This window comes from Lotus japonicus, chromosome 1 (genome assembly GCF_012489685.1).
Source record: "Lotus japonicus ecotype B-129 chromosome 1, LjGifu_v1.2".
NCBI classification, from domain to species: Eukaryota; Viridiplantae; Streptophyta; class Magnoliopsida; order Fabales; family Fabaceae; genus Lotus; species Lotus japonicus.
This window is the reverse complement of record NC_080041.1, coordinates 3,598,340-3,715,839: the sequence shown is the minus strand read 5'-3', so window position 1 is coordinate 3,715,839 and position 117,500 is coordinate 3,598,340. Positions and strand designations below refer to the sequence as shown.

Below are 117,500 nucleotides of genomic sequence, written 5' to 3'. Positions count from 1 at the left end.
CTTAACATGGTTTTCCTCATGCCTTTGATTATATTATTTTCTTCAACATTTGGTTTTGTTGGTCTTTCTTTCATTTATATTTCTGGGTATGTTTATCAATGCTTGGATTTATTACTTTTTTGTTAACTTCAATTGGCATCGTCCATGAATTCTGCAGCAGACCAACCCACGCTGGAGAGGAGCATTCACGCGAGCCCTATGCAGCAGCTTCGGTGGCACCGACCTTACTATGTAATTGAGGGTCTCATCTTCTCTTTCAATTTTTGCTTTGTAGATACCGAATTTGAAGGACTTCGATTCATCTGAATTGCCGCCCATGCTCGCATTTTTGGGGTTAGAATTGAATGAATGTTTCATGCATTTGTGTTTTTCTTTTTTCCATGCGGGTTTCTTCTAGGCAATTTGATATCTTACCATCATGTTGTCTTTTTCCTTTGAATTCTTAACAATTTTGTTAGGAGGACATGCCTATTGCAGATGAAATATTTGGTCTTGTGATGGCACTGATGAAATTTAAGTAAGTTAATACTTTTATAATTAGTTTTTTCATGTCATCCTACCATTCTTTCTCTATCAGATAAATATGCAGCTGTTAATGGATACTAAATTTGAGTGTGATATATATATATGTGTGTGTGTGTGAACAACATGACCATTCAAGGAGCAATTAAAAGTGCTAATAACACCAAATATGGCTTAACAGCATGCATTGTGACCAAGAGCCTAGACATAGCAAACACTGTGTCAAGTCGATTCACGCGGGCATTATTTGGATCAATTGTTATTTTTCCTTTGGGAGGGATTTTGGAATGGAAGCTCTCTACAAGTACTTGCAAGTTAAATCTGTTGGAAGTTGTAATACTTATTTACAATCCTTCTTGGCTTTAAATCAACATCTTCTGTGTTGTTGGTGTATCTGGCTCCATCATAGTGCGATCTTATAACGATTTGAGGGTAATAATATGGATTTTTCATTGGTTTCCATTGTTAGCACATGCTTATTTGATAACCTTAGTTTGTTCTTAACAGGCACCTTCTGACTCCTTTTCTCACTTAGGCGTTTGTGGAGACCATTCTTGCTCCAAATCTGCTACTCAACATTGTGTTATTCCGAAAGGTCCGCATCTTTCTCTGTTGTTGATTTTCTTTGGTTAATATCGAGCTGATGTGTTTTTGTTGTGCTTTTCTCTAGAAATTTACAGGCCTGCCAGTTGCAATGAGGTTATTAGTCAAAAGTTTTTTGTCCCATTGGCTTAAGGTATCTGTATAAATTGGTTGTCCTTGAGCTTCAATGATAAAGAAACATTTAATGGTATCTTGAGTTGAAATCCTTTTTGTTTACCTTATTGAGATTCTTTTTTCTACACTATGAATCAATTTTATACAACTTGGTGCTCAAAATTCCCAGATGAGGATGACTGCTGTAATTCATGGTTATAGTTGGAAGTCATTGGACCCTAGGAATGCTTCGGGTGCTGCCAGTGTTGTAGAGGCTCATAATTACGTGTATCTTAAAAAATTAAGAAAATCAGCTTTTGTTTCTCTTTTTCCGTTAAAATTTGTATTGTTATTTAATCGTTGTGGCTACTGTTTTGACACTCTATTTAACCACTTAAATGGGTGTTACTATTAGAAATAAAATTGCTTTTAATTAGAAAATAAAGGTTTCACAGTTACAAAATGAATGGGCATGAGTTATTATACATTGAAGAGCATTAGTTATGTAACCACTAATCATTAGCTTTATGTTTATTAAATATTTTAAATTGAGGTGTTAAGTATTGATTATGAATTCCATGGGAAAGAGGTTGGTGGCTGACGTAGCAGTTGGTAAGAAAGGTGTTGCTTGGCTATTAGATGGCTTCGAGTAACATTCTTACATATGACAATATTTTTCCATGGGCAAAGTAGCATCATCACTCTTTTCAGTTTTTTAAACCTCTTTATAATTTAGATGTGATTAAAAAGAGGGGCCTTTTTTATTTTTACCAATCTTGAGTGAGGATTCTCTTCACTCATATAATGTTCTTGCAGATTCCGACACCCAAAAGAGGTGAGATTGTAAGCCAGCTTGGTGATGCATTAAGGGTCAAATTGGATCCGTTCATTGAACTTACTTTAATGTTGTATTTGCAGGCAATGGAATTTCTCAAGTCCCTTGAGGTATGAGTCACTTTAATGTTTTAATCAGACTCACAAAGATATCTAATAAATAAGTTATATTAAAGGAGATGATTGTCTTCTAAAAAATATAGACATTAGTCACAGTATAACAAAGTCAATTTTGATTTGGTTAGTACTGATATCAAACTCATCTTTTTGTTATTTTGATTTCCATTCTATTGTTTTCATGCTAATTCTTTGTTTTGGTTATGTATCTCGGGATCCAGATGGTGTTCTATTGAAGGTTGAGATTTAATTTCCGATCCCTGACACATTGATTTGATATTATCTGAAAAGGAAGAGCCTTTCAAAAAGGAGGTATTAGATTCATCGATTTTGATTTTGATTTCCATTTTATATTATTGTTTTAATGCTAATTATTTGTTTTGGTTATGAAGCCCAAGACCCAGGTCACATCCAACAAGAATAAGCCCCAAATGCGGTGAATGTATGTATTTTAATATGAGATTTCGCTTGGTGAAACTTTTAACTTTAGTATAATTTTGTGTAGAAGCCTCTTAATAAAAGTGAAGCAGTTGTTGCTTCTAATGTGCTGGATAATAGTTTTGCTTTTGATCCAACCCTCAATAAGATTGCCAAAAATGAGGAGGGCCTATATGGAGAATCAGAAAATCCTGCAACTGGGAATCAATAAATAGACATCATGGGATCTTTTGACCAAGATTCACCACCAACCCAGAGAAAACTAAGCTGGAGGAAGCAGTAACACATGCAGATATGGCTTTCAAAGTTCACTTGGTAGGTGTTTATTCTTTTGAAGGGGTTTACTTGATTAAATAGTTAATTGTTATCACATCTGAGGGGGGAATATACATGTTTATGAGAGGAAAAATAGGAATGGTGCAAATTGTAAGAAGAGAATGGTAGTGGATGGTGTAACAAAATGTTATCATGGCAGCAAGGTATTGGAGAAGGCAATTGTGCAATAAGTATAGTAGCAAAACATAATTCTGGGAGTAAATTGGTGGCTTAGGATAAGAGGGGAATGTGTGTGTGTCAGCTGTGATGGTTTTCTCTTATTTCTGCATTATTTTTATTCAGTAAAAAGGAGAGGGAAAACTATAAAGATGAGGAGAACGACAATGGGAAAGATAAAAATAGAGAGAAGGAGAGGGAGATAGATCGAGATAAAGAAAGGTCAAGAGATAAAGTAAGTAGAAAGACCCATGAGGAAGATCATGAATTGAGTAATGTTGATGATAAAGTTGACTGCCCTGAAAAGAGAGATGAGGAGGTTAGGTATGACGGAGTTGTTGCTTTAGCTTGGCTCATTAATTAGTAGATATGGTTTTGTTTCTATGTAATTAGTAGTATTTGCTCAAATTCAGGTGTTGGTTTAGTTGAATTATAGGGATAGGCATAAGGCAAAGGAAAGAGAGAAAAAGAACCATACAGATAGAGAAAAGGAGACGGAAAGCTATAGAGATGGGGAGAAGGCCAAGGGGAAAGATAAAACTAGAGAGAAGGAAAGGGAGATAAATCGATTAAAAGAAAGGTCAAGAGATAGAGTAAGTAGATAGACCCATGAGAAAGATCATAAATTGAGTAATGTTGATAAGTAGACTACCACTTTACCGTACCATTTTATGTTATAATTCCTTTGCTCTTTTTGAATGGTTTCTTTTTCTCTTAGGCTTATACCACATAGTACTGTTATGCCATAACTTAATTTTAACAAGAAAATGTATCTATCCGCTTAGTCGCTTACAGTCTTTTACTGGAATTTGATATTCATACGCTTTTTATTTCTCGATATTGATCTTCTTTTGTTTGTTGACTTAAATTATAGAAGTTAGGTTGTTAAATGGGGCTTTCGTGCAGTGGAAGGACAAATAAGAATGCTTTTACTTTGCTCACTACTTTCTATTTTGATATAATGTTTCAGATTATCCCCCTCCTGAGACTTTCTCTAAGGCATACAAGCTGTGAAAGAATCTCTCATTGAGCATATCCCCCTCTTGATTCCCTAAGATATATCAGCTGTGAAAGAATCTCTCCCCTAGAATTTGAGCATGTCTCTGGAAACATCTCTCATTTTACTTTTGTGTGCTTGCAGAAGTTGTCAGTGATTGAATTGTGAAACTGTATTACTCCATGTGACCAAGTAAACTGCTTTATTTCTAATGCAGCCATCTTCTTTATGGTGGAAGCCTCTTAATTTATGCAAATAAATGATGAGGTTTTTCATTATTCCAGGTGTTGGTTTATCTAGCTTTACACATTGACATTTGAATTTAAGATAGGTCACTTGAGATTTATGGAGCCTTCTATCAACAACTTCGATTTGAAAAAAATGCATATTAAATTAAAATTCACCTCATACCATGGGGAAGACAAGTTTCATCCTTGCTTTTATCTGCTTAGCTTCTTTGTTCTTAAATTTTGCAATTATCTTCGCTGGATACAAGATGAATGGTCAGGGCAGAGAAAAAGAAAAGTAGTTTGCAAAGTACAGTAGAAACTCTTTAAATTAATAATGTCAGGACCGAGAAATTTATTAATTTAGAGAGCTATTAATTTATCGATAAATTAATAATTATTAATTTAAAGAGTTTTTAAGTAATTATATTGTACATACCAAACAAAAAGACAACTTTATGATACAATACAATAAATACAACACCTGAGCTATTGGATGCAATAAGAAAAGTTAGAAATGAGTTCCAAATAGACTTGAACTTTAAAGGAAGACAAACAACTATTGAATCATATTTCAATAGAGTGTAATATATTTTTTCAGTTTCTATGAATTATTAATTTATGATTTTCTTGGGACCGAAAATTATAAAGGAATCTCCCGAAAAATTATCTACCTTGAGGGTAACTTTGTCATTGAACAATTCATTGTACATAATTCTCAAATTAAGTATGGACATTTGTGTAAAAATACTACTTATTTTCGTTAGATTGGATCAGGGTCGTTGATTGCATCTCCAATATTATTGGCTTTTAAACATGGGTTTTATTATACTTTATTCTTTGAAATATTAATCAACTAATAATTAATATTAAGAATAAACCTTGAAAGTTAAAGGTCACTTAATAAAAAAAAACTGTCGTGTCCCTTCCTTTTGAACTTCCTTCATCATTGTCATTTTATAGACTTCTACTATTAATTGAAAATTATTTTAAACAAATATATTATTTTTTATTTTATAGGAGTTCTAAAATTCAAAAAGGTATTTATATTTATTTGTATATAATATAATGGATAAGTTTAAAACCTGTAGGGTAAAATAGTCTATCAATAAACAATGTTTCATATATTTGTTTTTACCTATGAACTTTTAAGTAATTATACATATTATTTCATATGAGATTTTTCAAAACAGTTCGATATTTAGTAGACTTTTAATCTCAGCCGTTCGATATCGCCTTGAACTTTCTCCATCAATATTTGTATATAACTTTATACTATCAAGCTTAAAGTATTTTCAATGTTTTTATTATTGTTTAACTTCTATGAGTTATGGAATGTCATAAGTCAAATTAAATATTAAATATGATATTAGTTATTAATTCCATAAGACACATATTATTAGTTTAGATTTGTTTTTTTTTTTTTTGAAGAATCAAATATTATTGAATCAAGAGAGACAAAGTACAAAAAACATAGTGCCAGATGGTTCAAGAATGAACCTGGGCACTATCCCAAAAGAGGAGCCGTCCCTTCATGAGAAGGGGTTCCAAAATCCAATCTACAGCGTTCAAGGTACAAATAAAGAGTAAAAAGGGAAGTAAAATCTAAAATCCTGAAACATTTATAGTTGATCCCTATTCTCTTCTAACAGAACCCAAATAGGATCATGTCCCTCACAACCCAAGTTTGCCAAATGGTCAGCTACGTCATTTCCTTCTCTGTAAGTATGCCTTATTTCCAAACAGTAAATTTCATCCATGAGAAGGTCGATTTGGTTCAAATCATTGAGCAGTTTCCAGGGTCTTTTTTCTCGAGAAAGAACCCATCCAATAGCCATCCAATTACATTCTTGAGGAGGAACTGTTGGCAAAACTGCAGTCCATACAGCATAGCTTTGACTTCAGCTTCATGAGCCCACCCAAAACCAATTCCTAATGCAAAAAAACCCAAAAACTTTTTGTGAGAATCCCTTATAACCCCACCTACTCCACTGATGCCAGGATTGCCTTTGGAAGCTCCATCTACATTAAGCTTCAACAAACCAATTTCAGGAGGAGCCCAAGATACAGTTCTGGGCGCGCGTTGGGGACAAGGGAACTTGATGCTTTCCAGATTTCTTGTGATCTGATCCAGCTCAAAGGGACAGCCAGGCCACGAGTTTTTTATCCACCAAGCTAGTCTGATTAGATGCATGTCCCTCACCTCTTGCATACTTACCACTTTACCTTTGAAGATGATGTTATTCCTCTCCAGCCACAATGACCAAATGAGTGAGTAAGGTAAGAGTTTCCAAATTAATTTGTCCATACTTGAAGGGAAGCTATCCCATTCTTCTTGTACAGCAATCAAAGTGCTTGGGCAAGCCCATGATATTCCTTCTTTTCTGATAATGTTGTTCCAGATGTCATGAACACACACACAAGTCAGGAAAAGGTGGTCATTGGTCTCATCTTGTAGATTGCAGAAGCAGCATATCCTCTGCTCTTCTGGTATTACACCTCTACTCCACAAATTCATTTTCGTTGCAAGTTTATTCTGACAGGCTTGCCAATATAACATACCAACCTTCGGGGGAATAATTCTCTTGATCTTTTCTGGGATCACAAACTCTTCTACTTCTGCCAGATTCACATCAGCCCAACTGCATAAACCTTTCACTGTAAAATAACCATTGCCACTCCCGCACCAGATCAGAAAATCATTTGAGTTTGCTGCTGGGATTTTTGCATTGATCAGGTTCAAAAATTCAGTGTATATTTCTGTTTCCCAACCAAAGAAATGTCTTCTGAAAGGAATGTCCCAAACCCATTTACTTCTAACAAATAGACCTACCTCCTCAATATAAGCTGTTTTGCAGGTAGCATTGGCAAAAAGTCTCGGAAATTGACAGCTTAGAGCTTTGTTCCCAATCCAGGGATCTAGCCAGAATCTGGTGTTCCTTCCATTCCCAATTCCACACATTAGCTGATCTTTAAAACCCAAAGTCAGTATTGAATCTTCCTTAAGCACCAGGGCAATGTCTTTAAGAATTGGTGCGAGAGAGCCTCCCTCTTCCAACACCGAGTGTAGGAATAACCTTCTACTGTCCCATTGGTATTTTCCTGCTATTATTCTCCTCCATAAGCTATTTTCCTCAGTCCCATACCGCCAAGCCCATTTCAGTAATAGAGCCTTATTTTTCCATTCTAAGTGCCCCAAACCGAACCCTCCTTTTTCTTTGGACTTGCATACCAGCTCCCATGAGACCCACGCCATTTTCTTTCCCCTGTCTTCCCTCCCCCACAAGAAAGCTCTAAAAATCTTCTCTGCTTCTTTTATAACTCCCTTTGGCGCTTTATATAAACTCATCCAATACACTGGTATTGAATTTAGAGCAGCCTTCAAGATTGCCAATCTGCCACTCAAGGAGATGTACTTTGAGTTATAGGACCTCCCTTTCTTCCTTAATTTCTCGAGCATTGGACTCCAAAAGGAAATTCTTCTTGGATTGCCACCAAGAGGAGCCCCCAAATAAGTAATCGGTAGAGCTCCCACGGCCCAACCATACTTCTGTGCTGCTCTTACCACTTCTGAATTCTCAGTATTGCATCCAATAATAACTGATTTGTCCATGTTGATTTTTAGGCCCGATGCAAAGAGAAAAGAAAACAATGTGTAGCAAAGGAGCTCAAGTTGTCGATCATCCTTTTCACAGAATAACAACGTGTCGTCAGCGAACTGTAAATGATTCAATGCCTCCGCACCTCCCATTTTAACCCCACTGAAGAGATTGATGCCTGATTCACCGAGGAGTTGATTTAACATGCAAGAAAAGCCATTTGCACAGATGTTGAATAAGAGAGGTGATAGCGGGTCACCCTGCCTCAAACCCTTCTCAATGTCAAAGAATAGTGATGGTGAACCATTTACCAGTACTGCTAGTGATGCTGTTGTCACACAACTTTTGATCCAAAGTAACCATTTGTCTCCAAAATTCATTTCAGCTAGTAAATCAAGGAGAAATTTCCATTCTATTGTGTCATAGGCTTTAGCAAAATCGATTTTGAGGATATAGCCTCCTCTTTGACTCTTCGAGAGCGAGTCCACCACTTCCGTAGCAAGCAAGATACAATCTGTTATTTGTCGCCCGGGAGTGAAAGCAAATTGGTTTGCAGTGATCAGCCTTGGCATCACCCTTTGAAGTCTCGCTGCCAAAACCTTTGAGACTAGCTTGTAAATACTTCCTATAAGACTTATGGGGCGGAAGTCAGCTACTTCTTGAGGGTATGAAATTTTGGGGATCAAAGATATGAATGATGCGTTTAGACCACGAACCAACTTGCCATTCGCGTGGAATTCTTCAAAGAACTTGCACACATCTGTTTTGATCAAGGGCCAATAATGTTTGAAAAAATTGACATTGAACCCATCAGGTCCTGGTGATTTGTTTCCATCACAATCTTTGACCACATTCCAGATTTCATGTTCAGAAAAGCAATCTTCTAGTCTGGCCTTTTCTTCCGAGTTTAATCTCCTCAAATTAGGACAGCAAACTTTAGGTCTGACCATCTCCACTCGGGTAAAGAAGGAGAGGAAATGTTCCCTAATGGCCTCTTTTATCACTGTTGGGTCAGTTGTCTCATGTCCTGCAACTCTGAGTCTATAAATATGGTTTCTTGATCTTCTTATTTTGCTCACAAGGTGAAAGAAAGAGGTATTTTTGTCACCCTCCTTCAACCACCTAACTCTAGATTTTTGCAGCCATTTGGATTCTTCTTTTTTGTAACCCTCCCACAGACCACTGAGCACTTGAGTCCTTTTATTTCTCAATTCCTCTGTCGCCCCTTCCTCCTCTAGTCTTCCCATAACAATTTGTAGTTCACCTTCCAGTTCCTTAATCTTCTCCTCATCACGAGTAGCAGAGTGCCCTTTCCACTCCTTGATTTTTACCTTCAGTGTAAGATCAAGTTTTGATCTAGTAGTACAACTCTATGTTTTGATGATTACAAGTTAACCTTTTGATATGAACAATTGTGGTACTCTAACGTGTTTTTCTGAGTGTGCTATTTACAGGCTCTGACCTCAACTCAATCTCACACAAATCAGAAGCACTGTGTATAAAGAGTGACCCAAGCAACGCTTTCGCATTCACCATGTTCAGTATGAACAGTGGAAAAGCTTCAGAAGTTCTGAAGCTATACAAACTCTGATGTGGACTCAGTCGCTAGAAGCTCTGAAGATCCAGAAGTTCTGATAACCAAGAAACACTGAAGGTTCAGATATTCTGATGGTGTAGAATGAAGGTGTGAAAAACGACTAGAAGGGGGGGGTTGAATAGCGTTTTCAATATAAAAACTTTCCCCTTAAGATTTAAAGTAAATCTTTTCGGTTTCTCTAAGATAGATGGTGCAGCGGATAAAGATAGAGAGAAGAGAAAAGCACACAAGTATTTTATCCTGGTTCACTTGATAAATCCCTCAAGCTAATCCAGTCCACCCGTTAAGGTGATTTCTTCCTTCTTAGAATGAAGGCAATCCACTAATCAGATAATTGTTACAACTGCACTTGAAACCTACAAGTGACTAACAATACACTGACTTAGCTATCACTAAGATTCACTCTCTTAGTCTTCTCTAGGATCCGATCAACCTTGATCTCCTAAAGGAATCACCACTAAGATTCACTCTCTTAGTCTTCTTAAGGATACTGACCTACCCGGTCCCTTAAGGAAAATCAAACAACTGTTTGAGGTTGGTGTTTACAAAGGTTTGCTTCTAAATAAGCTGAGTGTAAACTAAATAAGAACAGATGAAGAAAGTAGAGGCTTGAATCTTTTCTTGTATTGCAGCTCTTGATTTCTCTCACTCTCTTGGTCTTTCTTCTTTTCTTCAGCCTTTTATAGTCCAAGGTGCAAAGGATATTTCTGTTGAGAGAATATGACCGTTGGAGGGCATTTCTGGAACTTCCAGAACCTGCTGTGGCTGAACCTTGGTAGGTAGGCTTTTCAGAATAGTACACTGCTCTTGTACTTCTTGATAGAGACATTTGCCTTTAACCAATGACTTCTGATCAGAGGAATGCTTCGTGTTGGAACTTGTGAAGCTTGGTGATCAGAGTCAGAGGGAAGCTTGGATCCTCTGACCTTCGTTACTTCTGCTTCTGAACCTTCAAAGCTTCTGGACCTTCAGAGCCTCTGGTCCTTCAGAGCTTCTGATCCTCAGATCTTCTGATCTTCTGATCTTCTGATCTTCTGATCTTCTGATCCTCTGATCATCAGATCCTCTGATCCTCAGATCTTCTGATCCTCAGATCCTCTGATCTTCTGATCTTCAGATCCTCTGATCTTCAGATCCTCTGATCCTTCTGACGAATATATCTTCTGGTGTCAGAATCAGAACCTGTTTGTCAAAACACTCAAGACAAACATTAGAGTATCATAGTTGTTCATCCACAAATAAATACTTGTTATCATCAAAACATAGAGTTGTACCACATGACCAAATCTTGATCTTACAATCTCCCCCTTTTTGATGATGACAAAACCATGTATTTTGATGAACAACTCTAAACAAATAAACTGAATACACTCAGAGTATAAGGTATCAGAGTTAAAACTTATCCTGATGTGTATAGTTTATCTTGCTCCTTCTGAATCCAAGACTCGTGCTTGATTCTGAGCTAAGCTCCCCCTGAATCTAATACTTAATATCAATGTTAGTAATATCTAGATTCTGAGCTAAGTAATATAGGAGTTGTCAAGATACTATAAGTTCTCCCCCTTTTTGTCATAAGCAAAAAGAATGAAGGTGGAAAGAAAAAAAAAATAGTAAGAGCATAAGACAAAATACTCCCCCTCAGAAGGAATACCAAGGGATACTTGGCTGCTGATTAGTATATCTTCTGATGAGAGCAGAAGTGTGGTTCTGGTGACATCTCCGTTCTGGACAAAATTTCATCTTCAGATACTTCAGAATGAGAAGCTAGGAACCTACTCTTCTTCTGATGACGCAAGTCAGAAGTTGTAGTAGCATCTTCTGATGTTGTTGCTTCTGGTTCGACAAGTTCTGAGTCTTTGTTTCTTTCTGAAACGGTCATGCTCATCTCTGCAAGCTTTTTCAGCTAGCTTTGACTTGACCAAATCTTACTCTACTGATGCCTCCAAGATTAACTTCACCTTCAGGTTCAAGTTTTGGATCTTGGGACATATGCCTTTCTCCCGTCATGTGTTGCCTGCATCCACTGTCCAGGTTCCATGGTTGGAGTTTCGATGGACCTATTGAAGATATCTGCAACATATATAATCTTATCCCTAGGTACCCACTTTCTGGGTCCTTTCTTGTTAGTTAGCCCAGAAGTTCTGACAACTTTGGGTCTTTCAACAGGATAATGTAAAGGAATTTGAGCATGATATTTTGACATTGAGAAAGTTCCTTTCTTAAGAGATGATGGAGCAACTTCAGAAGGTTTAGAATGACCAATGTCATATATTCCATTTCTGCTTACGCCATAGATCATTGAAGCCATTAAGCTTCTGTCGACGCTTTTAGCTAGGAATCTTTGAAAAGACTTTTCATACTTAGACTCATTTCTACAATCAGAGGCATCACAGGCAACAATTTCTTCTAACTTAGCAATCTGGTTCTTAAGCACAGAGTTAGAATTGATCAAAGCATGATTATCATTTTTCAAATCAGAAATAATTTTCTCATGTTCAACAGAAGTTTCAGAGGCAGCAGAGAAATTCTTTTTCAACCTTTTATGCTTAGTCAAGAGAGAGTTATATTTATCCATAATTTCAGACAAAGCATCTTTAAGTTCAGAAGTTGAGAAAGAATCAAATACCTCATTTTCATCGTCAGAGTCTGGATCTCCTTCTGATTCTGAGTCAGAGTCAACAGCTTCCTTTGACTCTGCTCCTTTGTCTTTGACAATAGCCATGAGTCCTTGAACTTCACCATCAGAGTCAACATCCTCTGACTCTGATTCATCAAAAGTCACCATCAGACTCTTCTTGGTCTTGAAATGCTTCTTTGACTTTTTGTCCTTTGATGAGCCTTTGAATTTGCTCTGCCTGTGCTTCCAGATGCAGTTGAGCTTTCTGGATATAAGAGTCAGCTCATCTTCATCAGAATATTCTGATGCTTCTTCAGATTCTTCTGCTGCTGCTTGGAGAGCCTTAGCCTTTTCAGATTTGGATTTCAAGGCAATAGACTTCTTCTTGTGATCTTGATGTTCAGCACGCTTTAGTTCATGACACTTCAGTATGCTTATGAGTTCTTCCAAACTCATCTGCTCAACATCTCTTGTGAGCTCCAAGGAAGTTATCAAAGGCATCCAGCTTTCAGGAAGACCTCTAAGGATCCTCATGACATGATCCGCAGTAGTGTAGCTATTGCTGAGGGGTCTTATTCCAGCAATAATCAACTGGAATCTGGAAAACATATCCTCAATGGATTCGTCAGGTTCCATTTGGAAGGATTCATATTTCTGGATCAAAGACAGTGCCTTTGATTCTTTCACTTTCTTGTTTCCTTCATGAGACATCTTCAAGGATTCAAAGATGCCCTTGGCGGAATCACGATCAGTAATTTTCTCATATTCTTCATATGAAATGGCACTTTGCAGAATAGCTCTTGATCGGTGATGATCTCTGAACTCCTTCTTTTGATCTTCACTCATCTTCTCCCTTGGGATTTTTACACCATGTTCATCAACAGGAGGGGTGTAGCCATCAACAACAAAGTCCCAAAGATCAGGATCAAAGCCAAGAAAGAAGCTTTTGATTCTGTCTTTCCAGAAATCAAATCTCTGACCATCAAAGATAGGTGGTCTTGCACTGTATTGATATTTGCTTGTAGTAGTGGTGGAATCCATGAGTTTTTCACACTGGCCCGGATCTACTGAACACTGTTAAGTGTGGTAATCAGAACTTGCGCTCTGATACCAATTGAAGGTGTGAAAAACGACTAGAAGGGGGGGTTGAATAGCGTTTTCAATATAAAAACTTTCCCCTTAAGATTTAAAGTAAATCTTTTCGGTTTCTCTAAGATAGATGGTGCAGCGGATAAAGATAGAGAGAAGAGAAAAGCACACAAGTATTTTATCCTGGTTCACTTGATAAATCCCTCAAGCTAATCCAGTCCACCCGTTAAGGTGATTTCTTCCTTCTTAGAATGAAGGCAATCCACTAATCAGATAATTGTTACAACTGCACTTGAAACCTACAAGTGACTAACAATACACTGACTTAGCTATCACTAAGATTCACTCTCTTAGTCTTCTCTAGGATCCGATCAACCTTGATCTCCTAAAGGAATCACCACTAAGATTCACTCTCTTAGTCTTCTTAAGGATACTGACCTACCCGGTCCCTTAAGGAAAATCAAACAACTGTTTGAGGTTGGTGTTTACAAAGGTTTGCTTCTAAATAAGCTGAGTGTAAACTAAATAAGAACAGATGAAGAAAGTAGAGGCTTGAATCTTTTCTTGTATTGCAGCTCTTGATTTCTCTCACTCTCTTGGTCTTTCTTCTTTTCTTCAGCCTTTTATAGTCCAAGGTGCAAAGGATATTTCTGTTGAGAGAATATGACCGTTGGAGGGCATTTCTGGAACTTCCAGAACCTGCTGTGGCTGAACCTTGGTAGGTAGGCTTTTCAGAATAGTACACTGCTCTTGTACTTCTTGATAGAGACATTTGCCTTTAACCAATGACTTCTGATCAGAGGAATGCTTCGTGTTGGAACTTGTGAAGCTTGGTGATCAGAGTCAGAGGGAAGCTTGGATCCTCTGACCTTCGTTACTTCTGCTTCTGAACCTTCAGAGCTTCTGGACCTTCAGAGCCTCTGGTCCTTCAGAGCTTCTGATCCTCAGATCTTCTGATCTTCTGATCTTCTGATCTTCTGATCCTCTGATCATCAGATCCTCTGATCCTCAGATCTTCTGATCTTCTGATCTTCAGATCCTCTGATCTTCAGATCCTCTGATCCTTCTGACGAATATATCTTCTGGTGTCAGAATCAGAACCTGTTTGTCAAAACACTCAAGACAAACATTAGAGTATCATAGTTGTTCATCCACAAATAAATACTTGTTATCATCAAAACATAGAGTTGTACCACATGACCAAATCTTGATCTTACATAGAAGACTCTGAAGATCCAGAAGCTGAATAGTGGAAACTCTGATGTCCAGAAGCAAGAAACTCTGAAGGCCATGTTCTTCCCTCTGAGTTCAGAATCAGAAGATACAATGGTCAGAGGATCTGTGCTTTCCCTCTGACTCTGATCAACCGGCTTCACAAGTTCCAATATGAAGTATTCCTCTGATCAGAAGTCTCCTAGGTTAAAAGGTCAAGTCGCTATCCAAGTACAAAAGCAAGTGTACCTTCCTGACGACCTACCTAACGTTCTCAGCCACAGCAGAAGCTGGATTTTCCAGAACTGCCCTCCAACGGTAGCATTTCCCATGCAACGCTCAACCCTAATCCTTGGAGTATATATAAAGGCTGAAGATTGAAAGAAGCTGTAAGAGAATATAAAAAGAAGAAATACACACGCGCAAGACATATTCAAAATATTCTAAGCTTTCTTTCATCTGTTCTTAGTTAGTTTACACTCAGCTTATTTAGAAGCAAACCTTTGTAAACACCAACCTCAAACAGTTGTTTGATTTTCCTTAAGGGACCGGGTAGGTCAGTATCCTTAAGAAAACTAAGAGAGTGAATCTTAGTGGTGATTCCTTTAGGAGATCAAGGTTGATCGGATCCTAGAGAAGACTAAGAGAGTGAATCTTAGTGAGAGCTAAGTCAGTGTATTGTTAGTCACTTGTAGGTTTCAAGTGCAGTTGTAACGATTATCTGATTAGTGGATTGCCTTCATTCTAAGAAGGAAGAAATCACCTTAACGGGTGGACTGGATTAGCTTGAGGGATTTATCAAGTGAACCAGGATAAAATACTTGTGTGCTTTTCTATCTCTTATCTTTAGCACTTAAGTTCTCGAAAGATTTGTCAAAATCTTTAAGGTGGAAGTCTTATTCTGAAAACGTTATTCAAACCCCCCCTTTCTACCGTTTTTCATACCTTCATTCAGGTCTTTCAGTTTTTTCTGTAATACAAAGCCAGTCCATCCCTGAACCACATTGGAGCTCCACCATTCTTTTACCATCCTATCGAATTCCTTGTCCATTAACCAGCTATTGTAAAACATAAATGGTTTGGGGCCTGAACTAAAATGTCCCATAACCAGTGAAACTGCTCGATGATCTGAAAGTCCCCAGTTTTCAGCACGTTGAATAGCTTCCTCCAAGGTCGACCATGCAAGCTCATTAAGCAACCATCTGTCAATTCGACTTGAGACCCCTCCATTTCTAGTACTGAACCATGTAAACTCAGAGTTCTGTAGAGGCAGATCAATCAGATTCCAATCATTTACAAAATTTGCAAATGATATCTCAGTTCCCCCCATTCTTCCGCTTCTTTCCTCTGGACTTAAGGTAGCGTTGAAATCTCCCCCTAAGACAACTCCCCCTTCCCAGGTACTCAGAAAAAGTCCCACCTCAGCAAAGAAAACTTCTCGTTCTCCTTCACTGTTAGGTCCATAAAAGTTTCCAATTGCCAGGTTTAAATTCAGGTTGTGGTCTTTGACAACAATAAACACATACCGGTCACCTTGTTGAGTTTGAATCAGAGTGAAAGCAGATGGTTTCCAAAGTGTCAATAATCCTCCAGCCGACCCTATAGCTGGCACAAAGACGCACTCAAGATTCAGGGCTTTTGCGAAATTCCGAGCGATCTTCTCCTTCTGAGCATCTAGTTTCGTTTCCTGAAGCAGCACCACCTCCGGATGAGCTTTCCTCAGAGCATCTTTGACTTCCCGACGTTTCTCTGCCATACCCAGCCCCCTGACATTCCACGACAACCAGCTCCTCTCCATTCCTTGACTCTGGGTTTGGTTGAAACGCTCCCAACTCGTTTTCAAGGGCAGAGATTGCTTGATCGTCAGAACCTTCGTATTCCAGTCCAAGCACTTTTCCCAGCAACCACACCTTTGAAGCTCTCGTGAAGTATCTCCCCTTGGAAACCCGGCCTCCCTGGTTTGATTCCCCTATTTCAGTTGAATTTGAGGCAGTGGTTAGAGCCTTGGGTTTTCGCCCTCTCTTCTTTGGAGTATTCGTGCTTGAGGGGGGTAACCTAGAAGGATTTATCTCAGGGAGTTTCCTGGGTCTCCCCCTTTTCTTTTTTGGTGAGGCCGCAAGAGGTGTCAACACAATATCTGCTTCTGATTGAGATGATAGAGTGAGATGTTGTGGCAGCCCAAGGTCTAGTGAGCACAGATCAGAAGGGGGTAGCGGCCCAATAAAGTTGTTATTGTGATGTACCATTGGGCTCAGTTGTTTGTATCCCAGGGTGTAAGGCCAAGCCAAATTCCACTTCAGGTTGGTAGAGGTTTGACTTTTGTTGTTCCCTACAGACCTGACAATTCCTGTTTCTTTGTAGCTAAGCTTATGGCCACTACAAACACCAATTTGTATTTTAAAGTCTGTTGCCACACTTTCCCACAACCCTGACATCCCTGTTATATCCATTTTGATCTTGGTGTTGTCCCCCCAGAGTATTGCTAACTGGCCAAAATCATATTGGCACCAATCAGCATCATGCCTCCTCTGCATTATTTCAAAAAAAGTTCCCAAAAGGATTATGTTTTGCTCTGTTGCTTCTGACCCGTTTCTACTGTCTACACAGTCCTTCCCTACTACCTGTAAAGCGTTTACCTCGGATTCCGATGAGATTTCATTCATTGAGCCGTCGTCGCGAACCACCACTGAATCCTCAACCACCGTCTCTTTTGAATATCGCTCTTTGAGGGTGTCACAACTAGAGCTCTCCAAGTTCCACTGGTGTTGACGTAGTTGGGCCTCAATTTCACCCACACCATCACCTTCGAGTAACACCGATACGATATGATCTTCAACCGTGACATCCACCTTCCTCTTCGCGACGAAAGGTGTAGGAGAGCTTATCAGCATTCGCCCGAAGTCAAGTCTCCGGCGATCCTCCGTCTTTGCATCCAGGCATATGAAATCTCCTGCAAAGCTCGCTACCCAAGCAAAGAAATCCCTGCTCCACAGTCCCAGGGGCGCAAACCAAACTCTAACCCAGGTAAAGTACCTAGTTGGTTTGTCGTAAACTGTGGCTGGTTGTAACACAGAGAAAAGGTTACCCAGTTCACCATCATCGCAGAGGAACTGGAACATCTCTTCCTGGGTTGTAAATTCAATTACTACTTCCCTTGCGCCCAGCATTGCTGTTTTGGTTTGAATCCATCCTTGATAGTGCAAGAAATCTTCCACCTCTTGCAAGAAATGAATACCTCGTAAGGTTGCTAAGATCGATCTTCCCACGCGCTCCCTGTCTTCTGCCTTCATCTGATAAATCCCTTCCGAAGAGAGGATGGGTTCTCCTGGTTTGCTCCTCGCTTCTGCACCCAAAATCGTCTTTCTTCTCCAAGTCATTTTTGCTTCCCCTGGTTCTTTGACTTCAGTTCCTCCACTAGTCTGACGATTGTCCCCGTGAAAGAAGGGATATCTCGCAAAGGATACCTGAATGAAGTTATTTCCAACCTTTGACCCGTGTAGAGCTTGAATGGCAAGAAGAGCATCCTTGTTCTGTTGGAAACGCACAAAACCAAACTTGCTCTTCCTATGCATCTTCTTTCTTCTCTGGACGAAGATTCCAGTTGTCTTTCCCAGTTTTGAGAAAGTCTCCCTGATCATATTGTAGGACACATAGTCATCAAGCCCGTCAATGAAGAGAGTACGAGGTTTGGGCCCTTCCGGTGACCGTCCCCTTTTGGCCGCCTTCTTCCTCGGAAAGGTACCACCTTCCCAAGAAGCATTCCTACGCTTTCGATCTCCAGATATCTTTCTTCGAGGCGCTGCTCTCGCCTTTGACGGCTCTGCCATCATGTTGGATCTCCATGGCTCTTTTCCTCTCTCCTTCGGCTGCTGAATACCACCGGTAGAACCACCACGCCCCTTGCCTAGAGAGAAGGAGGAGCACATCTCTCTTCCAACATGTGGTTTTTGCCGCTTTCTTTCTCTTATTAGTTTAGATTTGTTGAAGTACTAATCAACTAATAATTAATATTAATAATAAACCTTAAAAGTTAAATGTCACTCCATAAAAAAAAAAACTTCCCTATCCCTTCCTCTTGAAATTCCTTCGTCAATCTAATTCTATAGACTTATACTATTAATTGAACATTACTTTAAATTTTTTTTTATTATTTATTGCATATGAGTTATGAAATTCAAAAAGAAATCATTAATTAATCTATAATATAAAGGAGAATTTTTTGCAACCATGAGGGCAAAAATGTAATTTAATACTTTGTTTATGGTTTTAGATATTTGTTAGAATCTTTTCCAAATTTGATGTTTGCTGGATGAAGCTTCTATCCATGGGTGATCAAACTTTCTTCGGTCTGTATTGATCATGGTGTTTTTGCATTAGAAGAGCGGGCTTGGTTATGGGTTGTCGTTCTCTACAACTCTCAATCAGGTTCATTACCTGCTCTCTCTCTCTCTCTTTTTTTCCTGCTGGCTCTTAAAGTTGTCCCCAACTGGCCTTTCATTTGATAAATTTGAAGCCACATGATTTGGTTTATGAGAATTTTGATCGCCCATCTATGTTTTCCTATTCGTGTACAAAACTTAACACATGTGCACAGAGTTACTTTATCACAATCAGTTCTTGATAAGTGAATTATTGTTAGATCTGAAGATTTCATGCTATACTAATGACTTCCATTCCAAGTAATTTTGATGAATTTTCCATGATCAGGCATTTGATGCATATATGGTTGGAAGAGAAGATGCTCCCAGAATCGTGGCAGTTCAAGAATGGAGGGGTCTGGATTTTGGAATTAAGGATCATGCTTTGAAGATTTCACAGCTTGGTTCTAGGGTTGGAGCTCTTATCCCAGTTCAAGTATTCTTTGTGTTAATGCATATCATGTGCTGCTTTGTGGGGGGTGAGCTCTCTTATTAATTTGTTGGTCTTCAACATATCGAATGGGGGTGATTTATTTTCTGATACTTAATATATGTCTCTATTCTTTTAATTTCTTTTTGGGGGTTATTTTGTATATCTTAGTCTAATCTCCAATTTTTCTTGGGGGGAGCAAATGTACCGAAGAAGAATAGTTTTTTCCATGGAGATTTTAGGGAAATGTTGTTATTATGAGAAACTATTGTGTCCAATTTGTTCTTTGTAGCAAAAAGAGCTTGGATTTTTAATTTGTGTCAAAGTTTTTGTCATGCAGTTACTCTGCCTTTTGTTGGTGTCTGGAGAACCTTTTGTTGGTAAATGAGTAGTGTTTGTTATCTGTTTAATTGATTTGGTGAGCATTTGGTTCTCAAGATTGAGCTAGGAATTGAGCCTTATGCAATTCAGGTGTAAGTAACATTTATAGGGAATTCGTAGCACAAATTTTCCTGATGAAATAGTATTTTGAGTTAGAAGTACTAAGATAATATTGTAAGGTGAGTCTTAAGAGATATAGTAACTATAGATGATGAAGAAACATTAAAAGTGTTAAATTTGTAACGGCTGAGACATTAGAAGTTACTTTGAAATGTGTGAAGAAGCATTAATAATGATTGATTTGTAACAGATGAGAGACATTAAATTGATTAAGGCCCAGTTTGGAAGAGCTTATTTGAGCTTATCTGACAGCATAAGCTATTATGTCAGTGTTTGGGAGGGTTTATACAAACAACTTATGATCTGCCATAAGTATTTTCAACTTATTTTCATAAGCTACTCAGGATAGCTTATGAAAAACAGCTTATACTTATATACAACTTATTTTTAATTTATTTCAATAAATTTTTAAAAATAGCTTATGAATAAGCGCTTATGTCATTAGCGCTTAATTAAGTTGTTTTTCCAAACGGGGCCTAATTGTAACAGCTGAGAGGTGAATTTAATTTTATGAAACCATTAGTTAATTAGAAGAGGAATAGTCGAATAGCTATGAATAAATCTCATAAATAATAGTAGTTACTTTGTAACGGTTGAAATGTGATTTTAATTTCATGAAACCATTAGTTAATTAGAAGAGAAAAGTTTAATAGCTATGAATAAATCTCATAAATAATAGATAGATAATAATTAATAAATAGTAGGAATGTTGTGAAAACTATTGCTGAAACTACAATGAAAGGTCCGTTTTAAAAGTTAAGAGTGCATGAAAATTTAAATTGTAATAAAGTATCTAAAGGAAATGAACAAAATATATATATATATATATATATATATATATATATATATATATATATATTTCTAGCTATGCATTTTCTTGCTACTAATCCATGAAACACCTGGGTGGTGTTGATGCTTGGTCCTCTTAAATTAGCTCTCAATTAGTTTTATTTTAAAGAATTATTAATTGATTAAAAGTTAATATTAATCCATAAAAGTTTCTTTTTTTGAAAGAACCCATAAAAGTTAAAGGTGGTGGTTTTAATATTAAATATATATAAATATATATATATATCAATGCAACAAATAACCTCTAACTATCCTTTGCCCTGCAAAAATTTAAATATTAAATTAAATGATTTTTAATTGTTTTCAAAATTTTAATTGATTACCTCAATTTTTGTAAATGAGTTTATTATTATTTAGTTCATATGAGCTAGGAAATTAGTTTAAAAAAAAAAGCTAGGAAATTTCATAAGACATGTTTAATTATTTTTTATTCAAAAACCTATTAATTAACTAATAAATGATATTAATCCTTAAAAGTTATATCAATGAAAAAATATCCTTTTCACTAAACCCTTTTCCCCTTCCACTATATAACTTAGTAACAATTTTTTCATTCAAAAATGTGCACTTCACATAGTCAGTAACCACAAATAAACGATGAATTTAGCCTAGACACCTTTCATGAATTTTTAATCCCACATTTTGATCATCGAATGGCTTCTATAGTTTAGTCTACCTATCTGATTTTCTTTCAAAATTACACAAGGAATTCGTAAAATAAATATTATTTGTCCTTATTAATTAAAATAATACAGATATAAAAATAATTCAATAAAACCTCATTAAACTAACTATTATTTATCGCTATTATTTTCTTTTATTTCAAGGAATTTGTCACGACAATCATAATTCTCAATGCATGTAATTATTTGAATTGCAAAAATAAATAAGGATTTTCTCAGTCTCTATTATTAGTTCATATGTCTTACTTTTTTTAGAAAGCATAAGAATATATTAATTACAGCTTTGAAAACAAAGCTTAAAAGCAGACAAAGCAGGATGGTGATTAGTAACAACAAAAATCTAATCACCCATAGTGAAAGAGAGTCCCCAAAGTAAAAGACCATAAAATTATACAATAGACAAGAAACCTACAACCAACCAAAAAGAAAGTGACTCACCTCAGAGAACACCAACCTACAAACCTAAAAACTACAAGACCAGAAACCTCAAGATCAGAAGATAACAAAGACCCAAAGACATACTACCACAACAAACACCAAAGGAAAAACAACCAAATTCGATCAGGAAAACCAAGCCACAAAACACCCACCCTAGAGAGGTCTCCGTGCAAGGATTTAGGTCGCAATTTGGTTCATAGCAACCTCATGAAATCTCTAAAATAAACTACCAAATTGTTATATAAAAAAATTAAACAATACAACATTTACGTAAATAAGGACAAAAAAACACAAATAAATAAAATATTTTCTCTTTGATAAAAAAAAACAAACACATTCATCACAAGAAAAACACAAACAAATTTATGATTCTTAATATCTAAAATAATTTTTTTTAATCCATAAATTATCTTTACAAAAATTCACACAATAAACATAAATGAATCCCCCGTGCATCGCACGGGTAAAAATACTAGTTATGATATACTAAAGAAGCTTTAAGATAATCATAGGACTCTTACATTCATTATCAAATCGATGATTATGATTTAAAGACTCAAAGTATCACCAATCACCTCTCATTCACCTCACATTTTACTTCTACATCACTCTTATCTTTTTATTTTAGAGCAAATCATGGATATATTATTGAAAAATGATAAAAGGAGGTGGGGACAACCTCCCCCCCCCCAAGGTAGCTAGACACCAATAGAGCTATTAAGATAGATAGTTCAAAGGCCTAACATATTTCATACATCACTCATATCTTAATGTACTTCTTTCATATTATTTAGGGTACGTATACGACCCTAATTGATTTCTACACATATTATTCCTCAAAAAATCAAAATCTCTAGATATTTTGAAGCTCTTTGATTCATTAACATATCTATCATGCCACTGAGGTAAGAATCGAACCTCCCATACTGATCGATAATGGCATCCTTTGATATGTTGATAGTTATCTTTTTCAAGACTCTCCCAGTAGTAATGAAATAGGTAAGCACGCAAATCTCATTCTTTGATCCTGTAAAGCCCTTAATCTCTATCTCCCTAAGAGTATATACCATGCATTTATAATCCCTTGCATGATCTGTCCAAAACCTCTTGGGATTAAAGTTCTCTGGTAACTCATAATCCTATAACATGAAAAAAAATTAGCAACTAAAACTTTCACACAAGACGGAATCAATTAAAAACAAAAAGAAACAGATACTTCCTAAGAGATTTTAAAAAGATAGCATTCAAATATTATATTTGTATCTCTTAAGATCGTCATATATCATCTTTTCCAATTAGACTACTGATTTTACTCAATATATTCAGCATCAACCCACTTTCTATTGTTTTTTCTAGTTCCTTCTCGGCATATACATAGGAAAACAAATTTTTCTATATACGAAAAACTCACCAAAAATTTTTGTGGGAGACCCAATTCCATAGTGAGATGCTCTAATTCAGGGCAGCTATTAAGTAAGAACGTGATTCCTAAAAACTCATCTTGATCCAAAGAGGTCTTCATTATCAAACTCCTCACATACAATTGACATGGCATTCGGAGGAAGCATCCTCCTGTGGGAATAACCTTTATATATCAAATTAACACAAAATGTTGAACAATTAATAATCCTTTTCGCAAACTTTAGAAAAGACAAACATAAAAGTAGTTTCATTCAAAATAAAGAAGAAGAGATAAAACATACCTGAAGGAAGTAATTACACACTGTCAAAACACTAACACCAGAGATATGATCTTCCACCAGTTTGTAGAGAAAAAGAGCATGTCCTTCGAACTCAATGGAGAAGTCAAGAATTTCCTCTTCCATCACAAGAGAACGCACATCCATGACCAAAAAATTATTGTTCAACCCGGAATAATAGAAATAGCTTAGGTTTGGAGCATTGACTATAAAATAACGGCTATTAGATCTAAACAAGCATCTATCCACCACCAACTTTCTCAACCTTGGACTCTCGTCTCCTAGATCAAAATCATCTGAATTCCAACACCTCTTGAGACTTAAACTCTCAAGTGCCTCACAATTTGACAACAAGGTCTTAATAGTACTGAGTTTCACTTCCATCCAACCCAAAGAAATTTCTTTGAGTGTATGAAAGTAAATCAACTTAGTCTCAACAAAGCTGCATGAAAACAACTTCAAGGATTCGAGGCAAGTGTGAACATAAACATGCGGTGGCAATTCAAACAAGGCCTCATGATTAATATGATTAGTAGTGAAATAACAATCGAACTTTGGATCACAAAAATCCAACTCCAAGTCCTTCACCCCATATTTTGTGGCGAATGAAATGCAATTTCTCACAACCCTCTTAGCTTTTCCAGGCGTTGATAATCTTAAAGAAAACTTGTTCACGATAGTTTCTGTGTGATTCGTAATCCAAAGTGACATGAACTTCAAAAAAGCTTTTCTTTGGGATTGCCTGATTCGATAAGTTTGGTCATCTTTCACAAAAAATGCTTCATCAAATTCTACGTTGGAAGTAAACTTAAAAATGTCTATCCAACTTATGGAGAGGATTGAGGTTCTTACCGCTTCCTTGAAAGGAATCAAGGAAACAATGGTGGAGAGTATAGATTGAGGCAATGAGCTAAATATGTCTGTGGTAGGTGCCATAGCTATGGAATTGGAATTGTAGGAAAAGGTGATGAAAGGTTAAGGATATAAGGTGTCATATAAATAATATTAATGTTGTGGCAACGTAAGTACTGTATTTAAAATACATTAATCATAGTCAATGATTTTTAATAACGTATTTAATGTATTTTAAACAATATTAATGTTGTTATATCCTTTTTGTTTTTTTTAAAAAAATTTGTTTAAATATAATAATTTGAATGATATTTAATGTGAATTAAAAAATTTGAATTAACTGCTATAATATTTTCTTTTGAAAACGCGTTTACAATTAATTTTCATTTAATGACAATTAAAAATTTAATGTCATATAATCTCTTTGTTCTCGAAAAAAAATTTAATGACAATTAAAAAATTAATTAATAATAAAAACATTCACTAGTAAAATACTTATGGGCCAAGGAAAACGTTTTTAAAACAAGTATTTAAGGTATTTAAAATTTAAAATACATTAATTTTAGTCAATGATTTTTAATTACGTATTTAATGTATTTATAATACATTAACTATGTTATATCCTTTCCGTTAAAAAAAAACGTTTTTAATATCCAAATTCAAATTTGAATGATTTTTAATGAAAATTTATTAATTTACATTAACTCTTATAAAATATAAAATTTCCTTTTAAAAACACGTTTACAATCGACTGTCATTTAATGTCAATGAAAAAAACTTCAAAAAATATATCCAATTTGTTCAGTGGTATATACCGTACGAAGATGCATAGTAAAAAAGGCATTAACCCATTATTATGTATAATTTCCAAATAACACAAAAAGATAAAAAATTAAATAAAAAATGAGTAATTTTAATAAACTCACGTACAGCTACTAAAATAACGTTTTTTAGTAAACTAAATTCTTACATTCAAATTCTATTCATTAAATAGAAATATTAATTGTTATTTAAATTATTAAATTGTTCAAAATATGCCTAAAATAGCACATTTAATAATAAATAAAAAGTCAACGAATTAATTTTAGAAATAAATAGTTAAACATTTGAATGAAATATTAAATGACAATTTCAATTTAGGAAAAATAATGATTCATAATGACAATTAAGGAATTGAAAGCAAGCATAATGTGATTGTTGGAATCAGGAAGTGTAAAAATTAATTGGACATAATTAGGGACATTAAAAGGTATTTGAAGTCATTATTTTTTTTTTTGATAAAATTTGGAATCGTTATTGATAAACCATAGTTGGCCGAAATATTTGCCTAAAAACTTTGAACAATATATTTTTGAAAAATTGATGGAGAAGGTACGTGATTGTAGTTCTTAAATATTAATTATTTATTTAATATTAAAATTAATTTTGAATAGAAAGCAGATATAAAAAAAAATTGAAGATAAATTATTTATATTATATTATTAAAATGGAAAGTTATGATCCTCATAAATATTATATTATGATGATATTGCATCTATGACTTTAGTGTCTAATCCATAGGAATATGAGGCCAATTTTAAATCTCTACTATTAAGGCTTTATAAATACACACAATGTTACTATCGTTTCACAAATTATTTCTCTGTGCTTTAAACCTTTAGCTCACAGCAGCAAGTTCCTCTTTAGCCCCTAATGAATTTCACTGTCACTGCTGCTCCATCTACAACAATGTTTGATGATCAAGCTAGAGTTCATTTTTGCAATCAAAGAAGCCAGTGAACTCATTACCCACGAACAACGGTCAGGAGATGATTTAAGAAGACTATTTGCTTTCATGTTGTTCACAAATACTATGAACAACCCATATCACGTATGGAATAACACTTGGATACTATTGGCTAAAGGGATCGAACAAGAATATCGCAAAAATCTTAAGAAACCAGGTATAATTCAAACTTTCATAGACTTTTATCTACTACTTCCTGAAATTAATTTAATCTATTGTCATCTTTTACAGAATTCATAATAGAAGAGTCTGCCCTGAAGAAACTCTGTCTTCTAAAGATTGATAATCATCTGCAGTCTAATGGAAAGTCTTTGAAAGAATTTACAAGTTTCTCGAATGTTGATTTTACCGAAGTAAATCAATTCACTACCTAATTTATTCTCTTGTCGAAAATAAAAAGGATCACACCAATATCTATGTCCCCACCAATAGAAATAAAGTATTTAAATGTACTCGAGATTTTTTTTTTGAAAAGTACTCGAGATTTCACTTTTGACGACATTATTAAATATGCTTCGACATTCTATTTTTGTTATTGTTATTATCCGTTTTCTTCGTACGTTATTGTACTACATTTATTCTACAGGTAATAGATGATGAATTTTCCGTTAATAATTTGGTATCTTCCAAAACATTGTTAAAAAAATATACCTGCAATGTTACAATGAATGTTAATTACATTCAACCTTCCATACCTGCAATCTTCCAAAACATTGTTAAAAAAATATACCAGCAATGTTATAATGAACAACATTACAATCATTTAATATAACTATTTTAGAATATTACTGAATGTTAGATTATAAAATAGTAATCATTCGGTAATTGAATTAGAAATTATTTGTAACACAAATTGGACGAATTATAAAATTATGAATTTTAAATTATTAGACAATGATATCAATAAATCATATTAATTTCGTTTACTGTTTGTTGAAATTCATGAGACAAATTATAACAATTCCTTAATTTCAGTGGTTTAAATGTATAAATTAATTATTCCAAAATATCTGAGATAATTACGTGCATTAACCATCTAGATATTAAAAACACATCAAGCGCTATTTCGATAATTTACATTATTCATTTATTGCCATTAATCCTCCATTTTAAAAAAATTGCATTAATAATTTACTGCAAAATTATTAAAACACATTAACTACTATATCCAATACCTTTTAAAAATACGTTTTAATTTTATTTTCATCTAATGTTATTTACTACCTTAATTTTAAATCAATTAAAAAATAAATTAAATTCAATATTCTATTTTCTTAGTCTTAGTCAATTAATACGAATAATAAATACCCTATTCATTCCCTTTTCAAAAAATTAAATGAATTAAACGGTTTTTAAAAATATTCACATTTACAATAATGATAAAAACAGTAAAGACGTGATTAAAATTTATATAATTTATGCTTTGAAATAAAAATCATGACTTGTCACAATACAATTTAAAAAACGTGCATTTATGATGTTTAGAAGTTAAAAAAAATATTTTTAGTCCTTAAATAATCAAGCGCATTGATGATTTTTTGCATTTTAAACTTAAAATTTAAATAAACGTATTTTCAACGAGAACAAAATTAATAACCATCATTTTTATGAATATTCAAAATTTATTGCAATAATAACGAGATATTGTAAAATAAGTTCAAAATAACAAAATAGTTTAATTGCAATTAATTACATTCAATTATTTTTAGAATTAATCCTTAAAAATATATTTCATTATTTCAATTTAAAAATTCATTACACAATTGAATTTATTTTCTTAATTACCATGATTTAAGTATATAACTTTATTTACGTTTAAAAAAATGTGTTAGTAACGCGTGTAATGATTTTTTTCAACATTAACTTTTAGTCAATAAATAATCACACGCATTTATGATTTTTAGCATTTAAAAAAATAAAATTAAAATATAGGTATTTTTCAACCTTTAATTTGTAGGAAAAAAATGTTGACTTAATTCTTGACGTTTTTTTATAATTTGACTATTAAACAATAGAAAATAAAATTATTGTTATTTAAATACTTATAATTTCATTCAAGTACGTAGTCATGTTCAAAAGAAAAGAAATTGCTTAACTATAATGAAATTATTTTTTAAATAGACTTAATGCGTAAAAAAATTAATAAGCATCATTTATTATAAATATTCCAAATTTATTGCATTAATAACGAGTTAATGTAAAAAAAATTCAAAATAACAAAATAGTTTAACTGCATTCATTACATTCAATTAGTTTTAAAATTAATCCTTAAACATATCTTTCATTAATTCTGTTGACTGATATTTAAAAATCCATGACACAATTTGTTTTTTTCCTTATATAACTTGATTTAATTATTTAATTTAATTGATTCAAATTAGCTGCTTAAATTACGTTAATTAATCATATGTATATAGTAAAGATAATAAATGCATTTAAAAAAAAGTGTTTTACTTCATCGTCATTAATGTGTAATTACACGTATTTATACGGTTTTTAGTGCACTATTATTAAAACACATTAAAACAATAAAAAACGCATTTAATTAAAAAAAATAAACATCTCAGAAAAAATCAACACACCAACAATTAGAATTGAAAAGCAATAAGCATAACTAATATCGAAAAAAAGGAGCAATTAAATGATAAGGCTCCCATTAAAAACGAATATCCCATTAATAATGCAAAATATAATGCTTTAAATTTGGACATAATCAAACAATATCATGAAATAGAGTTTTGAAAAAAAAAAAGGAATAATAAGACTTAATGAGCAATTAAGTGGATAAACACAAATAAAATTTAACGTCCGGAATCAAATACGCACATCAAGTTATAATTTTAAAAAGTCATAATGATTAACCATAATTTGAGGAATATTAAATCAAAACTGAAAACAAAAAAAACCGAAAAAAAACAAATAGCATTGCATCATTTGAGAGAAACCGATATATATATATATATATATATATATATATATATATATATATATATATATATATATATATATATATATCCTTACTCATAACATAACACCAATCTCTTCTCCACCAGAACACAGGGTAATCTTCCTTTTCCCTTGAAGTAATAACATCATGAATCCTTGCATCAGTAATCTTGATGAAATCAATCCTACCACTCATAACTGGAAAGTTGTTGTCAGAGTCATTAGGGTGTGGATTACAGAAGATGAAGGAGAAGGAAATCATCCAACAACCTATAATTTGTTGTTGATGGATCGAAAGGTTAGTAACAAAAAACATCGACTTTTAAATCAAATATCCTGATATAGTTTAATTTACTTCATAGGCTTTCATTGATATGAACTTTCTCCATTTGTAGGGTCATACTATACACGCAGAGTGCTGGCTAATCAATTCAGAACTTCATTCAAAAAAAATCAATGAAGGATTAGTATACAGCTTTGAACATTTTTTTTGTAGCGTCGTCCCGCCGCAATCCTGGTTGCGACAGTTGGCGACTCTGCTGGGGAATACAGTTCAAGAGTCAGGCCTATCATGGTTAATTGTGTGATTTTCTTGTTAGCTTTATTTTTTTTTTGTTTAACCCCTTTTTCTAAAGTTCAGTTTTTTGAACCCTAGGATAGATGACCTTTTGCGTTTGATATCTATGTTTCTTGTTTCTTTTTGCAGGATGGGTAGTAATAGGGATAAAGGTTTGTATGCTCCCTACACACACCACACTAATCTAGTATGTTACACATTTTGGGCTCTCTACCCGAGTCTTGGAACAACCATAGGATGAGAAGGAGACCCCAGTGATGGCATGTGAGCTATGCTCCCTAACAGTCATTGGATACCCGCCCAGAATTTATACTACCATTATGGGTTTACCACATATGAACTTTGGTTCCCTGTTGTTAAGGTCATGATGATAGATTCAATCTGAGGACCTTTTCAGTTGAGAGAATTTTCGACCCCTTCTTAAGGTAGCACCCAAATAGTTTGGCCATAGTATTGCCATCCATAGGGTTTACCCTAATAGGACACATGGGAGCATATTCTTTTTTTTTTAATCCCTAAAAATTAATAATGTAAATACTGTATATATCATGTTACATAGTGTGACGGTAATAAAGCACCGCCCGATGGTTTTAACATGACTTTCTATAAGGAGTTTTGGGCACTCATCAAAGGGGATCTTGTGAAGGTATTTCATGACTTTCATAGTAATGGCAAACTTGTCCGTGGGCTTAATGCGGCTTTCTTAGCATTAATCCCAAAGAACCATAACCCGAGCTCGGTTGGAGACTTCCGACCTATTAGCCTCATAGGAAGTATCTACAAATTGATTGCAAAAGTCTTAGCTAATCGTCTCCAAACTGTGATGCATGTGCTGTTAACAAAGAACCAGTTTGCTTTTACAAAGGGCCGTCAAATTGCATATTGTATTTTAATGGCAAACGAAGTTGTTGATGCTATGAGGAAAAGAGACCAAGGGGGCCTTCTTTTGAAACTTGACTTCGCCAAAGCATACGAAAACATCGACTGGTCCTTTCTTCTAAATATCATGAGAGATATGGGTTTTGGGGCCAAGTGGTGCCTTTGGATCCATGGGTGTGTGTCAACGGCTACCTTAGCGGTGTTGGTCAATGGATCTCCTACTGATTTCTTCGAGATTGAAAAGGGGCTTCGACAAGGAGACCCACTCTCTCCTCTCCTATTTAATCTGTGTGTGAATGCTTTATCTTGCATGTTAAATTTACTTCTGGTGGAGGATATTCCATGTGGATTCCCGGTTACGGATGGTTTTGCCTTGAACCATTTACAATTTGCGGATGATACGCTAATTGTGTGCGAAAATGACTCAAGTCAATTGAGTAGAATCAGTGCAACATTAGAAGTATTCCTCTGGTTCTCAGGATTGAAGGTCAACTTCACAAAAACCTTCTTGATAGGATGCAATGTGACACAGGAGAGAGTCATTGAGCTGTCAAATATATTTGAAGTATGCGCAGGTGGTTTGCCCTTTGTGTACCTGGGAGTGCCCCTAGGAGATAATCCGAGGAGAAAGTCTTTTTGGAATCCGGTGATTGAAAAGATGAGGCTCAAACTAGGTAAATGGAGATCCAAATTTCTATCGCTTAGTGGGAGACTAGTCCTCCTCAAAGCGGTTATTGCATCAATTCCTATCTACTACATGTCAATATTCAAAGCTCCGGTGGGTGTAGTGGGAGAGTTTGAAAAGCTGATGCGCTCCTTCCTTTGGGGAAGCTTAGAAGGGAACCGAAAGATAGCTTGGATTGCTTGGGAACAGATTTGCAGGAACTCGCAGTTGGGAGGTCTTGGTATTGGTTTTCTGGCGTGGAGGAACAAAGCCTTACTCTTGAAATGGGCTTGGCGATTTGGGAGAGAAAGGGATTCTTTTTGGAGACAAATGGTGTGCCATAAGTATGGGTGGGATGAGAATTTGTTGGTCTTGCATCTAGTGGTGGATAGATTCAACATGTGTTCAACGGTGTTTCAAGACATTCTCAAAGTGCTATCGGAAGACACTATTCTAGCCAAAGAGTTTCGCGATCAGATTCGATGTGTAATTGGACCGGGTCGATCAGTGCGATTTTGGCTAGACCCATGGGTTGATTCTGCCCCTCTCCATATATCTTTCCCCCGAATGTTTGCTCTATCTAATAACAAGAATGCTTTAATTAGTGAGGTGGGACACAACCAAGGGCGAAAATGGAACTGGCAATTGGAGTTTCGTAGAGAGTGTTTTGGATGGGAGAAAGATGAGGAAGGAAGATTTTATGCCACTGTGAATTCATATCTGCCTAGTGCTGGTCGAGATGTAATCCTATGGATTGGTGATCATAAAGGGCTATTCTCAGTCAAAGCTATTTGCGAAGCTATGGAATTACGCCTCTTATCTCCTTTGCCTGGTGTTTGGAACATTCCTAAACGACTCTGCAAAATTATTCCACCAAAAATATCATTGTTTCTTTGGCAAGCGGTTTATAATAAAATTGCTGTCAAGAGTAATCTAGTGGAAAGGGGTATGACATTGGAAAATGAAGGGCGCTGTAGTTTGTGTGGTTTGGTAGTTGAATCAGTAACACATTTGATGTTAGCTTGTGAGAAGACCTACCCTTTATGGTATGGTGTACTTCACCGAGAGGGGGTGACATGGTGCTGCCCGAGGACCGTTATAGATTTACTGGATGAGTGGCCAGAACTAAGGGCAAAATATGATACTGGTCTATGGGATTTGATTCCTTATTCACTTTGCTGGTCTATATGGCTAGGACGTAATGATCTTATTTTTCAAGACAAGGAATTCAATTTGGAACAGATATGGGACCTGCACATTTCTCGGATTGCTTGGTGGATTAAAGCTTGGTGGCGGGAGTGCCCGTACAGTAGCAGCGATTTCCTATTGAATTTTGAGGAGATTAGATTGAAACCTCCAAAGATTAGAAGTCACAGCAATCATTGGACACCACCCGCGGGGATTCTTAAATTCAATGTCGATGGCTCCTCACATGGTATGCCGGGAAGGAGTGGCATTGGAGGCATTCTTAAGGATTCAGAACGCCAAACCAGAGGTATTTTTTCTAAAGCTACTGGGGACCTTTGGGCTTATGAGGCTGAAGTGAAAGCAATCCTTCATGCTCTCATGTTTTGTCACCAATTTCAGTTGAGGCACATCTTAATAGAGAGTGATTCTGCATTAGCTGTAGGATGGGTCAATAACAAGGTTAATAGGCCTTGGAAGGTAATTCAAGACCTCAACTTGATTGACTCATTATGTGTTGAAGTTGATTGCTTAGGGATTTCTCATATTTTCAGAGAATCAAATCATTTGGCTGATTATCTTGCTAAGACAGGATGCTCTAGACAAACTGAAATTTGGGCTATGTTGAGGAACTGAATACAATCATTGAGTAGCTGATTTCTCACTGATATGTTGAGGCATAATTATCTTGAATCAGATTTCTGTCTGAGGCATTTTTTACCGGTTTTCTTTTCGGTTATTTGGCTGTACTGAGTTGGTGATCTGAAGTGAAATATATGGCATTTGGTTCAAGTTTTCTTGGTGCAGATTTCATGTATTTCTTTGCTACTATTTAGCTGGGGAGCTGCTACATTGAGGCATTATTATAAGCAATCAGGTTTATATCTGATGTGGCAATATGGCTTTGGTTTGGTGCAGTTTTTATCTGTTTTACTTATGGTTTTTCTGGCTGCACGTGTGAGGTGATCTGAAGTGGAATATAGGGCATTTTGTCCAAGGTTTTGGTGCAGTTTTGTTTATGAAAATCACTGCTGCTATGCTGTTGGGGATCTACTACATGCTGAATTCATTTCAGCTCCTAGTAGCTAGGAGTCTTTCCTTTCTTTTGCTGGCAGTTTTGTGCCGTTTGTTCTCTAGTTTAGCTTTGGATGCCGTGATGTAATGACTCTATTGTTATTTATATATTTTTCTCTTCTTTCGAAAAAAAATCATGTTACATACTATTAATTCTTTTTTCTTTTTTCCTATGATAGGTAAGCTTGGAGGTTGGCATTGCTTTTGATAAAAAACGAAATGGAAAATTTTGAGCATACTAGCACTCCTTCGAAAGAAGATTTTAAGGTGATGACAAGCTCCAATGAAGTACAATTTTTGAATGCCAAGCTCCTTCAAGCCAAGAAAAACCACGAGGCGCTTCAAGCACAATACGTCAAAAGTCGCGATGAGTAACAACATCGTAAGATATATAGAATTAAATAAATAACTTAACAACGTTTTATTTTACAGAAACAAAAAGTGTATCTTTGGCATCCTTACAGGACCCGATCTCAGGCTAAGATCATGGATGACCTTGAACGCAGCAATGCAGAGTTGAAGGAGGAAGTGAATCAGCTTAAGGAACAAATGTCCAAGCTCATGGAGTTTATACAAGAAGCTGCGAAGAAGGACAATGAAACGCCGTCATCCACTCCTGACAATCCACCTGGCTTTTCTCCTGCCCATGCTCAAGGGGTAGTCATGTCGTTGACAGTGCAGTCTCGCAGGCCCTTCCAACAAGTTTCTCAGTCGCACGATGTCCAGTTTTCACCTTATGGTCTTCCTCCAGGCTATACACCGCCTTTTGTTGTCGACCCCACAGACAGTAACCCACCGGCCACTGCCCAGCTTGGCCCGACTCAGTCACAGGGTCTGCTCAACAATGTCGTGGGAGCACCTTATGCTAATGTCCCTCCATATGTTGTCGCACCAAAACAGGTGCCACTCCCAAATACGAGCCAACAAGACATGACTCACGTCTATTATCCCCCGCACTCTCTAACTGTTCCTGTGCCAAATTACTCGGCTGAGGTGGACTAACTACACCCCACTCCAACAACACCTCGCGTTGTTGAAGACGACCAACCCAAAGGAAGGCTGCAGTTGCTGGAGGAAAGAATGCGAGCCATGGAAGGTGGAAATCATGGTTTTAGTGATGTATCAGGATTGTGTCTTGTCCCAGATATTGTGATTCCCCCAAAATTCAAAGTCCCAGAGTTCAATAAGTACAAGGGGACTACTTGTCCAAAAAGTCATTTTACTATGTACTGCATAAAAATGGCTTCACATACCCATGATGAGAAGATCCTGATCCATTTTTTCCAAGATAGTCTGACTAGAGGGGCACTGAATTGGTACATGCATTTGGAGTGGACCCGAATACGCAGTTGGGGAGATTTAGCGGGCGCATTCTTGAAGCAGTACAAGTACAACGCTGATATGACTCCTGATATAATGCAGCTCCAAAACACCTTGAAAAAAGAAAGTGAAACTTTCAAGGAATACGCCCAAGGGTGGAGAGAGCTGGCATCTCAAGTAGAACCTCCCCTATCTGAGAAAGAGATCGTATCGATGTTCATCGAAACTCTTCAACCCCCATTTTATGATAGGATGGTCGGAAGTGTGTCGTCGAACTTCTCAGACATGGTTATTATCGGTGAGAGAGTAAAGCATGGTATGAGAATTGGGAGGATTCCTGCTAATCACTCTACAACCAGCAACATGAAGAAACCTGCTCAAAATTTTGGAAAGAACAATGAAGGGGCAGCTAATGCTGTCACTGCCTACCAAACATTGTAACGACCTAAATTTTTCCCTCAACTAGAAATAATAGGAGTATTTTAATTAGTATTATTATTAATGCAATTATTATATTATAATTAAATAAAATAAAAATAAAAATCAAGATAAGGATAAGGATGAAATCAAGTTCTAGAGAATTCAAAGGATAAGGATGAGAATAAAAAATTATTTCAGGAAGGACTAAACTGAAAACTGACCTAACTCTGAAGGACCTAACTGTGACATCAGAAATAGTTTTAATTCAAATTCAGGTCCCTGGCTTTGCCTATAAATACCACCACCGAGTTCAAGATCAAACCAGCTCAAATTAGAGCAACCCAAGCCTTGAAACTTGGCATAAACCTTCTCCTCCACGCCCTGAAGCCTCAGCCACCACCCTCAGCCACCAACAATCACCACAGAGACGGTGGTTAACGGCCAAAATTCCAGTCACGGCTAAACCTTGCATAATCGAGTTCCAGACCAATCCATCTCCCAATTCTTGTTCCATTAGCTTCCTTAAGTCCATTAGAGTGTGAACCAACCAAGAACCAAGCTCAAATTGCCCTGAGATAGCCCAACTGAGCTCAAGAAGTTCTGAAACTTTGAGCTCTCGGTTCTCCCTCAAATCTCCATCAATTTTGTCGAATCAAGAGTCTATTTTGCTTAGAATTTCACCAGGAAGCTATTCGTGCAATAATTTTGAAGTTTGGAGGTCTATATTTCGTTCTGCCATTGTTGCTGAGCTCCTCACCGGAAAAGCTTCACGGTGCTCATCGTTTTGGCCAAACCAGAGACCTTTTCAGCTACCCACCTATACCATTGAGTTCCTGGGAGTGAGAGGAAGCTTTTCCAATCGGTTTCCACCCTTAACTCCACCCTTCCGCCGGAAACCGCCGTGCCTCGCCGGAAACCGTCGTCTTCTCCGGCGAGCCACCTCCAAAACAGTGCCAAACTTGGAAAAAGTTATATTTTCTGAATCCTTGCACTGTAAGGAGTTCATATATGCAATTGGTTTTGGATTTCACTAAGGTTTGATACAGTTTCTGAAGGAGAAAAGGTACGTAACTTTGCGGATTTTTAACTCACTTTCTGTGATGAGTTAATACAAAATGGGACTTGATTATGACTCAGGGTAATATTAGGGATTTTTAGAAAATAACATAATGAATTTTGGAGGTCTAGAACAAAAGTTGGCTCTGCCGCCGCATAAATATAAAGGTGGCTCTGCCACCGCATAAATATAAAGGCTGGCTCTGCCGCCACACACATATAATGATGGTCGGCCTTGCCGCCTAATTCTTTGATTTCTTACAAAATAAAAACGAAATTAAATATTAAATTAAAAAGAATAACATGGAATTTTATAACTTTAAGGTGAAAATTGACTAAAATGCCTTATGATATTATTATTGCAGATAATTATTAATTGGAGGATTTTTCCGAAGAAAGGTAAGGGGGGGAGAATGCTCAACTCATGAGAGAGTGTAGTGTAAATAAATAGGTGTTGGACCTCCCTTGGGTCCCTATTTGTTTTATTGAAATATGATTATTGTAAACAGGATTTATTTCTGGGAATTGATTCGATAGGAGCCTCCGAATCTTTTCTTAAACATTTTTTTACGAGGCATCCCGATTTTTAAAGAAAATATTATTTGATCAATTCCCAGAATATTTCCACGAGATTTCTAACGGCTTGCAGGTACTCTATAAAAAGGAAAGGTCAGTGGCCCCAACTGGACAATTAAGGCCAGGCTGTGCCATTGGGTAACGCTGTGAGATCTAAGGGATACCTTTATGGTTGCGGTCCTTGGGGTGTGATTAGGTGGGACCTACCAACAGGTTGGAGATGAGGTTTGTCCCATCCGGAACCTAATCACACTGCAGGCCCCCTGATGATCGTCCCAGCCGAGCGGCTTCTCGGTGACTTTCCTGGAGAATGTTGGGCCCACATCCTCGTTTAGAGACCGAAACTATTTCTAATTAGATTTTTAATGATTTATGTGATTACTTTTCACTTGATTTACTTGCTTATTTATTTTACACTATTTCTCTTGCTCGAGTGTGTTGGATGGCTTCTCACCCCTCTTGTTTTGGTTGGTTGTTCTAATTGAACAACTTAGGGACGGAGACCGAGGAGAAAGAACTAGAATGAAAAAGTGACCAAGGCAGGAAGAGCCGTAAATAGTTGTGAATATACGAGAGTGTTCGAGTAGAATAAAGACCAGCCGATGGAAGAAGACGTGTGCGACTGGACTCGTACTCTATCAGACTGTAAAATAAGTATGAAAGCAGTGGGTCTTTTTTTGTAATTAAGTGTGTCAAAGTAATCGGGAAAGATTCAGAGGAGTCCATGCGAGACTCTGGGACGTCTTGTCTAAGGAAAGGAATTGCTTTTAATGACGCTTAGCGCGGCTAACTTTCCTGGAGACGTTCTCAGACTATCAATTGGACATCGATGAATTCTGACCCAAAGGTCTTGTACTTTATCAAAGTTCATCAATAAAAGTGTTGTTCTCTGAAGATATTCTTATTTTATAGTTTAGGTAGGGTGTGAGTTTGGTCGTCACAAACATCGCAGTGGTATCAACCAACTCCACCCCAATCTTCCAACATAATACCTCCACACCAAAACTCATCGCAAGACTAGGATCCCAGAAACAAAGACAAGGTCCAGTTCGACCCCATTCCTATGACCTACACTGAGCTCCTGCCCCAACTTATCAAAGGCTCCTTGGTGGTCCCTTATCCCTTGGTGCCAGCCAAACCTCCATATCCGAGAGAATATGACCCCAATGCCAAGTGTGGCTATTGTAAGACCCAGGATTTTAGAATTAAATAATCAATTAATTTCCAACTCACGCATAGGATTTTGTGTCAGCGTGAGAGGAACTTGACTTATGGTTGATGTTTGGATTAGTATGATGAAGGAGAAAGTTCAGGAAACGACTAAGAATAGTCGCTATAGGTTATAGCACGAGCTTTATTCACTTCCGCCTTAGGGCGAAAGCGTTAGTAAAAGGCTAATCCGCTCTTAAAACACTGTAGAAGCGGAATTCAAAAATATTCAGAGGATTATAAGAATTTCTCTTATTCCTTTTCCTAACGAGTGTTTCGAAACGAAACCCTGGAACGTACGAACGATCGATTTCAATTCTCAGAAGTTTGCCAAAACTGAATCCCTGATAGCTCAAGAACCTTAGAGTAAACTGTTTATGAAGACTTTTTCTATTCGGAGCTTCAAACGAAGATTCCACACGCGCACACCTATTTCTTTCGATGTTTTAGACCTTTCTTCAGAAGGAAGTTTTCTCTTCCGGCATCAACTGCAAAAAGTAACTTTTCGGGTTAAATCGATTAACACCGTTAGTGAATCGTTTGCTTAAATTCCAAGAAGCCTGTTTCGAGTATTGGAATTCTGTTGCCGGATTCTATCTTATAATTCACAGAGGAATGTGCAAGAAAAATTGGAATCGCGAAATTTTTATTTTCCCGCATTTTCCCTCTCCTATAAATAGCTTGAAAAACCAAAAATCCTTACCATTTCACCCATGGAGGCCGCGACTTGGAGAGGAGAAGGAGGAGGAGAGATTTTTGCCGATTCTTGCCTGATCGTCGCTCTGTTCGTTGCTATGCGTAGACCTCGAGGTACAGATGCTTTTCCTTACCTCTGATCGTAAATTCTGTCGCTTTTCTCTATGTCTTTCTGTGCTCAAAGTTTTGAGCTTTTTGTAAAACTGTCCAAATAACTTGATTTCTCTGTCTAAACTTATTCCCTGCATTCCCAAGAGCATGTTTAGCGGATTACATTTCGCCGAATCTCGCCGAATCTCGCCGAATCGGCGCAGAACTTCAATTCTGCTCAAAAACCCATTTTTATGCTGAGGTTCCACTTTTTGAATCAAAAACTCTCGACTGAGCTTAGCGTCAGTAGGATTAGTTGTCTTAAACGTTGTGGGTATCGACCTCATCCAATTTATTTTTCGAAATTCCAATTTTGAGTTTCCAAGCTAAAAATCTTGACCAAAATACCCCAGTTCTAGTTTTCGATCCGATAATTTTTCTGAGAGTTTCCCTGGCCTAGATATCGCCTAAGAATACTTAGGAATTGATTTAGATCGAAGAAAAAGTTCGGAAACCCTATTTTCTAAAGTGGCCGAAACCTATTTGTTAGGGTACCGTGTCCAAAAATAATTTTTGGGTCTCTATGACCTGAGCTATAGCGTAGCTCTTTCGATTGTCGAAATTTTGGCTTTGGTTTCATGTCATTCCGAGTTCTGTAGCTCGAGTTATGCGCATTTTAGCGAAAACATGTCTTATTGTCCATTCGTGCCTAAATGTCGAACTCTAGAGCTTCGAAAACTTCTTTTCGGATTTTGATAGTGTTATTAGTTGTTTTGTTTCTTAGCGACTAAGCAATGATACTTTGCTTAAGGTTTGGAACGAGTTGAGCTGAGGAAAGAGACTTTGGAGCAATTGGTGAGGTTTCACAACTGAGGAGGACGCCGGGGAACTTGCTGGGTTCGGGAGCTTTATTTTGGATTGGACTGGGATGTTGAGCTTGGATGGAGAAATTGGCTAAGGTAAGGGTAACTCAGTTTTAGCGTGTCTTTGAGTCATGCCTGCTTTTATCGCACTGCATGCGTTTGAGATGAAGATGTTTATATTGATTGGCATTGGATTATGATTATTATGCTTGCAATGTTGTATGCTTGCTTATATTGACTGTTTCTGAGGCTTGTGCCAAATGTTTTCTGAAGGCTTCGGCCGAGTGAACTTATTGAGACGTGTGTCTCCGTTTTCTAAGAGGCTTTGGTCGTTTACTGGTTTTTGTCATTGAACTGAGTTGGTATGTAATTGAATTGATTTATGTTGGTTGATAATATGAATAACATGTGGTTATCCTGATTTGATTATTGAATTTGAGATTGTTGTTTGAGTGACTACTGAGTTGGATGAGATGTTTTGGTTTGCTTGAAGTGGCAGTGGAGTGGATATTTTCACATGATTGTCACATCTTGCGAGACGTTACCAAGTGGTAGTGGAGTGGATATTTTCACATGACTATCCCGTCCTTCGAGGCGATACTTAGTGACAGTGGAGTGGATATTTTCACAGGACTGTCCCGTCTTGCGAGACGTTATCAAGTGGTAGTGGAGTGGATATTTTCACATGACTATCCCGTCCTTCGAGGCATTACTTAGTGACAGTGGAGTGGATATTTTCACAGGACTGCCCCGTCTTGCGAGACGTTATTGTTTAATTGATATTGTTGAGGATTGTCGATGTCTGATTTGACGTTATATTGATGAGGTTACTGATATCTAGTTTGATGTTATATTGTTGAGGTCATTGATATATGGTTTGATGTGATATTGTTGGGGTTGTTGACATCTGATTAGATGATTTAGATTGAGGTTGTTGTTATTTGATTTGATGTTATATTGTTGAGATTATTGTCATATGATTTGATTCTATACTATGGAGGTTGTGGATATCTGAGCTGGAAGATGTTAGGACTCCGTTGAAGCTCATCTTCATTGAAATGTGCAAACAAGGAATGATCAAAGGGAGTCTTGATGATGTGCAAATGTGTGGTTTCCACCCTGGTGCTCCTCATCACATTCAGGAATGCAATGAGTTCAGAGGGATATTGCAAGACCTTATCGATCAGAAGCTAGTGCGGATAGGCCAATATGGGGCCAACCATGAAGTAGCAATGAATGAGGGGCAGATCGCGATCTTTTCAAAGCCGTTGGTTATCCATTACACCAGGAGTGTAACCACTCCTATTATATATATGCATCAAGCCTATGAGTCATTATATTTCTCTTCTTTGCAATTGGTTCATTTTAAGGAACCTTATATGTCTCATCTAAGAACCTTTTATGTGAGTTATGTGTTCTCCGTTGTCCAGTAGACAACAATTCGACGAGATTAAAAAGAAAGTTGAGATTATGCTATGAATTTGAGCTATTGCTAGAAGATATTGCGTATCTTACTTATCATTATTTATCGGCATCAGAGGGAGAGGAAAATTAAGCAGCTCTGAAAACTTGTGTAGAATGCATATATGTGCTCGCACCCAATAATGTGAATCTAAAGTTCAAAAGAAAAAAAATGCATTCTCTAACCTAAAAGGGATTTCTAAATTCCTTTATGCTGCAAATGTCCTTCTCTATTAAAATTTTATCAGGCTAAGACAGGCCTAATCTTGGTTCCAAAGATAACTCTTAGAGAAGGAAGATGGGCTTGCTATGAGGAAAGTTGTCATGAAAAATGTAGAGATTACGAAAACTGTTTAAACCTCCTTAAGAAATTCAGGTACTTGTGATTATTGATACAAAGAGATCTCAATCAATTATATCTCTACAAGTTGAAATAAGGAACCAATAACTTGAAAAATTGTCGATAGATAAGTAGCGCTCAATATTATAAGTGCAAGAATATGAAACTCATATCAAAGGGTGTGGTTGGCCAACATATGAAGAAGCAATTCATTTGCAAAAATATAAGGAATTTGGAATTAAGGTCTATACCCCAAAGATGTAAAAGGATATTGCATCGTTGTTTGGTTCTGAATTGGTGATTGATTGACAAAATGGACCATGCTTTTAGCCAATTCCAGTTTCATTGTCCAAATCTGAATATGAGAAGTTCTACATCGAAGATTCATCTATCACCTTGCAGACAACACAAGGCTAAAGAAGGATACATCAAGGGAGATAGAACAAAGTAAATATCACCGAAACTCTTCTTCACTCATGATCTACAAAAGAATGGTGACATAGTCATCCAAAAAATTCGTTCAAGTGATAATTTGGTAAAGTTATTTATAAAGGCTCTTCCAAAAACATTTGAAAAGCTTGTGCGAAATATTGGAGTTCGTCGGCTAAAAGATCTCAATTAAAATGCATTGTACTTTTTTTTTCCTTAACCATGTTTTTTCCCATTGGGTTTTTAATAAGGCAATGTACAGAGACGAACTATAGAATGATGTACTTTTTTCCTTCACTAGGCTTTTATCTCACTGAGTTTTTCCTAGTAAGTTTTTTAATGAGGCACATTCTTAAGGGATGGTCATCCAGGGGGAGTGTTATGAATAGTTTGGATGACCATGTGTATTTGGGTATATGGGCTATACTAGAAAGTTTGTGGGCTTGGCCCATGTGTATCCTCTTCAAGAAATGACCTAGTTCTAGTGCTATAAATAAAGGAAGCTGCATCAAGCAGCCACACCTCATTCCACAGAAAAAACTTGTCACACACTTGCTCCTCTCTTCTCCTCTCTCCCTTTTACTATTTCCTCCACAAATAACTAATTAATTTTTTTTATTAATGTAGTGGTCAAGTAAAACTTACTTTTTATTAATGGAGGATGTGATTTCCATAGGTGTTGTATAGGGAGTTTGTGATTTTTGATAGAGTTGTTGCTCTTTCCCCTGCTATGAAGAGGGTGGGTTCCTTCCTCTCTTCTGGAGGGGTTATTCTTTGGTTTCAGATGCATAAAAAAAACAATACTACATACCTTTGTTTCTTATAACCGTTCAAAAAGAATATAAAGACACATAAATTTTTTTCAGGGCCAAAGACACGTTATTGATTATGATAGAATATATTATTTTATTTAACAAAAATCCTGAAAGGTACAAACAAATTAAAAAAAAAATAGTTATATATTTATGACTTTACAAGATTTAAATATGAAATAGTCAAAGTCTTACACATCAAAAGGAAAATATTATACTGAAAATAGTTACCAAGAATTTAATATATGATATAAAATACTTTTAATTAAAAATAAAAAAATTATTTTTTGGAAAGAATTTTTTTTGGAGAAACCAAACATTATATAAATAAGGATGGCAAATGTCAAGAGTACAAAGTAATACAATACAAATAAACTGCTAGCAAAAGAAAAGAAGAACAAGACAGTAAACAAAGTAGACAACTACAAAGCTAAGAATACAAAAAGCACGAGACAAGCAACATCAAACAAGGGGAAAGCACGGCCATAGGAGCAACAACAGCACAAGGAAAACCAGCATCCAGGGCGCTGCATCAGCACACAAACGAAGAAACGAAGCAGAACCAGCAACTGCAAGGAGGGAAAACAGGGTCAAGAGACGTGATCAACAACAATAAAGGTTTCCATAACCTGAAACGCGCCAGAACAACACAGAAAAAAAAAAGCACAATCACACAGTAGAGGAAAAAAGGCACACCCACAGGCCACAGGGTATCCTCCCTGCTGCAGCCATCCTTAGCCAGTTTATCCGCCAAAATAGAGGATTGAGAGGCTAGGTGGCTTGGAAAAAATAGAGGACACAACCTCACTAACGTTTTTTATAGGCTTAATTGCACTTTTGGTCTCCCAACTTTTGTCTTCATGCAAAAATCGTCCTCAAACTTAAAAATTAGCAAAAAAAGTCCCTAACGTTTACACCTGGTTGCAAAATTGATTTTCCGTCCAACTTCCTTCCAAAATCTAACTGAAAATGATGACATGACATTTCTAAATTAATTTTAACTAAATTTTTCTTTTTAATTAAATAACATTTAGTCAGTTGCATTTTTAGTCCCCCACTCTATAACCACCACTCCTCCTCCTCCCCTCCTCATTCCTCACTTTCTCCATCTTCATCAATACAAACCCAAAAAATTTGTAACTACTAAAATTAAAATCATCCTCATCTCCATTTTCATCAATTATTGTTCTTCTTCTTCATCAAACCCCCTCCCAGCAGCACCACCACCGCCAACCCCCCTCACCCAACACCACCAAATTTTGAGGATGAAGATGATGACAATGTTAGGGAAAGTAGTTGATGAAAATGCTCACAGTAACGTTGAGGAAGATGAAGAAATTTGGTGACTGAACTGATCTTTCAAACCCCAATTTTTTTTTTAAAAAGAGCGATGTAACAAAAACAAAAAAAACAAAGAGTGAAGAAGAGAACAGTCTCGATCTGGTCTGGTTGATCTAGTGTTGGTGTTGGTGACCATCGATCTGGTCGTCGGTCTGATCTGATTCTGGCTTGAACGAGTGTTGGTGGTGCTCGCTTGTCATAGATCTGGGTTCGAAGGAGGGTTTTGTCGTGGAGAGGAAGAGAACGTGGATGGCGGCGATGGCTTTCCCCAAAAACAGAAATGATTTTTATCACAGATCTTTTCTTCACATGGCCCTAGCACACACAAGAGAGAGCGGTCGGAGGAGGAAGGAAGATCGAGGGCGAGAAGACCCATGGCCAAGGCGACGACGACGATACTTCGGCGCGGGTGCTCGCTGGGGTTGGCCTTGAAGGTGGTGTTGTGAAGGTCTGAGCAGTGATGAGGCTTGATGGGGGTATGAGTTTTTGATGAAGAAGATGAAGTTGGAGGATGAGCAATAAACTTTGGCCCGAAATCTTAATTGTGGGAAGGAAGAAGAAAAAAATATCCAAACTTGGGAATCAACAATTAGGAAGAAGAGCAAGATGGGATCTCCAGATGAAATATCTGAAATTGATGTTGTTGTTCCCACAACTACTTTGTTTCCAATGTTGTGGGTTGTGTGAATGTTATGTTGAAGTTGGAGTTGGATGAGTTGAATTGTGACAGATTATCTTCGTCACTAGTCCCAAAAACAAAAAATTATTAATACTTTTCAATTAAAATATTATTAAATAATACCACGTCAGCAATCTGTTAGATTTTGGACGGAAGTTGGACAGAAAACCAATTTTGCAACTAGGTGTAAACGTTAGGGACGTTTTTTTGCTAATTTTGAAGTTTGGGGACGATTTTCAAAAGAAGGCCAAAGTTGGGGGACCAAAAATGCAATTAAACCTTTTTTATATAATGTTTTCTACTTTTAATTTTCTCAATTTTTTATTCGTACATTATAGGGAAATTTCTCTATTAATTTTTTATTAAATAAAATTATTCAATAACATATTTTATTCGAATAAAATTAAAGCAGTTTTATAAGGGAACTAGTTAAGAATAATTTCATGTTATAGTGAAATATTATTAAAAATTATAACGTTATATTTTTTTGACAAAAATCATATAAGATTATTAGTTACTGATTAAGAAAATTATAAAATATATTAATTAATTATAAGATATTATGGTTGTAATATCCATGGATAAATTAAACGACTTTTTTTCATAAATAATTTCTAATTTTATTTAGTAAAATACCAAAATATGATTATAAAGTTAAACAATTAATCTCTATTTTAATTAATTTAAAAAAAATCTCTATTTTAATTTTTAAACAAAAAATATAACTTTTTATTTAAAAATATGGTATAATAATTTTGTTTAAATCTCATCCAAAATTTCCACTCAACTTTTTAAAAGTAAAATGCAAAATTTTACACCGCATATAAGAAAAACAAATGAGTGAAGAAATTAGTAAACATATATAGTAGTCGACGGAACATTTTTTTTTGGAAAGCAAAATCTTTATTGATTAAAAAGTCAAGATACAAATATTCCTCTCAACAATGAAATAATACAACGACGCAAACAACAACCGTAAAACGGTGACCGTAAATAACGAATGCAATCAAGCTAGGGTCACTCAATCGCATTCAGCACATAGATTCGAGGGCAATAATAACAACTACATGACCAACTCCAACAGTAACGACCATTGGAGGACTATGCGTACACTGACTCTAACGAACGAGCCTACCGAACAAATGAGACCAGAGCAAGAGTCGTTGATATCACAACCTCAAAACCAAGGCCAAACACAACCATAGCAACCAAAATGTTGAACGCAATGTGTAAGACCCAAGTTTTTAAGCTTATGCTAAGTGAATAAACTTCTTATTCACGATTAGGGTTGATGTAATGTGAAAGGAAACCTGAACAAGAGTTATTAAATGAAATAAATTTATGAAGGAGAAAGTTCAGGAAAAGTTTAAGGATTGCATCACGATCGATAAAAGTTATAGCACGATCGTTACACGCTTAAACCTAGGTCAGAAACCCTAGTAAATAGCTAGTTTTCACTTATAGGCACGATGGAAGTTAATTCCAAAAATCTTCAGAGAAATGTTAGAATTTCTCTTATTCCATATATAACAAGCGTTTCGAGGCGAAACTCTAGGATCTACGAACGTCCGATTCCAATCATCGGAAGTTTGCCGAAACCGAAACCCTGGTATTTCAAAACCCTAGAATCACCCGACAATGAAGACTTTTTCTATTCAGAGCTTCAAAAGAAGATTCTACACGCGGACACCCATTTCTCTTGATGATTTCAATCTTTCTTCAGAAGGAAGTTTTCTATTCCGACATCCGATGCAAAAAGCAACTTATCGGGTAAAATAGTTTTACACCGACTTTGCATTAGTTACCAAAAATACAAGGAGACCTCATTTTAGTTTTGGAATTCTTTCGCCAAAACATATCTTAGAATTCACAGAGAATGACGCCGGAAAAATCAGAATCGCGAAACTTTCATTTTACCGCGTTTTGCCAACCTCTATATATAGCCAAGAATGAGAAAAAACACAAAAATCTTACCCATTTTCTCTCTTGAACCCGCGAGCTTTGGAGGAGGAGGAGGAGAAGAGATTTTGTTCAATTCTTGCTTGATCGTTGATCCAACAGTTGCTACTTCAAGGTACCGAGGTATAGTCGCTAATCCTTACCTCTGATCGCTTTTTCCATAGCTTTTCTCTAGACTTTTCTGTGCTCATAGTTTTGAGGTTTTTGCAAAACTATTCTGAATATTTCATTTTTGATTCTAAACATCTTCCTTACGTGCCCAAGATCACTTCTGTCGGATTAGTTTTTCCGTTATGTCGCCGAAATTCCGCCGGAATCAATTTATGCCTCAAATACCCATTTTTGGAGTAAAGCTTTGTCCTTTGGGCTGAAAACTATCGCCGTAGCTTAGTGCTAGTAGGATTAGTTGTCGTAAACGTCGTTGGTGACGTCCCTGTCAAATTTGCTTTTTGGGATTTCAGTTTTGAAATTCTAAGTTAAAAATCATGACCAAAATACCCCTGCGACAGTTTTTGATCCGATAATTTTTCCGAGTTTAGAATACCCTTAGTTACGGCTAATGATAGCATAGGAACCAAGTTTGATCGAAGAAAAATCGAGCCCCACAATTACCAAAAGTGGCCGAGCCCTTTAAGGGGGGAGGAGGAAAATTTTCTTTTCCGAAAACTTGTCCTTTCGCGCTAGATTATCGTACCTCGGAGTATGTACTACTTCGTGGAACCTTAGTAAGTATTGATAGCTTAGTTTCCGATAGATTCTGATAGTATTTCTGTGGTTTTGCTCTAAAGGTGATTTTGAGGAATTCCCAGAGGAGCAAGGCTTTGCTTGTGAGGAAGAGTTAGAAGATCACCCTGGAGAATCTACAGGTGAGGGCTACTCACTGAATCTCTAGTTAATGCTTAGGGTCGATGCTTTCGACATTGTTTACTGTTTATGCACTTGTTTGTGTTTGATTGGAAAAATGTTTTCTGAGGCTTCGGCTGACAATGTAGATGTTGCATCTACTACTATGTTTTTGATGATTGACTTACATGCTATGTGCTATGTGGGTAATATAGGATGTGTGGTGCATGCTTTATATGCTAAGTGCTATATGGTTATTGCATAATATGTTGATATATGACATGTTGGTTGATTGTGCTGAGTTAATTATGCGTTTGCAATGAAATCTGAGTTTCTGAGTAGTGAGAATAGCGGGCAGGTCATGCCGATTTTATTTTGAGAGTTTTGAGAAAGTTTGATAGGACGAATGAGATTCGGGCCTTGTTATGGTGTTTCATGGATCGAGACATTCTCTGGTGTCATTTGGGGATTAGGAGATCCCGAGAACTTATAGGATTTGCGATAAGACTAAAAGGATATTATTTTGTAAAGAAAACTCATAAGACATTAAACAACCTCTAAATCTTTAAAATAATGATTATATACTCGAAGGAAGCTTTGGATGCAAATCTTAGTTTTTGGAAAACGAGAAGTGTCGTCGGATCCAAGTGTTGAGGAAGTTGAGAAGTTTTGAGTATGTTGATACTCTTGTGCTGTTGGAGCAGCGGTGTTTGTTGGGCTATCCGAGGGATAAGCCGGGAAATTGATAGTTTCCGAGTATGTTGATACTCTTTGCTCGTTGAGCAGTTTTGACCATCGGATGGAGATGAGTCGGATGATTTGGAGATCATCATGAGATAATGTGTTGTTGTGAAGTGTTGTCTTTTGTCGCAGAATCGACTGTTACCTTAGGGTAAGTTTTTAGAGACATTAATTTAGCTAGAACACGTGGCGACGTGTCGAGTGAGATCAGAGACGTTGTTTGACTAATCATCCTGCATTCATGCAACATTAATGGGGTATTAACACAGGACGTACTCTGGACCTCGTCGGATTCCAAAATGGTCATAAGACCCGGATTTCCGTGTAAGAGCGTTTGTAGACGACTCTTGTAGCAGACCGAAATGGCAGACCTACGGGTTACGGCTGATCTGACTACCGTTGTTGTTGGAGTAAGAGGCACGCGGGCCGAAATGGTCCCACCGTGGCTGGTGCTAGGGCTGATCCGTTGATGTCCATCCGTTCCGGAATGCATTTGGTTAACTGGGTTAACCGCCATATCATTTCATGCAACATGCATACTGACATTAGTTGATGAGTGTGTTTGATACTTGTTAGTTCTACTTGATGCATGTTAACTGTGATTTACCGTCGTTATATTCATTGTGGAATATGCAACCCTAGGATGTTATCCCTAGCTATAAGCCTAAGTGGCTATTCTTTTATCTGTATCTATTGGTGATATTAATTATATAATTCTTTGGAGTTGACCCTCGTGTCTTCTGTGTGTGTTTTGGCGGACAACGCCTTTTGTCAGATGTCCATTGCGGACTGGTTCACAATGGTCCACCCTTCGGGGGGGATTAGATACGAGATGATTGACCAGGACGACCCTGGTTCGTGGGTGGTAGACCCCGCTAGCCATCGAGCGACGTACTCAGGGCGGATCATGGAGGATCGTGTGGATAGTGGAGGACACTTGATAGAGGGAGTGTTGAGGAGGTGCACCGTCAGTTTCAACCTGCCGCCCGGCGTGCATTGCGGACCAGGAGTAGGAGGACCACCACCACCACCGTTATCTTCAGATGAGGAGGATCCCTCAGAGGAGGAGCCGGTGGGAGTGACTTCTTCAGAGTCTAGCTCACCTGCCGTTGCGATCGTTGATGATTAGGATTCGGGCCCTAAGCCCGTGAGCCCAGCACCGGAGCGTATCGCTGTGGCGAGAGGAGGACGGGTAGTGTTTGTAGACTTGGTCGTTCTGGATTCTGATTCAGGACGACGATCATGCTAGCATGTAGGTTTTAGTGCTGGTGTGAACTCCTCGAGATAGGATTAGTGTAGGAGTAGAGTCTTAGCTCTGAACATCATTTGTTTCTTTGGGGACAGGGTAGTTCCGCCTATAGCTTTTTGTGTGGTTTCTTTATGGGAATCACAGAGAGTTGGTTGGACTTAGGAGGTCTTTTCAGGCCGATGGGTCAGCTTATTCTTAGTTTTGAGGGATGGTGTTGCAGACACTTCACCTTTTTATTTGGTTTGTATATATTGCCTACGGGCGCTACACTTTCTACTTTCCGTCACTGGAGGTTACTCGTGACGAGGTCGCTACTTACAGCGGGGGCTGCTATTTATATATTGTATATTAGTTCTGTTGTCTTTTGCTTTTGGGTTTTATTTAGTTCAGTCTTGTCTATGTTTATATCGAAAAAAAATATTCACGTTTTTCCGCATTAAGTTTATTTTTGGTTACTAAAGTGACGCCACCGAAATCGGGGTGTTACACAATGACTAACACCATCTTCTATGTCGCTACCCCTAGGATGATCATCTCTGAAGAGTCGAAGGAATATTTAGAAAACATAATTCAAACTTGTCTTGATATTTTAATAGAAATAATTATTTTATATGTTGTGCATAATAAGTGGTAATATTATTTTTTTGTAAAATAAGTGGTAATTGAAATTTAGGTTCCCTTAGACCAGATGTCCTACACGATGCTGGGACAACAGGTTCAACAATCGACTAACAGTAACAGCAGTAATTAAAAACACAAGTAAACAAGACACAAGAATTGCTAACCCTTTTCAGTGAAAAACTTCACTTACGTCTGGAGGGTTTGCACCCAAAGAAAGGAAATCCACTATCTCAAGATTCAGGAATTACAGACACTCATGAACACCACAGTTCATAGTTCACTTCCTAATCTACCCAGTGTATTTCTACTTAGTATCTCAACCTAAGTATGAGAGTCCCTCTCACTTTCTCTCAATCACTGTCTCAGTGACTGGTAACTAACAATCAACAATCAGAGTTTGCAGATGCAAACAACACAGATCATAACCTTGCTTTATAGAATCAGTGAGCAAAATATGATCACAAATAACAAAGAACAAAGAACAATAACAATCCTAAAACACTTGATCTCTCTATTAGCTTCGGTAGTCTTCAAGCTTTAGGTCTTTGTCCTTTTATATACTTCAGCAGCAGTGGCTTGGGCAATAGGGTTTGCTTGGGCTGAAGTAACAGATTGCAGCAACAAATCAAAACTGAATCTCCAAGATATTGTTGCAAAATTCAAACGTCAAGATAGAAAACCAATATTTTATTAAAGATTGTTTCAACAAGTAACAACCCACAAATCAAACCCTTCTGGTACAGCTACTTAAACCTCAAGTAACTACAAAAATATATCTTCATAAAATCTACAAGGGCCCACAATCACGTTTCAAGCAGAGGACGGATGTTCTAACAACACAGAATCAGATGCCACGGCATCGACTTCGATATCCGGTTGTTTTTGACAAAATGCAAGACAACAAAGTAACAACAGTAATATTTTAACAATATGAAACTATTAAGCCAAAAAATCATTTTTTAAAATGAGTGATATTTCTTAGTGTAAGAGTGCATTCACATGTAATGAAAATAAAAAGTTGAAAACATTCTGGATATAATGTGAAAAAATTCAACCCAAGAAAATTCATAAACCTTTGTATTAAGAATTTCCAATATAAGTAAGCTTTAGAGTTTGAATTCTCATCTGAAATACTTTTGAATACGATTAATAAACTCTATTTTAACCATACCCTTGTATATCAAGCTCACGTAACATCAACTCAATTATATTTATACTATTGAGTTAATTAAAAGATTTTAAGGTCAAATAATAATTACTCAATATAATCATTCATTAATAATGAATGCTATACTAAAGTAATTATAATATTGTAACAAAAAAAGTAATTATAATATTTAATAGTTAAAAAATGGTCAATCTTAATATTATAAAATAAAAAATAAAAGAATTAAAACGTTGAACTAAATCATAAATAATTCTACCATTGATAATATTTTAATATTAGTTATAGTTATATTACCTTCAATAAAAAAATTGAAAACTAATAATATTTAGTATACTATAATTGATTAACATTCGTTGCCATGGTAATGTAATTGTAATTATCTTCCTGCTTGTAACAAAAAAAAGTAATTGTAATTAAATTATAACTAATAATTGAAATAAAATAACTTTAATGAATTAATAATTCAACTATATCATAATTAAAACTACCATTAGTGTTCTATCAATGTATCAAAATTAAAGTCTTACGCTATTATATAGTATAAGAAATTACATTCGTAGTTAATGTTTAACCATATATTAGTATTTTGCACTGTCATTTTAAGGTTTTTTTTTGTTTGGCACATGTGTCCTCCTTCGGAGACAATTCTATTCGAGCCGGAAACATGCACATTATGGTGGGGCTAACTCTTCCAGCGGAGATTTTTTTCCATCCACAAGACTCGAACGTTCATTTTAGGTTTAAAGCTTTTATTTTATATAATAAAATATAAATATTATAAATTATATTTTTATTTATGTTTATTTACATTTTGTGCATCATATTAAAGTTATATATATCCTAATTTACTCAATTCAAAGTTTGGTCCTTCTCCCTCACATGCCCTTCCATAAGCAACTTGGTTAGCAACATAAAGCTATCGCATAAGTTCAAAACAACACATTTTATTCATTAATTAATAGCATAAGTTTAATTGCATATTTAGTAGTTAATTAAGTATAAAAAAATTTAACTCAACAGAATATCATTTAAAAGTATGTGTATATATTTATAATTTTAAAAAAATTATCATATAAAAGTTTAAAATTTATTATTAAAATTTTAATTTATAATAATATATATTACCGCTAAATTTACAAAAAATTGCTAACTGTTAAAACATGCATAATTTTTTATTTTTAAATATAGTTAAACACATAATAATTTTGTAATCAATATTAATTTATAATAATATTTATATGTGCAATTTATATTTAATATTATTTTATTAATTATTATATAATAAAAGATTGAGATTAATGGATATGCACTGTCAGTGTAAAGAAGTTTTACACTGACGTCCAATCACATTATGCCACATAAGACTAAGTAGTTACAAATCTTTTTAATTTTAATTAGTAAATTAATAAATTGCTGATGTGGCGGAAATCAATTGCGTGCATGTGTAAAACAAGTTTACACGGTCAGTGCATCTCCTATTTTCTCTAAAAGATTTCAAATATAAATTACTGGTAGTTTTGCCTATGTAAAAGTTTTAAGAGAGTGTTGAATTATGTTCTCCTTCGTTCCACCTTATTCTATGGAACAAAAGTGTATTGTTTGAGGAGTCTTTGGTCATGTTTTGTTCATCTTAAAAGTATAACAAACACATAACCTAACTAGTAAGTTCTTATCCGTCCTGCTCCAAACTGTATACAAAACACCACCTTAATTTGATTGGTTTAACTTTTAAAAAATGAACATTTGTTTAAGAAGTGGGAGAATTGTGTTAACTTTTCAAAAAATAAATCAATTACAAAAGATGTGTTGAAAATTCGAAAAAGTGTGTAGCTGTCATTTCTGTTTTTCTTAATCCAAATCCTTACACCATCCTTTTTTGTGAAGTTTGATTATTAATGATGAATTAATTAACATCACCACAATCTAATTCTAATATCTACTATTTCAATAAATGAAATAGTTTTTAGAATAAAATTTTAAAACCCGTTAAATTAATTATTTTTTTAGTTATGACATTAATATTCCTTAATACTAAAAGTTTGATGCACCGACGGTGTAAAGTTTTTTTACACCGTCAACCAATCAGATTTCAAGGATGTGAGAAAATCTCTCTTTTCATTTAATTTCTTTAATTGACATGTCACATCCTTGAAATCTGATTGGTTGACGGTGTAAAAATACTTTACACCGTCGGTGCATCAAAATTAAACTCATTTTTAAGTTACTAATATATCATAATCTGTTACTTTGTATTTGATGTATTCTCATTAAAATAAATGTGAATATCATTAATGTTATTGAAGGAATATAATTGAAAATTTATTATTGAAAAAAGAAAAACATATGGTAATAACTTATACCAATACCCTGTCAAAAAAAAAACGTATACCAATATCGTCTCAGCTATATAAGTTTTATAAGAGCATTGATAGAAAGGGTTACATAGGTAGAAAGAGCATTGGTATACCAAAACCGCCGCTAAACCCCGTGATTTTGGTAGTGCATGTAAATAAACTCACGCATTGCACGAGTGACGCACGAGCTTATTTATAGTATATTACAATTTTTTTAAATAAAGAAGAATTCTATTTTTCTTCACAACAATACATAATATGTTTAAGATTAATTTTTAATTATAAAAAATATTACGATTTACTCTTGTTCTTAAAGCTAATTTGGAAGATCATTGGATTTGAAGGCCCAGTAGAACGGGGGTTTATACTGCTTCTGACGCGTATGTGTGGCTTTGTGGGTCACAAGCATAGCCCACTTCTTCCGAAAATTGGACCTGGGTTTGGAAAATTAAAGAACCTGAGAAAGTGAGAGTCTTCGTTTGGCTAATATGCCATAATGTGTTGCAGGTTAACAGTCACCGTTTCCACTGTCATTTGGCGGCGTCACCTGGTTGTCAACGTTATGCTCATCCCCTCGAAGATAGCCTCCATTGCTTGCGAGATTGTTCGTACTCTCACGAGGTCTGGTTCTGGCCCCGGTTTGCAGCTGCCACCGTGAAGGATTGGATCCATACCTAGATTCAAGGCCAACACTCTCTTCTCTTTGGTGCTACCTGATAAGTACCAAAAATACCTGATTTTCTATACTAATTTGGGTACTTATCTGTTCTAGACGTGTACATTATCTTCCAAATTATCCCTCAATAGGTTAATTTAGTAAGTAGATAGTTTTTATATAGAAAATATGTAGATATGTTAGTTTTATCATTTAAGCTCTTTTTATTTATTGTAGGACAAAATTCAGGAGATCCAAACAATTGCAGATCAAAAGGGCTACAAATATTGAAGTTCGCTTAAGCCAAATGTTGGCTCGCTTAAGCCAAATTATATGGCAGTAGCAGTGGGAAATATATTGATCTTCGCTTAAGCCGAATGTAGCCTCGCGTAAACCAAATTATATGGCAGTAGCAGTGGTTCTAGAAGACAATTTGGCTTAAGCGAGAAATGGTCTCGCTTAAGCTGAAAGACCTTACCTGAACGTGAAGAAATCTCCTCGCTTAAGCGACACCTTTATCAGCTTAAGCGGAACTGTGCCCTGTTTTATAAAAGGCTCGACCAAGATCAGAAGTGGATCATCTTTTGACCTATTTTGGACTTTTGAGAGAGAAAACTTCAGAGAGAAGAAGGGAGGAACTTTGGAAGCTTTGATTCACCATCCATCAAGCTGGAAACATCACCGAGGATGGCACAGATCATCACTTTCGCCTTAGTTCCTCTTGTAAGCATAGCATCCATGTCTATGGATAGCTAAACTTTTCTTTGTTGGGATTGGGTGTAATACTTGACTTAAATGTATCCATCTTAGTTCTCTTTCATATGAATTTATTTTATCTCTTGATTTCAATGATATGATCTTTATTTTAATGCTTGCTTTAGCTTGATCAACTAGAACATGATTAGAGATTTGATATGTGAGTGAAAGCTACATATTTGAATTAGATTTATGTTGTATCATTTAATTTACCTGATTGCTAGACATAGGGTTAGGTTTATTAGTCGCTTAACATCTGAACACATTACGTTTTGCTTCGTTAGTTATGCGAGACATCGATAATTAGAGAAGTGAATCGTTGATATGCTCATGTAAGAAATTAATGAGATAGATAAGAACTGATGTGATGAAATCAAGGATAGAATAGGTTGTATGTGATGAATTATAGGATATATGAGAGTTGATGTGTGAACCCCAATCCCAACAATTTTCTCAATCTGTTTTAAACCCAATTTTATTACTGTTTTATGTCCACAACATTTCTCAAAACAATCAACCAAACGTTTCTTGAACTCTCTGCTTAAGTAATTTAGCTAAAGAACGGCATTGTATTTCCAATTTCATGATGACGATAAAAACTCTTTACTATACTACAATTGAATCTTGAAAGATTCGAAAGTGGTTAGGTAAAAAATCTTTCAACACTACCCTTTGGGGTCTCTGGCGTTGGAGGAACGTGATGGTTATTGGTGACAATGATCGGAATGTTGATTTCATTACGCGATGGATACAACAGGAATGTAAGGATTATGGGCTATGACTCACGCGAAGAGGTCACAAGGATGATGATGCTCGAGTTCAGCGTTGGAAGCTCCCTTCACCTGGCATGGTGAAGTTGAATACGGATGGAGCTTTTAGTTCTAGTCATCACAAGATGAGAATGGGTGGCCTGGTGCTGATGCTTCTAGGCATTGGGTGACTGGCTTTATGGCTGGCATGGGAGGTGGCGATGCTCTCATGGCAGAAATCATGGCAGTTAAGCTTGGCCTTAATCTTTTATGGGAATCTGATATTCGTAGTGCTATCTGTGAGACTGATTGTAAGGAGATTGTGGATGCTCTTCAGGGGGATCAGCTCCATTTCCATGAGTTTGGGTCTGAGTTGTTGGGAATCAGGACTTCACTTCATGGCGTTGTCTAATATGCAATATGTATTAGGTACTGCACGGGTGCAACATGTGTGTGAGCCGTTGGATTAAGGTGAATCGGTGAAATGAGAAACCAGTTACTGGTTTGGACTTTTATTCCATTATTTTAATTTTAATTTGCCAATGACAGTAAACCCCCTCTTGAATCCAAGTATTAAGGCCTTTGAAGACGGAATGTTTAATTGTTTAAAACTACTGAAGCAGGAACCTCCAATCAATGGACACCAATTATCACATTCAAACCATGAAATTTTTTGAATCCATACAAGTGAAATTCTAATTAACATATGGTGCAAAGGACAATAGAATATTGAGTTGTATGGTACATTAATGGATCTGAAAGTTCAAGGCCAAAATCCAGAAATGGAAAATAACACCCAGAAACGAGTTTCTTCTTCTACCTCTTCCTCCAAGTTCGCCCTTCCTGGCTTCTAGATCTGCATCATCATTCCCTCCTCACCCAAACAGAGCCTCTCCCTCCAACTTTCAGAACTGGCTCCAAGTAAAAATCATAACTTTCTTTAACTGAAGAAGGCATTCTTACACATCTGCAACTTCTTTGTGTTTATAAAAAATGAAAACTTTATCTTTTGCATTCCTTGCATGTACGATCAAGAAGTTGAGATAGCTAAAGGAAGTAGTAAGATTACAGAAAATGGAAGAAAAATGGTGATTGGGAGTCGCCGGTAGATTCGCCGGAAACTGAGTTTCGCGTTGGTTGGGTCGCCGGTAAAATCTTTGGAATCCAAAAAAAAATGTGAATGCGGTGCACATGGGTTTCTGGTGGATTTATGTGCTTAGGAAGGGGATTGGAAACAATTTCAGAGTGATTTGGAGGTTGGCCATGGCTATGGTGTGGCAGCGTTGGTGGTGGAGGGAGGGAGAGGAGAAGGGAAAAGCTGATTTTTTTTACAATGAAGATGTAGCAGATTTCATCAAAGATTTGATCTTTCCACTGTGGAAGAGATCCTCTGCTGAACGGAAAGGACTGGGGTGCGACGACGCGGCGGTAGAAGAATTCCGGTAGGGAGGAGGCCGGACTCCGGCGGCATTGATGGTGTATAGTGCCATGGTGGGGAAGAGAGAGGTAGAGAGAGAATGGAGAATATTGAAGGGTGTTTTTGTAACCTTCTTTTTTATTTTAATTTTCAAATTTTTTACAGCAGGTATACAAACCTGTTATAACAAGTAATTTCCCCTCTTGTATGGTGCAAGACCCAATCCGTACTTACACCAGAGACACCACCTCACTTCAGCGTGAGTGGACTATTCTTCTTGTGCATGTTCCTAGGGAGGTGAATGATGAGGCGAATTACCTTGCTAGGCTAGGATCTGATCACCCAAGATATTCGTAGAGTTTGATTTTTTTTAGTATGTGGCGTGAGTCTTTTGGAGAAATATTAGTCATCTATTTCTGGCATTTTTTTTGTGAAAAGCTTAAACAACCAGCACGAAAATTAAACTAAAAGTCAAATGTTATAAGTTATTGACTTTGCATTATGTAAATTTGTTGTGAACAATTGAATTTGTTGTTGAATAATAAAGAACACGTCAACACTAGCCTATAGTAAAAAAAAACTTAATAAGAGGAAAAAATGCAAATTACCTTTATGCTCCTATACTTAAATTCTAGTTAAAAATCATAATCTAACTATTTGAATCATTCATCATCCCCAAAGTTAGTACTAGTCGCAGTATCTTTCCGTTGTATCGAAAAAAAAGTACTAGTCGCAGTAATAGCAAAAGTTGCACAATAGTAAAAAAAAATCACAAAAGGAAAAACATTAGTAGAATAAAAAAGCACAACACATTAAAACCGATAAAACAACAATAAAGAGTCTTGTTTCTCCGGTGAGTTAGAAATGTCACATAAATCGATAGGCGTGAGGACCAAAGTAGGGTTTGATTTTTCTGAGAATGTGACGTGAGTCCTTTGGAGAAATATTAGTCATCTATTTCTAGCATTTTTTGTGAAAAACTTAAAATATCATCACAAAAAGCACTAGAACCTATACTAGTCCAGCAACATGACTGATCAAAAGTGCAACCTTCACACAACTTTGAATTGTAAGATTCAGCTCTCAAACGAGAAATACATATTGAGATTCAAGTTTATTTTGGATTCACTTTGCGATAGGTATCGCTGCAACAAAAAATTGTATCCTACAGAGTTATGTATCGTAACTCCATTCAAATGATGACAAATTTATTTTTCTAACAATAAATGGCATTTATCTGAAATTTGTTGTTGAATTTTCAAAAGTTGTTCGCAAGTCATTATATAATTGAAGAGCTTTATGAAGTGATGTGATGAAATTGACAGTTTTCTTCTAAAAAATATGGCTACAATGTGAAACATGATATATATAGTGCGTGTTTAATATTAGTAGAAATTTTCTTCAAAGAATAATTATTTTCTTCAAAATAATCCTAGAAAATTGTCAACTTTTCAACTCTAAAATAAATTAATCCGAAGACAAACTCAAACAAGTGCTTTGCTTCATAAACTTTTTAATCGTACGTATAATAATATCGGCACTACTTTTAAACATGAAATTTAATATTAAACCCATATTGTACATTATTATATAACAAATAAATAAATTATGTCAAAAGTACCAATTGGCGTAGGATCAATCATTGGCACATGTTGTCTACATGCATGAGAATGACAAGAACCCACCAGCAGTGGGGGCTATGTCCATAATCAGCAATGACAGCATAAAATACATGTTAGATACTATATGGTAACCATATTCGCTTCCTCAAAAGCAATGATGATTACCAGTTAGATAAATGTTTGATGCATCACTTAGATTTCAGATAGAACCGAGGTTGAATGTATTATGGGATCTCTTCCCTTTCCATTCCGCCGCATTTCTTCCACATAGCCTCTATCGCGGCCTCCCCCGCCGTAAGCTCCACCGTGAAGTGTCTCCCCTCCCCGCTGCTCTCATCTTCCTTTGTTCCTCTCTCTTTTCACAGTTAATTTATGTGCCTCTCCAATTTGCAATCTTAATTACGGAGGGAGAACAAACGATGAAGGAGTTACAAAAGAAGAGTAAATGAGAAACTGAGAAGGCTGAAAGTGAAACAGTGGAAAAAAGAAGAAACAGTGGAATATAGAAAAGCAGCAAACCTGAAGCTAGAGCATTGCCACAAACTTATCAACGGCCAAGATTCAATCTTAGAATAATAATATTGATTTTACTAAAATATCCATGTAGAAATTTCAATTGCAGTGCAATAGATTATTGAATTCCTAATTTACCCTCAAGACTGCACAAACTCTCGCTTTATATAGTTTATAGACAAATTATGATTAAAATTTTACTAAAACATTAAATTTCAACTTAAATATGAGCTATTAGAAAATGAAATTATTTTGAAATTTTAACAATTTAGAAAGCGACACTTGAGCAAAATGTCTGACATGACAAAAATATTATAAAGAAAGTGATTGAGTTGTAAACACTTGTGAAGAATTAATATATTATGATATACTAAAGAAGCTTAAAGATAATCATAGGACTCTTACATTCATTATCAAATCGATGATCATGATTTAAAGACTCAAAGTATCACCAATCACCTCTCATTCACCTCACATTTTACTTCTACATCACTCTTATCTTTTTCTTTTAGAGTAAACCATGCATATATTATTGAAAAATGATAAAAGACGGTGGGGACACCCCCCCCCCCAAAGGTAGCTAGACACCAATAGAGCTATTAAGATAGATAGTATAGAGGCCTAACTGATTTCATACATCAGTCTTATCTTCATGTACTTCTTTCGTATTATTTAGGGCACGTATACCCTAACTGATTTCTACCCATATTATTCCTCAAAAAATCGAAATCTCTAGATATTTTGAAGCTCTTTGATTCATTAACATATCTGTCATGCCACGGAGGTAAGAATCCAACCTCTCATATTGATCGATAACATCATCCTTTGATATGTTGATAGTTATCTTTTTCAAGACTCTCCCAGTAGTAATGAAATAGGTAAGCACGCAAATCTCATTCATTGATCCTGTAAAGCCCTTAATCTATATCTCCCTAAGAGTATATACCATGCATGTATAATCCCTTGCATGATCTGTCCAAAACCTCTTCGGGTTAAAGCTCTCTGGTAACTCATAATCCTATAACATGAAAAAAAAAAATTAACAACTTAAACTTTAACACAAGACGGAATCAATTAAAAACAAAAAGGGACAGATTCTTCCTAAGAGATTTAAAAAGATAGCATTCAAATATTATATGTTTATCTCTTCAAGTCGTCATATCATCATTTCCAACTAGACTACTGAGTTTACTCAATATATTCAACATCAACCCACTTTCTATTGTTTTTTCTAGTTCCTTCTCGGCATGTACATAGGAAAACAAATTTTTCTATATATGAAAAACTCACCAAAAATTTATGTGGGACACCCAATTCCACAATGAGACGCTCTAATTCAGGGCAGCTATTAAGCAAGAACGTGATTCCTAAAAACTCATCTTGATCTAAAGAGGTCTTCATTATCAAACTTCTCACATACAATTGACGTGGCATTCGGAGGAAGCATCCTCCGGTGGGAATAACCTTTATATATCAAATTAACACAAAATGTTGAACAATTAATAACCCTTATCGCAAAACTTTAGAAAAGCCAAACAGAAAAGTAGTTTCATTCAAAATAAAGAAGAAAAGATAAAACATACCTGAAGGAAGTAATTACAAACTGTCAAAACACTAACACCAGTGATGTGATCTTCCACCAGTTTGTAGAGAAAAAGAGCATGTCCTTCGAACTCAATGGAGAAGTCAAGAATTTCCTCTTCCATCACAAGAGAACGCACATCCATGACCAAAAAGTTATTGTTCAACCCGGAATAATAGAAATAGCTTAAGTTTGGAGCATTGACTATAAAATAACGACTATCAGATCTAAACATGCATCTATCCACCACCAACTTTCTCAACCTTGGATTCTCCTCCCCTAGATCAAAATCATCTGAATTCCAACACCTCTTGAGACTTAAACTCTCAAGTGCCTCACAATTTGACAACAAGGTCTTAATAGTACTGAGTTTCACTTCCATCCAACCCAAAGAAATTTCTTTGAGTGTATGAAAGTAACTCAACTTAGTCTCAACAAAACTGCATGAAAACAACTTCAAGGATTCGAGGCAAGTGTCAACATAAACATGTGCTGGCAATTCAAACAAGGCCTCGTGATTAATATGATTAGTAGTGAAATAACAATCCAACTTTGGATCACAAAAATCCAACTCCAAGTCCTTCACCCCATATTTTGTGGCGAAGGCAATGCAATTTCTCACAACCCTCTTAGTTTTTCCAGGCGTTGATAATCTCAAAGAAAATTTATTCACGATAGTTTCTCTGTGATTCGTAATCCAAAGTGACATGAAATCCAGAAAAGCCTTTCTTTGGGATTGCCTGATTCGATAAGTTTGGTCATCTTTCACAAAAAATGCTTCATCAAATTCTATGTTGGAAGTAGACTTAAAAATGTCTATCCAACTTTTGGAGAGGATTGAGGTTCTTACCGCTTCCTTGAAAGGTATCAAGGAAACAATGATGGAGAGTAAAGATTGAGGCAATGAGCTAAATCTGTCTGTTGTAGGTGCCATATCTATTGAATTGGAATTGTAGGAACAAGTGATGAAAGGTTAAAGATATAAGGTGTCATATAAATAATAATATAAAAGGTGATTAGTAACTAGTTAATTTGTGAATGTAAAAATCAAGAGAAATAATTTTTGTTATTATTTTTCTTTTTTAATTTTTTTTCCTGAAGTTATGATTTATTAATAATTAAATAATATCTATTTTTATTTTATTTAAAAAAGGATAATTTAAAAAATCAATTAGTAATTCATTTAATGAATACTATAAAATATTATTGATAAATAATTAATTTTTTATTAGTATGGTAATTAGTATGATTTATGTCGTATTAAATTTGGTCAATTTAAAATTTGGTAGTTTTAAAATGAAATCAATTTTCAAATTCAAGATTCAATCTTTGAATAATAATATTGATTTTACTAAAATATCCATGTAGAAATTTCAATTGCAGTGCAATAGATTATTGAATTCCTAATTTACCCTCAAGACTGCGCAAACTCTCCCTTTATATAGTTTATAGACAAATTATGATTAAAATTTTACTAAAACATTAAATTTCAACTTAAATATGAGCTATTAGAAAATGAAATTATTTTGAAATTTTAACAATTTAGAAAGCGACACTTGAGCAAAATGTCTGACATGACAAAAATATTATAAAGAAAGTGATTGAGTTGTAAACACTTGTGAAGAATTAATATATTATGATATACTAAAGAAGCTTAAAGATAATCATAGGACTCTTACATTCATTATCAAATCGATGATCATGATTTAAAGACTCAAAGTATCACCAATCACCTCTCATTCACCTCACATTTTACTTCTACATCACTCTTATCTTTTTCTTTTAGAGTAAATCATGCATATATTATTGAAAAATGATAAAAGACGGTGGGGACACCCCCCCCCCCCCAAAGGTAGCTTGACACCAATAGAGCTATTAAGATAGATAGTATAGAGGCCTAACTGATTTCATACATCAGTCTTATCTTCATGTACTTCTTTCGTATTATTTAGGGCACGTATACCCTAACTGATTTCTACCCATATTATTCCTCAAAAAATCGAAATCTCTAGATATTTTGAAGCTCTTTGATTCATTAACATATCTGTCATGCCACGGAGGTAAGAATCCAACCTCTCATATTGATCGATAACATCATCCTTTGATATGTTGATAGTTATCTTTTTCAAGACTCTCCCAGTAGTAATGAAATAGGTAAGCACGCAAATCTCATTCATTGATCCTGTAAAGCCCTTAATCTCTATCTCCCTAAGAGTATATACCATGCATGATCTGTCCAAAACCTCTTCGGGTTAAAGCTCTCTGGTAACTCATAATCCTATAACATGAAAAAAAAAAATTAGCAACTTAAACTTTAACACAAGACGGAATCAATTAAAAACAAAAAGGGACAGATTCTTCCTAAGAGGTTTAAAAAGATAGCATTCAAATATTATATGTTTATCTCTTCAAGTCGTCATATCATCATTTCCAACTAGACTACTGAGTTTACTCAATATATTCAACATCAACCCACTTTCTATTGTTTTTTCTAGTTCCTTCTCGGCATGTACATAGGAAAACAAATTTTTCTATATATGAAAAACTCACCAAAAATTTATGTGGGACACCCAATTCCACAGTGAGACGCTTTAATTCAGGGCAGCTATTAAGCAAGAACGTGATTCCTAAAAACTCATCTTGATCTAAAGAGGTCTTCATTATCAAACTTCTCACATACAATTGACGTGGCATTCGGAGGAAGCATCCTCCGGTGGGAATAACCTTTATATATCAAATTAACACAAAATGTTGAACAATTAATAACCCTTATCGCAAAACTTTAGAAAAGCCAAACAGAAAAGTAGTTTCATTCAAAATAAAGAAGAAAAGATAAAACATACCTGAAGGAAGTAATTACAAACTGTCAAAACACTAACACCAGAGATGTGATCTTCCACCAGTTTGTAGAGAAAAAGAGCATGTCCTTCGAACTCAATGGAGAAGTCAAGAATTTCCTCTTCCATCACAAGAGAACGCACATCCATGACCAAAAAGTTATTGTTCAACCCGGAATAATAGAAATAGCTTAAGTTTGGAGCATTGACTATAAAATAACGACTATCAGATCTAAACATGCATCTATCCACCACCAACTTTCTCAACCTTGGATTCTCCTCCCCTAGATCAAAATCATCTGAATTCCAACACCTCTTGAGACTTAAACTCTCAAGTGCCTCACAATTTGACAACAAGGTCTTAATAGTACTGAGTTTCACTTCCATCCAACCCAAAGAAATTTCTTTGAGTGTATGAAAGTAACTCAACTTAGTCTCAACAAAACTGCATGATAACAACTTCAAGGATTCGAGGCAAGTGTCAACATAAACATGTGCTGGCAATTCAAACAAGGCCTCGTGATTAATATGATTAGTAGTGAAATAACAATCCAACTTTGGATCACAAAAATCCAACTCCAAGTCCTTCACCCCATATTTTGTGGCGAAGGCAATGCAATTTCTCACAACCCTCTTAGTTTTTCCAGGCGTTGATAATCTCAAAGAAAATTTATTCACGATAGTTTCTCTGTGATTCGTAATCCAAAGTGACATGAAATCCAGAAAAGCCTTTCTTTGGGATTGCCTGATTCGATAAGTTTGGTCATCTTTCACAAAAAATGCTTCATCAAATTCTATGTTGGAAGTAGACTTAAAAATGTCTATCCAACTTTTGGAGAGGATTGAGGTTCTTACCGCTTCCTTGAAAGGTATCAAGGAAACAATGGTGGAGAGTAAAGATTGAGGCAATGAGCTAAATCTGTCTGTTGTAGGTGCCATATCTATTGAATTGGAATTGTAGGAACAAGTGATGAAAGGTTAAAGATATAAGGTGTCATATAAATAATAATATAAAAGGTGATTAGTAACTAGTTAATTTGTGAATGTAAAAATCAAGAGAAATAATTTTTGTTATTATTTTTCTTTTTTAATTTTTTTTCCTGAAGTTATGATTTATTAATAATTAAATAATATCTATTTTTATTTTATTTAAAAAAGGATAATTTAAAAAATCAATTAGTAATTCATTTAATGAATACTATAAAATATTATTGATAAATAATTAATTTTTTATTAGTATGGTAATTAGTATGATTTATGTCGTATTAAATTTGGTCAATTTAAAATTTGGTAGTTTTAAAATGAAATCAATTTTCAAATTCAAGATTCAATCTTTGAATAATAATATTGATTTTACTAAAATATCCATGTAGAAATTTCAATTGCAGTGCAATAGATTATTGAATTCCTAATTTACCCTCAAGACTGCGCAAACTCTCCCTTTATATAGTTTATAGACAAATTATGATTAAAATTTTACTAAAACATTAAATTTCAACTTAAATATGAGCTATTAGAAAATGAAATTATTTTGAAATTTTAACAATTTAGAAAGCGACACTTGAGCAAAATGTCTGACATGACAAAAATATTATAAAGAAAGTGATTGAGTTGTAAACACTTGTGAAGAATTAATATATTATGATATACTAAAGAAGCTTAAAGATAATCATAGGACTCTTACATTCATTATCAAATCGATGATCATGATTTAAAGACTCAAAGTATCACCAATCACCTCTCATTCACCTCACATTTTACTTCTACATCACTCTTATCTTTTTCTTTTAGAGTAAATCATGCATATATTATTGAAAAATGATAAAAGACGGTGGGGACACCCCCCCCCCCCCCCAAAGGTAGCTTGACACCAATAGAGCTATTAAGATAGATAGTATAGAGGCCTAACTGATTTCATACATCAGTCTTATCTTCATGTACTTCTTTCGTATTATTTAGGGCACGTATACCCTAACTGATTTCTACCCATATTATTCCTCAAAAAATCGAAATCTCTAGATATTTTGAAGCTCTTTGATTCATTAACATATCTGTCATGCCACGGAGGTAAGAATCCAACCTCTCATATTGATCGATAACATCATCCTTTGATATGTTGATAGTTATCTTTTTCAAGACTCTCCCAGTAGTAATGAAATAGGTAAGCACGCAAATCTCATTCATTGATCCTGTAAAGCCCTTAATCTCTATCTCCCTAAGAGTATATACCATGCATGATCTGTCCAAAACCTCTTCGGGTTAAAGCTCTCTGGTAACTCATAATCCTATAACATGAAAAAATAAAATTAGCAACTTAAACTTTAACACAAGACGGAATCAATTAAAAACAAAAAGGGACAGATTCTTCCTAAGAGATTTAAAAAGATAGCATTCAAATATTATATGTTTATCTCTTCAAGTCGTCATATCATCATTTCCAACTAGACTACTGAGTTTACTCAATATATTCAACATCAACCCACTTTCTATTGTTTTTTCTAGTTCCTTCTCGGCATGTACATAGGAAAACAAATTTTTCTATATATGAAAAACTCACCAAAAATTTATGTGGGACACCCAATTCCACAATGAGACGCTCTAATTCAGGGCAGCTATTAAGCAAGAACGTGATTCCTAAAAACTCATCTTGATCTAAAGAGGTCTTCATTATCAAACTTCTCACATACAATTGACGTGGCATTCGGAGGAAGCATCCTCCGGTGGGAATAACCTTTATATATCAAATTAACACAAAATGTTGAACAATTAATAACCCTTATCGCAAAACTTTAGAAAAGCCAAACAGAAAAGTAGTTTCATTCAAAATAAAGAAGAAAAGATAAAACATACCTGAAGGAAGTAATTACAAACTGTCAAAACACTAACACCAGAGATGTGATCTTCCACCAGTTTGTAGAGAAAAAGAGCATGTCCTTCGATCTCAATGGAGAAGTCAAGAATTTCCTCTTCCATCACAAGAGAACGCACATCCATGACCAAAAAGTTATTGTTCAACCCGGAATAATAGAAATAGATTAAGTTTGGAGCATTGACTATAAAATAACGACTATCAGATCTAAACATGCATCTATCCACCACCAACTTTCTCAACCTTGGATTCTCCTCCCCTAGATCAAAATCATCTGAATTCCAACACCTCTTGAGACTTAAACTCTCAAGTGCCTCACAATTTGACAACAAGGTCTTAATAGTACTGAGTTTCACTTCCATCCAACCCAAAGAAATTTCTTTGAGTGTATGAAAGTAACTCAACTTAGTCTCAACAAAACTGCATGAAAACAACTTCAAGGATTCGAGGCAAGTGTCAACATAAACATGTGCTGGCAATTCAAACAAGGCCTCGTGATTAATATGATTAGTAGTGAAATAACAATCCAACTTTGGATCACAAAAATCCAACTCCAAGTCCTTCACCCCATATTTTGTGGCGAAGGCAATGCAATTTCTCACAACCCTCTTAGTTTTTCCAGGCGTTGATAATCTCAAAGAAAATTTATTCACGATAGTTTCTCTGTGATTCGTAATCCAAAGTGACATGAAATCCAAAAAAGCCTTTCTTTGGGATTGCCTGATTCGATAAGTTTGGTCATCTTTCACAAAAAATGCTTCATCAAATTCTATGTTGGAAGTAGACTTAAAAATGTCTATCCAACTTTTGGAGAGGATTGAGGTTCTTACCGCTTCCTTGAAAGGTATCAAGGAAACAATGGTGGAGAGTAAAGATTGAGGCAATGAGCTAAATCTGTCTGTTGTAGGTGCCATATCTATTGAATTGGAATTGTAGGAACAAGTGATGAAAGGTTAAAGATATAAGGTGTCATATAAATAGTAATGTAAAAGGTGATTAGTAACTAGTTAATTTGTGAATGTAAAAATCAAGAGAAATAATTTTTGTTATTATTTTTCTTTTTTAATTTTTTTTCCTGAAGTTATGATTTATTAATAATTAAATAATATCTATTTTTATTTTATTTAAAAAAGGATAATTTAAAAAATCAATTAGTAATTCATTTAATGAATACTATAAAATATTATTGATAAATAATTAATTTTTTATTAGTATGGTAATTAGTATGATTTATGTCGTATTAAATTTGGTCATTTTAAAATTTGGTAGTTTTAAAATGAAATCAATTTTCAAATTCAAGATTGTTAAAATTATTATAGATATTGAATGAATTGTTAAAATACTTTTCTATGATATTATCTATTATATCATATAAAAAAAGAATTATCTATTATGTTTGATTCATTTTTTTTTTTGAATAGTTATTATGTTTGATTCATGTAATAATTTTTTTGACGTTGTAAAGAGTTAATATCATAGAGAAAAGTTGATTTTCTATCTATATACTTTATAAAAGAAAATCGTTATCCACTAAATTATAACACATGTCACTTTAAGAATGACTCTCCTCAAACTCATCTCTCTGGCTGACAAGTGTCACAGCCAGAGAGACTTTCGCATATTAATTGTTAACACCAATTTCTCTCTAATTTGTCACCTATTAAATTAACATCTATTAAATGACGATATTAAATGAAAGACATTAAAAACCTTCTGAATTAATCTAATTAATGATTATTTCAAAAATTAAAGTTAGTCAAGTATCAATAACATTAACTGCTGAATTAATTTCGTTCTTTAATTTTTCTATTTAATCATTCTTCAATACATTAAATTTTTTACTCAATTAATAAATTTAATAAATGCTTTATTCGTTCCCTAAAAAGAGGTTTTAATACCCCTATATAATTACTTTTAATTACGTTAGTTTTTAGTAAACTAATGAAAGACATTAAATGCGATATATACAATAAATGCTATATTAGAATTTTTTTTAAAAAACCTTTTGAATTGACCTATATAATGATTATTCAATACATTAATTTTGACTCAATTAAAAAATACTATAAATAGTATATTCCTTTCCTTAAATAAATGTTTTAAACAAACCGATAAAATTATTATTTCTAAAATTAATATTAGTAAAATATTAATATCATTAACTTCTATGCTCACGTATTTAACCGTTTTTAAATAAAAAAAATTTAAATTGTTTTTAAATACATTGATCAAGGGTCAATGGTAGAAAACAAAATATTCTTTAATACATTAATTTTTAGTAAATAAAAAATTACAATAAATGCTATATTCCTTTCTTTACAAAAAAAATGTTTTTAATACACCTATTTAATATTTTTAAATGCATTAAAAAAATATTTGTTTTAAATTTTTTTTTTATACTGAACCATATTTAATGGTTTTTAAATACATTAAAATATTTGAATAAGTTTCTATAATGGAATAATTAATATATCATAAAACACACATTTTGTATTGTTTTAATTAATTTTCTATTTTAATATTTATTCAAATCATTTTTATTATTAATAAGAGAATTACGAAACAAAATACGACACGTCTTTAAATTAATGTCATTATTTATAGCAAATTATTGACAACATTTTTAATATACAATTAGTTGCAAATTACTTACATTTCTAAACAAATTTATGCCTAAAAAATGTTTTAATTACTAATTTTTATTGACTTTCACATCATGTTATTAAATGACCTGTGCCTTGAAACCAATTAACATAGCCTGTTACTAAAAAAATTCGAATTTCCCACCAATAGAACCAAATATGACGACCTAAAAGGTTGATTCCTATTATAACTCCACATTATAACTCTTTTTTCCGAATACCCAATGTCCTAAACATAGATGTCAGCTAAAACTATTTAATCGGTGAGACTTTCTTATATATTTTTTTGTGTTCTGTTTTCATTAATTCCATATATTGAGATTAATTTCAAATATGGATTGTCAAGCTTTAAAGGTGTAGTCGTATTATAAAAGTATTTTAAGTTTAATAAAGTTATTTTTGCTTTCGAAAAAATTGATCAATGAAGACAAATTTTAAAAATAAATAAATGAGAACATATACCAAATTATGAGAAAATTAATTTTGATAAATTGACTTTTAAAAAATAGTAAGATATTCAGTTTAGGAATTTATGCTGTTTTTATGGTATTATTTTTCACTACAACCTAACATAAATTTTGAAAACCATAATAATAGTAAATAATTTCGATGAGATATTATCAAGCTTAATTTCATGCTTTTAATGTGCAAAATATTTAATAGGATAACAAAGGTTTTTGCATACGATTAATGTGCTTTCAAATGAATTTTTTTAATGAAATCAATTATGATTAAGCTTCAAATTTGGCATATTCAAACAATCTATGCACATATTAATTATGATTTGTTTTCTTAAATAATAACTAGCGTTTTTACCCCGTGAGTTGCACGACGATATTTGATCTAATTATTTAGGCACGTATTAATAAATTAAGATATGAAAAAATGAGCATTCAACCAAACAAAATCACAATGAGTGTCACACACACACACACACACACACATATATATATATATAATAGTGTTTTCAAATCATATTTTCAATTTCAATTTATCATACCGTTACTTATATTTACTCTTAGTTTTTTTTTTAAAAAATACTTAAGTAATATGAAAAATCATTTTGATAATCACACAAAATTTTGCAAGTTGTGTGACACTCATTGTGATTTTTTTTTTGTTGAATGCTCATTTTTTTTCTTTCATATCTTAATTTATTAATACGTGCTTAAATAATGAGATCAATATTCGCCGTGCAACGCACTGGATAAAAATGCTAGTTATTGTAGATATCAATATATTTTCTATTATATTTATGACGTTATTGTAGATTTTCTTTACAACGTCCTATGATTATCTTAAATGTTCTATTTAAGTTGATTTTCCATTTAATAACGTTATTACGTACATCTTTTTCTCATTTGAAATCCCCCCAACATATATATAGATCTTTAGTTCTTTACTAGTCAATGAGTCCAAATAATTTTAATATTTAATTATTGTAAATATCATTAAGAACTTTAAAAAATATATTATTACCTATCTTTGTTCTCACTTAATAAATTTCAATTTTATGTTTCGTATAATGACTATTTTACGTCCTATATCAGTATAATGAATTAATGATTAATAACATTGGCCATTTAAAATATTTATTAATGAATTTAAACTTTTACGCTTAACTCATTATTAATTATCTTTAGATTGAGAATAATCCTTTCACGAATGGAGTACAAATATGTCCAATATAAATGTTACCATAAATACCAAATCTATTACACCCTTTCACCTTGCTTGGCTTATCCCTTCGTCTGCATAACCAACCCTCCTAAATACAGATAAAAACACCAATATTATCATGAGTTCCACATATACAAGTATACTACTACCCTGGTACCCTGCCCACAAAAGAAAACCCAATTCCTTAGACCTTTTATTATAAAATAAAAGGTCTAAGGAATTGTTCAAATAAAAAATATTAATTTTGTTTAAATCTCATCTAAGAAAACCTTTTCACTCAACTTTTTAAAAGTAAAATGCAAAATTTTACACTGCATATTAGAAAAACAAATGAGTGAGGAAATTAGTAAACATATATAGTAGTTGACAGAATATTTAGAAAACATAATTCAAACTTTTCTTGATATTTTAATAGAAATAATTATTTAATATGTTGTGCATAATAAGTGGTAATATATTTTTTTTTTTTGGTAAAATAAGTGGTAATATTTTAACAATATGAAACTATTAAGCCAAAAAAATTATTTTTTAAAATGTGTGATATTTCTGAGTGTAAGAGTGCATTCACATGTTATGAAAATAAAAAGTTGAAAACATTCTGGATATAATGTGAAAAAATTCAACCCTAGAAAATTCATAAACCTTTGTATTAAGAATTTCCAATTTAAGTAAGCTTTAGAGTTTGGATTCCATCAGAAATACTTTTGAATACGATTAATAAACTCTATTTTAACCATACCCTTGTATATGAAGCTCACGTAACATCAACTCAATTATATTTATACTATTATGTAAATTAAAAGAATTTAAAGTCAAATAATAATTAGTCAATATAATCATTCATTAATAACGAATTTTATACTAAAGTAATTATAATATTGTAACAAAAAATGTAATTATAATATTTAATATTTAAAAAATGGTCAATCTTAATATTATAAAATAAAAAAATCAAATAAATTAAAACATTGAACTAAATCGTAAACAATTCTACCATTAATAATATTTTAATATTAGCTGTATTACTAAGTTCAATAAAAAATTGAAAACTAATAGGAGTACCATAATTGAATAACGGTCGTTGTCATGGTAAAGTAATTGTAATAATCTTTCTGCTTGTAACAAAAAAAAAAGTAATTGTAATTAAATCATAACTAATTAATAATTGAAATAAAATAACTTTAATGAATTAAGAATTCAACTATATCATAATTAAAACTACCAATAGTGTTCTATCAATGTATCAAAATTAAAGTCTATCAATATAAAGTCAACGTGGACGGCTCTTCTCATAGAACTCCAGGTAGTAGTGGAATTGGGGGTATTGTTAAAAACTCAAGAAGACAAACTCTGGGATTCTTTTCCAAATCAACTGGTAAATTATGGCCTTTGAAGCTGAAGTTAAGGCTATTCTTCATGCGCTGATCTTCTGCAGCCAGTTTGAATTGAAACATATTTTAATAGAGAGCGACTCTGCCCTTGCAGTTGGATGGGTTAATAACAAGGTAAATAGGTACTGGAAACTGATTCAAGATCTCAATCTTATTGACTTGTTGTACCTCGAAGTGGACTGCTTAGGGATTCATCATATTTCAGAGAGTCAGTTTCCAGTTTGAATTGAAACATATTTTAATAGAGAGCGACTCTGCCCTTGCAGTTGGATGGGTTAGTAACAAGGTAAATAGGCCCTGGAAACTGATTCAAGATCTCAATCTTATTGACTTGTTTTGCCTCGAAGTGGACTGCTTAGGGATTCATCATATTTCAGAGAGTCAAACTCTCTTGCTGACTATCTGGCCAAGACTGGCTGCAATAGACAATCTCATATCTGGGCTTTGCTGTCATGTTAATTTGCTGATGGAGCTTGCAGTTAGAAGAGCAGCCCGTGTTTCCTCATCTGCCAAAGGCCCATAATTGATATATGTTGAGCCACATCATGCATGGTTAATTTCATTGTCATCTAGAAACATGTATCAATTCTATGTTTCCTCCTCAGCGTAGATGGTTCCACATGGTATAGTTTCAAGGGTAGAAAGAAGAGTTTCTGCACCTCCAAAGTTGTTATTTCTAGACTGTTGAGCAGGAATTATTTTCAAAGAAAATTGGAGGTGCTGGCCGAGCTTATAAGAATTGTTGAGTTTGTTGGTGCTTCTTGATGTTGTTGTTTCCTTTTTTTTTTAGAAAGCAAAAATATATATATCTTCATAAATAGATGAGGAAATAGACAAGATTCATCACCCCTCCTCAAAGGGAACAAAAAGCTGGCTAAAAAAAACCCGAAAAAGCACCCTAAGCCAGAAAGCAAATAAAAGAAAAATAAAAGAACCCCAAGACCCGGAGAAGAAAAAGCCCCCAATGCCTAAGAGAAATTCCTTTGCTGCAAGTTGTTTGCACGCCCCTTCTTCTGTTGTTCTTTTTATTTCTTTCTCTTTATTTCTAGTAGCCTTTGTTTTCTTTTAGTTTTAATCTTCTTGTGGCTATCTTTTAGCTTTGTTTTCCCTTGCTGAGAAGGTTGTTCTCAGCAATCTACTCTTTTGTTATATATCTTATTTCATTTTCGAAAAAAAAAATGTATATTCGTAGTTAATGTTTAACCATTAGTATTTTGTACTGTCATTTTAGGTTTTTTTTTTGACACAGTGTCCTCCTTCGGATGCAACTCTATTCGAGCCGAGAACATCCACATTATGGTGGGGCTAACTCTCTCAACGAGGTTTTTTCATCTACAAGACTCAAACATTATTTTAAGTTTAAACCTTTTATTTTATGTAATAAAATATAAATGTTATAAATTATATTTTAATTGATTTTTATTTACATTTTGTGCATCATATTAAATTTATATATATCCTAATTTACTCAATCTGAAGTTTGGTCCTTCTTCCTCACATGCCCTTCCATGAGCAACTTGGTTAGCAACATAAAGCTATCGCATAAGTTCAAAACAACATATTTTATTCATTAATTAATAGCATAAGTTTAATTGCATATTTAGTAGTTGATTAAGTATAAAAATATTAAACTCAGCATAATATCATTTAAAAGTATGTGTATATATTTATAATTTTAAAAAATTATCATATATAAGTTTAAAATTTATTATTAAAATTTTAATTTATAATAATATATATTACCGCTAAATTTACAAAAAATGGCTAACTTTTAAAACATGCATAATTTTTATTTTTAAATTTAGTTAAACTTATAATAATTTTGTAATCAATATTAATTTATAATAATATTTATATGTGCAATTTATATTTAATATTATTTTATTATTATATAACTAAAATATTTCAAATATAAATTACTGGTAGTTTTGCCTATGTAAAAGTTTTAAGAGGGTGTTGACTTATGTTCTCCTTCGTTCCACCTTATTCTATGGAACAAAAGTGTACTGCTTGAAGAGTCTTTGGCCATGTTTTGTTCATCTTAAGAGTATAACAAACACATAACTTAACTAGTAAGTTCTTATCCGTCCTACTCCAAATTGTCTATCAAACACCACCTTAATTTGATTGGTTTAACTTTTAAAAAATCAACATTTGTTTAAGAAGTGAGATAATTGTGTTAACTTTTCAAAAAATAAATCAATTACAAAAGATGTGTTGAAAAGTGTGTTGCTGTCATTTCTGTTTTTCTTAATCCAAATCCTTAAATCATCCTTTTTTGTGAAGTTTGATTATTAATGATGAATTAACATCACCATAATCTAATTCTAATATCTACTATTTCAATAAATGAAATAGTTTTTAGAATAAAAGTTTAAAAACCGTTTAATTAATTAAAAAATTTAGTTATGACATTAATATTCCTTAATACTAATATTTTAGTTACTAATATATCATAATTTGTTACTTTGTATTTGATGTATTCTAATTAAAATAAATGTGAATATCATTATTTTTTTAAGGAATATAATTGAAAATTTATTTATTGAAAAAAGAAACACCTATGGTAATAGCTTATACCAATACCCTGTTAAAAAAAAACTTCTACCAATACTGTCTCAGCCATATAAATTTTATAAGAGCATGGGTAAAAGAGTTACATAGGTAGAAAGAGCATTGGTATACCAAAACCGCCGCTAAAACCCGTGATTTTGGTAGTGCATGTAAATAAACTCACGCATTGCACGAGTGACGCACAAGCTTATTTATAGTATATTACAATTTTTAAATATTGAAGAATTCTATTTTTCTTCACAACAACACATAATATGTTTTAAGATTAATTTTTAATTATAAAAATATTATAATTTACTCATGTTCTTAAGGCTAATTTGCAAGATCATTGGATTTGTAGGCCCAGTAGAACGGGGGTTTACACTACTTCTGACGCGTATGCGTGCCTTTGCGGGTCACAAGCACAGCCTACTTCTTCCGAAAATTTGGACCTGGGTTTGGAAAATTAAAGCTCCTGAGAAAGTGAGGGTCTTCGTTTGGCTGTTATGCCATAATATGTTGCAGGTTAACAGTCACTGTTTCCACTGTCATTTGGCGGCATCACCTGGCTGTCAACGATGTGCTCATCCCCTCGAAGATAGCTTCCATTGCTTGCGAGATTGTTCGTTCTCTCCCGAGGTCTGGTTCTGGCCCCGGTTTGCAGCTGCCACCGTGAAGGATTGGGTCCATACCCAGATTCAAGGCCAACACTCTCTTCTCTTTGTTGTTGCCCTTTAGGGCCTCTGGCGTTGGAGGAACGTGATGGTTATTGGTGACAATGATTGGAATGTTGATTTCGTTACGCGATGGATACAGCAGGAATGCAAGGATTATGGGCTATGGCTCACGCGAAGAGGTTACGAGGATGATGATGCTCGAGTTCGGTGTTGGGAGCTCCCTCCATCTGGCATGGTGAAGTTGCATACATATGGAGCTTTTAGTTATAGTCATCACAAGATGGGAATGGGTGGCCTGGTGTGTGATGCTTCTGGGCATTGGGTGACTGGCTTTATGGCTGGCATGGGAGGTGGCGATGTTCTCATGGCATAAATCATGGCGGTTAAGCTTGGCCTTAATATTTTGTGGGAATATGATATTCGTAGTGCTATATGTGAGACTGGTTGTAAGGAGATTGTGGATGCTCTTCAGGGGGATCAGCTCCATTTCCATGAGTTTGCGTCTGAGTTGTTGGGAATCAGGACTTCACTTCAGTGTGAGTGGACTATTCTTCTTGTGCATGTTCCTAGGGAGGCGAATGATGCGGCGAATTACCTTGCTGGGTTAGGATTTGATCACCCAAGATATTCGTAGAGTTTGATTTTTTTTTAGAATGTGACATGGGTCTTTTGGAGAAATATTAGTCATCTATTTCTAGCATGTTTTTGTGAAAAGCTTAAACAACCAGCACAAAAATTAAACTAAAAGTCAGTCGTTAAAAGTTATTAACTTTGCATTATGTAAATTTGTTGTGAACAATTGAATTTGTAGTTGAATAATAAAGAACACGTCAACACTAGCCTATAGTAAAAAAAACGTAATAAGAGGAAAAAATGCAAATTACCTTCCTGCTCCTATACTTAAATTCTAGTAAAAAATCATAATCTAACTATTTGAATCATTCATCATCCCCAAAGTTAGTACTAGTCGCAGTAATAGCGAAAATTGCACAACAGTAAAAAAAATCACAAAAGGAAGAACATTAGTAGAATCAAAAAGCACAACAAATTAAAACCGATAAAACAACAACAAAGAGACCTGTTTCTCCGGTAAGCTAGAAATGTCACATAAATCGATAGGTGTGAAAACCAAAGTAGGGTTTGATTTTCCTGAGAATGTGACGTGAGTCCTTTGGAGAAATATTAGTCATCTATTTCTAGCATTTTTTGTGAAAAGCTTAAAATATCAGCACAGAAAGCACTAGAACCAATACTAGTCCCGCAACATGACTGAACTAAAGTGCAACCTTCACACAACTTTGAATTGTAAGATTCAGCTCTCGAACGAGAAATACTATATATTGAGATTCAAGTTTATTTTGGATTCACTTTGCGATAGGTATCGCTGCAACAAAAATTTGTATCCTACAGAGTTATGTATCGTACATATCGTAACTCCATTCAAATAATGACAGGGACGGATTCAAGTGGAGAGGCATGAGGGCAAATGCCCTCACTTGAATTTGGTAAAATACATTAGAAAAAAATTTGAGTAGTAAAGGTTTGTGGTTTTTTATGATTTTTTTTGATAAAAATTGCCCTCACTTAATTTGAATAGTAAATGTATGTGATTTTTATTGACTCATTTGATAAAAATTGCCCTCACTTATGTCCCACATTGCTTAAAGTTGAAACTTTTGTACTTAGAGTATTTTTTTATTTGGTTTTTCTTGAATCTTGACTAATGCTCATCAGATATTAGTATTACACCATTCTTTCACTCATTGTATATCCGATGGTATATTTGTTCATAGAGTTAGCTTTGATACTACCTGTAGCAACCGCAACAGTTGAAATAGCTTTCTCCGCTATGAATATCATCAAGAATCGAATGCGAAATCGTATGGGAGATGAATGGCTAAATGATTGTTTAGTTACTTATATAGAGAAAGATGTATTTGCTAGTGTTGAGAATGAAAGAATTATGCAGAGTTTTCATTTAAAATATGAAAACTCATAGGGAACAATTATGATGTGCTTTAAAACTTCTAATAGTATATGTTAATTTTTTTTGTTACGTATTTATATGTATATACTGCCCTCACTAAATTAAATTCCTGAATCCGTCACTGAATAATGACAATATTTTTTTTCCTAACAATAAATGGCATTTATCTGAAATTTGTTGTTGAATTTTCAAAAGTTGTTCGCAAGTCATTATATAATAGAAGAGCTTGATGAAGTGATGTGATGAAATTGACAAAGTTTTCTTCTAACAAATATGGCTACAATGTGAAACATGATATATATATATATATATATATATATATATATATATATATATATATATATTCTGCTTCGCTTCGCTCTTTCTCTTCTAAGCTTTCTTTCAGATCTTCCCAACCCTCTTCTTCTTCTATCGATCATCCTCATCAATCCAATCAATTATCCAAATCTGTCTTCAAAGAAGAAATTCATTTTGAAGATATCAATCAAGATCTTGACAACTGGGAAATTCCAAAAATTTCTCATGCTGAGATCTACAAACCAAACGGATCCTTTTTCAAACGATCAGATTTCATTATCAAAACCGTTGAGCAAACCTACAAGCTCAGATCTGATGATGAAGAAATCCATCTGCTTTCCGAGAAAAGCATCAAAGAACATATCAGCAAGAACTTCAACTATCTTCATATAGGTAGTGTTCAAGTTAGGGATGGCAGAGAAGCCCGAACCCATGGGCACCCGACCCGACCCGACCCGATTTCTTGGGTGAAAACCCGAGTTAAATGGGTTCGGGTTCGGGTTCGGGTTTTACCCGATCACTTTCGGGTTCGGGTTTGGGTTTGGCCAAACCCGCACCCGAACCCTACCCGAACCCGGATCTGTATAAGTGAAACCTAAGTATTCTGCTTGTGCAATACAATATATGCAGCATCTTGCATATTAATTTAACAGTAACATGGCAATTACAATGTTACATTACATAATATAGCTCTCTTCACAGTCTTTTTCAGGTCGGGTTTCCGAGTTCAACTGTTTGTTTGAGGTTGTGTGCGGGTGTGGGTACGGGTCGGGTGAACCCGAAACCCAATGGGTTCGGGTGTGGGTTTAAGTTCACCACCCATTTCGGGTTCGGGTGCGGGTGCGGGTGTGGGTTTTTGATTTCGGGTTTGGGTTTGGGTTTGGCAAAACCCGCACCCTACCCGACCCATTGCCATCCCTAGTTCAAGTTGGTCTTAAACCCCTAACCAGGAAATCTCTTGACATCGCTGTACTCCTTTGTCTTAGGGATATTAGACATAATCAATTCCATGACTCCCTCTTAGGAGCGGTTGAAACCAGCCTGAGTAATGGACCAATCTTTTTCAATTGCTTTCCAGATCTAACTGTCAGTCTGGAAGACAAAAACATCCTTGACGTTCTCTTCCTAAATATCAAGCTTCACGGCCTTGATATGAAAGAAGATTCCATACCAATCTCTTTGATCTACAGGGTTCAATACAAGGTAATGAACTCTATCAAATCTTATTTCTTGCGAACCAATTGTGAGAAATCTGGAGAAACAACTCTTTTCCTTACAGATTATGATAAGGCAAACGTTATTGTTCCCAAAACCATCCAATGGAGTGATATCACCCTTCCAGAGAAATGGTCTTTGGAAAAGGCTACTCCAGCCCAACCTGTTGAAACTCCTGAGTTTCGTGAAATCATCCAACACCAATCTGGCCAAGTAGATCTCATCTTTGATAGGAGAAATTCCTTCTCTATCCCTAGATCTATTAGGACATCCTCAAATGATTTCCAATCCGCCATGTCTAGAAGATCTTTTTCTATGACTAGAAGGAACCAGCCTGAGTCTAGTGCTCGACCTTCCCTCTCTCATGACGGATCTACTATCCATTTAGCTGGATATGTAATTACTACTCCTGTCAAAACTACCTATGACAAGAGTAATGAAGATCATCAATCCACCTTATCTCCAACGTATTCTTCTCTAGAAACCCCTGGAGAGACTTCTGATTTCATTGGAGCAATTACTTCCGAATTTGTCATTGACAAAGAAGGTATCCGAGCAGACTTTTACTCTGACCAATGGACTCAGCAAAGAAAATGGAAATCTTGAGAAAGAAGATCCAAGAAAAAATTCTATGGGTTCCTTGAGAAAACCCAGCAAAACATCTTCTTTTTTGAATGGTTTCAAGATTACGCCAATAAGAATAGGAAATCTTACCCCTTCCAAGTTGGCATGATTAAATGGCAGCATAAGGATGGAAAAGAAACCCTTTCAAATCTACCTCCTAAAACTCCTTTTCTTCTTAAAGGAGCCCAATCTACACCTGTCCTAGCTTCTCCCTTCAAGACTAGGAAAGAAGAAGGTGATGTCACTGGTAAAGACATCAAAGACCTTATGGAACAATCCAACTATACCAATAAGTATCTTCAAATTCTTGGAGAATCCCAATCGCAGGATTCCTCTTCCAGGAAAGGTAAAGAAAAGGTCAAGATCGAACCTTCCTCTTCTAATCTTGATATCCCTAAAGGATGTCAACTTGAGAAACCTCTTTTCAAACCTTTTCAAATCAGTAGCCGTTCCAGACACTCGGCTCAAACTCTTCGGGCTAAAAAGGAATCTGACAATGAGCTCCTCCAAAAGGTGGTTGAGCAACTTCAGCTTCTCAAACAAGTTGTCCCGGAAACGCCAACACCAACCCCGGAACCAACTTCTGAAACTATTTCCGATCCTACTGTTTCGGCTCCTGCTCCTCCTAAAGAGACTTTAATCCGCCGAACTTCTACTCGTAATACCTCTACTTCTTTAAACAATATTGAAGATGGTAAGGTTGAGTCTGATTCTGATATTCAATCTGATGATCAAACTGTCAAAAGTGTTCCTATCAACACTGTCATTCACAATTCTAAGAATCAGTGGAGAAAAGAAACCAAGCTCTATTATCCTAGAGCTACTGCTCCTGATCTTCTTTTAGAAGAGTCTTCAAACTTCAAAAGCTTCAGTGCCAACAATGTCTATGAATGGAACATTGATGGTGAAAATGAGTATGGTATCACCAAGATCCTCCAAAATATGACTATGGTAGCCACTGCCTATGTTACCGCCAACAATTGTCCTGAATCTCTTATAGTTGAAGTATTGGTTGCTGGTTTCTGTGGCCAGCTCAAAGGTTGGTGGGATAATTATCTCACTCAAGACAAAAAGGATCAGATCTTGACTGCTGTCAAGACTGATGAAGAAGGTAATCCTATCATGGAAGATGGCAAATTCATCTCTGATGCTGTCAACTCCTTAATCTTTACCATAGCCCAACATTTTGTTGGAGATCCTTCCCTCATCAAGGACAGATCTGGTGATCTTTTGTCCAATCTTAAGTGCAAATCTTTGGGTGATTTCAGGTGGTATAAGGATACCTTCCTGACCAGGGTTTACACCCGTGAAGACAGCCAACAAGCCTTCTGGAAAGAGAAATTCCTGGCCGGTCTTCCTAAATCTTTTGGCGACAAAGTTCGTGAGAAACTTAGAAGCCAAAATCCGGGGGGAGAAATCCCATATCATACCCTTAGTTATGGGCAGCTCATAGCTATCATTCAAAGAGTTGCTCTCAAGATATATCAGGATGACAAAATCCAACAGCAACTCACTAAGGAAAAGTCTCAGAATCGCAGGGATTTGGGTACTTTCTGTGAACAATTTGATATTCAGGGTTGTCCCAAGAAACCTAAACCCAGAAAGCAAGATCCTCCTCCCAAACAACAATGGAGAAAGAGATCTAGCAGGAATGATCATAGGAAACCCAAGCCTAGATCAAAACCCCAATCTTCGCAAATTCCTAAGAATCCTCCTGAGACTAGACCCTCTCAAGGAAAAGATGTTACCTGCTACAACTGCGGCAAGCCGGGCCATATTAGCAGGTATTGCAGACTCAAAAGGAGAATCTCTGAGCTTCATCTTGAACCTGAGATTGAAGACAAGATCAACAATCTTCTTATTCAAACTTCTGATGAAGAAGAATCTAATCCTTCGGATTCTGAGGTCCCTGAAGACCTAAACCAAATCCAGAATGATGATTCTCAATCATCATCTTCCGTCAATACCTTGTCTATCAACACTTTGACCAATGAACAAGATCTACTCTTCAGGGCCATTAATTCTATCCCTGATCCTGAGGAAAAGAAAATCTATTTGGAACGCCTCAGATCTACTCTTGAAGATAGGCCTCCCAAAAGTCCTATAACCACCAATAAATTCAATCTTAGAGATACTTTCAAGCGTCTTGAGAAATCTACGGTCAAACCCGTCACTATTCAAGACCTTCAATCTGAAGTCAATTCCCTTAAGACTGAGGTTAAAAGTCTCAAACAAATCCAAAATAGTCAGCAACTTATCTTGGAGAAACTGACTAGAAATTATGAGGAAGATGATTCTTCTGTACCTGATTCCAATCCTGCTCCTAACAACAATTGCGAAGACTTTCTGGAAAATATTAACCAGGTCACCATTCAGAAATTCTTCATCCATGTCAAAATCCTCATAGGAGATTTTATTCTCGAAATCCCTGCCCTCTTTGACACAGGGGCAGATTCCAGTTGTATTTCGGAGGGACTCATTCCCACCAGATATTTTGAGAAAACTACTGAGAAGCTCAGCGCTGCTGAAGGATCTAGACTAAAGATCAAGTATAAAATCCCCTCAGCTATCATAAAAAATGGTAGTCTTGAAATTGAAACTCCTTTTCTGTTAGTCAGGAATTTGAGTCAAAAAATCATTATAGGAACCCCTTTCATTAAGAAGCTCTTCCCCTATAATACTGACGTAGATGGCATTACTGTCCAGCACCTTGGACAGCCAATTTTATTCAAATTCTCTGAACCCCCCATAGAAAAAACTTTGAATGTCATATCCTACAAGGAGAAGCAGATCAACTTCCTCAAGGAAGAAATCTCTCACAAAACTATTGAGGTTCAATTGCAACAACCTTCTGTCAAATCAAGGATTGAGAATATTTTCGAAAATATTCAATCCAGCATCTGTTCTGATCTACCCAACGCTTTTTGGGAAAGGAAGAGCCATATGGTGGAACTTCCTTATGAAAAAGATTTTTCAGACAAACAGATTCCAACCAAGGCTAGGCCTATTCAAATGAATGAAGAACTTCTTCATTTCTGCCAAAAGGAAATCAATGATCTTCTTGAAAAGAAACTTATTCGCAGGAGTAAGAGCCCTTGGTCCTGTGCAGCCTTCTATGTCAACAAGCAAGCTGAGATAGAACGGGGAACCCCTAGGTTCGTCATCAACTACAAACCTCTCAATCAAGCCCTTTGTTGGATTAGATATCCTATCCCCAACAAGAAAGATCTCTTAGCCAGACTGCATGATGCTAAGGTCTTTTCAAAATTCGACATGAAATCTGGATTCTGGCAAATCCAATTGCAAGAGAAGGATAGGTATAAAACTGCTTTTACTGTTCCTTTTGGGCAGTATGAGTGGAACGTTATGCCTTTTGGGCTAAAGAACGCCCCATCTGAATTCCAAAGGATTATGAACGAAATCTTCAATCCTTATTCCAAATTCACTATTGTCTACATTGACGATGTTTTAATCTTTTCTCAAACTTTAGATCAACATTTCAAACATCTCAATACGTTCATCTCTGTAATCAAAAGGAATGGCTTGGCCATATCCAAGACAAAGGTCAGTTTGTTCCAAACCAAAATCAGATTCCTTGGTCACAATATCCACCAAGGAACCATCATTCCTATCAATAGAGCCATCGAGTTCACTGATAAATTCCCTGATCAAATCATTGACAAAACCCAACTACAAAGATTCCTGGGTTGTCTCAATTATGTTGCGGACTTCTGTCCTCAACTCAGTACCATAATCAAACCCCTTCATGATAGACTTAAGAAGGATCCTCCACCTTGGTCCGATATTCATACCAATGTGGTCAAACAAATCAAACTTCGTGTCAAGAATCTCCCTTGTCTTTATCTCCCTAACCCTCAAGCTTTCAAAATTATTGAAACTGATGCCTCTGATATTGGCTTTGGTGGTATTTTGAAACAAAAGGTTTTTGACAAGGAACAAATTATTGCTTTTACTTCAAAACATTGGAATCCTGCTCAGCAGAATTATTCTACTGTCAAGAAAGAAGTTTTAGCAATCGTTTTATCTATTTCAAAATTTCAATCTGATTTGATTAATCAAAAATTCTTGGTCCGTGTGGACTGCAAATCTGCGAAAGAAATCTTACAAAAAGATGTCAAAAACTTAGCTTCAAAACATATCTTTGCCAGATGACAAGCTATATTAAGTGTTTTTGACTTTGATATTGAATATATAAAAGGATCTACCAATTCTCTCCCTGATTTTCTTACTCGTGAGTATTTGCAGGGAAGGTCTTAAGATGTCCTCCAGAGGAGGATCCTCCTCCCGAGGAAAAGGAAGAGGCAGAGAAAAAATCTCTGACTCTTTAATCTTATCTGGGCCCACTGCCCACCAATCTGGACCCACTGTCCAAAAATCTGAGCCCACTGCTCAAATCCAATCTTCACAACCAAAGCAAACCAAAGCTGACTATGCTTTGCCCATTGAAACACTCCTCGCCTTCAAACAATCAGGCTTAGATGAAATACCTCAAGGCCTCACTAAACTTCCGAATAAATCTTGGGCCAGCATCGCTGATAAAGATGATGACCTAGATCTCCAATCCCTCCAATCTTTTATTGAAAGAACAAAAAGCTTAGCAACTCATGATGGAAAGAAACCTGTTGTTGTTGCCCAATCTAGCCCAGTTACCCAATCTAACCCAAAATCGGAATATTTGACCAAAACTATCTCCAAATTCCAAACCTGGATTGAACCAGAATGGTGGGACCATTCAGGAGGGAACCTCGCCAATAAAATTGGTACTAAACTTTTCCCTGGTTATCTTGATCCAATCCGCCCAAACAAAACCCAGAGATTCTATGAGTTTATCTTGGTTGATACAAACAGTGTGGATATTAAGCATTTTAGGGATAAAAATGACAACTCCCTAATTACCCACTCTACACTCCAAATTCTCCGTGTCCTTCGTCCCACTGACTTTGGACCCAATCCAAACACCTACAGAAAATTTTCCCAGAATTTTGACCCTATAGGTTTTAATTATTGGGATTACATCAAAGCTTGGGAATTTACAATCCTTGGCCTGCAAAACCAAAATTTCAAGCATTCTTGGCTCATTTACTTCAAATGGACCAACAAATATTCCTTTCCAATTTGGTTCCATTCCTGGTGGAGCTTCTTTGGTCCAACTACTGAAATCTTTCCCCCTGAAGTTCTGGAGGGATACAATCTTTTCCTGAAACATTGGGACAAAGAGTTTAACAATTATCCTGATTGTTTAAACTTTTATACAATCTTTTCCCTTTCTTGGGTATTCTCTTGGAGGTACGGTCTTAAAGCCAAACCCCAACCAATTCTCAACAAACATGCCCTTATCAAGTGGTGGAAGGCTTTTGATGCTTCCAAAGCTCACAAGGATAAAGTAATTCAATGGTTCAAAAACAACCAGAAATATCTCAAGCATGCAAGTCCGCAAACCAGCCTTTTGCTAAATCAAAAGGCCCACATCACAGCGGCCCTTGCAGGAGCTTCAACAGAAGAAGACTTGCTAAGAAATCTTCAATCTGCTCTTCAATTATTGAAGGAACCAATTGAGCAAGCCTCATCTTCAAAGGCCCCTCAACACAAAGTCTCCGAGCCATCCTCTCTTGGGTCGTCAGATTTTGTCCAAACCACAGAATCAGATGATGATGACTTCTGCTAAGTTTGTCGTCTTGTAATCATTTTATTCTGTAATAATTCAATTTTTGTACTGTAGAAACAGTAAAATTGACTTTTTACTGTAGCAAATAGTGCCAGTCAAATAGTACCGTCTACCGGAACTATTCAACCGGAACTATTCTAACAGTGTCCAATCTTTTTCTTTAAATAGGCTCATTCTGAACCTTGTTAATCAGAGTTTGGTAGAGCTTAGATAGAGAGTTTAGAGAGAGAAACACTGAGAGAATTCCTTCTGTAAGTTCTCCTCAGTTTTCCTTTCTTTAAATCTTTTCAGTTTTTAAGTTTCAGTTTTGTAATCTATGTTTATGTAATATATATCTTGTTCAAGTTTTATTTTTCTGTTTATGGAAGGCTGAGCCTCCTGTTTTAATTCCTGTTTTTAATTTCTGCAATTTAATTTTCTGCAAAAAGCCCCTCCGTGGTGGCGTCCTACTTCTCTTAATCCTCTTCTCATCCCCCTCCTTCTGCTTCCGACCCCCTCTTGGTATATATATATATATATATATATATATATATATATATATATATAGTGCGTGTTTAATATTAGCAGAAATTTTCTTGAAAGAATAATTATTTTCTTCAAAATAATCCTAGAAAATTGTCAACTTTTCAACTCTAAAATAAATTAATCCGAAGACAAACTCAAACAAGTGCTTTGCTTCATAAACTTTTTAATCGTATAATAATATCGGCACTACTTTTAAACATGAAATTTAATATTAAACCCATCTTGTACATTATTATATAACAAACAAATAAATTATGTCAAAAATACCAATTGGCATAGGATCAATCATGGGCACATGTTGTCGGGGCCGTTTACTATGGACCAGTTTTTTCTGGTCTATGGTTGCACCACTCTCCTTTTGACTTGTTATTGTAGGTTTTCCGGTTTTAAAAATAAAAATAAAAATACATATTTATTAATCACAAAAATAAAAAATGATAAAATACAAAATTAGGTTAAATCCTTTTCTCCAGAATTGCTTCACCATCCTCACCCACTTCTCCCCCTCCCTCCTCGCCGCTGGTGCCAACGATTTCTCCAGCCACCCCCACCGCTCCCTCACCGCCTCACCTCCTTCCTCGCAAACCCTAACCACACCTTCGTCGGCGCCGGCATCGGAGGCGACGTTGACAAGCTTCGCGACCACTACTCCCTCCGCGTGGCTCGTCGACCTCTGCGACCTCGGCGCTGACGTGATGCGCGACCGAGATGCGGTGGAAGACTGGGTGCTGGGAACCTTGCAAGCTTCGATCTCCTTCGAAGGAAGCAACTCTGTTCTGGTTCAATCGATGGAAACACAACCTTGCATGGCTTCGATCTGCTTCACAACACTTCCATCCTTGTTCAGATCTGAAGCCAAAGCAGAGAAAAGGTAGAAGCTTGGTGTGTTATGGTGAAGAATGTTGTGTTGCTGAGTGTGATTTCTGGGTTTTGAGGAGTGTGGTGGTGGATGTTGTGTGTGATTTCTGGGTTTTGAGGGTGTTGTTGTGTGGGTTACGGTGGTGAAGGATGGATCCTTTCTCAATCTAGAATTCAATTTTTTCAGATGTAGTTTTTTTACTCATTCCCAGATCTGTTTTTCATCTCAAACACATGTCTGTAAAGAGGAAAAAATAAAAAAGGAGAAGGAATGCAATATAGTTCTGCAGTATATTTGATTAGCAGAACTATTGGGTTTTTTGTTTTTTTTTTTTTTGTGACATTTTGCTTTGGTTATGGTGAATGATGTGAAGTGTGGTGAGGGAGGTGATGAAGTTACAATTTGTCCAGAAACAAAAAAACTCAAACCCATATGAAAGGAGGAGGATGAGGGTTTACTGCGTTTGTGATTTTTGGGTTATTTAATTCATCTTCTTCCCGATAATTCTCTCACTAATTTCTGTGTCTGTGAAGGAAACAACAAGGCTGTGGAATGAATGGAGAAATGGAAAGAAGTCTGATGAAGATGGGTGAAGGGTTTAATTTAGGGATTAGCTTATTTTTAATAAACCAGATTTAGATAATTAATTAAAGATTGTGAAAAATATGTTTTTTGATTTTTTTTTTTAAAACCTGCTATTGTCGGTCAAAAGGGGATGGTGCAACTTTGCACCACCAAAAAGTGGTCTATAGTAAATTTTCCCCATGTTGTCTACATACATGAGAATTACAAGAACCCACCAGCAGTGGGGGCCGGGCTATGTCCATAATCAGCAATGACAGCATAAAATACATGTTAGATACTATATGCTAACCATATTTGCTTCCTCAAAAGCAATGATGATTACCAGTTACCAAATGCACTTTCTTATGAATAATATTGGCTTGTTTTAATGACTTTTCTAATGTCAAAGTTACAGTATAGAGATTTAAGCTATATTTGATTTTGAACATCTGTTAGCCCCACATTGTAAACGAAAGTTAATACACTTTGACGGAAAAAGTGAATGGAATTCTTTATGAACTGAGATAAAAATATGTTCACATTATATTCAACTAGTGTCCAAAGACATACACTTACCTGTTAGAAGTTACTAAACTTTCTTTTACATCATTATAATAAATGTTATCACATTTATGTAAAAGTAATATAATCTATAAAAAGCTTGCCCTGAAAATCAAGGTGCAAAGACCCTTTTCGTCTCCAAAAGCCATTCAGCTTCTCAATTATAATTTCAGCACAATTAGCTTTTAATCACTATTTAATTAATTCAGTACACAACTACGCTATCAACGATAAATTTTAATAGGAATGTAATTAATTTCAAAATACTAACATATGCATCACATAATATAATATGAGACAATATACAACTTTACAACTGAATTTATACCTATGCCCGTTTTCAACCTCCAATACATGGTTCAAGAGTTCTGTTGATATATTAACAAATCAAATAGCTACTAACAAAATCATCAACTCACATTTAAAAAAGAACAGGTCATAGTGTAATTATGATCCTTGACGGTGATTCACCGTCAACAATTAACCATAGCACCGAATTGGATCATTGCATCCTTTAGAAGTAGATTGTTTGAAACCAAATCTACCTCCTTTCGCGAGGTACTGTTGATGGTACTCCTCTGCCCTGTAGAACTTCTTGGCAGGATGGATCTCAGAAACAATCTTCCTGTTCAACTGCTTCTGATGTTGTTCCAAAGACTCCTGAGCTGCTTTCTCTTGTTCAGGAGTGTAGAAGTATATTCCAGATCTGTAATGTGTTCCCACATCATTCCCCTGTCACAAAGGAAGATCAAATTCTCACTAAGTGCTTATACCATGTTTGGATTAGATTTTCTTTCTTCAGAATCAATTCTGAAACCCAGAAACTACTCACCAGAATTAATTTAATTTGGTTTTAGAATCATTTGTAGAAGGGTTTCTAAACATGCACCAAGTCACATGATGATGCACAAATCATGAGCAGATATCACAACTTGTCATCATGTATTTAAAGGTTCATGCATGCATGGATTTGAATGAAAAAGAGATCAGAGAACTACAAAAGCAAAAGGTGTGCATAGTGAAAGGTGAGGGAAAAAAAGGGACAGGACCAAAAATGTAATTAAAGAAAATAGATTATTCCATGTCAAAATAGTTTTCTAGATAAATGAAAAAATAAGTGAAAAACTGAATTTTATTTAGAAGGAAGACCATAGTGGGAACTAACCAAAAAAAAAAAGGGAAAAAATAAGCTGAAACTTCATTACCACAATGAAAACAAAGCAAAAATTAGCATTTGCAATTGAGCACTTAAATGCAACTGATGTATGGAGTAATGGTGTGTACTGTGTAGGACGAGAAGACACATGATCCAAAACAATTTTATGCCATTTCACTATTTCAGACAACAAAAGAACCAGATATCAATCAGAAACCAGACTACTCAATTTAACACCATAAGGTTCATAATTCAAACCAAAAACTCTACATACCTGTCTATTCAGTGTGGTAGGATCATGTCTAGCCCAGAACACATCAAGTAGAGACTCGTAGCCACATGCTTTGGGATCATATTGGACTCTTACAATCTCTGCGTGGTTAGTGGTCCCTGAAGACACATCCTCATAGCTTGGGTTATGCAAAATCCCCTGTGAGTAACCAACTTCAGTCTTGGTCACCCCAGGCACCCTCTGGAAGGCCAACTCAACGCCCCAAAAGCAGCCAGCACCGAACTGCGCAAACTGCTGGCCTGGTGCCGGTATGTCATCATCTGGTCCCTGAGCAATGGATGAATCCATGTTCTCCGGTGACCTTGTGCTACCAAATCCAAGTCTGTTCAACAGGTTCATAGAGGGCTTGCTCCCAGCAAGACGGGGACGAGTTTCGGAAAAGAAGCAAGAACGCTTGACAGAAAATTTGGAAAGCGAGGGCAGGAACTTGGTTTTGGAAGGACAGGAAAGGGAAGAAGAAATGTACACAAGAAAGGAGCTGGATGTGGTGCTATAGCTGCTGCAGGTTGCTGCTAAGAGTTTGAGAAACATTAGAATCCTTTTGTAGAATACATAATCTTTTCAAAACTAACCTCATATATATAAATGAAATAAACAAAAAAAAAACAACTCACCCACCAAATCAAGATGCCAAGAAAACTGAGTGAGGAATTTGAACAGATAAAAGACAGCTAAAGAATAAGAATTTAACTTTTACCTATTGCCAGTTCAAAAACAGTTTCATAGTTATACTATCAAGTACCAACAAGCAATATGGCCCTACATTTGAAAAAATGGTAAAAGCTAGAAAAAGTTTAGTACTTAACTTGATTAGTATAAGTATAGGACACTTGTTTATTCATAGTGAAAAGGCTTTACACTAAACAAGGTTCCTTTAAACAATTAAACTCTTGAATAATTAACCCTCTGAAGAAATGTACGCAGTCTAACATGAAAGATGAATCACATCAAATGAGAGCACAAAATTTATAACACGAGAATGAAAAGAGAAAATCCTCAACACTAAATCTCTATGTTTCAATCTAATCACATGAATTAATTCCTCTGACCTTCACACTGGATGTTTTCTTATATTTGTGTTCGTGCCCCAAAACATGGACTACAAGTGGCAGAATCGCATAAAAATATGAATACTCTTTAGCATAAATTCAAGCCTACAACTTTTTTCTAAAAATTAAAAAGTATACCCAGTGCCTTTTCTTCTGTACATGTATATACTCAGACAGATATAAAGAAAAATGAACCTTTCTTCTGAATATAGAAATGATTTATGGCTTAGATACTAGGACTCACTTGAGGGAAGAACAAAGCTACATATTAAAATTTATGGAATAAGATGTTCATAATATCATATTCATAAACTTCTGATTCCATAAATTTTCTCGTCATGCCAGCATACTATTAAATTTATATTTTATCATGCAGACAGCTATCCTAATATAATATCCAATCCCCTTGCTCCATTGCTATACATGTATTGGAATTTCCAAACATTATCATAAAAAAACACATAAAATAAAAACTAAAACAAACTCACATGACCCTGAATAGTTTAATAGAACATTACACAAACATAAATGAAATGAATTATCCAAAAAATAAAAATAAAATGAAATCCAAATATCAAGCCATACCTGCTCCACAGAGTCTCATCTTCAAACCTTCAAGAAATTACCAGAATCAATCACCATACAAAAATTGATAGAAAAATAACAAAGATTAAATTTTTTTTCAAAAGAAAGGAAATTGAGCTGAAATAAGTTGAACCCAGAATACCCTTTTCCTTAAAGATTAAAGGGAAAAGGGAAAGGTGGAAAATTTAATTTGAGTAATAGAAAAATGAGAAAAAAACATGAAATTGGAAGATGATAATGAGAATAGAACGAAGAAAAAACGTACCCAAGTGAGAGTAGGAGTGAGAGAGGAATTGGAGAAGGCTTCAATGGTGGTTGAAGATGACGATTCGCTTACTGCAAAAAGGGGCAATCTTGGTGGTAACTGGTGAATGATGACGCTTTCTCTCTCAAACTTTCTGTTGGTATCAAGTGCAAATGACTAGAAAGCCCTATATAAACTTACCTTAATATATTTAATGAAAGGATAAGAACGTCAATTCATAATGATATTAATCACCTTAAGATAACTTTTTATATTATTGTTACGTCTAGAATGTTACTGAAAAATAGTGATTTTAAAAGGTGACACGTCGTCAAATTTCGTTCATATCATATCCAAAATTTATTTTATAGATAGATATCTTAATGGTGGTGGGTGCTCACCTTGCATACTGAGAATTTAGAAAATTAAAATGTGTTTGATTTGATAGTTTATATTTTTAGATTTCTAAAATAGATAGATTGTGGGTTGAAATGAATTAATTTAGTAAATAAAAATTATTTTTTTTGGCAATAATTACAAATTTAATTTTTTTTGTCAATGCAAAATTGAATTGAAAAATTAAACTTTTTTGTCACTTTTTGGGTCAAAGTACAAATAATGTATGAATCTGTAATAACACCTTAGGCCTGGCAATAGGCCCATTTGGCCTAACAAATCAGTGCTCATTCATGGACAAAAATATATCCTATAGCTCATTGGGCTTATCTTAGAAAAAAACAAGTGCTAGGCTTTTCCCATCCACTTTGATTTTTTTTTTTAATCCAAATATATTAATCATAATAAGGAAGAAGAGGTTAAACTCGAGAATAGGACAATGAGGATAACAAAAACAAAAAAACCTCAATCATCCACAGAGATACACAATCGCTTAACCAGATTTTGATCCCCTCTTGTGGTTATGGTCATGTGAAGGATCTCAGTCTTTAATTCATTTTAAATAAAATCTGGACCATTAATAGATATATGAAGAGAGAAAATTAAAATTGTTAGGAAAATAATTTTGTCCATTAAATTTCAAATTAAGGGTTGAGATCCCTCACATGACCATGTCATGTGAGATAGCCACATGAGGGGATTCAAATCCCACTTAACCACCCTAAAAAGTATAGACAAAAAGAACCTCCTGAACAAAAGCGAAAAACCAACAGAAACTAAACCAAAAATTTAAACCAGAACCAAAGTCAACACCAAGAGCATTATCATCACTCAGGACGGCCACCACTCCTCCATTTCCTAAGCCAGGCCGCGAATAGCCTCCTCGACCCCACCATCAAAAGTACAACCCACAAACTTGCCGACTAACCACGCCTTGATTATAACACTTCTATTTTTTTTTGGGAATTAAATATATTATGTAGATGAAGAAACAAGAATAGATGTCCAAGACATAACAAGTACTATACAATCTTCCAACTTCAGACTAAGAGAAGAAGGAAGAAGTGAGTAAAAAAGATAACAAACAAACAACAGTACATGGCTAAAACAAGAAGCAAAAAGCCAAAATACAAAACCAAATAAATACTAGTGTCTAAACAAGACAGCACATGGCAAAGTTAAAACTAAAACAGCAAAAAGAAAGCAAACTAGAAGCTAGAAACGGCAACCAGTAGAGGAGATATCAGCTATAACACTTCTATTATTAAAAAAGGTTCTTTTGACAAAAAAAAATACAAGGTTCTTGAAAAATGGAGCATTGACACAAGAGGGATTTCTGACAAAATAAAAATAAAAAGAGGGTATGCTCCGGTATCCTCTGAAAATGAGAGGGTTCAATGCTCTGTAGTTCATATTTTAGACAATAAATGAGGTTATCACCAAATCAAGGTACTAGTGGATGAGATAGAAGAAATGAATTTTTTAGGATTTTTGAAATCTAGATTAATTTGAGAAAAATATAGCAAACATGATATGCAATATGGTAATTACTAATATGATGGGTTGTATTTTCCAAACCACCAACCCTTTTCGACTCATCCCACCTAATCCATCAATAAGTGAGTTGATGGCGGAATAAGTTCACCCATCTGTTTGGTTTTTTTTTTTGACTTGTTAATTAATTGGGGTTGTCTAAATGACCCATGATAAAGTTTGGGTTAAATAACCCACCATCTAATTATATTGGAGATAAATGAGTTGGAAATAAATTAATAAATATAAAATAGAAATTCCAACTCACTTATCTCCAATGTGATTGGATGGTGTGTTATTTAACCCAAACTTTATAATGGGTCATTTAAACAATCCCTAATTAATTAAGTTTATCATTTTTTATATTGTTATTACTATTTTCACTTTTATTTTCAATTTTGAAGCTATTTTAAGTGGATTAATATGCCAATTCATTTGTTTTAAATTTATCAACTTGCCTCATTTTTTATCACTCACAATTTATTTTATTTTGCGAACGAATCTACCAACCCACTGTAGAATGGGGTGAAGTATATTATCCAATGCATGTCCACTTCCCAAATGCGAGGCGAGAAAGGTTGGTCCATTTTAAGCGGGTTGACACTTGACATCGAGCATGGCGGGGTAGATTCTAGGATTTGTTCAATCGCATTTGTTTGATGGAAGACTAGTTGAGTTTCCCTTGTGCCAACTAGACCTCTCTCTTAAAAACAATAATACGATTTTTTACTTTTTTAAACTTTTTTTTAAACGTGCTTTAATTTTTTTAACTTTTAACTAATACTCATTGTCTTTTACATGAATTTCAGCCTCTCATTTGCGATATGAGGTTACATGTTTTTATCCCGAAAGTAATTTCATTTCTTTTTATTTACTATTTAATCAAAACATTAGGAAAAATCACATATAATTGTCTCTTCTATTTCTCTCATAATTAACACCAATTTTCTTTTCTCAAAACTTTTTTCTATACTCAATTACTTCTCCATTTCCATCACCTATATTCTTTAGAAAAAAATATAATGTAACTATCAAAAGATTCTATTCGCTAGCACGTAGAGCAGCACACCATCGATTCAAAAGTTGACTACATATGTTACCTTTCTCTAGTCAACTTTCAACTTCTTGCTTTTTATAGTAACAGAAAGTTACATTGAAACACGATTAAGCTAATTGCAATTAATTACACTTTGCATGCACATATAATTAATCCAAAAGTGTTATCCAATCTGACTATTGTCCACGTTAGACTGAAATGTATGTGGAGGGAGTGTAGTGTATATAGTAATATAACCTTCATAGTCAATTAGACATACATATAATAGGGTTAATCATGGTGGTTGAGAAAAATTGCTTTTTCTTTTGGTCAGCGAAATGAACAAGTGCACGTGGAAGATTTAATTATTTGCATAGCAATACAGCACCTTCTCTCAAAGATTCCTTTCCCTAATTTGTGTTCACACACTACTTAGCTACTTTGATTTGAAAGGTGCCCTCAGATTCCATGCTTAACCCCTTTCACACCTAAAACCTACCAACTAATTCCTGCTTTTAATATGACCCCGCTATACATTGATAAGTTTCAATCAGCACCATGAATTTTTTTATAGTATTTATGAATTGAAACCAATAAATATTCATGTTTTATTTTTTAAATAAATATTCATGTTTGGGTGCCAATTTCTTTTAAAACCCTTCAGAAATGTATTAAAATAAAATGATTTTTTTCAATGTACATTAATCACCCAAATTTAATTCTGTATAAGTAAAGTTCAATTATTAATATTACTCTTTCAAATTAATTATAAAAACCCATTATATATTGAAATTTGGCTATAAGGTGTTTTCTCTTTTTGATTTTACAAGGTATTTCTACATTTAAGAGGTCTGCAGTAAGAGGTCATGAGACCACTCTCTCTAAATTCTGAGATCATATTATAGGGACTAAACATGGGAACCTGTGATCCGGAAGATTAAGAAGAGATTGACCCCTTGGAAGATGAAGCACCTTTCCTTTGGCGGTCGTCTTTGCCTCTTGAACTCGGTACTTAGTTCCATCCCTCTCTTTTACTTATCTTTCTATAAAATACTGTTATCTGTAGCTAACCATATTAAAAAGTTGCAGCGGGCTTTTTTGTGGGGAGGGAGTGAGAGTGAGAGGAAAATAGCATGGGTCAGCTGGGACACAGTGTGTAGGCCTAAGGAGCAGGGTGGGTTGGGAGTAAAAGACATTATAGCATTCAATAGAGCATTATTGGGTAAGTGGAGGTGGAGGGTGTTGAGTGAGAGAGATAACTTGTGGGGAAGGGTTCTTGGGTCGAAGTATGGGGCTGGAGTATGGGTTGGTGAAGAGTTATGCTTTGGGAAGGGGTCAAATTGGTGGAAGGATCTAGGGATGATCGGGGAGTGCAGTGAGAAGGGGGGGTGGTTTCAAGAAAATTTGAAGAGGGTAGTGGGGGATGGCGGGTCAGTAAGGTTTTGGGAGGAGCGCTGGGTAAGAGGGGAATGTCTTAAACAGAAATTCAAAAGGTTGTATGACATGTCTGTTCAAAAGAATTGTTTAGTGGCGGAGTTGGGGGAATGGGGGGTGGAGGGTTGGGTATGGAAGCTAAGGTGGAGAAGAAATCTGTTTGTGCATGAGCAGCAGATTTTAGATAATTTAATGCAGGTTTTATCTTCAGTTCAGATCCAGAGAAATGTGAAGGATTCTTGGCAATGGAACAGTGATCCGGAGCGACGATATTCAGTGAAATCAGCATACTTGGATCAGTTTACTCATGAGGACAGCAACTGTTTTTTCAAAGAAGTGTGGCGAGGTCTGGTTCCTTCTAAGGTTGCTTGTCATGCGTGGAAGGTTGCACATGGAAGGTTACCAACGTTGGACAATCTGATTCAGAGGGGAGTAGATATGGATAACAGTAGAAGTGGCAATTGCTTTCTTTGCTCCCAACAATTGGAAAATGTAAGTCATTTATTCTTTGGCTGCAAGTTCTCATATAAGATTTGGATGAGCTGCTATGCATGGTTAGGGATAAAAACAGTGCTGCCAGTAGATTATAATACTCACTTTATGCAAAATGAAAACTGGGGGAAAAATAGAAAGCAAAGGTTGTGCTGGAGGACAATTTGGCTCGCTGTTATTTGGAGCATTTGGATTCATAGGAATGCAGTGGTCTTCAAAAGGGAACAACTGAATCTGGAAGAATTAGTAGAACTGGTGAAATTGAGATCCTGGTTGTGGCTCAAATCTCTGTTGCAAAGCTTCAAATCCTCATTTTATGAGTGGATTACATAACCTCAGATTTGTATGATGGGGAATTAAAGGAATTCTTCCGTTTTTTGTTCTATTGGCTCTGTTGGGGTTGGTATTTTTTTTCATGTAACTTGTTATATAGCTCAGTTATCGTGCTACTTATGGGTCGGTTATCTGAGTCTAAGCTCCTTGAACATTGTATTCTGTTTGTTTGCACATCTTGTGCTTGTTAATATAGTTTTGGCTTTTCAAAAAAAAATATTATAGGGACTAAACATCTCCTTACAAATTCTTCTCTAAACAAACTACACATGGATTTAACCCTCAAATAAATATTTTAATAAGAGCACAACTATCTACCAGTTGTGTTGAACTTTGTTGGTCTCTAGGGCGTTTCTTTGTTATGTAATTTGAATATTAAGATTTAGGTAGACTAATAATGACCTAGTCATTGAATATGTTAAATATTTATCTAATGATTACATTTTACATTTTTTTAGGTTAGGTACGCCTATTACTATAAGGCAAGGTGAATTGAATAAAGATTTTAGTCATCCTTTGTTTTCAAGAATTAATATACGTACAGCATTTTCATTCTCAATTTCCAAACTATTAATCTGATATACGGTAATTAAATTGATTAAATCCATAGATTAATTACTTGCCATGTTTTCAAGGAAAATTAAGAAAAAAAATTCAGAAAAGAGTTGCTTTTGCTCGATTTCACGTTATTGCATCGGGAATGCCTAAGTAAGAATGGAGGAAAAAATAAAAGATCCTACTAACAAGTTTATGCTAGATTCCAAACCAAATCTCGTTCACACCTAAACATTGATCAACATTTCAATTTTGATTGCATTGTAGTAGTGGTGGTTTCATTGGTGCAATAAGTGCAATGCAGATAGGTTTTGACTTTTTTGGGTGATATCTATTCATGGCTTCACTGCTCTAGCCTAAAATTTGCATTAAACATACGTTAGTGGCTATTTATGGACACTAAAATATATGCAACACTCACAATTTGTGGCCATTTAACATAAAAAACATTTTTTTTTGAACCGGCGATTTAACATTAAATCATCACAAACTGTAAAAAATAATTACAACTATAAATAATTTGTGGTAACTAGAAATAATATTGTATCACAGATATTACTTCCTCTATTTCTATATAACTGACACTTTAAGGTTGTTGCACAAGTATTAAAAAATGTAGCAATTAATGTTCTTGTTTTATTAAAATTACAATCTAACTTCCTACTATACCCTTTACCTCTTTTATTAATTCTAACTTTTCAATTTTCCTACCACAAATAAATGAAGGGTACAATTGGTAAAGTATAATTAATGCTCTTTTGAACTTTGTAAAGTGACAAATAATTAAAAATAAAATTTAGCTAGAAATTGTGTCAGTTATTTTGAAACGGAGGAAGTACTAGAATTGTATGGTTCACACACCTTTATGAAATTTAGCAATACTTAAAAAGTTAAAACACATCTTTATAAGTGTTCATGTGTATGGTTCACATGCAATTATTTTGTCATAGTACGTGTTCATTAAACGAGCTTATTTGAAATAACTTATGATGCTGAAATTAACTTATAACTTAATATTTTAAATTTACTTGATAATTTTTTTTTTAATTTTGAAGCTCATGAAGCAATCTTAATTGAGTCGGATAGGACAAATGTGATCCAAATAACTCGACTTACCTAATATTCATTTGGACAAAAATATACTTAAAGTTAAAACAACATCGTGCCAATTAATCTACATACTTAATTATGCACTTAATTCTACCCTAAACTTATTAAATTCACTTATAAATAAGCACTTAATTAAGCTAATTATTCATACATAATCTAATTACAAAATGTGTTATAATTAACCTTTTTAGTCGGCACAAGCTAGTGCTATGCCGGCTCCAAGGTGATCTCTCTCATCACATGCGCGCATATGATATGTTTGAGTTGGTTGGAAAACACAGGGACCCATACTTGCCACGTCTGAAATCCAACATGGCATTAAATATTATTGACTCTTTTCCCAATTTTTATTTTTTGTGTTTAACATATTTCCTAGACTATATATATGATGATCACCCACCAGATCCTCATCTCTCTCTTAATATTCTCTTCCTGAAGCACAAGGCATTTCAGTGTTAACCAAAATCAGAAAATGGGCAATTGCTTAAGGCACAACCACCAATATTCCACCGTCGGCGGCGATGACTCTCCAACAGCGGCAGCTGAGGGTGGTTGTTTTATTGCAGGATCAAGCTATGGTGAGAAAACAAATACAAGTTATCAAGAGGTGAAGATAAAGATCACAAAGAAGCAATTGGAGGCGTTAGTTGGGAAAGTGGAGGTGAAAGGGTTAAGGGTGGAGGAGATGTTGGCTCATTTGATGGAACATAGTGGTCAATATGACTCACTCCATCGCCCTTGGAGGCCTGCTTTGCAGAGCATTCCTGAGGTATAACATGTTTGGATCAGTTTCAATTTTCTCTGAATCAATTCTAGAAGCTGCTCACTAGTTTTTCTAGAATTGATTTTAGTTGTAGAATCAGTAATTGTAAAGAGATTTTCAAACATGTACTTATTAGCTAGCTAGCTAGAAAGAATCCAGAGTTAGATTGCAATCTTCTTGTACTTGTATCCTGCAAGGGAATTGAACAAGCATATGTAAAAATTATGGAGTGCCCTTTTGTGCAAATGTACACATAATGCGGTGCTTTATCATTTCTTCTTTAATTTCTTTTTACTCACCACCCTTTCAGATCTGAATTTCAATTATTGGTTTCCAAAATTTGAATGGAGGAGATAGGAGTTCTCTGAACTCTGAAGACCTTTTCTGTGGGCAGAAAGAAGGGCAATTAACCACTTTTGTCTCTAATTTCAATTTGAGTGGACATGAACTATTTTGGGGTTCACTTTCACAAGTTGGGTTGTTTTATTGACATATTCTAAGAGTACAAAAGGACAATTATCATAAATTCATAATTGTTAAAAATATTAATTACTCTTTTAATTTGTGATATAATAAATTAAATTTTTAATAACAATTTTCCACTTTTTTATCTTCTTTATAATGAAATCATTTGTTTTGCTACTTTACTTTAGTAAACTTTCTAGTGAGTACACCTTCAATTTCTTCCATAATATTTTCTATGTACACCAAATGTAAGCTTAATTACACATACATTTGGTCACTGATCTAATATGATTGTGCAAGTGTGATTCTAGTGCTTAAAATAAAAGTTTGTGTCCCAAATCTTTTTGACGTGAATGGTTTTGATTCCTCCGCCACTCTGTTGTTAATGTAGTAACGAAATTTGTTGATGTGTCGTTATTAATTGATGTGAGAGACAACCCTTGACAGCACGCCGCTTGGGTAAATAGTTATTAAAACTTAAAATTTAAGAAAACAAATAACCATTAAATAAAAAAAACAAATAAATTCAACAAGCAATTTTAAAATGTTATTTTTCCTCCCTAAAAAACAAGTAAAAAAATTCCAAATTTAACAACAGCATTGGTAGTTGGTCTATCATGAATTAGCTGAGGAAAGCGTTGTGGGTGGGCATCACATCTAGTATTAATTTTATTCAATGACTTCACACCACATATAAGACGCACATAATTCTCCTCCAACCACAAGTGTATTTCACTATTTCTCCTAATTCCTCTACCTCCCATTTGTTCAATTCCATCCTTTAGTTGAACGCATTCGTCCTTGTTGGGTCGATCAAGATTTATACATTTTTTAGAGAAGGCCTAGATACGTATGCAAATGCAGTATTCATTGCTTCATCATAAATTCTTGATAGTGTGTGCTGTGTGGTAGTTATTTAGGAGAGCGTAATTCTCATAATGCACCTTATAGTTCTTATTATGAACTCTTCGGTCTGAAAACTGAGATTCCGTCTTGTCGTGCTTCGACGCTCTTATTTTGAATTCCGTAATGTTGAGATTCCCTCTTACTTAGGAACCAATGCAGATTCTTTATATATAGTGTATGTTTCATTTGGTTGTACAAATTTGATTTCACGTAACTTAATGTATCAATATGAAGAAGTTCAAATTTATTATATTGAGTTTAAAGTGCATATGAGAAGCATGATTTTTCCACGTCGATTTCGACGTGAAATCACGTTGAGCTCAATGAAGATCTAAACGCTCATAGAATTTTGTAAGAAAGTCTTGCAATGACTCACGTTTTCCTTGTTTAATATTTTCCAAATAATGGGAAGTTTTGGACAACCCCTTATTTGTCCTAAAGTAATTATGAACAAATTGAGTGGAAAGCTTATCTCATCCTAATGGAATGAGAGGAAGAGATTGAAATCAATGTAAATGTTTTTTCCTCAAAGATATAGAGAATTTTTTGACATGCCAATGCATATGAAGCCCTTGGGAATGATATGAATGTGAGTAAAATATTCAGCATTCTATTGGGTCGATTTCTCCAACATACGACTTTATTCCCATTGGTTACTTAAAGCATTTAGGAATGTTCACCGACACGATCTCATAAAAAATGGTTCATCTTAGCAGAAATTCCAACTGTTTGACCAGATGTCATCTTCATAGCAAGTTGCAGTTCTCATGTACATTGAACTTCTATCCCGTATTTAACAGTTTGATATGAGTGAAATTAAAAATATAGAAAATCTTTGTAGATTAATTAATTAAAAATAAATTTCATATTAGTTTAATTTGATGTGAGACAAAAGTTCAAAATATATATTAAAATATAAGAAAAATATGGAAATTTATGAGAAAAAGAATATTATTTTATATTTAAAAATAAAAATAAATCTAAATATATCAAAGTAAATAGCATCCTCCATTTCCAAAAAAAAATATAAAAAAAAAACTCCTCCATTTAGAAAAGAAAAACAGTCAAAACACTCTCACACACGCTCACAACACATCACCCTCTCAACTTGAATATAAAATGACAATATTTCTAGAGATATATAATAGGTGAATCTTTTTTAAAATGGTCTACACTACAAGTGAACCATTTTTAATTTGGACCAGTACTATATACTGATCCTATTAAATTTCTGTTGGTTTTGGTGACAACAACTGTAATTATTAATTAGGCTAGTCAATGACTAGTGTTCAGTCTCGCGATATGATATATCACCACCTTGTAATTACTTGTGTTAATTAAAAATGACATAAGTCTTTATATAATATCATCATCATCACCTTCGAGTTCAAAATATATTGTATTTGTCTTCTTGTATCTGCTACAATTATAAACGACTAGTAGGAATCTATGCACCGCTAATAAACTTGTTGAATTGCCTTATGAACAAGCCCTCAATTAAACTAATTATCCACACGTATACAATCTTATTAAAAAATTGTCTAAATGAACCATGATAAAGTTTGGGTTAAATAACTCATCATCCAATCAAATTGGAGATAAATGAGTTGGAAATAAATTAATAAATAAAATATATAAATTCCAACTCACTTATCTCCAATGTGATTGGATGATGGGTTATTTAACCCAAACTTTATCATGGGTCATTTAGACAACCCCATTAAAAAAATGTGTTAAACTATATATTAACCATTTTAGTCCGCAGTGCTAGTTCAAAGGTGGTCTCTAGTCTCATCACATGTGCGTGCTGTACCTTCGAGTTGGTTGGACTTTGGAGAACCCATGGACCCACACTTGCCACCTCTGAAATTCCACGTGGCATTAAATATGCTTGACCCTTTTCCCAAACTTTTTAGATCATTTGTGTTTTTGTAAGACAAAAAATAAATGACATTTAGAAACTTCACTCAAGGTGATCACTGATCAACATTTCCAATAACATAGATCACTTAACTACAAAATGAATCATAATTAATTACAATCAGCATCTTCACGTAGCTGGATTGGAAACTTTACTCAGGGTTCTTTGCCAAATATTATAGCATATTGACTCTGTCACACGTATAAGCACGCAGCTGAAGAGATTTAACTTCAACATGAGCACATCCATCAAGAAAGGTAAGCACACCATCTTATCGAGTCTATTTTTAGAAAACACAACATGACGTATTCTATAATTAGGATCAGCAGCGTGACAGTCAAGGCTTTTAAAAAAACGGCGAAACAGTGTCAGTTTCGTCACTTTAAAAAATGGACAACATTGACAAGAAGCTTCATAGTATTGTTATTTACTTCCCTGAATGAAATTTCAAACTCCTCCAACATTGGAAGCTTTTTTGAAGCCTCAATTAGTCCTTTATCTGATGATTTCCGTTTTCAGCAATGCATTTAAGGACTTCATCGTTGCCAAAAGATTCAATACTAATGTCTTTCAAGTGACCACAACTTCGTTCAATTGCACAACAACAAAGTTTCACCAGTAAAGAGTCTGAGTCTGGGAAATGAGGGGGATTTGTGAAGTCAATGGTGCGCCATATGAGAGGGTCCTTGCAAATTTTCCACCACGAACGGCACACTAGACTTGCACTGGTTAAAATTTCAAAGGCACTAAGCTCGTGTAATATCTTTGCAGTCACATCAGTAGGAAGGTTAAGCCAGTTTGGCAATGACCCCTCTGTGATCCCTCCTTGAGCTGGCCTTGAAGAATACGATGAGAGATAATTAAAATCAAATATATTTAATTTGAATTAAAAACTAATTTAGTGGAGGAAGTAACAGATCTTCACTTACATGAGGATTGTCTATGACATTAATACTAATAATAACTATTCAATCACCATGTTTTCATCAGTTTCATTTGCCAAATTCAAGTGGTTTTATGGTCTTTGATCGTGGGCATTATGGCTGTTAATTGCCATTGATTCTCTTGTCCCTAGGCAAATGAATTGGGTGTAGTGGAACATGGATATAAAAAGAACTCAGCCATTGTGTTTCCGGGGTGGAAAAAACACCATTCACTTCTTCTTTGCTTTGTCCTATTCTTATTCTTCTGGGCAATATTTTGTGAAGGTTCCATACGGTCTGCCTCGAGTGTACGAGTTAGATTGTAGTTGTGTAAACCCTTGGGGGCAAAACCGGCAGTTAGTATTTGCACCGAGGTCCGCCGAAAATTTTGCTTCAGGGCAGTGGCTTGCCACGACACAACAATTTCTCTCTTAATTTCCAACAATCTGAAGCAAAATTTATCTTATTTGTTCGTGCTGATGGCGCTACATTCTGCTCAACAAATTTAGGAGGAAATACAAATTGGTTGAACAAGGCAGTGAGTCTGATGGTTATCAACGCATTGGTCATTGTCCCTAATCATATCTGATAAGTACATTTCTATAATTGCTAGTTATGTTCTTTTATAAGATTCACCTATGTTTCGTGCTTCCATTTTCAATTGCAAGAAGAATTCTCGTGAAAACATGACATGTGACAAACAATGTATAAATCATGGAATAAACTATTGTCTTTTAGACTGTAGAGCATATGGACACATGAATGAGATAATTTTTAAAATATTAATGACAATGTTAAATACACATTTTAGTAGAAGTCTAAAAGATACATGCATGTATGAGAAAGTCAGTGACAGTCAAGTCGTCAAAATTTTGATACTTGTGGAGCACTTTGTGTTTTCTTGATGTTAAAAATGGAGTCCGGGTTAAACTGTCTTGTGTGAAGGATTGTACAAATGTGAGATATTAGGCTAGAATTTGTGAAAATATGTGAGAGCTTTGATTCTTATTGACAAATCACAAGATAAAATTCCTCAATTGCAGGGATTGATAGAAACGATTTGAAGTTATGTTTCTATGATTTGGTTCGCCGCCAATGTTGTTCCCAGTATCTCCTTTGAGGATAGAGGTAGAAATCAGTTACAAGTGGTTCTTTCTACAAAACCTGATAGCAAATGAAGAATGGTAGTTAATTATAGCTTTAAATCTGCCCAAGGATATTAAGCAGCTATAAAAGAGATAGTTTCAAATGATTCTAACGTGTACATGCTTTATAGGTGGTATCCTTTAAGGGAATTTTGAAAGCATTCAATTACCTATTAAATCAAATTAAATCTCTCGATCAAACAATTATGTCAAAGAAAAAAACATGATGAATGGAGTGTGGCATAATCATCGGATGCTTGATAATATTTGGGTTAAAGCGTTGGGTCTACCTAATATGCACCACTTTTTAGTGGTGTAACTTTGCACCACTATGTTAATTGTCCATTTTATCCCTGTTTAAAAAATTAATCCCATCAAAATCCACCCGGTAATACCAATATTTTTTTCTTTTTATAAAATAATTTTTTTTAACAGGGGTAAAATGGACAATTGGTATAGTGGTGCAAGGTTGTGAAGGTATGAAAAACGGTAGAAAGGGGGGGGTTTGAATAACGTTTTCAGTACAAGACTTCCACCTTAAAGATTTTGGCAAATCTTTCGAGAACTTAAGTGCTAAAGATAAGAGATAGAAAAGCACACAAGGATTTTATCCTGGTTCACTTGATAAATCACTCAAGCTACTCCAGTCCACCCGTTAAGGTGATTTCTTCCTTCTTAGAATGAAGGCAATCCACTAATCAGGTAAGAGTTACAACTGCACTTGAAACCTACAAGTGACTAACAATTACACTGACTTAGCTTACACTAAGATTCACTCTCTTAGTCTTCTCTAGGATCCGATCAACCTTGATCTCCTAAAGGCAAACTATACAACTGTATATGAAGTTCTTGTTTACAAAGAAAGTGCTTCTAAAAAGCTTATAGTAAACACAATGAATTTCAAGATGAAAGAAAGCTTAGAATATTTTGAATATGTCTTGCGCGTGTGTATTGCTTCTGCTTAGTTTCTTAGCCGCTTCTTTCAATCTTCAGCCTTTATATATACTCCAAGGATTAGGGTTGAGCGTTGCATGGGAAATGCTACCGTTGGAGGGCAGTTCTGGAAAATCCAGCTTCTGCTGTGGCTGAGAACGTTAGGTAGGTCGTCAGGAAGGTACACTTGCTTTTGTACTTGGATAGCGACTTGACCTTTTAACCTAGGAGACTTCTGATCAGGGGAATACTTCATATTGGAACTTGTGAAGCCGGTTGATCAGAGTCAGAGGGAAAGCACAGATCCTCTGACCATTGTATCTTCTGATTCTGAACTCAGAGGGAAGAACATGGCCTTCAGAGTTTCTTGCTTCTGGACTTCAGAGTTTCCACTATTCAGCTTCTGGATCTTCAGAGTCTTCTACACCATCAGAACATCTGAACCTTCAGTGTTTCTTGGTTATCAGAACTTCTGGATCTTCAGAGCTTCTAGCGACTGAGTCCACATCAGAGTTTGTATAGCTTCAGAACTTCTGAAGCTTTTCCACTGTTCATACTGAACATGGTGAATGCGAAAGCGTTGCTTGGGTCACTCTTTATACACAGTGCTTCTGATTTGTGTGAGATTGAGTTGAGGTCAGAGCCTGTAAATAGCACACTCAGAAAAACACGTTAGAGTACCACAATTGTTCATATCAAAAGGTTAACTTGTAATCATCAAAACATAGAGTTGTACTACTAGATCAAAACTTGATCTTACAGGTTGCACCACTAAAAAGTGGTGCATATTAGGTGGCACCTAAAGCGTTATCAAATTTCCTAATAAACTTCTTATTAAAATCTCTAAAAATTGTGAGGGTAGATTGAGTAAAGCATGATTACCGGATTTTGAAAGGAAATGATATTGATCATGCCAAGGTTACTGGAGTCATTTCTTTGTTATGCCAAAGATAATACTGCATATAGACTCACATGTTTGCATGATGTCTGTATAATAGAATCTATAGATGTTAAGCGCTTTAAACAAATCATCTTGTGTCTGTGCACCTAAGCAATGAAATAACCAGACTTGATACATAAGGCATGACTTTGTTGTGAACAAGCTATTTGAAAATGGGTGTGTGGTTACATGTGGATGATATGTTAATTTTTGGAACTAGTCTAAAAGTTGAGTTTGAAATCAAAGAATTCTTGAGTTCCAAATTTTAAAATGAAAGATTCATAGAGAAGCATGGTGTAATTCTCGGAATGGAAATATGAAACTAGAAAATGGCTTTGTTATAAATTTTACAAATTGCATTTTTTATGAGAGACTTCAACATCTTTGCTGTAATGCATGCCAAAACTCCATATGATGCTAACATATTTATGATGTACTATACCTTAGAGTTTATATTTCTCAAGCAGTCCTTGAGTGTTGGTAGATGTTGTGGTGTAAATTAAGTCTCATATGTGATGAAATAAGTTTACAAGCAGGTATGTGTTCACATTGGAATGTGGTGCAGTGTCTTGGAAGTAGACAAAGCAACATGCAAAATCAGGTCTACAACTGAATCAGAAATTTTTAGCTCTTGAACTTGCAGGTCAAGAAGCTGAAGTGTGAGAGGCTGATTTACCATTGTGGGGGTGAACTAACACATACCATAATTATCCATTGTGATCGAGCTGCAATTGGCGTAGCTAACAACAATGCTTATAATGGCAAGATGAGACACATGCAGGTGAGACATGATATTGCTAAACGATGGTGAAATCTCATTTGATTATGTGAGAAGTGAGAAAAATCTTGTGGATCCTATATTAAGGGATTGGTTAGGAAAATTGTCATGGATTCGTCGAGGGGATGAGCGCCTTGAGTGGAGGAACGTGTGGTTGATCCCCATTTCGTGGTCAAACGAAGCCATGCGAAGACTCATATGCACTACATCTCATCCCTATGGCGTGCGGTAGTGCTTGATGTGAGGTTATGAGCTAAAATTTCATTTGATACATGATGTATCTGCAGAGCTCATAACAGATACATAGCCCAGTGTTTGGGTGGTGCTAAGAGACGCACTTGATGTATCTGCACATCTGATGATTGATACATATCCCATTGTTTGGGTGGTGCTATAGAGACGCACTTGATGTATCTACGTGAGTGTGAAGGTTTAGGCCACCTTCTATGCAAGACTTTGGCAATCTTTCGAGAGCACTCATGAGCGACCCAAGGTGAATCAAAGGCCTAAATGTGAAAAAAAAAAATATTATCGCGGATCCTTTGCGAATTTGAAGGTTAGGGGTGTGTTGTGAGAGTCTTGTCATTGCTGAGAAATTCACTTACTGGACTTGTGTCATTGCCTTATTTCACTATGTGTTAATTCAATCCTATGGACATTAACACTTAAGTTTAAACCCTTCTATTGCCTAGAAATTCCCTTCTTCATTGCTCAGAAATTTTGTTCTGATTAATTTCCTTCTCTCGATTGATTTTCATTAGTGGGGATTGAAAGATAATGAAAATCAAATATATTTAATTTGAATTAAAAACTAATTTAGTGGAGGAAGTAACAGATCTTCACTTACGTGAGGATTGCCTATGACATTAATACTAATAATAACTATTCAATCACCATGTTTTCATCAATTTCATTTGCCAAATTCAAGTGGTTTTATGGTCTTTGACCGTGGGCATTATGGTTGTTAATTGCCATTGATTCTCTTGTCCCTAGGCAAATGAATTGGGTGTAGTGGAACATGGATATAAAAAGAACTCAGCCATTGTGTTTTCGGGGTGGAAAAAACATCATTCACTTCTTCTTTGCTTTGTCCTATTCCTATTCTTCTGGGCAATATTTTGTGAAGGTTCCATACGGTCTGCCTCGAGTGTACGAGTTAGATCGTAGTTGTGTAAACCCTTGGGGGCAAAATCGGCAGTTAGGATTTGCACCGAGGTCCGCCGGAAATTTTGCTTCAGGGCAGTGGCTTGCCACGGCACAACAATTTCTCTCTTAATTTCCAACATACGACATCCCCAAATACCGAAGACTGGCGGCGGCGGTGACACCTATATTCAACCGCCGGCAGCGGTGACTCTCTGGCAGCGACAGTTGAGGGTGGTTGTTATATTGCAGGATCAAGCTATGGTGAGAAAACAAATACAAGTCATCAAGAGGTGAAAATAAAGATCACAAATAAGCAATTGGAGTCTTCGGTTGGGAAAGTGGAGGTGTGAAGGGTTGAGGGTGGAGGAGGTGTTGGCTTATTTGATGGACCATTATGGCGGCGACTACGACTCACTCCCTCGCCCTTTGGAGGCCTGCTTTGCAGAGCATTCTAGAGGTATATCCATGTTTGGATTCGTTTCTATTTTCTCATGATTAATTCTCATCGAAGGTACTCATGTAACATTCGATATCATAGAATTAATTTTGGTTTTAGAATCATATGCAAAAAGTTCCAAAGAAACGCTTAATTAGTTAGCTAGAGAACCTAAATTAGATTGTAATCTTCTGGTACTTTGTATCCTGCAAGGGAATTGAACAAGGGTACAGGGGGGTGCTTATTACAATTTTTGCTCTTTTCATTGTACCTACAAGAAAAAAAAATGGAGTGCCCTTTTGCCCAAATGTACACATAATGAGGCTGCTTTATCATTTCTTGTACTTCTCCTTCTTCTTTAAATTTTTTTTTTTCATACTCCCTTCTCTCACCACCCGTTCAGATCTTTATTTCTATTATTGGTTTCTAAATTTTGAATGGAGGAGATAGGAGTTCTCTGAAGACCCTTTCTGTGGCCAGAAAGAATGGAAATTAATTAACCACTTTTATCTCTAGGGTCCGTTTGGTGGTCAGGATAGGATATGATATGATATGTGAACAGGATATCAACAGGATAGGATAAGAGCAGGATAGACTCTTATCATATCCTGTGTTTGACGTGCACATGATAATGACAGGATATGATAAGGAAAAATGTATCAGATTTATATTTGAATAAAAAATACATTTAAAATTGATCATTCTATTAAATTTAATTTCTTTACATTTTCATGAATGAGTCTATATTTTAAAATGAATAAAATTAATTTAAATTTTATTAATTAGCCTATTTTATTGTTTTGAAGATAAAATGAATAAAATTAATTTAAATTTTATTAATTAGCCTATTTTATTGTTTTGAAGATACCCTATATTTTAAATAAAATTATGCAGTTAACCAATTGGTTTTCACTTAGTTGTGACACGTGATAATTAACAATAAAAGTTAACTAAATTAAGAATATTATTATTTCAAAAGTAATTTATATTTGAATTATAAATTATTATATAAGTAGATAAGTAGTTTTAAATAATAGGAGAGGAAAATAAAAAATTAATCTATTACTATTAAAAAATCAATATTTGTAATCAATGTTTTTCACTTAGTTGTGACACGTGATAAACAATAAAAATTAACTAAATTAAAAATATTATTATTTCAAAAATACTTTATATTTAAATTATTATATAAGTAGATAAATAATTTTTAAATAATAGAAGATGAAAATATTAAATTAGTCTATTATTATTAATAAATCAATATTTGTACGTGAGTAGTCTATTTTTACTATTTATGAATAATAATTTTATTTATTTTTTACTTTAGTTAAATTAATATTTTTATATTTATTAATTAATATTATTATAAATTATAAATTATATAATATTAAAATAAATTAATTTGGAGTTAGGATACTGAAAGAAAATATATAACTGGTATCCTATCCTGCTCTATCCTAGCTCCCCCTCAGGATAACTTTTACACATGATTGACAGGATAGGATAGAAGACAGGATAGTGTTATCATATCCTGCTGGTGCAACAAACAACAGATAACAACAGGATATGATTATTATCCTGTCCTATCCTATCCTATCCTATCCTATCCTGGTCACCAAACGGGCCCTAAATTGATTTGAGTGGATATTAACTATTTTGGGGTTGGGTTGTTTTGTTGACAACCACCACAATGACAAATTGTTTTATAGGAACAAATATTGATGAAGTCAAATTTCCATAATCAATATATACATAATTTTAATAACAATGTTCATTTCTGATATAATAATTAAATTAATACATAATTTTGATAACAATTTTCCATTTTTATAATGAAGCCAGTATTTGCTATTATACTAATCTTTCTAATGATGATGAGTAAACCTTTATATAATTTTATTCCTAATTTTTTTATGTCCATCAAATATTCAAATGTATATTATATGGTGTTTGACATGTTAGTCCCCAAAATGTGACTATTTTTTATCCTACCAAATTGACATGATCATAGGTTAAATCTAAATCTGTGATCTTTTAGATTATGAGGTCATTTGTCAGGCGTATAAATATTAGGAACACAATGAGGGTTTAACCTCTACTAGTAGCCTCCATTCAACAAACGATCTTCTAAATTATGAGCTAATTTAACAGGCATATAAAATATTAGGAACGCAATATTGGTTTTAACCTCTAATAGTAGCCTCAAAGTTTTTATGTTGTTATTTTTTTTTATCACATCACATATCATATCTCTTACTTTACTCTTATTTTCTTCCTTTATCTCTAAATGGAAGTATGATTTAAAAGTGTGATTTTTTTTTTGCACATTACAAGTTTCTCGATGCACATTAGATGTTGTGTTACATATACCAAGATTGGATGTAGATTGGTAGATCTTGCAAAGCAAGTTCACGTACTCAAAAGTATGTATGTTTATTTGTTTGTTTTAGTTATTTTGTTTCATGATGAACTAAATTGGTATTTGGTAATATATATATATATGGTTGATTTTTTTAAAATAATATTTTAAATTTAATTTTTATTGGTAGAAAAAATCTCCACCCAAAGAGCTAACCTCACCATATGGATTAACCTATTCAAATAAAATTGTGTATTGTGGAGAATATATACCTAGCATTATATTAATAATAAAAAAATTAGTAGTCGGTGAATCATGAATTAACTTGAGAGCGTTGTGGATGGACATCACATCTCATCGCATCTCGTATTCAATGACTTCATCACACACCACATAATTCTTCTCCAACCCACAACTATATTTCTCTTAATCTGTAGGCAGTACTTCAGTTTCACCAAACTACTACAAACCTGCCTTACCAAATTTGTCCTGGAATGACAATGAGACTATGTATGTGGGGTTACGAAAAATGTATATAGATGTCTCTTTACCAAATTTGTCTTGGAATGGGGCTACGAAAAACAACCGAGCTATAAAGCCGATACAAAAAATGTATATAGTTATGTCTCTTCACTTTTGCTGCATTTGTGATATACGCGGTAGTTCATTTCATTGTATGATATCAATTCAGGAGGAGAAGAGCAAAACATATGAAGTCGGTTTATTATGTTAATTGGATTTTCTATATGTTAATTTTGAGCTACTGTTTCTGTTTGGTTGAATTCTCGGTTATGTTATTGATGGGAATTAAGTGGGGCAGTGGAAAAAATTAGAAGCACAAAAATTTGTATTCACTTGTGAGAAGTGAACAACCTTTAAAGAAAATTCAAATAACAGCAGAGACAATAAAAATAAAATAGAGACACAAGAATTTTTAATGTGAAAAAATCTTTTTAATGTGAGAAGTAAACAACTACGGACGAATCGCGAAAGAGGGGAGGAAGACAACAGTAGAGAGGTTCAGAAAAATATATTAGGTTTAAATGGCTCAGATTCACTCTTGTTAGAAACAATCATCTTGTTGATTTGAGGACGGGGCAGGTGAGAACCGTTGTATACGATGACGAAGGGTCTAGATTCCTCTCCCAAATGAACAATAAAATTAGAGTTTCTCATTGCTTCAGCTTTATTAAGTGATAGATGAAGGTATGAAAAACGGTAGAAAGGGGGGTTTGAATAACGTTTTTAGTATAAAACTTCCACCTTAAAGATTTTGACAAATCTTCCGAGAACTTAAGTGCTAAGGATAAGAGATAGAAAAGCACACAAGGATTTTATCCTGGTTCACTTGATAAATCACTCAAGCTACTCCAGTCCACCCGTTAAGGTGATTTCTTCCTTCTTAGAATGAAGGCAATCCACTAATCAGGTAAGAGTTACAACTGCACTTGAAACCTACAAGTGACTAACAATTACATTGACTTAGCTCACACTAAGATTCACTCTCTTAGTCTTCTCTAGGATCCGATCAGCCTTGATCTCCTAAAGGAACTAAACAAACTGTTTATCAAAGAATTGTTTACAAGAGATTTGCTTCTAAAAAGCTAATAGTAAACTCAATGAATTTCAGATGAAAGAAAACTTAGAAGAATTTAAGATTGTCTTGCGCGTATGTAAATGCTTCTAGTCGTTTCTTTCAGTCTTCAGCCTCTTTATATACTCTAAGGATTAGGGTTGAGCGTTGCATGGGAAATGCTACCGTTGGAGAGCAGTTCTGGAAAATCCAGCTTCTGCTGTGTCTGAGACTGTTAGGTAGGTCGTCAGGATAGTACATATGCTTTTGTACTTGGATAGCGACGCGACCTTTAAACCTAGGAGACTTCTGATCAGGGGAATGCTTCATATTGGAACTTGTGAAGCCGGTTGATCAGAGTCAGAGGGAAAGCCCAGATCCTCTGACCATTGTTTCTTCTGATTCTGAACTCAGAGGGAAGAACATGGTCTTCAGAGTATCTTGCTTCTGGACATCAGAACTTCACTAATCAGCTTCTGGATCTTCAGAGTCTTCTACACCATCAGAACATCTGAGCCTTCAGTGTTTCTTGGTTATCAGACTTTCTGGATCTTCAGAACTTCTAGTGACTGAGTCCACATCAGAGTTTATATAACTTCAGAACTTCTGAAGCTTTTCCACTGTTCATACTGAACATGGTGAATGCGAAAGCGTTGCTTGGGTTGCTCTTTATACACAGTGCTTCTGATTTGTGTGAGATTAAGTTGAGGTCAGAGCCTGCAAATAGCACACTCAGAAAAACACGTTAGAGTACCACAATTGTTCATATCAAAAGGTTAACTTGTAATCATCAAAACATAGAGTTGTACTACTAGATCAAAACTTTGATCTTACAATCTCCCCCTTTTTGATGATGACAAAACTAAGATTTTTGATGAACAATTCTTAAACATTAAACTGAATTCACTCAGAGTTTAGAGATATAGAATAAGACTTATCCTGATGTGAATAGTTTATCTTGCTCATTCTGAATTCAAGTCACTGCTTGATTCTGAGCTTAGCTCCCCCTGAATCTAATACTTGATGAAAACGTTAGTAAAGTCTAGATTCTGAGCTAAATGATATAAGAGTTCAGAGTGAAAAACTTATGACATAGATGAAAATCGAGTAATCAGAGCGCATAAGTAATCAGAGTCACGGACAGGGTATCAGAGTCTTGGGTATCAGAGTCAACTTATAATCACTTCAGAAGAAGTGAAATGTATTCCTTGTATTTGCCCAGTGACACATCTATGGTCATGAAGGTGGAACTCTTAAATTCTCCAAAAGAAAAAATAAATCACACTAACACATCTTACACATCAAAAACTGGGTTTACTCCCCCTTTTTGTCATAAACAAAAAGCTTGGGGTGTGAAAAACTTAGCTTGAAGTACAAGGTACTCCCCCTTAGAGAAGGTCTAAGTATAAAGGAAATGAAAACGATGCAAGAATCAGAGTTAGGCGAAATAAATAGAAGAGTTAATGCAAGAGAAGAACGTTTACCACCGGTCAAGTGAGTAAAGAGAAGGGTCAGTTACCAAGAACTTAACCTCGAGAAACCGTAGGAGCATTAACTTTCAGAGAGAAAGTGAAGCCTATATAAAGCGTTGGAGAGAAAGGTAAGCTTCACACCTCGAACAATTTTCAGTAAAAAAAAATGGCATCATACATCGTAGCACTAGAAGAGCTGAGGAAGAAGGCTTTTGAGGAGGACTTGTTCCTGAACATCAGGCATCCAGAGGGTACAACGACCATCGCGGAGCTGACACGGACACTGCTGGAAGAGGACCTGCGTCCAGAGGTGAAGAGAGACCTGAGGGAGTTTCTTGCCTTCGTGGAGGAGGTGCAAGAACTCAGCCGGCTTGAACTCAAGCTGCTGGAAGAAAGAGAGAGTTTGGAAGAGAAGCTCAAGACCGCAGAAGAGATTCTGGAGAGGATGAGCTAAAGGACAGGCTCAACAACATCCAGCATGCACTGGAGCGTCTGGAGAAGGATAGGTCAGAGCAGCGCCAGGAGTACAGAAGAATGAGGAGGGATCCTCCATTCTAGACTTTAGGGAAAGAATGTATGATGTAAACATAAAGATACGATGAATAAAAAGATTTTGGCAAACATATGTGACACAAATATATATAGATATGCATAGATAATCACAAAACGAACAAAGTAGACTAAGTAAATAAAAAGAAACAGAGTTTAACAAGAATAAAACAACGTTAAAGAAAAAGAAAAACGAAGAGATCCTAAAACTAAGGTTTATCAGTTCGTCGCAGAAGTTCCATCATCATGTGCTTCATTTCAATCAGCATGGATTCATGAATGTCAAGACGCTGTTCCATGATGTCGAGTCTGGATGAGCTTGACTGAGCAGAACCGGAAGGAACATTCTGAGCAGCTTGAGATCTGGAATGGAAGCAGAAGCAGCAGGAGTAAACACTACTGGTGCAAGTGCTTGGCATCTAAGAGCTTCAGCCTCAAGTCGTTCTGCCTCTAATCGGGCTTGTTCAGCTTGAGCTGCTGCTTGACGTGCAGCTTCTTCTGCTTGAGCTTTCTTTCTCTTGGCTTCTTCAATAGCTTCAAGAAGCTTATGTCTCTGTTCTTGTTCATGAAGAGCCACCCTTCGAGCAAACCTTTGCTTTGCAGCCTCAATGCTCTGACTTCCCTCTGCATGCAGGAGCTGCATCATAATTTGGAACTTGAGCCACTAGCCAAGTGCCCAGATTGTTCCACTCATCAGCCACACGTTCAGCATTCTCACTGAGGTCAGTCTGACCGTGCACATTGTGTAGCATCAAAGAAGCTTCATGATAGAAAGTATTGATGCACTCAGAGAGAGATGTGGGTCGGAGGTGAGTGTAAGGAATTATGGAGAGGTTGGGTTCAGAGAGCTGGGTGATTGCTGCTGTGAGCTTCAGAGGCACCTTGTGGAGAGCCAATGTTAAACGTTTGAGCATTGGGTTCAGAGGTTCCAAGGTGAGGTTCTGAAGTTTCAACCAGAGGATGGGGTGATCTAACCGAGGATTGGTTAGACACTGATTGTTCGGGTTCAGGTTCTGGTTGAATAGGCTCTTGTTGGTCTGGGGCAGGGTGAGCTTGTTGAGCCAAAGGGTCTGCCTCTTGTAAAGGATTGGCCAAGATAGGTTCATCTGGGTCAACTAGACGTTCAGGTCTAGGCCAGGATATCTCCTAGGCTTGGACAAGTGAAGGTAATACTCTTCTAAGGTAGACACCTTTCTTTTCTGACCTCCATGAATTTTCTAATGGATTCAGAGTTATTGGAGGAGAAGAATCAGCAACATTGGTTGGGAAGGATACAGGTGTAAAGGATGTGGAAGAGTCTGTATCCGTGGGTTTGAGAGCCAGACGTTCTGATGCTCTTGGGACAGAGTGATCAGAGGTTCTGGGCTCAGGTTCTGTGTGGGTAGGCTCTGGTTGTGCATGAATGATGGGTTCAGAAGATAATGGGTTGTACTGAATGGTAATGGGAGAGGTAGGTTCTTCTGACCTAGAGGGTTGGTTCTGAAGCAAATTCCAGAGAGGTGCTTCAGTAGGGGAAGGTTGAAAGAATGAAGATCTTGGGGAATGTGGTGGAGAGGTGGTTTGTGCAGCTGGTTGGGATTCAGGAATAGGAGTGAGGGGATTTGAGGAGTGTTTGAGCATGGCAGATATAGGGAGTGCATCAAATAAATTCAAATCATCATCAGAAGCAAGTGCAGGCTTACTTGAATGTGCTGATGATCTAGTCACTCTGGCAGGAGGTTCAGTCCTTCTAACCACTTCAGCAGCTGGTTCCACCCGAGTAGGCTTCACCACGATTCTGACCTGCTTCTTCTTCTTCTTAGGAGGACCATCCTCATTATCACTATCATCACCATCATCAGGCTTTCTCTTCTTCTTTTTGACCAGAGGGACATCTGATTCCTCAGAAGATTCTTCTAGGATCATCTTCCTCTGAGCTTTCTTCTTGGGAGGAGAAGGAAACTCTGGAGCTGGCGGCAGTCGGCTGAAGAAATCATCGAGATCAATTTCGAATCCTTGAGCCCTTAGGTCTTCAACATAGCACCTAATGGCGTCAGGATTGTCTGCCTGAGTCCACAGAGGGTAGTCATTCAGAGGCATCCTTCTACTTCTGATTTCAGAAGATGTGTCTTCACGAGCAGGGGCGATTTTCTTCTGGACCAAACCCATCTTCTTCAGAGAATTTGCGGTGAAGACATCACTGACGATGGTGGTCAGATCCTCTACACATCCAGCATTGACCAGATCTTGTACCAGGTTGCTTTCAATGAAAAAGTCTGAGAGCAGTCTCCCAAAGGGGATATACTTGATTGCTGACTTGATGGAGGCAGTGGTACGAGACTTCCGGATACACTCCTTCAAGTAGGAGAACAGGAAGTAGGGAAGACAGATTTCTTCTGGTCTTGGATGAAGAACAACATCACCTTCTGGTTGAAGTTGATGTAGTCTGGAGAACTGCCCTTTGGTCTCTGGTTTATGCAGTGGAGCAAAATTTTGTGCCAGATCCTGAGCTTGGGATGAAGGTCCATCACCTTGTAATTCGTCTTGCCCGGTTTGTAATTGGTGTACAGGGCCTCGTTGATTGTATTCTTGGTGCTGGGTTTCAGCTTCGATTCCGTGAGTTGGAAACGATACCCAAAAGCAGTGTCTGCACCCAGCAAATTCACGAAAGACTTCTCCGTGATGATGATCTTTCTTCCAAGAACGTGAGATACCACCTGAGTATCATCGCAGTCGGCGTGCTTCCAGAATTCCTTGACCAGTCTATCATACACCGGTCCTCGAAGTCTGTTGAAGTAATTTCCCCAACCTTGAACTTGGACTTCAGGACGAAGATCATACCCATTTGTAGCCAGGTTGTCGAGGTCGAATCTCCATTCTGCCAGGACTTGAAGTTCCTCAGGAGCAAATACGCAGTGAACGGCACAGCCCGTTCTGCAATTGGAACAATCTGCTCTTGAGCTTGACCTTGATCTTGTGTTGGATTCTCAGGGCCCTTTTGACCCGTTGCTAGACCAACTACCATGTGAGGAACTGGGGTGCATCTGCAGTAGATCTTCTGGTTTGACTCACCATTTTTGAAGCGGTTGA

General features: G+C 35.3%; 7 protein-coding genes and 2 long non-coding RNA genes across 10 annotated transcripts; 4 read left to right on the top strand and 5 right to left on the bottom strand.

Annotated features, from left to right (window-relative positions):
• The first annotated feature begins 1,767 nt into the window (after window positions 1-1,767).
• LOC130731526 (uncharacterized) lies at window positions 1,768-4,347 on the top strand. The gene is made up of 4 exons (XR_009016715.1): window positions 1,768-2,163; window positions 2,391-2,481; window positions 2,562-2,922; window positions 4,070-4,347. It is a non-coding gene; the product is annotated as an uncharacterized LOC130731526 (long non-coding RNA).
• An 18,245-nt stretch (window positions 4,348-22,592) lies between these two features.
• Window positions 22,593-24,392, bottom strand: LOC130732808 (F-box protein At3g62230-like). The gene is made up of 3 exons (XM_057584794.1): window positions 23,460-24,392; window positions 23,168-23,341; window positions 22,593-22,895 (listed from the first exon to the last, which is right to left on the bottom strand). Exons 1-3 carry the CDS (start codon window positions 24,390-24,392, stop codon window positions 22,593-22,595), a joined length of 1,410 nt encoding a protein of 469 aa, XP_057440777.1.
• Window positions 24,393-29,188: 4,796 nt separating this feature from the next.
• On the top strand, window positions 29,189-34,421 carry LOC130732807 (uncharacterized). Its single transcript, XM_057584793.1, has 5 exons — window positions 29,189-29,338; window positions 29,537-29,634; window positions 29,747-29,804; window positions 30,177-32,825; window positions 33,852-34,421. Exons 1-5 carry the CDS (start codon window positions 29,189-29,191, stop codon window positions 34,419-34,421), a joined length of 3,525 nt encoding a protein of 1,174 aa, XP_057440776.1.
• Window positions 34,422-35,471: 1,050 nt separating this feature from the next.
• On the top strand, window positions 35,472-37,685 carry LOC130733118 (uncharacterized). The gene is made up of 3 exons (XR_009017380.1): window positions 35,472-36,222; window positions 36,581-36,614; window positions 37,286-37,685. It is a non-coding gene; the product is annotated as an uncharacterized LOC130733118 (long non-coding RNA).
• A 22,595-nt stretch (window positions 37,686-60,280) lies between these two features.
• On the bottom strand, window positions 60,281-61,874 carry LOC130732805 (putative F-box/LRR-repeat protein At1g56400). Its single transcript, XM_057584792.1, has 3 exons — window positions 60,942-61,874; window positions 60,649-60,822; window positions 60,281-60,376 (listed from the first exon to the last, which is right to left on the bottom strand). Exons 1-3 carry the CDS (start codon window positions 61,872-61,874, stop codon window positions 60,281-60,283), a joined length of 1,203 nt encoding a protein of 400 aa, XP_057440775.1.
• Window positions 61,875-63,140: 1,266 nt separating this feature from the next.
• On the bottom strand, window positions 63,141-64,716 carry LOC130732804 (putative F-box/LRR-repeat protein At1g56400). The gene is made up of 3 exons (XM_057584791.1): window positions 63,784-64,716; window positions 63,491-63,664; window positions 63,141-63,218 (listed from the first exon to the last, which is right to left on the bottom strand). Exons 1-3 carry the CDS (start codon window positions 64,714-64,716, stop codon window positions 63,141-63,143), a joined length of 1,185 nt encoding a protein of 394 aa, XP_057440774.1.
• Window positions 64,717-65,984: 1,268 nt separating this feature from the next.
• On the bottom strand, window positions 65,985-67,560 carry LOC130732803 (putative F-box/LRR-repeat protein At1g56400). The gene is made up of 3 exons (XM_057584790.1): window positions 66,628-67,560; window positions 66,335-66,508; window positions 65,985-66,062 (listed from the first exon to the last, which is right to left on the bottom strand). The coding sequence occupies exons 1-3, from the start codon at window positions 67,558-67,560 to the stop codon at window positions 65,985-65,987; spliced, it is 1,185 nt and encodes a 394-aa protein (XP_057440773.1).
• Window positions 67,561-88,159: 20,599 nt separating this feature from the next.
• LOC130733117 (peptide methionine sulfoxide reductase A1-like) lies at window positions 88,160-91,407 on the bottom strand. 2 transcript variants are annotated; one of them, XM_057585196.1, is made up of 4 exons: window positions 91,255-91,407; window positions 90,990-91,016; window positions 89,338-89,867; window positions 88,160-88,639 (listed from the first exon to the last, which is right to left on the bottom strand). In XM_057585196.1, the coding sequence occupies exons 2-4, from the start codon at window positions 91,006-91,008 to the stop codon at window positions 88,388-88,390; spliced, it is 801 nt and encodes a 266-aa protein (XP_057441179.1). In that variant the 5' UTR covers window positions 91,009-91,016; window positions 91,255-91,407; the 3' UTR covers window positions 88,160-88,387. The 2 variants fall into 2 exon arrangements, with proteins under 2 accessions (XP_057441179.1, XP_057441180.1); XM_057585197.1 differs by having other exon boundaries at window positions 89,338-89,864.
• A 7,110-nt stretch (window positions 91,408-98,517) lies between these two features.
• Window positions 98,518-99,169, top strand: LOC130731525 (uncharacterized). Its single transcript, XM_057583832.1, has one exon. It carries the CDS (start codon window positions 98,595-98,597, stop codon window positions 98,895-98,897), a length of 303 nt encoding a protein of 100 aa, XP_057439815.1. The 5' UTR covers window positions 98,518-98,594; the 3' UTR covers window positions 98,898-99,169.
• Window positions 99,170-117,500: the final 18,331 nt, after the last annotated feature.

Bases quoted from the DNA above. Each gene is read 5' to 3' on its own strand.
- LOC130732808 (XM_057584794.1), bottom strand. From the start codon at position 24,392: ATGGCACCTACCACAGACATATTTAGCTCATTGCCTCAATCTATACTC. The intron at 23,342-23,459 runs GTATGTTTTATC...TGATATATAAAG, and splicing joins TGTGTAATTACTTCCTTCAG to GTTATTCCCACAGGAGGATG. The intron at 22,896-23,167 runs GTGAGTTTTTCG...TTCATGTTATAG, and splicing joins GTCTCCCACAAAAATTTTTG to GATTATGAGTTACCAGAGAA.
- LOC130732807 (XM_057584793.1), top strand. From the start codon at position 29,189: ATGAATCCTTGCATCAGTAATCTTGATGAAATCAATCCTACCACTCAT. The intron at 29,635-29,746 runs GTTAGCTTTATT...TTCTTTTTGCAG, and splicing joins GTTAATTGTGTGATTTTCTT to GATGGGTAGTAATAGGGATA. The intron at 29,805-30,176 runs GTATGTTACACA...CATGTTACATAG, and splicing joins ACACACACCACACTAATCTA to TGTGACGGTAATAAAGCACC.
- LOC130732805 (XM_057584792.1), bottom strand. From the start codon at position 61,874: ATGGCACCTACAACAGACAGATTTAGCTCATTGCCTCAATCTTTACTC. The intron at 60,823-60,941 runs GTATGTTTTATC...TGATATATAAAG, and splicing joins TTTGTAATTACTTCCTTCAG to GTTATTCCCACCGGAGGATG. The intron at 60,377-60,648 runs GTGAGTTTTTCA...TTCATGTTATAG, and splicing joins GTGTCCCACATAAATTTTTG to GATTATGAGTTACCAGAGAG.
- LOC130732804 (XM_057584791.1), bottom strand. From the start codon at position 64,716: ATGGCACCTACAACAGACAGATTTAGCTCATTGCCTCAATCTTTACTC. The intron at 63,665-63,783 runs GTATGTTTTATC...TGATATATAAAG, and splicing joins TTTGTAATTACTTCCTTCAG to GTTATTCCCACCGGAGGATG. The intron at 63,219-63,490 runs GTGAGTTTTTCA...TTCATGTTATAG, and splicing joins GTGTCCCACATAAATTTTTG to GATTATGAGTTACCAGAGAG.
- LOC130732803 (XM_057584790.1), bottom strand. From the start codon at position 67,560: ATGGCACCTACAACAGACAGATTTAGCTCATTGCCTCAATCTTTACTC. The intron at 66,509-66,627 runs GTATGTTTTATC...TGATATATAAAG, and splicing joins TTTGTAATTACTTCCTTCAG to GTTATTCCCACCGGAGGATG. The intron at 66,063-66,334 runs GTGAGTTTTTCA...TTCATGTTATAG, and splicing joins GTGTCCCACATAAATTTTTG to GATTATGAGTTACCAGAGAG.
- LOC130733117 (XM_057585196.1), bottom strand. The intron at 88,640-89,337 runs GTATGTAGAGTT...CCTTTGTGACAG, and splicing joins CTACCACACTGAATAGACAG to GGGAATGATGTGGGAACACA.
- LOC130731525 (XM_057583832.1), top strand. From the start codon at position 98,595: ATGGGCAATTGCTTAAGGCACAACCACCAATATTCCACCGTCGGCGGC.